Consider the following 144,179-nt stretch of genomic DNA (forward strand, 5'->3'; position numbering starts at 1 on the left):
TGACATCCCTGTCGTGGCGAGTAGTGGAATTAGTCAAAAGGGAGGATACGAGCATTGGATTTGCCTAGAATTACCTCGGAGTAGTGGTAAGTAGTGTTTGGTGGGCCCTGAGCCTTTTTGCGGCCCCTCTTTTTCAGGAGAGACGAGACACCTCATAGCTTAATCTGTCATTTATTTAATTCATACAAGGTGGTTCTCTCTTTGAAAAAGAGGGGCTTCAGAAGTGCTTTTTGCAAATTTGCCTAGACGACCCTTTTCAAGATTCATGCAATCCCCGTGCATTTGTAGAACTATTCGTTTCTCCAAAAAGTTCCTCTTGGTTTAACTCCCAAAAAAGAACAATTTCTTTGAAACAAAGCTGGTATTTCTACATTTACAATTAGACATTACCACTTGTAAATTTCTATTTTACTGTAAAAGCAGAGTAATCATGTAACGACCCGATTTCCAGAACCAGGCCGCTACACCTATTTGACAAAATCACCTGAAATTTTTTTTTTGAAAGGAACAACTTAAATGAGCGGAAGCATTCACAATAATAAAATCCATCCAAAATTTTAAAACTTACTCTGTTCCAAATTAAAGACCTAGCATTCCAAATAAAATTTATTACAGCTCGAAATTAAATAACTTAAACTGAGTTTAATAAAACGACAGGTGACCCATTTGTCACCTCACCCTCTCTATTTATTTCCCCATTCCCGCTTTATTTATGTCTTCGCTTGCGAAGGCTCCCTCTTCTACTAATCCTATGGAGGGAAAAGTAGCAACGTAAGAGCAAGGAAAAAGGGCTAACGATATAAAAGCAACACGGTACAATAACCATAAAAATTCTCAATGATCAATATTAGAATCCATTTTAAACTATACAGTTTTTCTCAAATCCTACATAAATGAAACATAACTACATTGGCATTTTATTTATTCAAATTTCAAGAAGAAATATAGGTGGAAATAAATCAAGCAATATGTACTCTCATCCCCAATAGTCATACGGCAATTCCCAATAAGATCATGTTCGGTGGCCTTCCAGCCTGGCCGTCAACTATTGACCATCAAAGAGTCCTCCGTCCCCTAATGAGACGTGCTCCTTTCTAGGGTTCTCTTTGGGTCACCATATGGTTCCACCCGGAATGCATTGTCAGCCAGGTGTCGTACACTCTCAGCCTGGGTAACTTTGGGCTTTTGCCCAAGGACGAATCTAAGGGTCTGCCTTAGTCCTCCCTCCCTCATTTCCAAATCCTAGAATGGCATACAGAATCTACAATTTTTCTTTATGAACATGCTGGGTCTATTTTAATTTACAACTTTATCTAACATAAATCATAGCAAATTTGCTTTCTGAAATGAAAGCCTAAAGAAATATGGTATTGAAACATATGCGATGCCTTTACCTTCTAACACAGTCACATATCAAATAATCATAGGAATTACACTGAGTTACCGTTATGAAGCGAGTCCATATTCACTTGCCTTGTTTTCTTTGGTGCTGGTAAGAAAGGTCTCTATAAGTTGCAAAGGCTGCAGTCTATACAAATAAAATTTATCATCATCCGATAAGTGTTCTAACCACCGTTCTAACCATCCTATTTATCTTGTTAGGTTTAATTGGGTTAATTTTGTTTTAACAACGGTGTTGGAATTTTCGATTTTATCTTGGTTCCCCGTCTTCTAGTGATCAAAAGATTCATCATATATATATATATATATATATATACACACACAATTTGTTTCAATTCCTGTTCTAACTAAGGTTTGAGTTTTGCAGGTTTTGAAGGTGTGTGAGAGCAACAAGTGTACTGATGCTAGCATGCGTGTATTGAACATGGGTTTGTGGCCGCAAATTCACGGACGAAGTTTTGGAGTTTCAAGGGGTCCTAAATACTGTATAAAATTCTTGGAATGGGTTCTTGCGTGTTTGTATCATTATGGATGTCATTATCAAATAGAGATGTCAAAGCTATTATTAACTTTGTCAGGTTCAAGTGGTAGCTTAACAAAAGAGATGAAATTCCAAGAAGTCCTAATGCGTAATGCATTCTTTTTGAAAGTAGGGGTCCCAATATAATTGTCACTGTAGATGGGCCCTCTATTATAAATAGAGGCTTCTCCTTATTAATGTAACAACCCTTACTAATTGGAATAGAAAACTCTCCTAGTGAGCAACAGTGCAACTGTGACTTATTGAAATAAAATACTAGATTAAATTATTCTATGGTGACAGATCTTGTTCAATAGGCCATGTTGACTGAACGTGACAGATCTTGTTCAATAGGCCATGTTGACTAAACGTGACAGATTTCATACGTGAATGCCCAATGGTCTAGTGTAAGATTTTTATATAGCGAGAAAGGTCGCATGATTCGCCCGCATGATGATCAACCATCAAATTGATGGACAAAGTTTTGGAACACTATCATAACAGCCAAAAGATGGTGGCCCCCCCCCCTTGGAGCTAGAGGTCTATTTCATACATGTTATATAGAATCCACGTACTGTGGCCTATTTATTTTAAAAATATAGTACGGGTTACAAGATCAGGTAATCATGTTCTACTCACCCCCCTTTCCTACCAGTACCACCCCATTGTAGTGTTCGTAAGTAGAAAATGATACTAAGAAGGGTGGCCTAAGGTAGAAAAAAAAGTCAATGTTTTATTCTTTAAATCCCATCACCATTTCTTTTCTTCTTTTTTTTTTCCTATCTACCCCATCTCTTCTTCTCCTCTATTTGCAGGTCCTATCCAAGAGGGTTCGGACCTATGGAGGCATAAATTTCATTGATAAAAATAAGGGCGCAGGGGAGTGCACTGATTGTGAATCAAATAGGGCCGTGGATTAGATGGATGAGGGTCGTGGGTGAAGGTGTCTTGGCTGCTCAACAGTTTTGGGTGTGAAATCATAACGCTTCGATGGTGATATTAAATTGGGGTTTCATGGTTGCCAAGAAAAAAGGATTTTAATGAGTTATTATGAATTCGGTTTAATCAATTGAAATCAAACAAGGAAGAAGAGAATTACAGTTGGTGGTACCTACTTGAAATTTGGAGGTGGGTCTCAATCCCTTTACTTCTTCTTATTTGGCTTGCTCCCAATCCCTCTCTCTCTCTCTCTCTCTCTCTCTCTCTGTTTTGAGCGGCAACAAAATGGGTAGAGACCCATACGATGGGTCTTTAAAACCCATCACACCCTCTTTCTAAAATCCAAAAAAAAGGATCTTATTTCCTTTTCCCATGTTTTCTTCTTTAATTGGTGTGACTCAAACAAGAAGTGTTTAAGTTAAAATAATTATATTTAGAAGTAAATCCTTCAAATTCGTTAGATTCTCTCATTAATCCTAGCTTACCTAAATTAAGTTTCTTTTTGAGCAAGTAATGCCTTAAAGCTATACTTTAATGGCTAAAATTATGCATTTACTGGGATCTACCCAATTAATATAATTAGGCTACTAATCTGATCTTGGAGATTTTAAATCGGAGTGTACATATCAATGGCATACGTATTTAAATGGAGGGTTGTAAATATCAAACAAGTGCACCCTGAAATAATAATAAAAAAAATAAGTGAGCGTGTTTACATAGGGGTGTTCATATCAATTAGTACACAATTTTGATAAGGGTTGCCTATCTATTTATTTATTTTAGACCTGGTCGTTACAAATCACGCATAAGATGAATTGGAAATCTGTTTAGAAGGCCTTCAATTTAGGCAATACATAATTACATACCAGAGCTCTAACATCAACGCCTTGACTCGGATTCTTTGAAGATGTTCTGCTTGTAGAATTTGAGTTCTGCTATGCTTTCTTTGATATCATCCATAGCTCTGTGTTTGTTTTCCTTAGAAGGAGCTCTTTTATTTTCTGCACCACAGGCAACACCATTGGAAATATGAACTGAGCTTCCTCTCCATATTAGACCTCAAAGAGATGGTGTTGTTACATTATATAAAGGCCATATATTATTACACACTACCATGTTTTGATAATGGGCCGAACTCAGCTTGTTTTTTATGAGATTTTAAATGAAGTGTGCATGTTAAGTCCGGTATTTTTCAAAAAAGTATTATCGGGTTCACTTTGTAGGATGATCCAAACCATTCAAAACATGAACCACAACACAAATTGGCTGTACCCCATAAATAATCTCCATCGGATGATCCTAGCCCTTCGATCTGTAGAGGTTTCTATAATATGCAGTCCCTCTATAGATCAGACGGTTAATATCATCCCATGTAGATGATCCACAGGGTACAGCCTACGTTATGGCCCAACAAATGAATGGTTTGGATCATCCTACAAAGTGGGACCACAGAACATTTTGAAAAATACTCGACTTCACACGAACATCCCATATAAAATATCGTCTTTAACTATTTATCGAGCTGTCAAAAGCTATTACAATTCCCAAAAGGCTCACGGTAGCCAGTTAAAAAAGAAACAACAAGGTGAGTTGGGCTCCATTATCAATAGCTCTTAATATAACTTTGCAAAATTTTATGTGATATTCAGTATCAAAATTGCAGGTCAAGGGAACTAAACAATTAAACATGAAAATTTAGTCTATTTGAAAGTAACTTATATGGTTGATTGCCTCCACATGTAAGGAACTTTTGTTTCCTTCTCTTGGTTGTCTCACGCAAGGCGTACTGTTTGGACACAAGCTATTGTTGCATTTCACATTTAAATTAATTTCAATAAAAATCAATACCATTTCTTCAATAATTAAAACATAATAACCAAATAAGAGAAGTGGAAATATTACCTCTGGGATACCAGCGTATACATAGAGCTTTCACACTACTAACATCAACAAGTATATGAGGGAAGAGACCTGCCAAATCTGGCATATATTTCTGAAGAGAAAAAAATAAAATCAGTAACAAGTTAACCAATATGCTTGCCAATAATAAAGGACTGATTTAATAAAAGAGAGACAGCGATTATCGAAGCTCGTTCTAGTCACTAGAGTAAAGATGCGCAGCTTCTAAAATGATAGATGATGATGATGATGCTAACCTACAAGATATCAAACATATGCAACCAAAATTAGAAATTTTCTACCTGAGAATCATGATACCCAAATGCCAGATCAGAAACACGGTTTTAAATTTCGAACAACACTCCGAAATTTAGGCCAAAATTTTGGATGTCGGTCCGGACCAGGACCGACACCAAAAGTACCAATATCGGAATTTCGGCCGAAATTTCGGGAAAATGTAGTTTTTTTTTTTAAAAAATAAAATAAAATAATTCAAAATCTACTGTTATTCCAAAATTTCGGCCGAAATTTCAGTTTCTGCTGAGGCCGAAACGGACGTCGAAACCGAAATTTTAAACCTCGATCAGAAAACAGGGAATGCCATCAACTCAACCTCACTACTTCAGGGGAAGGTGGGTATATGTTCCTAATGTGTGATGCACGGTGTAAAAGGAGTTGTTTTATTGCTAAGGAGCAACTTACAATGATGCTAGTGGCACCTTTGGATACAGACTTGCCAATTTTTCAAAAGGATTTGGTTTTCCAGGAAAATGTGCATTTGAAAATGATGGATATCAGCACCATCTCCAATTGTAGACTTATAGATTAGAAACTCCCCGAAGTGACCTAGGGTACACATTCATCAACAAAATTGACACAAAAGTCAAGTCTGAGAAAAAGGACCAACCCAGTCCAAAACTTGGTATGACTTGGACATAATTGCTCTGTCTCGAGTCTTTGACCTGATCCAATCAGACTGGTTCAACTTATTCCAACTCAGAGCTCACATCTTTCCTTTTTTAATCATTTTGTGTCTTCCATGATATATTGTACACATAGATTCCTTTGTATTTCGTTCGACTGGACGAAATGTTTTGTTCCGTTTCATCCAGAACAAAGCACAGAATGAAACATTATGCCCAAATATCCGAACAGTTCCATTTTGTTCCGATCCAATCGGGCCTATTCCAAACAGGCAACTCTTTGATCAACATGATATATTGCATCAAACTTCTGGTATGGACACTCCTCAGTAGAGTAGTGGAACAGAAAAAAAGTAGAATTTTCTTAAAGTATCACAATCATTATCTTTCCAAAAAAATTGCTATTTGATCAACCAATGTTATCTATTCTTCATGGTAAATCTCCATATTCCATTTTGTTTTGTAATGTTTCTCTCGCCTTTGTCTCACTCGCATGCTTGGATGTGTATGCTTTGTTCAACGTCTTTGTTCGGATGAAGGTATATTTGATCATCACGCTGTTAAATGTATTTTCTTGGTTTACTCTCATACTTAAAAGGGTGGTTTACTCTCGTACTTAAAAGGGTTATCTTTGTTATATTCATATTTCTAGGAAACAATATATGTGCATCCAGATGTTACATCCTTTGAGCGTACACCTTTTTTTCTCAACTCCTACTCGAGTTGATAAATGTGTTTGTTAACTTACCAACTTCTCCAAAAGCTTAAGCTGTTGGACAAAGGCGTTATTTATCTTTTATACTTTAACACTCCCTCGCACGTGTGCCCACTTGGCAAACATGTGCAACATGTGATCCCACTTTGGGCCAACCATCGCATGTGGAATTTTTTGCTATCCGGGAGGTTTTAACTCGAGAACTTTGGCTCTGATACCATGTTAACTTACCAACTTCTCCAAAAGCTTAAGCTGTTAGAGAAAGGCGTTATTTATCCTTTATACTTTAACAGTGTTGATCCTATTTCCACTATTTTCTTGTTATGCAAGTGTCTTCTCTTGAGATTGGTGGTATTAACAATGTAATGCAAAACTCTTGTCGAGTCGTCGGGTACCTCCACTCACTGGACATCAGATGATTCAATGTTGTCCCACAGGCACCAGATCACTATCTCAACACCAGTTGACTTTAGACTCTATTGATCCATCTTCGGTTATTGAATATTCCTTAGATCTTCCTATTGCACTTCAAAAAGGTATGCATTCTTGTACAACCCATCCTATTTCCCGATTTGTTTTCTTTCATTATATATCTCCTACTTCTCATAAGTTTTCTATGTCTTATGTCATTGTTCATTCGTCTCATAGTCAAGACCTTAACCATCCCAGATAGCATAAGGCAATGGAAGAAGAGATGATTGCACTACATGCAAATGATTTATTAAAATTAACAAACTCACCTACATGAAAACAGGATGTTAGTTGTACGTGGGTGTACAGAGTCAAGTATTTCTCAAATGGATCAGTTGATCGGCTTAAGGGTTGCCTTGATGCTACTTGGTAAAGGTTACTCCCAGACCTACAGTATTGATTATATAAGGACATTCTCTTATATGTCGAAGCTCAATTATATTCAAATCATTATTTCACTTGTTATTTCTTATTAGTCTCCCTTTAAATTAGATATTAAAACGCCTTTATCCATGGTGATTTGCAATAGGTATTTATAGAGCAACCACTTGGGTATGTTGCTCAACAGGAGTAGATAGGGCATGTAGATTGAAGAGGTGAATCTATGGTTTGCGACAACCTCCACGTGCTTGGTATAAAAAATACAATGAAGTGATGATTGCTTACGGGATGAATAAAATGAGGCATGCCAATCTATCTTACATTGTAAAAGTCAGGGATTATTGTGTTAGTGGTATATGTTGATGATATTGAACGAAACTATCAAAATAATTTAGAGTAAAGTTATCATTTTCCCAACATTGTACAAAAGAAAAGTAGGAGATGGTTATTTTTACTTACCTTCAAAAATAAAAAGTCAACATATATAGAATTTCCTGCTAGTTGAGGTGTATGCGTCCCGATATGCTTTTTCACAAACTCTATTACCTGCAACAAATTGAAATAGGATAGTAAAAACAACTGCAGTAGCAAAATGATAAATACAAAATAAGTGCTTCCATTCTAAAAATTCAAGTATAAGATGACAAAAAAGGGACATGGCTAAAAATTCCAAGTATAAGATGTCATCAACGCTTTACACAGACCATGAGTGAACAAAGTCTTAAACAATAAAAAACAACATGTTCTTGTATCCCAATAAGTGCTTCCATTTTACCCACTAAAATGTCAAGAACACAACCTGTGATGAGAAGTATAATACAAACACAATTGCCAATTTAGGATGTCAATATCAAGAGTATATAGAGGACGGAAGATATAATCGGTGTATTAAGAGGCGAGCCATACGTCTCACGAATTTTCTGATTTTTTTAAAAATAAAAATAAAAATTAAGAAAAAAATAAATACAAAGTAATACTATAAATTCTAGAAAAAAGATGTACTTCATTTCCAAGCAAAATTCATCATACAGTCATCATTAAACTAAGAAAATGAAATATGAACCTCATATAAAAGATTATTACAGACATGTGGAAAAGTCAGACAACCAGTTAATGGCTATGAGCCCATGAGTTTGCAAATATTTACCAATCAAATAATATAGAGTAGCGAGCATAACAAGTTCACATTACATATCCACATCACAAAGGCACAAACAGAAAAAAAACTAAAATGTGTATAAATAAGGACTTAGACTCACCAACAACCTATGCAATCATCCTCAATCACATCGACCTAATCCTCTTCATCCATGTAATGGATGTTTACATCATCTCCAGCCACCTCATCACCCTCATCATCAAACTCGTATTCTTCATCTATGTTAACATTATGGGCACACATAATAGCCTTTAGTTATACAGGCATTAATGCGCACAATAGTTACTTGTTATAAATTAAATGTAGAACTTAAAAGCTAAAACCTAAGCTAGAGTATAGACACTATAAAACGAGAAAGTATACTCACTCTGAGGAATACTCTTTCTAATCTTAGGCTAAGAAGCAGATCCAAAACTAAAATCAACAGATATGATGGTGGTCAAAGTGGTACATCAACTGAACCGATGGGAATGGATTAAATAGCAGTTACATCAAACCAAAGTTTCAAATTCCAGTTCCGGAATGCGTTTCTGTCCTCTCCGAAACCGAAGTTTCAGCCGAAATCCGACGAAATCTATTGAACGGCTATTTTTTACTCCTAATTTATTTCGACCGAAATTTCCAAAATTGTGGGATATTATTAAATAATTATCAAAAATCCAGATTTTTGGGTGAAATCCCTTAAATTTCAGACGAAATTTTGGGATAAACGAAATTTCAGCCAAAATAAAATACAGTTTCGGGTATAACCGATTTCGGTTTCGTTATCGACCGAAACCCAAAATTTCGGACCGAAATTTAAAACCTTGCATCAAACACCATCTCACTGTTATCCATCCACCAGTCATCAAATCAATATAATCCACCAAGATCAAAACAATGTTCTATTTCCTCTTCATTCTCCTTTCTCGGAGCTTCGTGTTGTAAACATTATGAACAAGAACATTTAAATATTCTTGTTCTAATTGATTTCTCCTTTCAAACGGACCCATTTTAAACTAAAAATTCTTACTAACAAATAAAGAGTTCATAAGAGTGAATTTAAAATTGCCGCGAATCATGTTTTCCATGAGAGCACAATGCATATTGAGTTGTATTGTGACTATTGTCACTACCTATGCCAGTGCTACTGGGTTGGATATCAATTTCATAGGTTTAATCCTCACTAGATATCATCACAAAGGACATCACATGAGTGAGACAATGACTTCTTGACTCGAAACTTGTTGCTATCAGCCCCAATGCATCAATTTGAGGGGACATTGTGAAAGATAGCCCTACATATACCATGGAATGGTGTATATATGTCACAGTTAAAAGCATCATGTAACTTCTATACACGCAAGTATGTGCATATATGTCAATTAGGATAAATTACCTGTTATGCCTTTTAGCTAATGTATAGAACCAGGACAAGTGATGTAATCTAGTTTTTATTTTGTTAGACAAAGAAGAGGTGATGCAACAATGGAGGAAACTGAAGCTGATCAATTCATGGATCTATGGGAGATCTAGAAAGCATTTCGCATAAAGTTTTTGACTTTTTGGGATGTTTGAACAGTGTCTGAAAGGTGTTCGAGAACTTGGTCAACTTTATTACGTGGCCCCACATTGGGAGTTAGCTAGTTTTTTTTTTCACTTACGTAAGTTATGTTTTAAAGTGCTTTAAGTTATGTTTTGTAGCCAGCTAATCACGTTTTGAAGGGAGTAGTATTTATGTCATTTTGAAAAGGCTTAGTAATATACTTTTGATTTTTTGAAAATTGTGACTTGCTTTGGGAGCATGACTTGCAATTTCTTTCTATTTCGGGTTCTACTTCTAGGGTTTTGCAAACCCTAAGAAAAACTATCCCATTGTTTTTCTACCCTTTAAGATTGTATTAATCTCACTTTCTTTACCATTAAAAAAAAAAAGGGTTGTGCTAGTCTCATTTTAATTATTGTCGGGCATTCAGATTGAGGGTGTGATAGATCTGATCAATTATATTCCAAATCTGATCGATCCTCCTTTCATCTTTTTCTCCCCTTTCCTATTTTATATCTGTGCTTGCTTGCCTTGTTCCTTCCCTAATCATCTCCCTTCTTAGATCCTTTTCACCCCCTTCGATTGGGTTCATAAACAGCTCCACTCGTCATAAATCGCTCCCCCTCGTTGGGCTGATAAACCACTTCCCTTTCTACCTACACCTGGCAAAAAGTGACCCGGACCCGCGGGTCCACCCGTAATTTATGGGTCTGTGACACAGATTACTGACCCGTTGATTTTTCAACCCGGCCCGTACGGGTCATGGGAAAACTGGACCAGGCCGGGTGGACCCGCGGGTGCCCATAAAAACTAAAAACCAATTTTTTTTTCGAATTTTATGTTTTGTAAAGTCGCATAAATGTTTTTTCAGTCGACAAGTCTTCAACAGTCAGCAGAACAGAACTTACACCCAAAACCCTAAAGGCCTCAGCCTTTGTCTTCTCTCCCGTGACTCTGGCCATCTCTGACCGTCCGTCGCCGTTGTCCGACGGCCTTCCGCCTTGCTCCAAGTATCTCTCTCTCTCTCTCTCTCTATATATATATATATATATATATATATATATATATATATCTTGAGTTTAATAGGGTTAGGGAGATGATCCTAACCCTAGGTTCTGTAGATTTTTTGAGCAGGGTTAGGGTATCTCTAATCTCTTATTCTCTTCTCTTGATTTTTTAATAGGGTTACAGTTTGGGTTTTTAATAGGGTTTTTAGTAGGGTTCAAGCAGTAGTTTGATTTATGCAAGTATGCAACTGATTCCTGTGATTACAACTTTGAGGAGCTCCAACTTTGACAATGTTTCTTCTAGTCTCTCCTTCTTTTAGAATCTATTGTATACCATTTTTGCAGTTAGCACAACAGCTACTTACATGGAGTCAGCCTGTTGTTTATTTACTCAAGATTTCAACATTGTGCGACTTTTTTCATCAATTCATATTTCGTACAGCATATTAGGAACAAAGTTACCAATATGAGGTTTCAGGTTCCAATTGTAGGCACAAATTAGGTTTTAGTGATCCTACATTACATTGTAGTGAGAGGGCAAAAACAGAAAGAAAGAAAAAAACAACAACAACAACAACAAAAATTCTAATAAAAAAAATGGGTGACCCGTGGGTCCACCCGGCCCGTACGGGTGGGGTCCAGGTCCACCAATTAGTGACCCGTAAAATTTCGGGTCATTTTTTTACCCTGCCCGTATGACCCGGACCCGTACAAGTCGGGTGAAACCCGACCCGGCCCACCCGTTTGCCAGGTCTATTTCTACCCTTATCTCCTTTCTTTCTAAATCTTGATCTCCTTCTCGATCGTGATCTCTTTCGTGATCTTGATCTTGATTTTTCTTGATCTTTTTCTTTTTTGAAAATCAGAAGAGATAATTTTTTCTTGATCTTGATAATCTATTCTCTCTCTCTCTCTTTCACTTGTTCATCATGAATTCACATCAATTTTCCCTTTTTCCCCTTCTTCACCCTTCCCGGTTGGGTTCATAAACCACCCCTACTCCCTAGTTCGGTTCATAAACCGCCCCTACTCCCTAGTTCGGTTCATAAACCACTCTGTTTTTTCTCTCACGATCCATCTTTCTTTATCTTGATATTTCCTATCTTTTCTCTTTTCTTGATTTTGATTATCTTTTCCTTCTCTCTCTTTCTCATGGCTGTCATAGATTCACCTCAACATCTAAACCTAATTGTATGCTTGCTTTCCACCATTTCTAGTAGTTGGTCCGATGACTAGAACTTTAATTAGATTTTAGTTTCTGTTTTCAGTAATCCCTTCATCGTGCAAGGTATTACAAAAATTTACAAATAGTATTGTTTCTAGAAGATAATTATTGGGCATGAAATCTATGTATGTCCGATCCTCTAGATGGCTAATTGTATTCAAATTTAATCTTTCTAATCTCCATGTTGCCTATCAAGAATAACGTAATAGAAGTGGTAATATTGTACTAAGGTTAAGCCGATTACTTGTGTTGCAGATGCAAATATAAAAGAAATCAATTTAAGGTATCCAACAACAAAATAAAACAATGTTAAGGTGGTTATTACTTTTGTGGATATTGCAAAGGGAGATAAGAATTTGTAGTCAATGCAATGGCAATGATCAAATGAAACTCCCTGGAAGCACAATTCTGCAGGTATCAACCATTTGATCTTACTTGGTCCCACATTATTTACTCTTTCAATACCAATATCTCAAGAATAAAAAATTAATCTATACAACAAACACCATCAGAACAAGAGCACCTGTCAGAAGATGGATCCAATTAATATAAAAGAGTCATGTCAGAATATGCAGCCAATAAAGAAAAATGATTCAGTAAATGCAATGAAGACAAAAGTTTGATCATTTTTTCAGTAACTATTAGCACATGCAATATTATAAAATTTCATTATCTTTTTGAATGGTAAAATTTCATCATCTTCTTATTTGCCACCGAATATCTTGCTCCTGAAAATTTTCTTTCATGAGAGAAAAGCATTGGGATACAAGAAGAAAAGTAAGTTTAGCTTGGGGAAAAAAAAATCCAGAATACCTGTTTCTCAGCATCTTTTTCATTGGTTGTACTTTGGAGTACTCTCTTTGTCAGCCCTACATGGATTCAAAAAGTTAAAAACAGAATTGAAGAAATGAAATATTGTTAAAAAATGTGGGTGCTAAAAAATAGTGTGCTTCCTTTCATAATAGGCGGGAATCAGGATATTGTAGCATTGGACCAAAACATCTATAATCGAAGAAAAGCATACCACTAGCTGCATGATGATTTCGACACCACTCTCCCATATTATCTAGGCACTCTTTAGTTTGATGAATTACCAGATGCGGGCCCTAAGCAGGAAAAACTTAATTTAGTATTTGAAGGAAGACCGGGTGATTTTGCAATCATAAATCTATTTAATATTGGCAAGCATGCAAACAATAAGAATAAAAATCCTTCCGATAAAAGTTACAATTAAAGAAGGGAATGCACGAAAGTTATTGTAAAAAATCTTCTCTTAAAAAAAGGGATTTGCTAGTGTCCATCACAGAAGGCATTTCGCGGATGGGCTGTTGCATGTGAGAGCAGACACACCGGCTCACTTTTCAGCAGATATTGTCTTCTTTTTTTATGTGGCTGCTCTCACATGCAACAGCCCATCCGTGAAATGCCTTCTGCGATGGACGCTAGCAAATCCATTAAAAAATCACCTGAAAAGAACAGAAAAAGGTGATTACTCATTTTTTTGAATGGTAATAAAGAATTAGAAAAAAAGGTGTTTACTCATCAACTCTGCCAATCAGACGAAAAGAATTAATGTTTACTCATAAATTCTTCTAATCACACAAAAATGATGAATAAGTACTACAAAAAACTCTCCATCTGCTTAACGAAAAACAGGGAGGAATGCCATACTAAAATAAAAAAAAGGGCAGCCCAGTGCACAAGGCTCCTGCCATTGCGGGGTCTCGGGAGGGCTAGATGTACGCAGCCTCACCCCTGCTTTGCAGAGAGGCTGCTTCTGTGACTCGAACCCGTGACCACCAGGTCACAATGGAGCAACCTTACCGTTGCACCAAGGCTCGCCCTCTAATGCCATACTCAAATCAAAAATAAAAAAGTCAAAGGGAGTACAGGAATTGAGGGCAGCATCTAGACCCCTTCAATTCGTACACAAAAATCATTGACATGAATAAAATACACTTCATCAACAAACACTCTATCAATTATATTAACCTGTTCCTTCTGTGTTTATCATCCTCCAGATTACCAGCAGCATCTGCATGGCTTGATCCTAAAACATATCTTTTATTTGCAGAATGCTAGATTCACAAGCGCCCTTGCAAAAAAGGGGGCAGAGGGCGCCCCTATTGGTCAAGTTATATTTAAGATGGCACAGAAAATTAAGACCATAACTGTCTATAATGTAACTTGACCAATAGGGGCGCCCTTTGTCCCCTTTTTTGCAAGGGCACCTGTGAATCTAGCATTCCTCCTTTTATTTTATTTATCACATATCGTTGGCGTCAAGATTGTATCATTTCATTGTTCTTCTTCGCTTTATATGTTGCATTTTGTTCTAGTCAAAATGATCAGTGTGGCTTTGATTTTCTATCTGATGCAGATTATAAAATGATATGTACTTTGAATCGATGCAATCAGTAGGAGCAATAGGGTACCACCCAGCCAAAAAGAATAAGGGGCCGTTTGGATACACGGATTTTAGAATCCAGGTTTTAGTTTGAAAACAGTGTAAAGGAGGGTCATGATCAAGCTGCTGGTATGCTGTCCTGGCAGCGTTTCTTGGATTTTAAGTAAGAAAACCAGGTTTTAGAAATCTCTCCCATATCCTGCGATTTCTAAAACCTGGAAACATGGGACGATGTCCAACTCTCTTGCTGTCGGAAAGAAGGCCTAGATATCAGCAAACGACGGCTGCTCTCTTTCTTCTCTTGTCTCCCAACTACAATTTTGTGGTGTATCCAAACGGCCCCTAAAGTATCATAAAATACTAGAAATGAGGAGAAAATCTGCTGGCAAAAAACTACACCTTTATAAGGAAAATCCATTCTTTATTAATGTAACCAACATAAATATCTTTTTCCTCCAATCGCATTTTGTGTTAGAACCAAGAACGTGGAGATTGATTAACATTTCATATAGGATTCATTTCTTTCGACGTAATGGACACATTAAAAGTTATGGAGATAAAACATACAGAGGTAAGATTTTCCCAAGTAAACTCTTACCATAACATTATTTTTGGCTTTCTTTGCGCACAATAAAATCGGGCATCAAATGAGCCAACATTTTTACAGCATTTCTTTCACCACAAATTTTACTCTCGTCATTGTTAAAGTTTCTCAGCCATCCATTTTATACCAAATATAGCAGAGGGTTAGGATCAAGTAAAAAAATATATCCCTATTGCATTTTCCATGACATGGGAGTGTTTTCTCATTTTCTATGAGATAGGATATTTTGGCCATTTTCGATGATATATGGCTATTATATCATTTTCCATGAGATGTGGGCATTTTGGACATTTTTTATGAGATAGGGGTACATTGGTCATTTTCCAAGAAATGTGGATATTTTTGCCATTTTTTATGAGATAGGGGTATTTTTTTTCATTTTCCAAGAAATACAGATATTTTTTCAAAGATATGGGTATTTTTTTCTTTTTCCATGAGATATGAGTATTTTGAAAATTTCCCATTAGATAGAGGTATTTATGTCATTTTCCATGAGATATGCTATTTAATTCATTTTCTATGAGACGGGGGCACTTTGGTCAATTTATGAGATATGGGCGTTTTGTCATTTTCTATGAGATACGGGTATCTTTGTCATTTTCTTGTGGAGGTACTTTGGTCAATTCCCATGATATAGTGGCATTTTGGTCATTTTATGAGAGGGATACTTTAGTCATTTTCCATAAGATACTGGTATTTTCGTCATTCTCCATGAGAAAGGGGTACTTTGGTTTCTGGAGGAGGGAATTAGTCGAGCGAGCAGACCACACTTTATTTACGCTGGAAAATCTTATGTCAAAATCGGACGTAAAATAAGTGGCCTTCGTCTATAAAATCCGACGACTTTTCAAATGATAATTTTAAAGGGAGGGGTGGATGTAAAATTCCTTTTTACATCGAAAGAAACACTCCATAAATTTGGATTGGACATACAATTTGGTTTGAGCCCATTTTACGTTGAAAGAAACAGAGCCATGTGAGAAAAAGTGTTTCCCCACAATTAACATGTATCTACCTTATATAAAGTGACACACTTTGTTGCTAAAGCACCAACAGACTTAACCACATGTATCTACCTAATATCACCAAATATCAAATGACGTTGTTGCAAAGCTGACTTAACCACATTTCGACCCAATATCACCCACGCAATTATATGGTCATATGAGTTTAGACTTTTAGTGCAGTTCAACTGTTGTGCATCTCGGGAATTTCTCGGCAATGGAAAATCTCGGGATATATTAGATTTGTTTTATTTTTTCAGAATTATACGGTACCCTGACCGACTAATGTGGGTATTTTGGTAATTTTCTTGATCTAGTGGAATTGATATATAAGCCACGTATCAGGGTTACAGGTTGTGAGGTTTTCTTTGAATTTTCTTGGCCAAGAAGAATGAGAGTTTTGGAAATCTCGCGTCTTTTTTCTTGACATTTGTTGCACATATTGTTTGATCCTAAGTCACAAATTGATTCCCGGGAATTCCTCGGCAATGGAAAATCTCAGGATATATTAGATTTGTTTTATTTTTTCGGGTTTATATAGGGAAATAAATAATAAAAAAACATTTAGAAATATATAAATTAAGAAAAAATATAAAATTAAAAATATCAAAAAAATACTGTAAAATATCGCGATATTATCACGATATTATCGCCGTAAATGAAAATACCGCTATATTTTTTTAATTCTCGGAATTATTTCGGGATTTTGTCATTTTATCAAAATGCTGCGATAAAATCGCTATATTTTGAAAATATCGGAGATATTTGTGACATAGTTTGATCCTATTTGAGAAGATAATTTTAGGTTTTCTACATCAACATCTCAGCATGATAGAAGGTATTAGGAATTAGATTCCTTATCCATCCATTTATCTAATTATCTTTAGCTATTGATGAAGGCACAGAATAATTTATGCGCTCTTTAATTCTTGTGTACATAAAGGACATTTGGTACTTATATGTAATGAAATTACAACAGTGACATTCATTTATTAAGTTTTGAAACTTGTAGTCCTTCACCTCCTTGAGAACAGTTGAGTTTGGGGAGTCCAGGATTGACGCAGTCAATTTTCCATTCACTCAGGTAAGTAAAAGGAGTTTTGACTTTTGAATTGATTGGCTCGGTATGGCAAAAGTCACTTGCATCTATATGTTTCCACTATTCAGAGAGTTATGACCTTGAGATTGAGAGCTTTTATGGAAGTGTAGTCTCATGTCACTCTTCAGTTGGGGGCTTTTCAAGTGGACTCTTCATGATGGGTAGATGAAGCACCAACAAACCCTTTCATTTCTTCATCAAGTGATGACCAAGTATCACTTTCAACTGCTTGTGTTGGCCATTTCTTCTACTTCATGTGTCTTGAAGAGCAATGAAAATTGTTTTTTTTTTTTTTTTTGAATGACAAGAGCACGGCAAATTGTCAAGCATCCATAAGAGCTTAAGTCGTTGGTTTGGGCCATGCTCGGTACACATCTAGCAATTTCATACATCGTCACTGGAACGTGGAAGCCTGATAGAAATGGCAACTATGCTATAAGTAGCTAAACATGCCCCCTTGAATAAGTCAGCAATTTGTGGACGGTTTTGAAATATGCCAACTAAGGTCAAGATTCAGTTAGATTTCTTTAAAAATATCAATCTCAATTATTTGGCACAGAAATGTAGGACTGATATATTTTGCGATCCAAATAATTTTTAAGTTTGAACATTCGAAAATCAACTATTCTCTGCCATAGATTGTGTGTAAGAAAATAGACTTGCCAAAAAAAGACATAAAGAGCAATGCAAAATGAAAACACAGAAGAAGTGGTGGCTACCACATAACAATGTGAATAAAACAAAAGACCAAAAGCTAGGTGCAAAGGCATTAAAAGTTACTAGTCACCTCTACCAATTTGGTCAAATTACCATCAGTAATTATGCAAGCAATCTCCAATATTCGATCTTCTTCAATTTCCAAACCTACATATGCCACAATAGAAAATAAAATGGTGTAGAAACAACAATGCTAGCAATATATGATGTATGTAAACTAATGGAAATCCACCAAAGTAGGAAAGTTGCTAGAGAGAACTGAACAATCACACAAATAATTCTTTGAATTTCACAAACATTGCTAGAGACAAATGAAATGACGATAGATTCGATATGAACACTATCAAAGAAGGGTAAGGCCCAAAATGTAAAAGGGAAACTTCATAACTATCCATTAACCTCATGAACAGTACATCAAAACTCCATATATATATATATATATATATATATATATATATATATATATATATATATATATATATATATATATATAGAGAGAGAGAGAGAGAGAGCATTTCCTACACACTTGTGTAGGTAAGTTACCTACACACTACCTTAAAATACAGTGGGGGCCCACATTGTTTGGGTGATCCAAACAATTCATTTGAATGGTCCTCACATAGATAGGGTGTCCACAAAAAATCAGATCCATAGGATCATCCCAACCCTACGATTTGTGGAGGTAAAATGGACGTGTATAAACCTTCACAAATTAGTCCATTTTTTGCCTCCATAGTTTGAATGGTTAGGATGATCCTATGGATCTGATTTTTTGTGGACACCCTATCTATGTGAGGACCATTCAAATGAATTGTTTGGATCACCCAAACAATGTGGGCCCCCACTGTATTTTAAGGTAGTGTGTAGGTAACTTACCTACACAAGTGTGTAGGAAATGTTCTCTCATATATATATATAGATGATTTTTGGGCACACCCAATCTATGTCAGGGACCATCAAATGAATGCTTTGGATCACCCAAACAAAGTAGGCCCCACTCTCTTTCTGGTCGACGGACCAGATAAGTTATGTCGATCAGATAAATACAGCCCATATATACATAAAAGTGTAACTGGTTGTTCGCAACAAATTTCACATGCATGAAAAAGAGAATCACACACATAAAATAAATTGGGATCAAATTTCCCTCTTGCGAGAAGAGGTTTTATTAATTTTGGTTGGGATCGTACACTTCCGGCTCTATTGGCCGTTAAGTACATTTCTTGAAAAAAGAAAATACCTCTGATTATCCATCAAGAGGTTCCCTATCTAAATACAACTTTGGTTAATTTTCCTCCACAAAGAGGGATTCTTGAAGATCTGATTTTTGTGAACAGATCATTTTTAATTAACTTTTTGGAATATGATGTCTTTGTCATCTTCCTCCTGAAGGAGAAAGGTCTTTTCCCTTTAGGGAATCTCTGGAAAGAGATCCTAAAGGGACTATTAGAGAAGATTCTCTAAAGAGATTTTCCTCTGTCTTTCTTTTTAGGAGCCTTCATCTTTAGCATCCTTCTCCTCCAGGAGAAAGGTCTTCTCCCTTTAGGGATCTCTGGAAAGAGATCCTAAAGGGACCTTTAGAGAAAGATTCTCTAAAAGAATTTTCCTCTGTCTTTCTTTTTGGGAGCCTTCATCTTTATCATCCTTCTCCTGGAGGAGAAAGGTCTTCTCCCTTTAGGGAGTCTCTAGAAAGAGATCCTAAAGGGACCTTTAGAGAAAGATTCTCTAAAGGGATTTCCTCCGTCTTTCTTTTTGGGAGCCTTCATCTTTATCATCCTTCTCCTCCAGGAGAAGGGTCTTCTTCCTTTAGGGAGTCTCTGGAAAGAGATCCTAAAGGAACCTTTAGAGAAAGATTCTCTAAAGGGATTTTCCTCCATCTTTCTTTTTGGGAGCCTTCATCTTTATCATCCTTCTCCTCGATCTTCTCCCTTTAGGGAGTCTCTGGAAAGATATCCTAAATGGACCTTTAGAGAAAGATTCTCTAAAGGGATTTTCCTCCGTCTTTCTTTTTGGGAGCCTGCATCTTTATCATCCTTCTCCTTCAGGAGAAGGGTCTTCTCCCTTTCGGGAATCTCTGGAAAGAGATCCTAAAGGGGCCTTCAGAGAAAGATTCTCTAAAGGGATTTTCCTCTTTTTCTCCCGAAGGAGAAAGATCTTCTTCCTGGTCTCTTTTCTGGAACCTTTTGGGAGTAGCCTGGAAAGAAAGAAAAAAAATGGCACTGTTAGCCAATAATCTTTTCTCACCTTTCTTTCTCCTCTTTCTTCTCTTCTTCATGTAGCTTTTCTTTCACAAAGATGCCATCCCTTTCTAAAGGATTTTGAGTCTATTTATAGAATTCTAGTTAGCAACTGCCACCTCACCCCCTTTTTTCTCAACTTCATGATCTCTACTTCCTCTTTTTTGAGCCGTTGTGGGTGCCACCTCATTCCTTATCCGGGATTCCACGATCACCTCTCTTTTTTGCAGGGAGTTACGTAACTCCTTTTTTTTTAAATTTGCGAGAGTCATTTTTATTTCCTAAAATTTAGGGATTTAACTTTTTATATTTATCCCGTTTTACTTTAGGGATAAGGTGATGCGTAACCACCCTTTTTCTCTCTCTTCTCATTTTAATAAGGGATTTACTATTTTGCCCTTGTTGTAAAATTTTGATTCCAACACTGATCAACCGACCAAATAACTTATCAGGTCCATCGACCAGAAATACAGTGGGGGGCCACACTGTTTGGGTGATACAAACCATTCATTTGATGGGCCCTGACATAGATAGGGTGTGCCCAAAAAATCATCTCCGTAGGGTCATCCTAACCCTTTGATTGTGGAGGTTTAAAATGGACGTGTTATCAATTTGCCAGCGTTAAAATCTCTCCAACCAGAACCAATTAATGCAGCGCAAACTCATGGATTTTGCAAATTTCGGAGAAGGAATGATAATTTTTGAAGAAAGAAATTTTTATGAATTTTGGCGATTTTATTTGAATTTTTGGAGTACTTTTGTTAGGTTTTAGAAATTCTATGTTTTGAAAAAGACAGGATTGGTAAAAGCGTCTAAAGTAGTTTTTTTTAAACAAAGAGATTTAAGTTGAAGTAGAAAGGTTGAAGTATGAATACTTTATAATTATAAACAATTTAGGATGGAAAGTAATTTTTAGAGGGGATTTGGGTTTATTTTCTAACATACGTTTCTATTTTTGTTCGTAAAGAATCCTATCTTGTTTCACGGTGTGTTCGAATTGTGCAGGAAAGTGTGTAGGAAAGGTCTAGGATGTTTGTGTCTAGAAAAGAAAGTGTTTTGGAGGTGAAAATAGTCTATTTATGTGATGTAAAATACTCACTTTGGAGAGTTTTGACTTTTGACTGATTACGAAATTGAATTTTACATATGGAGTTTTATTATTATTTTTTTGAATGGTAGAGTTTTATTATTTTCTTTGGTTTTTTTTTCTTTTGAGGCAGAACATATTCTTCTCTCATTCTTATCCTTTATTATGGTACGTGCTTGGTTTTGTTTGGGTTTTCAATTTGTTGGAACTGGTGGATGTTAATAAGAAACTAATTAGACGTGCGAAACATGCGTGCAGTTGACCAATTTCTTGCAAATGGAAACTCGTCTTGTTCATCCATCACCAAGCAATCAATATGAAAAAGCATATAAAGACGTAAAATCTCATCTTGAATAAATAAAAAAATAATTTAGATGTCAACTACGAAAAAATCAGAAGTGCTAGATGTTTATCATAGGTTAGTTTATTGCATGAATGAAACAAATACCTACCCGTCATTTCCAAGTCAATCCAAACAAGGGGATACTTGTACTCTTCTGAAGGCATTGGCAGGCTTTGCTGCTTAGAGTTGCCATTGTTGAGTAATTGCATTTTCCCAGAGCGTTTACCTTTTTTCTTGCCCTTGTCTGCATTACGGAAATAGTGTCATCAACACATATTAAACCTACCTCTTCCTAATAAGTTCATCCACTTGTGCCAAACAAAATTGTACTATTCAACTGCATTATTAGGTCAAATTAAAAATACAGTTAATATAAAATTCATAAGCCCAAGCATGCTTAAAATCTCATAAACATGAAGTATGTATAAGAAACCGAAATTTACTTCTCCATTGAACTTGAAGAAAATAATTGTATATAATATACCACTTCCCCAAAGTGCCAAAATGACGAAAACAAATCCGAGTTATATACTAATTTTCTTTCGGATATTGTTGACGGTTCTAGTTCTTATTGGGCTCTTGATCCCAAAAACCCATGTAGTGACTCCCACTTTTGGCCCAACCAACTCTGTCCTGGTAATTTGTTAAAGACGGTGAGGAAGACATGTAACTTCCAGTGAACCACTGCTCACTCATGGCATATGCTTAGGAAGATCAAAAGCTGTATAGCTGGACCACAAACCAATACTCCAAGTTTTACAAGACCATTTGATTCAAATATTGAAATGATCCTTCATAGATATCACGATCTATTTTAGGCAATGGAATATTGATTAATTTTTTGTGGTACTCCCATGTTTATATTACCGAAGGAGAAATGTCTTTAATAATTTATAACAGGATGTCACCTACATAAGTCGGTTCTTGGCAAGATGAATTTTGGGTTTTGCCACCATTTATACCAAGATTCTAATATTTATGTCCTGGTATCATATGATCAAATGATGCCGAGTGCAAAACTGAACTAGCACCAATAAAAGATCATTATAGCAGTACGGGATGCTAGTACAACCAATCATTGAAAGAGATTTTTATGCAGATTGATTCAAGAACATTTCCATGCACCAACTAGAGTACCTTTAACACAGAATACAACGCATTAAAATCAATTAAATTTTTAACAACTCAAAAGGACCATAAAGGCACTAGAACCAACAGTTACAGGAATAGTGACAAAACCTTCTTAGTAGGGTTAGTAGTGCAAATGTATATGGCTCATATTTATAGTCGTAAGTTATTTTTGGACATTTATTCATAAGACTTTCATCTTATAAAGTGTAAACATCTAACCTGATTCAGAAGCACCTTTTCCATCCTTTGCAGGAGCGGCAATCATATGTTCTTTATCATCTTCAACATCCAAATTGAGCACAGAAAAGGCATTTGAAAGATGGCTCATTGCATAGAGAATTTAATAAATGCACAAAAAGTTTATACTCTTTGCTTTCTCTTCTAGACCCCTTTCCCCAAGGATAGCCTGGCTTGAAACTCAAATTCCAATGCCGTCAAGTTAGCAAATTCTGTTGTCTCAAAATAAAGCACAGAACTGTCAATATATAAGAAAACAAGGAGCAGAGTAAAATTAATTTTGATAGTAATCGCATATATCAAACAACCGAGTAATGGAGCACCTACATACAGAAAGATATGGGTGACAAAATCCAAATGGATTGGCAACCGAAGTTATTAATATTCCCATCTCAACTTCAATCACAAATTATAGGATCTTGTTGCAAGAAAAAGAGAAATAAAAACGTGATTCTAATTGTTATAATCAAAATCAGAATAAAAAACAAAATCAAGAATCAATATCAAAATCAAGAAACAGAATCAGAATCGTTGCCAAACGCAAGGAAACCGAGAAAGAGACCTCATAGTCCTATGAGGCATAGAAACATAGAAATAGCTGGAAAAAAGACAGCATAAATTAACTAGATAAATAATTATATGTATGCGGTATTTATGTACACATATCTGTGTAGGTCTGCGCATAAAACATATTAAACATACATATATATATATATATATATATATATATATATATATGTATGTGTCTATAATGTTTAAACATTTCCTAAATATATGTTTTCATACATATCTTAGAGATTCCAAGTACTTTTATCTATGATTTGGCCGACACTTCAAATTTATTGCCAACTCACATGTCCTGCCATGTCCGACACGACACCCGTGTCCACACGTGTCGATACTCCTTTGGACACTTCTACTTGTATTGCAAGAAGTGTTAGACTTCATGTGGTTGTGTGGACATGTTTTTGTACCGTGTCAAGTGTGACATTCTATTTTTTTCACTAAATATTGTGTTTACCTCATTTAGACAACTCGTATCTATGTCGAAATTGGACACACGAATCCATATCCACAAATCATGATTACATATACTTTCTATTTTAGCCGTGTCCCCGTTTCTAAAGTTTGGGGGTTTGCCATGTCCGACACTCTGTGTCCGTGTCGACGCGCGACACTCATGTCCGTGCCCACAAATCAATGATATTTATCCTCTCAAGCAAAGAACACCATGAAAAATATTTGAAAAAATGCTCAACATAAGTAATACAAGGCATACATAATATCTTGAAGATTATATATATATATAATCTAGACACTGCGCTTCTACCCAAACTAAACATTATTGCACAAACAAACCTTCAAAATATGTATTCATTCATCCATTCAAAAAATGTACAAGGCTTTCTCCTTTAAGAAATGGGAGGCTTTGGTAGTTACATAAGTAACCGGGGCTCTCTCTTTAAAAGAGAAACTTACACATGGCAATGGACGGTTATGGTAGGACATAACTACTTGCGACACCCTCTATAAAGAGATAATGGCACGTGGCAATAGGTAGCTTTAGTAGGACATAAATACTTGGGTAACTACTTGGGACTCTCTTTAAAAGAGAGACTGAGCAATGGGTGGCTATGGTACGACATAACTACCTAGGGTTCTCTCTTTAAAATAGAGACTGGCACATGGCACCCCATAATTGTGTTAATACAATATTACAAAATTACAGCATAAATAAACATAACAAAATATAAAAAAGATATGGTTTTCATGACTGATGGTCCCCTACATTCTCCCTCGCTTGAAAAGAATTTGACCCCGTCGAGTGTAGAATCAAAATCATCTTCTTTGTAGGTCGATGATTCATCCTTTTTTTAACTTCAATCAATCCTCCTATCGAAATCTTATTGTCTTGCATCGCCATCCCAACTTAGCTTAAGTTAAATCACAACTAGAAGAGTATCTCACTGATCATCCCAACTTAGCTCAAGTTAAATCCCAACTAGAACAGTATCCCACCAATCTAGATATGTTCACGATGGATTCACACCAAAGGGGCAGCCCAGTGCACGAGGCCCCCACCATTGCGGGGTCTAGGGAGGGCTAGATGTATGCAGCCTTACCCCTGCTTTGCAGAGAGGCTGTTTTCGTGACTCGAACCCATGACCACCAGGTCATAATGGAGCAACCTTACTGTTGCGCCAAGGCTCGTCCTCATGGATTCACACCGCCAAGCTAGAAAATAATCATACTTCTCTAGAAACGAAAGCTCAAAGTTATCGCTAAAACATAAACAAAGTTTTATTCTGTTAACTAACCAACTTCTCCAAAAGCTTAAGCTGTTGGAGAAAGGCGTTATTTATCTTTTATACTTTAACACTCTCCCGCAAGTGTAAGCTGTTGGAGAAAGGCGTTATTTATCTTTTATACTTTAACACTCTCCCGCACGTGTCACCCACTTGGCAAACACGTGGTCCCACTTTGGGCCAACCATCGCATGTGGATTTTTGCTATCCGGGAGGTTTGAACTCAAGATCTTTGGCTTTGATACCATGTTAACTAACCAACTTCTCCAAAAGCTTAAGCTGTTGGAGAAAGGAGTTATTTATCTTTTATACTTTAACATATTCTTTTGAATAAATATCATCCTCCCTGTAGAAATCCTATTGCAACATGTCGAAGCCAGGTTTGCTCTAATTATCTCATTTATTCCAACATTCTTTGGAAAATGTGCAAATTTTTCTCTTTAAAAAAAAGATGTTTTGGTAGTTACATAACTGAGGCTCTCTCTTTAAAATAGAGACTTACACATGGCAATGGGTGGTTTTGTTAGGATATAACTACTTGGGACACACTCTCTTTGAAAGAGAAATTTACACATGGTAATGGGTGGCTTTTGTACAACATAACTATTTGCGAAACTACTTGGGACTCTCTCTTTAAGAGAGAGACTGAAACATGGCAATGAGTGGTTATGGTAGGACATAACTACGCGGGTCTCTCTCTCTTTAAAAATGAAACTGACACGTGGAACCTCATAATTATCTCAATACAATATTACAAACTTATAATATAAATAAACAGTATAAAATTTAATAAAATGGTTTCCCAATCATTAGGGCAAGAAATGTCTTTTTTTTTGTCATAGGATTTTAATTGAGTCACTCAAGTCGTTAGGGATATTCTAGTCTATGCATGCCCTTTCATATTTTAAGTCACTTATCAAATCCCATGGCATGTTTTAAGACGGGGCTTTAAGCCGTGAAATTAGAGGGGAGGTCTTATTTTGGTGGGTTTTGAAGGGGGAACCTTCATGAGCTTAGGGTTTTGGTCAAAGTAGGCCACATGTCTTGTGTTTGAGTAGTAAGAAGAGACTAGAATCATGATCATAAGTGAGAGTATATACAATTATACATATTGTAAAGCCTTACCATACTCATGGATGAGTGGTTCCCTATTGATCTTAAGGTGATGCCTCGATTAACCCTAGAGGTGTGATGCCCTTTGTACTTATCCTTTTTCTCTCTTCATGAGTACTTTTTTTACTTCGATAGTACTAAATATTGTAATGATCAACCTTGATTTGATGAGAAGATGAAAGATTAGGGTTTATCATTCAAATGATAGGAAGAGATAATTAAAACAAAAAAAACTAAGAGTAAAATGAGAAGATCGAGTGAAAATAAATACCAGTGCCAATGATATTCGGAAACGGAGAACAATGAATGCTATGTTGGCGAGCTTTTCAAGGGCTTGACGAGAAGATCATGGATTAGGGTTTGATGAAAACCGATGAATAATGTTTTCTTTGTTAGGAAGAGGATAGGATTTAAAGTGATTGGAATGACCGACCTTTCATCAGGAGAAGTTGGATTCCTGGTTTTAAAGTGTAGACTTTTAACACTTTTTGACGTCAAATCACGTTAAAGACTTCAAGGGGGTGAATTATCCTACAGGGGGTGAAAAATGATCTACCTTTCAAAAAGTACTAGGATGATACAAACCGTCCAGTTGTTGGGCCGTACGGTAAATCTTATCTACGTTGTGGGCCAACAAATGGGATCATCCAATGTAGTGGGCCCTACTTTTTGGAAAATAAGGATTTGTACGGCCACATCATGCAATTCTCGTGAAAACAATGCGACTAGGCATTATTTCATAGATGTCATCACCACTTCTACTAACACCCGGTTTGGATTGAAGGGAAAATATTAGAGCTTGAACTTGAACTGTGGTGGTTCAAGTTACTCCTTTTCATATGTGATCAAATACATTTGGGGCTCTCGTAATTAATGCTACATGAATTTATAAGCTTTTATATCCTGAGTTTTTATATGGTGCCCGACCGTTAAGTACTGTCAAAACGGCACTGCCCTTGATTTTTTTATCCAACAGCAGCGCACATTTTCAAAATGCTGCTGCCACATTGACGGGACTTCAATGTGGTCGGCCATCATATAATTTCTCATAATATCTTATTGCTAGATCAAGAACCGACATTGTTCCTATGATAATTCACAATCTTTTATTTCTAATAGTTAATAAAGAGAAATAGAAAAATCTAAGTGATATAAGATATAAGAAAGTACCTTTCTAGAAAGGGGAATGATACCCCCCCTCCTGGCGGATATAAATATATAATGGGACCCTTTAACATTATTCATTGAGTTTTAAAGGCAAAGAAAAACGTTACAAGGGTGAATTTATCCTCAAGCAGTGAACCATTCTCACATAAACCATTAAAGTGGGGATTTTATCTAGTGTGTGTGTGGGGGGGGGGGATATCATTTCCCTTCTAGAAAATGTTGTTTGGGGTATATATTTACTATATGTTGGCACAAAACAGGAGAAGGAAGAGAAAAGACGGTAGTGAAAGAGCCTTAACAATACACCCATCCTCCTGTGGCTCTCGTCTAAGAGCATTAGATGTTGTGGGCAGTCACCGGTCATCTCTCTTTGAAATGAAAAGTGTAAGCCTTACGTCCTTCTTTTTAAGACACAAGTGTAATGCCCATCTCTCTCTTCCTACTCTCTTTATCTATCGGTATTAAAAGCATTAAATGCTAAGAATGAAATAAAATGTAAAACGTGGTGATAAAGGACGGTGAAACTTTGAGAAAATCTGGGCGATAGTTTTTTTTTTCTGATACTTTATAGATTCTAATATTTTATATAAAAATAAAGCCACTGATAATATTAATTATAAGAGCCCTAACTGTAATGAAAATGCATGAAATACTGGATAAAAAAAATCCTAACCAAACTTTTCCTTAAAATTCTTGTAGTCCATCCAAATACCTTCAACAAAGTATTTGCATAGAACGTTATTAGTCATTATTTACAAACCGATGGCCCAAATACAAATCGATGCACGACCTTGGAGAATGATGCACGAATAACTCTCCGAGGCCACGATGACATAGATACTCCAGTACAACACATCTCGAACATGAGGTGATTCGAAATATGACTGCTGTTGGAATCTCATAGCTCAGATTGAGCCTTTGCTAAAATACAATGAATTTAAACCAACCCAAACCCGACCCAATTGTGTGACAAAAGGGCAACCAGGATTTTATTGGAGGGAGAGAACTCAGTCCTCCCATCCGTCCACACCAAACTTACGAAATCAATTTTAATTAGGCCCCTAAAAAGTAGGAGTGGTTTCACTAATCAACAACATACAAAGATGATTTAAAACTCTTTTGTTTTAAACTTCAAAAACATTCTCAATTGCCAGAGCCATTAAAACACAATCAGAAAACTGTTAAAGACGTTAGTATCATTATCAAAACAAGTACCAGTACCATCTCCCTCACAAGATCAGACTGAATGGAGTTCTTGCATGCAACACTTCCTCACCACTTTTGTGCATCAACAACAACAAAAGTGCAGAAGTGAAGAGTGAAATCCTGCAATATTTCCTCAACGCTTTTGTGCGTAAAAAACAACCCAAGTGAGGAAGCGGAGAGTGTAATCCTACAGTACACCCACACCCATCAGAACTCCGAAGTTAAGCATGCTTAGACAAAAATAGTAATAGAATTGGTGACCTCCTGGCAAGTCAATAAGCCCTCGTGTTGAGCCCCTCTCTTTGGGATTGAACCTGTAGCTCAATGGTAAGGCTTTGTTATGCAACTTAGAGGTCGGAGGTCCAATCCCAGCTTACCTACAAAAAAGATTTAGTGTAATACGTGCCTAACGAGAGTTCAAAAGGATGGGAACATGTGCTTCGTTTGTTCACTCGTGATGAAAATTCCATTTTCTTTCGACATAAAATGGGCGTGAACAAATTTTAAGCCCATTTTCCACTAACAATGTATGTAAAATTTGTTTTACGCCCATTTCCCACTAAAAGAACGTCATAATTTTTTTTACACTCAGTTCCCACTAAAAATGGATGTAAATTTTACGCCCATTTCCCACTCAAAATTTGGGCACACAATTTGTTTTACACAGATCTTTACCCATTTTAAATTTAAAGAAACAGAGCCTTCCAAATTCTACAAACCTAAACAAATGCTGAAATTCAATGGTGGTGCAGTGAGAGATTCAGTGATTGCACTCGGATCTGATTCAACAAGAGTTCTTGCGCTTAAAGATCAAACAAGAGCTGTAGAGTTGAACGGCGAAGAGCGCATAGCTTTCATGCTTCTAACCAGTTAAATTTGTATGTAATGTCACAGAGACAGAAGACAAGGAGCTGAAGAGTTCTAAGACGCCGGTACATTGAAAATTAAACCAATAAGCCACATGACTATGGACACTACAATCCAGCATATGAAGAGAAAGACTACAATCCCAGCCAAAATGGTCAGGAGTGGGGGACCTTGGCCACCACTGTTGGTCTTCTCTCCGAGGGTATCCTGGTCGGGAGGATTGCCGTCTGAGACGAATACAATAGGCAGTGTCCGCCTCTGTTGTGAGCCTTTGACAGTCCAAAACCTGAAACAGAACCCCATGAAATGTACTGCAACATAGATACATGTTTACATGCAGTAATTTTTAGTTTAAAAGATGCCACTGTTATAAGGAACACTGATTGATCCACAACTGTGTCAGACAAATGCATAACACTGTTCAATCTTTTGGGTTTTAAGTAGTTTCTGCATCAACAGATCAGAATATGTTGGAGTCGGCTCATTAAGGCATGAAAGTTTCAATGAAATGAGGGGGAGACAGTAATTCACAGGGCAATGAAAGGAGTGTTTCTTTCGACGGAAATAATTAATAAGCCGAGCACAGATGGATAGTTGGAAACTAGAAATTCCTACGCTATAAGCAATTAAGGACCTATAATAAACAAGCAGAGAAGAAGAAAAAACAAGCTACAAAGGGGGCAGAGATCTCCCCCCCCCCCCCCCCCCCCCCCTCAAAACACACACACACACTAAGAATCCCCGGTCATTCCTCCCTTGGAGAGCAAGTGGAGGATATGAAAAACAAATGAAAGGAAAAATCAGTTACAGATTTCAGAAATCTAATCAAGGATATACAGCTAAACTCAACGGGCCAGGGAGAGCTTCTTTGCCTGCAAAATAACATTAGATGAATAAACCTCCAAGACAAGATTGCCACCAAGATCTCCAATACAAAGTTTTAACCCGGTTAGTAAAGAACAAGCCTCTGCTTCATTCGAATACTTCCTGCCTTTTGGCTCCGAAAAGGAAAGCACGCCACCCTCCTTGTGATCTCTTATTCGCAAACATCCTCCCATTCATTTCAATTGATGGGGAGGTGGTGGTTGGGGGGTGGGTGGGGGGGGGGGGGGGGGGGGGGGGGGGGCGTGGTTTGTAATGGAACAGTTATAATGGGCAAGGAGATTGGAAAAGGCAGAGGCAGAAAAAGGTTATGGATTTATGATATAAGCTACCAAAGGTAACGATGTAATCGGAATTTTCGAGTTGAATAAAAAAAACATTGGACAAGATCATGGGCAGGTGCGAGGCATGAATTATGACTTGTGAAATAATCACTGTATGCAACTTCACATTGATGTTGGGGAGATTATACAGAAACAATAACATCTTATAATGCAGTATATTGATTTCCATAAGCTTCACCCAAGAAGAGATCGGCAAAACTGAGATGGAAAATGGCATGTTGGACAAGGAAAAGAAATGGAAAATGATTAAATTGAGTCCTAGAGTTGATAAGAGTACCGGGTAATGGATATTGCCTCAGTAACTCTCAATGTTGTGCTTCTGTGATCCAAAAGAAAAGAGAAAGGAAAACATGTGGTGCTTTGGTCGACAATGGAAAACCAGTTTTGGACTGCATTAGTATTATCTCAATATTTAGCACGGCACTTCAATGTTGCAATGTAAATAATGACAGCAAGCTTTAGACATATACGAGTTCATCGATTTGACTGGGGAAGGAGCTATCCTATATGAATAATCAACATGGCTGAAATAAATATAGCCTTACGGTAGACAGATCCTTCCAATCCGTCAGGTATCCATGTTGGACATGAAACAATATGGGTATGGATCTGTGTATCATACAGCTTATCTGTATCTGAAAGTTTTATATTGTAGAAGTAATTGGAAATTATCATTAAAAAAAAGTAATTAGAAATTAATAATAATAATAAAACTATGTTTTAACGCCTGGTATTATTTTAATATCAAGTGGCAGGAACTTAGCTTTAATTGGTGTAGTTAAATCTGAAGTTAACCATGAAATTGAACTAATTCCGCAGTGCCTGCATGTAGAAGTGGGAAGTGGGAAGTGGGAAGTGGAACCTGATCTAATTTTGATCTAATTTTGAGTGGACAGTATAAATAAAATAATGATCTCGGGAAACCAATCTCAGAAAACATCACTCGGTAACATAGAAGATATAGAAAAGAGAGAGCCAATTCTTTGGAAATGGACACTGCACTAGAGAACATATGAATACTTGGATTTGAGAAGGATGACAAAGAAGGATGAGGAAACTGTGGATCATAAGGCCACGAATCAGGAAACCAGGGTTTATCTAAGATACATAAACTTGCAGATGCAATGGTAGGTTTCAGTTTGAAATTCTAGTGATACACACAGAAGATTTCAACAAAAAAAAAAAATTTGACCAGGAAATGGGAGCTTTTTGGATTTAAATTAAATTAAGGAGACAATGGAAAAAACCATTGAACAAAAGCATAAATCAGTATGGCTACAAACACAAATTTTCAGACTGTCGGCAGGCTTCTACACCCTAAGACTCGAGTAACTTTGGAATTTGAATCGAATCGAGTAACAAAAAAAAAAGAGTCTGCTCATACCAGGTTTTTCCACTGCCCCAAAGCATTGCCAGAAAACTGAGGAAGAATCATTCTCTCCAAACTTTTCCTTCTTGTTTTTCTGGACAATCTTTACATAATTATCTACAAAGCTGGCCTTTGCACTTCCACTTTCAACAAATTTCGAACTTACACAACTTATCTGAGAAAATTTGTGTTTTGAAAGGTCAAAATCCTAAATATTTTCTCACGAATCTTCGATGTTTGCTAAATCAAGTAAATAGTAACACCAAAATTTTATGGCGTTGCATACACTGAAACAAGAGCACCACATAGTGAATTACATCAACATGAAGTCTCGTATTTGTTGGGATAGGGGCATTATGCAATTATTTATAACTAAGGGATGTTCTTGCTCATAATCTAGTCCAGTGTGAGAAGACCAAATACATCGAGGTTGATAGACACGTTATCTTAGAGAGAGAGAGAGAGAGAGAGAGAGAGAGAGAGAGAGAGAGAGAGAGAGAGAGAGAGAGAGAGAGAGAGAGAGAGAGAGAGATGCCTCTGGTCAAGTGTATTTGCCGCATGTATAATCGAATGATCAACTTGTTAATGTTTTTAGCAATACCCGTGTTTTTGTTCTTCTCTCTCTCTCTCTCTCTCTCCCTTTTTTTTTTTTTTTTGAATAGTAGCAATTCATTCAAATAGAAAGGAGAAGACCGAGATGGTCGACTCCAAAGTACAGACGAAAGGAGAAGGAGAAAGAACAATAAAAGGAAAAGCAATCTCTTTATCTCTTATACGTCTCTCATTGCTCCTTATTTTCTCCTACTTTTGAACCTATTTCTTGTCTATATTGGCCTACTGTACAGTAATCGACTAATGAAATGGTCAAATAAAAAGTCAAGACATCTCAGAAATTGCATATGCATTTCAGCTCTGATCTTTTAAATGTGGAAGAACTTCTCATGATTTTCATATCATTTCCCACCCAATCCTCCCACCTAATTTTTTGCCCATCATTTATCTTGCTAAGAATTTCCATAGAAAAGAACATAAAAAAGACATGCTTCATCATGTCATAATCTTGTATGCAACTGACTATATAAACTATGAAGTGCTCGAATACCAGGATTTCCAACCAAATCTCCCATAGGGCTATTAGACACATATTGAGTTTTTCATAAAACCAATCAGTTAAACAGCGACTCTACTCTACAGACTGCAGGTTGAACAGTCGAGTTTTATAAACATCTTTTCTAATTTTGAATTTGGTGTTCTTTTGTCCATATTTATCCCCAAACTGGATTTTTTTTAATCTAATGCCCTGTTGGATTGCAGGAATTTTTTGAAAAAGTTAAGGAAAAATATTTCTAAAATTTCCTACTTTTTTTACACGCAAAATAATTACTTCAAAACAACCCAATTCAATTTCCACTTAGATGACCTTCAATTTATGATAATATCTGTCTTAATTAGTCATAATCATTTCATTTCCGTCTAAATCATGCAAAGAAAAAAAATTCCCATGAAAAAAAAATTCTTTTAGACATGATTTTCCTGCAATCCAATCAGAACCTAAGGGTAAAAAAAAAGTATCGACGAACACAAGGGCTGAAATCAGAACTAGTGCAAAATCCCAAAATCAGACAACAAACCCAAATGCCAAAAAAAAAAAAAAAAAGTTTTGAGTTACCTTAAGCTCGAATGAGTAGCGATGATCTTTCCTGGGGGTCTGTGCATGGAAATGGATGGAGTTTCAGTTCTGAAATTCGACCGTTGGAACCCTAGAACTAAAGCGGAAGAGAGGGTCGTCATGGTTGCAAAAGCAGTCCCAACAAGAAATGTGAGAATGAGAGAAAAATAGGGCTTCAGAGTTTTAGTTAAAGAAGATAAACAGAGAGAGCATGTGCAGCCATTTGGTAACTTTAACGACCGTTGATCTAGTGGCACGAGTCACTTCTTCGCTGAGCATTGAAGGACTATGTTGGATATGCCCAAACCATCTTAAGCGGTGCTCTCTTATCTTCTCCCAATTGGTGCCACCCCCATTATTATGGATGTCTTCATTTTTTATTCTATTTAGCCTTGCCTGGCCGCACATCCATCTAAGCATTCGCATCTTCTCTACACTCCAACCATCTTATGCACACGCTGCTTCTTGTAGCCCTACCATCTCATGCTCAGGCTGCTTCTTGGTGCCCAATATTTTGAGCCGTACAACATGGCTGGCCACACAGCTCTCTTATAAAACGTTCTCTTCAACTTGGTAGGTATTTTAAGGTCGCACATAACTCATGAATTATTTTTAGGATACAACCTATTTACATTGCGGCTCATCAAATAGATGGTTCGGATAATCTTCTGGTGTGGGCCGTACATTACTTTTGTCTAAAATACTCAAACCATTCACACTTACACCGTATAAAAACTCTTAAACTGGTGGATGGCCATGGATGCAGTCCAAATATATAGTGGGGGCCACTTGTTTAGGTGATACAAACCATTCCTTTGTGGGACCATCCTATGGAGATGATTTTCTGCCAACAACCTAACCACGTCAGGCCCAACAAAAGAATGGTTTGGATCACCCAAATAATGTGGGCCCACTGATTTTTTTGGTTGCATGCACGGTAGTCCACTCTATAATCTCACATAAAAAAACTGGGGAGGTGATAAATTCGCACCCCTGTAGGATAATTCGCACCGCTTGAATTGAACGTGAGGTATGTGGCAGACTTTAACGCTTTCTCACGTACAGGGTGCGAATTATCTTAAAGTGGGTGCGAATTTGATGAAAGTGAACTTTCATCGTATCCGTTCTCTACACGATATTGGGCGCTGAAATCGCCGCCTACTTGTTTTGGTTCTTTCCACCTACCTTTCATTTTCTATTCCTCCCTTTAAATACTTCACGGAGCATTTCTAAGAGAGATAGAGAGAGATTCAGAGAGAGAGAGATGGGGTATATGAGAGCTCGGATTATGAGAGGAGGGTTGTTTATGAGTGGAGAGCCATTAGTGGCAAAACTCGCGACCTTGGCAGAATATATAGTATTACCAGGAGCCATGATTGCTTCCTTGATGTACTGCCCCGAGGACCACCCCAACAAGAAGAAGAAGCCCACCACCAACTAGTGTTCCTCTCCCCCTTTCAGGTCCGATCCTCAGCCCTACTTTCTTAAATTAGGGTTAGGGTTATTTTCTCCTTTTGATTTTTTCATTGCAGTTTGTCTTCGTTCTACAGTTTGTTTGATATGATTTTGCAGTATTATCTGGATCTAGGGTTTCAATTTTCAATTGAATGCGATCTTTTATTCTTTCTTTTTTTGGTGGGATTTTTAAAGAAAGGCGGTTGATATTCTTTCTCTGCGAATATGGGTTAAGGGGGAATTCTTAGAAGAACTTTGGGAATTTATGGAACGAATGGTAAATTGTTGAAGACTAAAGGGTTTCAATTTTTCATTTGAATGAGCTGTGAAATTTAGGGAACGAATGTTAAATTGTTGAATACTGAACTAGGGTTTCGATTTTCAATTGAATGAGCTGTTTATGTATTTATTTATTTTTTGGGAAGGGGAGTGGTCTTAAAGAAACGCGGTGATCTAATGGTAGATTACTCTATGCGAATATGGGAAAAAGGGGAATCCTTACAAAAACTTTGGAAATGTAGGGAATAAACGTTAAGTTGTCGAAGATTGAGATAGGTGGCCATAGATTTTGATTTCTATATTGCAATTACTGATACAAAGAGTCTGCATGGGTTTATAAGTTTAATCGATCACATTGGAAATGATAATATGCTCCATGATTTGAAGATGTAGTAGCATGAGTAAGTAAAGAGTGCTGCTGGAACAAGCATGAATCAAATATTAATTTTCATTCCCATCTGTTTAAGAAAGATTGTTGCTGTAGTCTGTTTTTCCAAGGTCTTTCATGTACTCAAGGTTGAGGATCTTTTTGAGAGTTTTATTGAATTTTTTTGTTTAATCATCAACCCATAATTTAATAAGAGTGTTTTGGTTCAGTTGTATGATTTTTGGATCTTCTGAGAGATTGATTGAATCTTATGTTCTATGATATCAACCTGTAATTTGGCTAGCGTGTTTTGGTCTAGCAGTATGATTCTTGTTACGGGCACAACAGGTCTTGAGTTTGATTCTTGCAACGTCCCCGTTTTAAACGATCTGTCTTTCCACTAAATAAATGAAATATTTGATCATCTGTGTTTTGAATTTGTCTGAATTGTACATTCTATATTGCTCATCGCTCGATATATGTCGCTTATTGAAGTCATCTCATTTACAAAGCATTGAAAAGTGGGATCGTTGATCAAGTAACTCTATTTTCTTCAACCTTTACATCCAACGCAATTTATTGGACAATGAACATTCTTGCTTCTTTAGTAACTTTTTTGCCTAAGAATCTGGCTGATTGTTTCCTATGTGATGAAGTGAGAATCGACATTCAAATTTTGGTGGAGTATCCCTCATTTTCCTAGGATAGATCCTAAACTGCCAAGGAGTGAGGGATTCCCCCTTGAGTGAACATATGATGTTAATGAAGTCACATTCAATCCGTACCTTATGAAGGTCAAACTTAGATATAAGTTTCCATTAAAAAAAAGTAAGAAAAAAACTTAGATACAAGTTTAACACTATTTCACATTTCCATAACTTTTGTTGCAGAAGATAGAAATACCCCCTCCCCCCCCCCAAAGAAAAAAAACCAAAAAAAAAAAAAGTTGCCAGGGTAGAAGTGTTAATCGAATGCGCAACACTATTTCTCTCGTCAAAATTGAATTTGATCTGCACCATTGTTTTGAAAATCTTATGATTGAATCTTAATTTGTATGATTAATCTCACGATTTTCGATTGAATCTTACGATTTGATCATAAATCGTACGGTTCATGCGATTTATCCAAATTAAGTTTTGTATAAAAGAAAATAGGACTTTCTTTCGAAAGACCTCATTTCCTTTCTATATATAAGAAACCTTTGAAATCCCTCACATTGGAAGGGAGAAGAAAGAGGAGTAGGAGTTCGAACGAATCGAACTAGTCAAGCACAATGCATGTGCTTGAGAGGATTACTTACATCGAGGTGGGAGACCGACTACAATGAGGACAACACCAGAGATTTCGGTCTTTTATGATTGATATTTGTCATTTGTTTAAGATTATCATCCAATATGCATGGGTTTGGATGATAAATAGATGATTTGTATGTGTCAAGTTTTTTAGCAAACAATTCTTATTACGATATCGAATGGTTTTCTATTACTTATTAGGTTGCTCTATTCTAACCTGGTGATCACGGGTTCGAGTCACAGAAACAGGGGTAAGGCTGCGTACATCTAGCCCTCCCCAGACCCTGCAATGGCAGAAGCCTCGTGCATTACCGCCCCTTTTTTTCCATTGGACTATTTAGACAGTTTGAACCACTATTTGGACCCTAATTTATTAATATTATATGAGTTCTTATTTTTTATTAGACTTATTCGACGGTTTGAACACCTATTTAGACCCTCTGAACCACTATTAGACCTATTTAGACAGTTTTAACGACTATTTAGACCCTCTGAAGCATTATTAGACCTATGTTGACAGTTTAAACCACTATTTAGACCCTCTGAACCACTAAATTCGTCTAAGTGTCAGAGGGTTTAAATAGGTCTAATTAGTAGTTCATATTGGTCTAAATAGTGTTTCAAATGTAGTGGTTCAAAGAGGTCAGTCTTGGTTCAAATAGTTCTAAATAGTGGTTCAAAAGAAGTCTAGATAGTGGTTCAAAAAGGTCACGTTCACACTAGAACTTTCCCTCCCTCTACGCACTGGTTTTCCTCTGCACTAGAGAGGAGAGAGAGAGAGGGAGTGAGAGTGGAGAGTGTACCTAATGGCGGATGGGGCTGTTGTCGAGCTTTTTTGAAGGTGATGGCAATGGCGGATGAAAGGTGACAGAGGGAAGTAAAAGGTGAAAGGCACCCCAAGGTGAAAAGGTAACATGTAAAAGTAACTTAGGGCAGGGGGGAAAAGATGATGGTGAAAAAAGTCCGTACCTGACACTCTCTTTTGGTCATTTAGAACTTTCCCCTGCGCTACCGATATTTGGGCAAAAAGGTCTCTTTTTTGGTCACTTCCCCTAATTAAGTTAAAAAAATAAAATATGACAATTTATCTGCAGAAATGGACAACCGTGTCTAAGTCCGTGTCGACACATGTCCATACCCGTGTTCGTGTCGACACGGAAAAAATCCTTCCAGGTAAGTGTGTCTTTGTTTTTTAATTTCCATCGAAATATATAATATAGTTTGGTGGAAATTTCCATGGAAATGTTTAAATTCCCGTTGAAATCTTTAAGATTTTGGTAAATTTTTTGTAAATAAGCGTGAAAAACGAAATTTCCCCAAAACTTTGGCGAAATCCTGTATTTTTTCTTTTTTCGATTCAATGACTGAAACCGAAATATTTCAGCCGAAATTTCGGATTTCGGACGAAATTTAAAACTATGGGTTTAACGCCATTCGCTTTTTCAACGAACGTGCTGGTTATGAAAGAATTTCTTGAGTGCCTTTTCAGAAATTTTTTGAAGGAACAATCTAGTTGACCTTCCCTTGTTGGGGTCTTGCTTCATGTGGGCCCAGAATCAGAGCAGTAGTAGTTCTCATTTGCTCGTATGGATGGATTGTTATCCTCACCTTTTCCAATTTGTATTGCTCAAAGCCTCAAAACGGTCCGGATCACTGCCTCATTGCTCTGGACCCAAGAATAGATCCTTGGGGTCCGTCTCCATTTTGGTTCGAGCTTGTTCGGTCGTAGGAGCCGAGGATGATCAAGAGACTCTTTGGGTGGTGGAGAGAGTGAGGGCGTTTGGTCCAATGGATGTAAGAAGTGGACAAAAGTTGGGATTTGTGAAAGACAAACTCCAAAGATGGAGTCGTGAGAAGAGTAAAGATGAGCTACTAAGGACCCTCAAGTAGTTGGAGATAAGTTGAAGTGAGGGCATTGTCAGAAAATGCGAGCTCTCTGAGATTTAAGGCTAAGGAAGAATATAATAGGCTGATTCTGTATGGAAAATTCAAGTGGAAACAGAGATCTAGGGTGAACTGGCCTAAGGAGGGTGATAAGAACACTGCATGGAAATCTTGGGAATCCGGGTCCAGCTGGGGTCGGAGGGCTTTGTAGGGACTCCCGAGGGGTAGTGTCGTGGGCTTTCGCAGGACCAATTGGAATATCTGATTCATCTGAAGCGGAAGTAAGGGCAGCATATCAAGGGATTAAGCGTCTCAGTTTGGATTCTTATGATCGGACAATTGTGGAAGGAGACTCTTCAAATGTCATCGGATGGTTATCGGGGCAAGTGGCTCCTCCGTGGCGATTTTAAAACTACTTTGAGGAAATTAATGATCTTATTGAGCAATCTTCCATCGTCTGTAAGCATATTCGTCGCGTAGCAAATGGGGAAGCGGACTCCCTCGCTCGATCTGGAGTTTTTAAGGAAGGGTTGGAGTGGTTCGATTTCCTTCCTCCGTGAGAAGTGGGCGATTTGTTTGATGTATTTTTGCTGTTCTGTTTTATTATTTCTTGTATCTCTGTTTATCTCGTGTGGTCCATCTCGGCCCCTTTTAATATATTATCTTTTCAAAAAAAAAGAAAAAAGAACACTGCATGGAAGTTCCCTTACCCTTTCCAATTTGTGTTGCTCAAACCGGTCTCGGTTCACCGCCTCATTGCTCTGGACCCAAGAATAGATTCTTGGGGTTCGTACCAATTTGGTTCAAGCTTGTTTGGTCAGAGGAGCCTAGTATGATCGAGAGACTCTTGGGGAGGTGGAGAGAAGTAGGGGCGTTTGGCCCGATGGATGTTAGAATTGGACAAAATCTAAGATTTGTGAAAGACAAACTTCGGAGATGGAGTCGTGAGAAGGGAGAGTAAAGGATTCCTAGAAGAAAGGTTCGTCTCCATTTTGGTTCAAGCTTGTTTGGTCAGAGGAGCCTAGTATGATCGAGTGACTCTTGGGGTGGTGGACAGAAGTGAAGGCGTTTGGCCCGACATATGTCAGAATTGGCCACAAGCTGAGATTTGTGAAAGAGAAACATCAAAGATGGAGTCGTGAGAAGAGAGAGTAAAGGATCCCCAGAAGAAAGGTGAGCTACTAGGACCCTCAAGGAGTTGGAGGAGATAAGAGGAAGTGTGGACCATGTCAGCATGTCAGAAAATGCGAGCTCTCAGAGGTTGAAGGCTAAGGAAGAATATAGTAGGAAGATTTTGTAGGAAGAACTCATGTGGAAACAGAGATCTAGGGTGAAACTGGCTACACTACATACTTCTGTGGCATTGTTATCGCCAAAAGGACGCAATAGAATTGAATCCTTGATGATCAACGGGGAAAGATGCGATGACGAGTATAAGGTAAGTTTAGAAATTTTGGGCTTCTATCAAATGGTGTATGCATTGGAGAGCAGAAGATTTCCCTCCCTGGAAGAGATTACCTTCGATTGGCTTGGGATTACCTTCAAAAGGACATTGATGGTTTGGAAGCAGCTTTTCAGAAGGAATCAGAAATTGCCCATCTTCACTTGAGCAAGACTGCGCTTCTGGTTCCGACAGCTTCTGTTTAGCTTTCTTCCAGGTATGTTGGAATACTGTGAAAGAAGATTTGTTGAACCTGGTCGAGGAATTAACGTCTTATCCTCAATAAAGGAACATGCACTACTTTCATTGTGATCATCCCAAGAAAGATGGGGCGGATTGATTGACGGATTTTCAGCCTGTCAGTCTAGTAGAATGTGCGTATAAGCTGTTATCCAAAGTATTGGATGGCATGTTAAAGAAAGTTTTTGGGGAAAAAATATATCCTTTAATCAATGAAGGCAAATTCTGGATGGGGTTATGATCGCTAATTAGGCCATAGAATTATACTCACATAGATCAAAGGTGTGTGGTGTGCAAGATTTATATAGAGAAAGCCTGTGGCAGAGTAATGTGGGCGTGTCTTGATCTTCTGATGAACAAGATGAGATTTGGAGTTGGGCGGAGGAAGTGGATTTATAGATGCCTTTCATCTGTGTGGTGATTGATTATGATTAATGGCTCACCCCATGGGTTCTTCAAATCCTCCCGACTGTCTCAAGATGATCCGCTCTCATTTTCTGTTCCTGATCGTAGCAGAGACTTTAAGCAGAATGATTAATAAAGTCAAAAGCAGTGGCCTTATCGAGGGCTTCAGAGTGGGACGCACAGGGGTGATGGTGAGAATTTCAATACGTAGACGACACATTGATCTTCAATAGTGCAAACGAATTCAAGATTAAGAATTTGAAAGGGGTGCTCTGGTGTTATTAGGCAATGACGGGTCAGAGAAAGAACTTTAATAAGTCCACTGTAATGACCATTCATCTAAGAGAAGATGAGCAGGAGAGACTCGTCAATATCCTCAGCCGCGGACCTAGAAAGTTGCCAAACATTTACTTGTGACCCCATACGTGGAGGAAGACCTTTGCGGTCTCTTTACAATCCAATATAGAGAAGGCCTAGAAATGCTTGTCGGCTTGGAAGAAAACTCACTTTCTTTGGGGGGTAGGATCACCGTGATCAAATCTGTCTTTGAGTAATTTACTGATTCACTACACATCAATCTTTAAGTGCCCTATAGAGTTACTAAGATGCTGGAGCAGCTTTAAATAAATTTTCTTTCAAGTGGATGTAGGTTTGCAAACAGAAAAGAGCCGGGTATCTAGGATTCAAGCAAATCAAAGTGTTGGATAGAGTAATGATTTTAGAGATTCGATGAGGACAGATCGCTTACATGGAGGATGGTGATCGAAAAGAAATATGATGCTAGCTTTGGCAGATGGAACCCAACAGGTTGGTACTATTTCACGGGATATTATGAAGCGCCTTTCGACTTTCTTTAAGGAATTCGCTTTAGAGTTCACGAAGGGAACAGGATCAGGGTTTTCAAACTTATACCCTGTTTGCCTTTCGGGGTGTATCGGAGACCTCTATGGATTCCCCCCCGGCGCGCGCACCACGCACCACACACCACACCCACCACCACCACCACCACCACACACACACACACACACACACACACACACACACACACACACACCACCCCACACGGGTTTTTTCAGCCATTTTAGCATTTTCTTGCCCCTTGGATACAGGAGACTCGGATGAAGTGAAAGTCAAGGCTTTATTGATCGAGATCCGCCTAGCAAAGGAAGGTGACTTAGATTCATTGATTGTGGAAGGAGATTTTATTAATGGCATACGATGGATGAAGCAGGGAGCTAGCTTCCCTTGGAGGTTCACCAACGAGATTGAGGAGATGTGTTCGAGTAAATGGCCATTCAGTTACGTTTCAATGCGATGCGGACTAGTTGGCTAGCATTATCTAGAACGGATTGGAGATTTTTTATTCCCTTCTCTCAGAACTTAGTTCTGATGATTCTCATACAGAAATGGAATTGATATATTATCGTCCTAGGCATAATGGTATGCCTACACATGGATTGAGCTTTAGATCTCGAGAGCTTCAAGGCCTAATTTTTGGCTTTCGGCTGTAACTGTAGTTTTTTTTTTTTTTTTTTTTTTTAAAGTCTTTAACAAAACTTTAATAAACTTAAAAACAGAAAAGTAAATTAAGGGAGTGAGATGGCCTCGAAAGCTAGGCAAAATTGAAAAGCAAAAACAGTACACTTCTGGAAAAAAAGAAAAGAAAAACAGTTTCAACAAGAACAGCAATATTCTCCACCACCAACACAGTTCTTCCAGCTCCCTTCATAAAACCATGGCAGAGGCAGCACATTTCCACTGCCAAAACCATCCTTCCGACATCTTCCAGAGAAATATATGTGTCCCATTCAAGCATGCTTTTTTTTTTTTTTGAACTCGAGACTTTTATTTCTGAATTATTCAAACCGTGAGCTTATTTTATATCATCTAACGTGAGCTTTTTGCTTTTCATGATGCAGAAAGCTTTGTTCGCGTATAAACAACGTGTGGCCGGAGTACATGGATTTTCAGGCAGCTTCTTAGGTTTGCAATAATCTTAGTTCTTATATACAGGCCTTCCATTTAGTGTTATCCTGTATGTAGGTTCATATGGAGTCTTGGGTTTATGGTGTTTCACTTCATTCTAGTTGAATAATAGGTAGGTTCATCTGGAGTCTTGGGTTTCTGGTGTCACTTCATATGTCTAGTTGAATAATAGGAAATCTTCAGTTTCTCACTTGCCTGTTTCTGTACTAGAAAGTTGAATCCAACTGCATTTATTTTTCTGAAAACAGATGTAGATTGAATCTTGGGTCTTTCTAAACTATGATTACAAACTCAGATCAGGGAGTAATTCTTGGTTGAAGTGCTTTTTCTAAGCGCCTCCAAAAAAACCTGTTTGGGCAGGTGGGACCCTGCTAGTGGTTGGATCTTCAGTGGACTGTTGATAATCCAATGGAGGGCTGCATGATTTTAGAAGTACTTTTTTTTCAAAAATCCAGTGTGGCCCATATGGTACAATGATCCAAACCATTCATTTGTTGAGCCTGACCGAAAATCTCCAGATGATGATTCTAACCTTCCGATATACTGTGCATAGAGGGTTGAGACTATAGAAACCATATCGATCATTCTATAGAGACAATTTTTTGGGAACAGCCTATTTAAGCAGGGTCGTAAGAATTGAATGGTTTGATCGTCAAACCATGTGGGACCCCTATTTCGAACTTAAAAATCAGACCCTGACTGTCCAATTGGTATCTACAACTTAGTCTGTTCTACAAATTCCCTCTGCTTCACATTCATGGACGGACAGACCTCATTGATGGGATTAGTTAAAGGGGAAATTTTCTATTCTCCCCCTTTTCTTCCCCGGACCACCCCCTTCAGTGTATTTATGAGTATACTCTTTTTGCACTCAGAACAAGGGGCGGGGGAAGAGAAAGTGATGAATAGAGAACACTTCCATTAGTTGAATCATCTTATTGATACTGATTTTTTTCACTTGTGGCTCTTTATAGTGGGGATTCCATGGAGCGTAGGGTACCTCTACAGAGGGTTTCCCTTATTTTAAACACCCTGTTTATCTATGGGAGCTAAAATGTCATTTGAATCACCCTTAAGAAGAAGAGGAGCCAATATCAAATTTTCTTTTAAGAGGAAGGATAATATCGTAAAATTGCTGTCATTAAAAACTTGCCCATCTTTACTAAAACCTTCATCCCCGAGAGGTGGTATTCTGATTCCACCCCAATTGTAATGAACGTTTTTTTTCAAAAATAATATCAATTAAGGGGGCGTGGTTCGTGAGCTAGAGCTCAGCCTGCGCTAGAGCTGAAAATACCCTTTCTCTCATAGTTGTTTGCTCATCCAACCCATCCATTCTATAGGACCTCACATGGATAGGATGTTTCTAAGAAATAATCTTCATACCATATTCCTAACTATTCGATCTATAGGACCATAATCTGTAGTCATCCATTTTAAACCTCGGTAAATCATAACCATAACCTATAAACTGACTGCACTAGATAAGTCAAAGAACTATGGGACATATGGTTTGTTAGCTGTAGCTCAGGCTGAGCTCTAGCTCACGAACCATATATCCATCAATTAAATTCTTTATTTTAGCTTTTTGATTCCGTTTATAAGAATATCGGAATATGATGTTGATTTCAATTACTATTTTGGATTTTCAGAATCAGGAATTCAAATTCTCCTATTCTGATTTTCTCGTAAAACAGAATGAAAAAAAAATCAAAATAACAAACTTAATTCATAAAAAATTCATTACGACTAGAGAATTAGAATACCACCTCTTGGGGCAGTAAACAGATTCTGTCATTTTTCACCCTTTCATTCCACCCCTTTGATTACGTTCTTTCTTGAATTCTTGGGACCAAACGCTGGAATCATGTGAAACCGGAATAAGATACCAATTCCAATACCAAATTCTGGCAATCCAACCCATAGTTAGCAAAACGTGATTCGCCAAAAAAAAACGGGACGGCAAAAATTCGAGTTTAATACGGTACTGGTTCAAAAATACGTAGTAACAAAAAAGGAAACACAAGAAATGAGTTAAGAATTTTGTCATTAACAAAATATGGTGGGGGTAAAATTGGAAAGTTGGCCCAAAACAACGTGTTTAAAACGCATTTTAAATGTGTTTTAAATGTTTGCCTCAAAAAAAAAAAAAAACGGACTTTTATTCGTTGTGAAAGTTTTAAACAGAGTTTTAAACGACACACCGATAAAAAGCGTTTTTTTTTTAAAAAAAAAACAGAGTTTTGCTAACTATTGGGACCACATGTGTCACGTGTTTGCCAAGTGGGCCACACGTGCGGGGGAGTGTTAAAAGTATAAAAGATAAATAACGCCTTCTCCAATAGCTTAAGCTTTTGGAGAAGTTGGTAAGTTAACATGGTATCAGAGCCAAAGGTCTCGAGTTCAAACCTCCCGGATAGCAAAAATCCACATGCAATGGTTGGCCCAAAGTGGGACCACATGTGCCATGTGTTTGCCAAGTAGGCCACACATGCGGGGGAGTGTTAAAAGTATAAAAGATAAATAATGCCTTTCTCCAACAGCTTAAGCTTTTGGAGAAGTTGATAAGTTAACAATTTTTTCCTTATGTAATGCTTGAGGACCATCTCGGTTCCCCATTAATTCAATATATCATTATTTAAAAAAAAAAGAGTAGCTCCTAATCAGATAATTGTTGGATTATGAGAAAGAAAGAAAAAACAGGGCACAATGACCTCAATTGTAAATTTTTAAAGAAGTAAATAGAGTGATTCACATCAGTTGAACTCAAGAGAGGATTCCTCTTTACCACCCTAACTAGTTTAATTTACTAATGAATATTTTGCTATTTTTATGACCAAATTACCTTTGTGAGGGTGGAAAACAGGTATCCCCTAATGAGAAATGAGAACCACTGTATATATTTTTCTTGAGTTGGGAAGAGTTTTATGAACACTCCAAGATGACTAAGATGTCATAAAGTGACTAGATTTTCTTCAGTCATAACAAAAGCTGTGTTTTAAACTTACAAAAGGCATCATAATATCTGAAAACTAAGTTCTTGGTGTCTACAAACTTACAAAGGATGCACCCATGGTGAACTCTCTCTCTCATTTTATCCACTGCTCAGGAAATGGGCAACTTATGGTTTTTTGGCTGCTGTGGGGCCATGATGGCCCACCAAAATCAACATTAATGTGCCAAAATAGATCAGGAGATGATGCCACGTCAATAATCTTATAAGAACCTCAGATCATTCGTGATGGGGCCCATCAACAGTCCTGATCACCAAGCAGATATTCCACCTGTACATCGACTCCAATTCATCTTGTAGAACTTTTGCATATCCTATGAAACACAAAGGGAAATGTTATCAGCACTACTGTATTTTGAGGAGGGCACTCCTCACTTTACTAAAAGTACGGTATGGCCCACACCATAAGATGATCCAAACCGTCCATTAGATGGACCACAGCCTAAATAGGTTGTGCCCCAAAAATCATTTCCATAGGTTGATCCTAACCCTCCGATCTACACAGGGTTGGGATCAACCCTCTAACATTCAGATCGGAGGGTTAAGATTAACCTATGGAAATGATTTTTGAGGCACAACTTATTCAGGCTGTGGCCAATCTAATGGACGGCTTGGATCATCCTATGGTGCGGGCCATACCGTACTTTTAATAAAGTGAGGAGTGCCCTCATTAAAATATAGCAGTGCTGATAACATTTCCCAATACAAATTGGGAACTATAATTACAAAATTCTCCAAATAATTAAGATAGCCCTACATAAATTCCAATTTATTTTCACCAAAATTCCCATATTTCTCTAATCAAAGGTAACTTTTTTCCTCAAAATAAATGCAAATTCAACAAAAATTTCAATTATTTCTCATATATTATTAGTTAAACAGTTGAGAATTCAAAAATTACCGAAAAAGATATTGTGGTGAAAACTGAACTCACATCCTTCCATGCCTTAATTAATCCAAAAATTTTCTAATTTTTTCCAAAGTATTCCCAAACAATTCTCAAAATTTTCAAAGTAATGCTAGCAAAATTACACGCAGAATTTATCTTTCAAAAACAGGAAAAGAAAATTACTCCCAGAATCCGAAAATATCCTCATTGCTTCGTGGCGATAAACTCAGTTTTCAGTTAAACGAGAAAGCAGTTTACACACAAAACTTGAAAAATTCAAAAACTACATTCAATTGGACTCGTAATTTTTTTAAAGAATATTTTCAATTATTTGGCCACTACAAACATGGCATACTAAATAATCTGCTTGAAAATGAAGCCGCCTCATCACTGGCTAATGATATCCAAATTGGGAGCCCAGGGAAAAAACAGGTATCCAAATAAAGCATCGCCACCCTCCGTTCTTGCCTTGCTGTAAAACCTATTATCATCAATGGTAAAGAATCATATAAGAACTTTAAAATATAAGATTATTTTTTTTAAGAAATTATTATTGACTAGAAAACAGTACACTGCGAATAATACTTGCTATTATGATTAAAGTTTTATGAGGTAGAGATAGAGATTGAGCTTAAACATGTATAACTATAAAGAAATTGGCTTAACAGACTCCACAGAGGCACAGGTTCCGGCCATCCACCTCGGCATGAACATATTTAGGGAGCAGATGGAAGGTAAGTTGGAAGTGGAAGATGATTCCTCTAATGTTATTTTTTAAGCTCAAGATAAGAGTGTAGAGACCCGTTTTGGATGAAATTTCGGTAACATATGATGAAAGATTTCTTTCTGTTGTCCATATTGAAATATTGCTAAGAGCGTCAACTTGGCCAAATCAGCGGGCCTTGAGAGATTCCTTGTATGTTAGGCAATCTTTGTCCGCTGACTTGCAACTGTAATCTTTTCTCTCTTTTAATATAGTTATCTTTTGCTTAAAAAAATAACTACAAAGAAATTTACATTTACGAGGTATTAAATGGTAGAAGGAAACTAAACATTTATAAGGTTATAACCTCAGGGGCCACAAAATTTTTCCCATTATGTATAGTATAGATTTGTTCCATTTTATGTAATAATTAAAAAGAAAGAAAATAATGGGTTCTTTTTATTGTAATAGTATTATGAACCTACTTTGAGAACATCAGCCTTTTTCTAGTTTATATGGAAATTGAATATGCTATTTTAGTAGTATTTATTGTTATAGTATTATGACTCATTGGTTTATTCTTTTTTATCTAAAAAACTATATATAGATCTGCTGGACTTGGCTTGATGGATCAAGGTGCTAACAAGGTGGGGTCAATGGTTTATCAGGCGGATAAACAGATCAGAGTCCATGATGTGGCTGTTAGAAGAGAACCAACCGCCACCCCTCATCTTAGTATTATGCTTCCTATTTTGAGTGTTTAAAAACCCTCTAGTCAATTATCGACTCGCCTAGTTGACTAAGTTTTCGCCCATCGGGTCGATCAAAAGCTCCTTTGACTCACTTGAGTCAATAAAAACCACTGCATAAGGGCGAATTCTTGGCTAGAGTACAAGTTTTAGAACACTGAAGCTAAGGGTGCAACTTGGGTTGGGTTGGGTAGAGCTTTTTGCTAAAAAAAAATTGGAAACAGCCCGAACAAGACCCAATTTTATGGTAAAATCTCAACCCAAATTCCCAAAAAATCAACCCGATTTGCACCTTTAGCATATCTCTTGATGTGTGCTAAGAAGGGTATTTAAGTGTTACTTGGATCTTGCAAAGCCTACACATTTTCTTCACATGCATATCTCCATCCCTAATATAAAAGTGATGCAAAAGAAGAAAAGATAAATGTTTGAAAAATAGAACCTGTACACATCGCGAGTGATCAAAATTCAATTGGCCCCGGCGCATCTCGCATGCTCATATTCAAACTGTTTCGCATGGTTCGTCTCCCGATTCCTGCATTGCCCTTTTGCATCATAGCAACAAACTCCCCGTAGTCGATCCGACCATCCTAAAACATAAAGAGATTAAGGGTTAAAAGGAATATGTGGCGTATAAGGAAACAAAGAAAGTATAAAGTCTGTGAGAAGCACCCCTTATGCTCTGTATGGTTGCCGGGTTTTTTTTGTTCCTGGAAGTTATGTGGGAGAAAAAAATACCCTGGGAGATAGGTGGGAAAAAAAAAGTCCTAGAAGTATCCTGGTAAAATAAAAATCCCATGTTTGGTTATGTGGGAGAAAAAAATACCCTGGGAGATACGGTGGGAGAAAAAAAAAACCTTTGTTTGGTTGCTTAAACTGTTGGGTAGAAAAAAATTCTTCTCAAGCTTATTTTTGGTTCCTGAGTTTATTTTTGTTCCTGGGGTTATCTTGGGATGGGATGAAAAGGCAATCATTACAAAAGTGGGATTAAAAAATTCACCCCACAAGTAATCATTACAAGAGTGGGATTAAAATAAACCTAGTGTTAAAAGGCAACCAAACATGGGATGAGACCAAAATTTAACTTACTCTCCCACAAAACTCCCAGGAACAAAAAAAACCTGGCAACCAAACAGAGCATAATGGTTTATCTTAGAGATAATGATAGATGAAAAAGAAGGCATGACAATTGACATATTCTTTAAATATAATAAGGAAAGTGATGTATCCGCTCCTTTTTCTTCCCAGGCTACCCCCTATAGTGTATTTATATCTCCTTCAACACTACAAGGGGTGGTCTGAGGAAGAATGGGGGTGAATATATCATTTCCTTAATACTAATACTAATAAATCTCTAGATGTCTGATATATGGTGAAAAAGGGTTTACTGATAATCATATGAAATGAGGAATGTTGAAATTAGAAACTTTGAAAGAATTGTAACTTACATTATCTTGATCAACTTCTCTGATAATATCCTCAAGAAGAACATCAGTCATGTTATGATCTTTACAAGCTTGCTGAAGCTCATCGACTGTAATATAACCACTTCCGTCCTTGTCAAAATATGAAAAGGCTGCAACTAGATGTTCTTCACGTTCCAGCTTGTTGAGATGAACTGTCGCAGCAATAAATTCCCCATAGTCGATGGTGCCACTGTTGTCCACATCAGCCTAAGAGGGATTCACACAATCAATAAACAGAGCAAGTACAGATCTCATCCCAATTACTATAAAAACTAATCCAATAAATCAAGGGTATTCCTGGATCCTAACATTGAAACCAATTTACATAACCCCATCGAAAACCAGCCATATAGAAAGCCTACCAGATAAGACATTTAATATTTTCGAGTATTCAGAGAATATTTTCCCTTTAGAACAGCTCCGGACATATGTATTTTACGTTCACCAACCAAAAAATAACAAATGGGATAAATTAACAACAAAAGAAGGAAGATGTCAATTAGAGTTTGTCCTCCTGTAATTTCTGAAAACTGACAGTTCAAGATGAGGGAAACATAGTGTTGCACCGAACAATAGATCACTATTACTGGAATAGTGAAACGAAGGCATCAAAAAGAGAATGTCATACTGAGGACAAGAAAGCAGGAATTAGACAAAAAAGAATACCATATACTTACCATTTGAAAAAAAGAAAAGAAAAAGACGAAAGAAAACCATATACTTACCATTTGAAAAAAAAAAAACCATATACTTCAACCAGCTTCCAGACAGTAAACAAAGATACTGGAGGAAAAATGATCAATCGGACTACTTTGTAATTCAAAAACACATGACACTATGATGGATAAAAGTTGCTACATGGATATTTATGTGCTTGAAACACTGGCCTCAAATATGCTACTTAATTATTTTTTCATTTTCTTTCGGAAGATGTAAGGTTTTCTTACCAACTCCATCTTTTCCACTCATCTATGTGGTGTTTAATATTTCCAATCGTTTACAATGGTCAGATAAATGCCAACTCTTAAGAATATGTGAAAAATGAAGAGCTCAGGCTCCCTTTCATCCTATCAAGTTCAAAGTGTGTTGTTATCTCACATGACAAAATAACATCAAAAGGGATATGAAATATGACACAAAATAACATCAAAAGAGACGCCATAACTTATACATAAGAACCAATGTAATCAACAATGCTCCAAACCTCCAAGATTCAAAAGCAGCACTCCATATTCATAGGAAAAGATGCAGCATCATGTTTCTACAACTGCCCCGTTATTGAATAAGAGGAAAGGTGATTCACTTTCATTAATTATTCATCATAAGAGAACAAGGACATTTTGTAGTTAATATGTAATCTTACTGCATCCATAAGAGCACGGATCTCTGATTCCTTTAGATTAGAGCCGTATCTTTTCAGACCAGCTTTCAGCTCATCAAATGTGATGGCACCACTGCTGTCAGTATCCATTGCAGTAAACATCTCCCTTAAACCAGCGATCTCCTCCTCGGAAAGGCTTTCAGCGATTACCTGGTGGCATACAACACAAATCTCAGATAATCCAATCACAAAAAGAAATGCAGAATCATTTCTAGAGAACAAAACCTGATAACAAAGAACTTCAAATACTAACAAAACTTTCAAAACAAAATATTGATGAAGAAATAGTGTCCAATAGGGCTTCTGGATGGTTGTCAGACTCATGATAACCATACAATGGTTGGAAAACAATAGGGAAAAATAAGCTGATACTAGAAATATGGCACTTTTTTCAATTTATTTTTAGGATCTATAGAGCAATCCATGTTCCTTTTTGTCCCATTGACCATACAAAAAATACTGAGGTTTGTTTCTACATTCAAATCGTTCTTTTATGGAAGCAAAGAACGAATAAACAAAGAATCCTTCCCACCATCAGGTCGGTCATGCATGCAAGGAAAGAAAAATACAGAATTGCCATGAGCAACACCCTGCATTTATGCAAGGATGAGCACACACCAGGCAACCATTCCAAAAAATTAATCGACATGCAGGAACCCGCCTTTTAGAGAAAGAAAAATAATTTTCACCACTCCTGTTATAGGCAGTGTTGTGCAAAAAATGTAAGTAATCAAACTTATCATATATACCTGTCCATGAGGCGTGACCTTTGTTTTTTTTTTTTCGCATTCTCTAGTGAACTCTGTTTTCTTTCACATTCTCTCCATCCCCTTCCCTCTCTCTTCGAAACATGGGTACAGAACTACCACCACCTTCTCCCCGTCCACCAACCCCATGCTGTTTACGCCTTGTGTGCATTTCTATCATCATCATTTCAGGTTTGGGTCTTTCGATTTTGTTCATTAGCTTTCAACCACGCATCGAGATGATATACAAAATGAATTTCTTCGGCATTCCTCATACTACTCTCGAACCGCAAAACAACCCTGATATTCTCGAACCCCAGAACGACCCTACCTCTTCTTCAAATGGAGAAGGTGCCCCTTCGGATTCTCCACCAGAAGAAGGTATCCCCTCCCGAGGCCATGATGCATATGAAGAGTATTTTTCCTTGTCGAGTGCAGAGTCCCAGGCTGGCTCTCCATCGTCTCCACCAGAAGATTCGTCGGCAATATGACATTTCTTGGCTCTTTTTGGGTGTGTTTCGGTTTGTTTCATTCTCTTCGATTTGTTTACATTCTTGGGCTTTATTTCTTCTTTTTGGGATTTGTTTCTTGGATTTTCCATTAGCAACACATGAATTCCTCATCTTTATTTCTTTCTTCTCACTAGGTTTTTTTGCATTTTTCTCTCTCTCTCTTTGGGGTTTCTTTCCGTCCACGTCACATTGGGTTTTCTTGAGGTTTCTTTCCGTCCCTGTTTCATTTGGTTTTTTTTGGGTTTCTTTGTCAACAGGGTTTCTGTGTTGGATTTCAATCTTTAACACAAGAATTCTTCGTATATGAATAAGAGTTTTTCCATCCAAAAAAATACATGTATATGAGTTGCATCCATTAAGTGTTCAAAAAGGGTCAGGCATTCATTATATTTGTTTAACCACTATGAGAACAAACTTCTCTCAATATACAAAATCCCGAGTTTTATTATAGACCAAGCAAAGATTACCAGTCGGGTAATCCTTTGGGCATGTTTTCTTAATCTATGTTGAATTTATTTTGATCACAAATGAAATCTAGTAACTAGGAATCCCATAATTTCAATAGAGGGATAACATTTTATCATATGTTGCTTCCAGGGCATTCCACTGTGTCTTGATCCCTTAATCGAGCCAGTGTTAACTAACAGACACACTGAATTGGCAAATATATTTAATAACATTTTGGTTTTCTCCAACATCTCAATTTTGACATCCTCTATAGAAAGTGAATGTAAGTTTCTTTTTTCCATACTTCAAGATAGGAAAAGTAGGATGGGAGGAATAAATTTATCCTTACAAACCATGTTAAAGCAATGCATGTGCATGTTTGTTGTGATTTCAAGGGAAAGATGCCTGCATCAATCATTCCAAAGTCCAAACACATGATGGGATGGCTAGTTTAATCGGAATAACAACACTATTTCATGTGGTATACCTACTGATCATACTATTTTAACACTTATCATTGTTATTGTGACCTTGTTTTTTTCTTGTTTTGCTATGTGTTGAGAAAATCTTATAACGTCACCTTATTGGCTATTTCAAGTTTTATGCTTCTTTTTACCGGGTAAGAAAAGAATATTAAGAAAAATGAAACAGTAGAATATAATACAAAAGAGTAAAGAAGGGCATCTAGACCCAAAAGGACTTCATAAGAAAGAAATATTACCGGATTCCTTTTTTTTTTCGGAAACGGTCATGGCCGCGAGTCTCTCTGGTGAGTATAGGGTAGATTGTCTCTTGAGCGCTGCTCCTCCGAGTTAGCCGTAGGTGGAGGGGGGTTTTGCGGCTGGAGAGGCCCTCTTGGGGTGGTGGTGCTTGTCCTTCTATATCGTGGTGTTTCTTCCAGTTCAGCCATTATTTCTTCCCATTCAGAATCGGTTCCAGAAGTCTTTGTGGTAGAACATTCTACTTCATAAACCTCAGGTTCATCGAGCTCCTCATCAGATTCTTCAATACTCTCTTCAGATTCGATCTCGGTCTCTGAATCCTCACTGGTTTCGGTGCCGGAATCTGGTGGGTTTTCCCAAAGGAGTGGCCTGCACATTCTCTAGGTTTGGGTGTGGGAGGATAGTATTATTATAATAAGAAGGATGATCGAGGGCGGGGTGATCGATTTTGTGTCCGGCGCTGGTGTAGCGACAGGCTCTAATCGGATTCCCTTAGGAGAGGATTGTTCCGAAACTTCTTGGGTTGATGTGAAGAATAAGTGGTCCAATAGACTGGATAGGATATCCCGTCTCCGGTCGGTGGGTGGTTTGGGAGATTGGAGGTGCTGTAGATGTGGGTTTAGGAATTTAAAAAAAGGAAGTCTTGTTGGGAGTGCAATAAAATTTGGTCCAACCTGGATTACAATTTTCCTTCTTTTCGGAGTCGGGTTGCTATGGCAGATGGTCGGAAGCTGGGGAGATCTAAGGAGGCGACAACTGAGATCCCTTTAGAACCCAGAAAGCAAACATTTGAACCCCAGATTTCTGAGGGTGTGAGCTTCTCTCTGGAAGTAGTTCCATTACAGTCTATAAGCAATGCTGCATTGGGAATATGGGGTAGGGTTTCTCCAAGATGGTTAGGGGACTTAAAAGGTATGGAAAGGTGGTTGAGAAGTAGGAAGGGAATCAATTCTGAAGTTATTGTTTACAGACTTGCAGAACTGGAGATACTGATCAGTGTTCAGATGGGGATGGATAGAACTAAACTAATGAATGTCTGGTCTAATGCAATAAATTCACCATTTATGGAGCTTTCATTATGGGATCAGAAGTTCTGTCCCGAGGGTCATCCCATCTGGTGGAGCATAGAAGGAGTCCCGCCTCAGGCGTGGTGTGAGGAAAATTTCCGACGGATTGGTGAGAAAATCGGCAAGGTGGTGGAAATGGATCAATCTTGTCAATCTGGGCAGGGTTATTCCACTGCTCGGTTACAAATTTCTGTTGAAGGAAGTATTGGTAAGGAGTTGTCCATCCCAGTTTCACTGGATGGAGCCGTCCGCTGGGTTCGAGTTTGGAAGGAGGAGGCAACTGAGAGGTTGGATCTTACTAAGATTAGATTTCAGGTCGAAGGTGAAGGTGAGGAGGAGGATTCCGTGCGGGATTTTTCAGCGGATGCATCATTGGGGGCGGCGGCGGAGGAGGAGCCTGTGATCGGAGAAGGGGTTTTCGGTTCTGAACCAGTCCCGGTGGACGAGGAGGCACAGGATAGTGAACTGGGCTATCATGCGGTGCACGGTAGTGCAGAGACACTTGGCGGAATTTTTGAAAATCAAAAAAATCTATCCCCTGTAGGCTACAGGTGGCCCAGCATTTGTGGAGGGTCTACTGTTAGTTCAGACGGGGTGGGCCCTCCCTGTCACGTGAACAGCTTCTCTGATATAATTGCAGCTCTCTCTCCCAGGCATTCGAAAAAGACGGATTCGACTTCTCAGCGAGATCCGGCTCTTGATGTCTATGTCAGGAAGGACTGGGATGAAGATTGGTTGCCACCTGTAGCAGAACATGGTCAATGGTCGGAGGCCCTTACTTGCGATGAAAGGATTGGTGGGTCCATTCGTAATGGGCCTGGAGTTTTAAGCAACGAATGGTCGGATTCCTTCTATCCTATCTGTTACTTACGTATGGAGAAAGTTCGTTCAGACGATATCAATTGTTGTAGGGATCGAAGGGAGACTGAAGGAGGGAATGATTCATGTCTTTCGCTCTCTATGGAAGACAGACCTCTGCGAGTGGAGTTTCTATCGGACGTTAGAAGATCGGAAGTTGCTGCTCCTAGAATTCCTCTAGCTGAAGATGTTTCGCATATTAACTTCGATTCAGATCTCGAGGAAGATAGCATATTGGAGGTAGCATCGTGGCCTTTCGAGAGAAGCTCCCAGGGGGATAGAGGAGCGTATGGGGCCATATTTCAAAAAGTAGGTGAGAAATTTTCACAGGAGGGAGCGAGCATGTGTGCAGGTTGCCGGTCCTTGAGCTTAGAGATTGAGGGATGTGTGGGTTTTTGGGATCTCCAGAATAAAGGGAGACCCGATGTGGTCATCCGATTGGATAGTCTTGGCAATTTGGTGCTGGAGAAATTCCAGAAGTTTTCCTTTACTTCCGTGGCCTATGATTCGATCTGCCGATTGCCTTGTATTAAGGGTGGGTCAAAGTTGCAGAGTGTCGGTAAAGGAATTAAGAAAAAATCTAAATTCTTTATTAGTCCGTTGCAGTTAGGGGAGGGGTCAAGACTGAATAGACCCCCTCTGGAGCTAGCTATCGATCCTCCAAGTGCTCCGGTAGGAGGCACCGATCTTGAGGCCATTGATGTGTTTGTTGGTCATGTGGTGGGGGTCAGCAAGGAGCTGGGTGTGGTTTATGCCGAGTCTGCGGAAGATTATATTTCTGAAATTCAATCTGCCGAGCCGAGAGATTCTGTGAATAAGGAATCTTTGCGTAAGGGTACCGGAGAACTTTCAAGTAGGAAAGATAGAGAATTACAGAAGTTAAGGATCGACTTAAATTTTGCGAGAGAAGCGGCTTTGATGGGAGACTCGGTGGTCAAGTCGAGAAGAACTCCTAGTGGTAGGAGGGGGAAGCGCGCAGAACTATTCAGTGGGTGATGAAAATCCTTTCATGGAATGTTAATGGCCTGAATCATCAGGAGAAGCGACTTCACGTGAAGGCGTTGGTTCGAAAGATAAAACCAGATCTAATTTGCATACAAGAAACTAAAATGGAGGTTGTAAATAGAAGTGTCGTGCTGGGATTAGGAGTACCAGAGGGCTGGGATTTTTCTTTTGTGGGCTCTTCTGGCGCCTTGGGTGGGATTCTAGTAACGTGGAATGAAAATGTCTGGCGACTCCAGGATGTATGGAGGGGCAGGTTCTCTCTGTCGGTGGTTTTAAAGAAGGAGGACAATTCACTGTGGTTGTTTTCAGGGGTTTATGGTCCGGTGCGTAGAGATGAAAAAAGTCAATTTTGGGGGGAATTGGAAAAGGTCAGGGAGTTTTGGTCCATTCCTTGGTGTATTGGGGGGGACTTCAATGAGGTGAAAGAAGTGGGTGAAAGATTGGGTTGTAAGAGGTCTACCATCAATATAGAAGCTTTTGTTGAGTTCATTGCAAAATTTGAGCTTATTGACATATCTATGTTGGGAGCCTCTTTTACGTGGTCCAGGGGTCCCCGAAAAAGTAGGCTGGATCGATTCCTTGTCAGTGCTGAGTGGCTGGCTTTGGTCCCTGAGAGTTTCTCTCGAGCATTGGTGCATTCGGTCTCGGATCATTGTCCTCTTCTTCTCGACCCTCGTCTAGAGTCTTGGGGTTATCCTCCCTTCAGGTTTGAAATGGCTTGGCTCAAATTCCCAAACATGGAGGATCTGTTGGGGAATTGGTGGTCCTCGTGTCATGTGGAGGGTCCTGCAGATGTGGTGATTGGAAAAAAAACTTAGATTTGTTAAGCAAAATCTGAAAGCTTGGTCTAAGAATCAAAATCATCTGAACCAAGCTAGGAAGTTTTGGTTGGAAAACCGTCTCAAAGAACTGTCAGCGCTGGAGGAATGTGGACTCAGTTCCGAGGTCGAATGGGAAGAGTTGGGAAAAGTCAAGGAGGAACACAAAGGGCTGCTGCTGCGGGAAGAAATTTCTTGGAGACAAAAATCTAGGGTGAAATGGCTGAAGGAAGGCGACAAAAATTCGGCTTACTTCCATGAGATGGCCAGCGCTAGAAGAAGATCGAATATTGAGTCTATATCAGTCAATGGCATTATGTTGAATTCTCAGGAAGAGGTTTCCTCGGCTATTGTTGAGTTTTATACCGATTTATATGCTTCAGAAGGGAGGTTACGTCCTATTCCCGAGGGAGTGGATTTCAGCAGCTTAAACCTGGTCGAAAGTGCAAGTTTAGAACAGCCGTTTGCGGAGGAGGAGGTGGCAAAAGGGTTGTTTGCGCTTCCCAAGGACAAAGCTCCAGGTCCGGATGGTTTTTGCTTAGCTTTTTTCCAATCTTGTTGGCCGGTTGTTAAAGGTGATATCCTTCGGTTCTTCAAGGAATTCTTTGAAGGAATGAGTCTTGATAAAAGTACAGGGGCTACCTTTATCACATTGATCCCCAAAGTAAAAGGGGCATCCAGGGTGTCTGAATTTTGGCCAATCAGTCTGGTTGGATGCTTGTACAAGGTGTTGGCCAAGGTGTTAGCAGATAGGCTTAAAGTAGTACTCCCATTACTAATTTCTGATAGTCAGAGTGCTTTTGTGAGTAGGAGACAAATATTGGACTGTTCTTTGATTGCGAATGAAGTCATTGAATCATATTCCAGAAGTGGCTCAGGGGGAGTATTATGCAAACTCGATATGGAGAAGGCCTATGACAGAGTGGACTGGGAGTGTTTGGACTATCTTCTCGGGAGGATGGGTTTCGGCAACCGCTGGAGAGGGTGGATGAAGCAGTGCATTTCATCGGCATGGTTTTCGATTCTGGTAAATGGATCGCCAAAAGGTTTCTTTCAGTCCTCCAGAGGGTTAAGGCAAGGTGATCCACTTTCTCCCTTTCTGTTTGTAATCATAGCAGAGACCCTTAACCGGTTGATAGTAAGAGGAAGCAGTAGGGGGCTGTTGCAGGGCTTTAGCATCGGTCGAAACAAAGTTGAAGTGTCGCTTTTGCAATTTGCTGACGATACCCTCTTGTTCTGTACCTCTGATAGGGTCAAGATTTTAAATCTGAAGGCTGTGCTAAGATGTTATGAGTTGATCACAGGTCAACGATCAAATTTCCAGAAATCCAGTTTGTTTGCTATAAACACTCCCTTAGCAGAAGCTATCGATTTTGCAGATGTGATGGGATGCAGGCTGGAGTCTTTACCGTCATCGTATCTTGGGCTTCCTTTGGGAGTTGGAAATCCAAAAAAAGAGCTATGGAATCCTATTGTAGAGAGAATCGAAAGAAGGTTGGAAACATGGAAGAGAAAACTTCTGTCGAAAGGTGGAAGGTTGGTGTTAGTCAAGGCAGTTTTGGCTAACATTCCGGTATATTACCTATCCCTATTTACCTGCCCGGTGAGTGTCATTTTGAAAATTGAAAGGATTCAAAGAAGATTCCTGTGGGGTGGGTCAAATTCGAAAGGCGGAATTCCCTTAGTAAAATAGGAAAAGGTTTGTGTTCCTCTAACAAATGGAGGGCTGGGGATAAGGAGGTTGAAAACTTTCAACCGTGCTCTGTTGGGAAAATGGTTATGGCGTTTTGGTGTGGAACAATCCTCGCTATGGGTCAAAGTTATAGGGAGCAAGTATGGGTTCTTACAAGGTAAGTGGTGTTCGGATGATAAGTATGGTAAAAAAGGAGGATCAATTTGGCGTAATATTTTGAGACTTAAGCAAAATTTTGAGGCTGGCATTCGGTTTAGAGTTTACATAGGAGATCGTATCAAATTTTGGTTGGACCCTTGGTGCGCCGCTTAAACTTTGGCGGAGCTTTTTCCGGGGCTGTTTTCAGTGGCCTTGGTCAAAGAAGTGTCGGTTTCTGATTGCTTCCAGAGAATTCACAATCAGGTGGTTTGGACTCTTTGCTTCCGACGGAACTTTTTTGACCGAGAACTACCGGAAATCTCTCAACTGCTAACTCTTATTGAGGGGTGTTATATAAAAAGGAGTGGGGTGGACAAACGGATCTGGAGTTGGACTGCTTCTGGAATGTTTTCAGTGAAATCTTTTTATCATCATCTTCTCTCTGCGTCTGGGTCCCCTAGCTGTGCTGGTATTTGGAAGTTTCTGGGGCCCCCATCGGTCTCATTTTTCAGTTGGGCAGTGTGCAATGGGAGGATTCAGACCATTGATTTTCTTAGAAAACGGGGCATGTGCCTGGTGGATCATTGTTCGCTCTGTATGGAGGATGGGGAATCGATTGATCACCTTTTTATTCACTGTAAGTTTTCAAGGGCGATTTGGGCCCTCATTCTGGTCAGATTTGGTATCTGTTGGGTTTTTCCCAAGTCGATTGCAGATTTACTATTGAGTTGGGATTTTGCGCCATGGAGGAAAAAAGGTAAGGTGCTCTGGAGGTTATGTTTGATAGCATTGTGGTGGGTTATTTGGAAGGAACGAAACTCGAGAGTATTCGAAGGGGTGGCAAAGTCAGCTTATTGGTTATATACTAAAATTATAGCTTTAGTCGTTTTTTGGGTCCAAAGTATCCCTTTGTTTAAGTTTGTCTCAGCCTTCGAGCTTTGGGAGGGGTGGCACATTGTGTGCTGTGAAAGTCTGCACAGAGAGAAGATAAGCCTAAAGTGGGAAGCCCCTCCTGATGGTTATATTAAATTGAATTTTGGGTCCTATCTTGGGAATCCGGGTCCAGCTGGGGTTGGAGGGCTTTGTAGGGACTCCCGAGGGGTAGTGTCGTGGGCTTTCGCATGACCAATTGGAATATCTGATTCATCTGAAGCGGAAGTAAGGGCAGCATATCAAGGGATTAAGCGTCTCAGTTTGGATTCTTATGATCGGACAATTGTGGAAGGAGACTCTTCAAATGTCATCGGATGGTTATCGGGGCAAGTGGCTCCTCCGTGGCGATTTTTAAACTACTTTGAGGAAATTAATGATCTTATTGAGCACTCTTCCATCGTCTGTAAGCATATTCGTCGCGTAGCAAATGGGGAAGCGGACTCCCTCGCTCGATCTGGAGTTTTTAAGGAAGGGTTGGAGTGGTTCGATTTCCTTCCTCCGTGAGAAGTGGGCGATTTGTTTGATGTATTTTTGTTGTTCTGTTTTATTATTTCTTGTATCTCTGTTTATCTCGTGTGGTCCATCTCGGCCCCTTTTAATATATTATCTTTCAAAAAAAAGAAAAAGAAATATTACCAAAATCCACTTCATTTTAGTTTCTCAACCAAATCATGGAATTATAAATTTTTGTGATAGTGCCAAACCAAAGTAATTTAGACATGCACGGCTAGTGATTTAGTCTATAAACATAGTCAAACACAATTAGTGTAGAAAACCAGACAGGCCAAAACCAATCAAAACACAAGCAAAGGATGAATAAACAAGGAATCCCTCCCTCCATCAGGTCAGTCATGCATGCTAGGAAAGACAAATACAGAATTGCCACAAGCAACACCCTACATCTATGCAAGGATGAGCAAACACCAGGCAAGCATTTTTTTCACCTAGTTGTCCAAAAAGTTAATCGACATGGGAGGAACCAGCCTTTTGTAGAAAGAAAAATTATTCTTATCACTCCCGATATAGGCAGTGTTGTACAAAAATGTAAGTAATCAAACTTATCATCTATACCTATCTATGAGTTGCATCCTTTAAGTGTTAAAAAACAGTCAGACGTTCATTATAGTTGTTTAAGCACTATAAGTACAAAGCAGTATTTTGCATGCTTGGGATTTCTGACTTTCTGTTCATGAGTACTTTAGCCTTCTGTTCGTAGGTCCAGTTCCTGATATGTTTATTCACATCATATGGATGGATCAGATATCAAAGATCTCATTAATATCGACAAAGTATATAGGTAGAGAAAGTGAAGTTATATCTGATACAAGAGACATTAATGCTGTCAATGAGTCAGCAGGCCAATGTGACTAGAGGCCTAGTCCACTCTCAGTTGGGCTTGAACCTGACATGAGGGCCCATGGGCCAAGATAGGTAGTTAAGCATGGAGTCATGACATGAGTATAATAATTTAAACAGTGAGGATGTAAATATTAGTTCTTACTTACACGTAGATAATAACACTATAGTGCTTTACCACAATTAGCAGGTTAGTTTGCTGATATTTATCACGTAACTTTTTTTCAGTGGAATGGAACCTGCTTCAAATTTTCTGTCCATTGGCATGTATGAGTTCCTTTATGAACAACAGGTTCATCTTTCTCTCCTTTTCCTCAATTCAACCAATAAAGGTAAAGATGCTGCAATATACTATTGGACATAAACCAATAGTATAAGAAAAGAGGGCCACTTAAACAGGAAAATATACTATTGGACATAAAACATCTAGCCGTAAGACAGAGATACAGTAGTATATTATTCTATAAAAAGCTTAAACTTGGAGGATAGGATGTGTCAAATACAGAAGAATAACTGAATGTAGTAATTGTATTAGACTGGAGGTAATAAAGAAGAAATTATTTAATTGTAAATGAGTTTTGACTGAGACTAATATGTAAGCTACAAGAAATATGCAAACTTTTAATCATTCATCGATGATCATACTATAAAAGAGAATTCCATCATGAATATTGACATAACAGTAAGAAGTTTCCATAAATGGTAGTAGTAACTGTATTCAATGTCAAAAGGCAATATAACCATCAAAACAATAGCTGCTGGGGTCAGGGAGGAGTGGAGGATGAATGGTATCAATAGGATGCCAGTTTCAACATAATTAATTAGGACCTGTAATGCTAGTTAAACCATCCAAACAGACAATTTTCTTTTCTGTTTTGAAAGATTCTAGCACATAAACAATTTGATCTATGTCAAGGAGTATCCATGTTTTGGTGTTAGCATATTTACTCACCCGTAAAGCCATCTTCTTCAACTTGTTCATTGCAGAGAATTGTTTAAGGCGAGATAATACTGCTGGATCCAATGCTCTGTCAGGAGCAACTCCATTTTCACATATCCAAGGATGACCTAAGTACAAAAGTAAAAGTTATATCAATGTTGTGATGATCCACACCTTGAGGAGAGAATTTCCCCATGCAGGCAGGGCGACAGTCGATTACTTCTACTTGGATTTTATGAGAAATACGAAAATACATTTACAAATGGATGATATGGATCGCTTGTGCAAACTTTATGAAGCCAGTAACTTTAAGCTCAAGGAGGGGCAAAAAGGATCCATACACTCCTAACAGCTTGTTTACCAATTCGTCTTGTATGGATCCTTTTCTTAAGAAAGATTACTATATAAATCGGGCTGAACGCAGCCTACAAGTAGTATATTAATAGAATAAGTTATTAAGATAACTACTTGTTTTGATATTCTCATATTCTTAATATTTTGCATAATGCATATAGTTATGCTTTGGCACAAATTTTTTTTTTTTTTGAGCCATTTGCATTGGCACATTCGTTTTAAGCAATTAGCAGAGAACTAGCATAATTTCGTTATTTCTGAACATGACTGAAACCAGCCTGGATTTTGAGAAAAGAAACACATTGCAAACCGTCCTCAATTTACCTTTTAAAAAAGTGCACCAAGGGTACTGAACTGAGGGTATTATGGTCATATGAAATGGTTTTGTAGTCCATTCAGAGACATGATTGTTATCATCAATTTGTTCACAAATGACACTCTTTATTATGTCTTATTTTTAATGATAAGACAATTTATTAATTTGCCCAAGCGTATCTTATAAACTATTGTGTGAAAGATTATAGGAGGGGCTATGGTTCAAAAAAAAAAAAAAGATTATAAAAGGGGCTAACATACATAGTACTTCATGGGCAGTCAGGCGATCGGAAGGGCGAGAAGTGAGCATTTTCTGGATAAGATCCTTGGCACTGTCAGAAATCAGAGGCCATGGATCTGAGTCAAAATCAATAACTCCCTTCAACACTGCGTCAAATATCCCCTGCTGTGTTTCTGAACTCAAAACAGAAAAAAAAATAAAAATCAGCATACTAGTTTAATCGAATCATTAGCTTGTAATGACACAAGTATCTAAATGTCATACCTGCCCAAAACGGTGGCACACCGCTCAGCAATATGTAGAGTATAACTCCTGCCGTCCACACATCTGCTTCTGGCCCATAATGCTTACATAGCACCTCGGGAGCAACATAATAGGGGCTCCCAACCACATCCGTGAAAATCTGACCTGAAGAAATAGGGTAAAATGAACCATATAACTCCAAACAGTACTGATTAAAGTAGCAGACTTTGAAGTTATTCTAGAACTGAAATGTTTAGACCCAGTGATAAAAACAATGTAATCCTATTTTTTTGGAATTACAATTGATTTTATAAAGAGAGATCGAATGGCGAAAATAGTACTACAATAAGAAACGGAAGGCAGGGATAAGGAATTTCAAACAGGGTGAAATCAAGTATGAAAGTGTGGACAATAATGCAGGGCCCTGATTGTAGAATTATGAAACTACTTCGCAAGGGAAGATAATTGGCACTATAAAAGTAATAGCAAATTACAATAAAAAATGATACCATAGAGGCAGACAATGCAGAGAACATTTCAGGGGCAACAAAATCAGACTTATAACATCATTCTGCAATTGAAAATATTTCCATTTTTTTTGAATTCATTGTGATGTAAATTGTAATGCAACTCTATCTATGGTGCCAAGACTTGATGTTGTTACCTGGTTTGAAGAAAACCGAGAGCCCAAAATCGATGGCTTTGAGGGAGGAATCGTCATCTTTGTTAACCAGCAAGAAATTCTCTGGCTTCAAATCCCTATGCATAACTCCTAGAGAATGACAAGCCTCAACAACACCCACAATAATCCTCGTCAATTCAGCCGCTTTCTTCTCAGTATAATGTCCTCTCTGAATAATCCGATCGAACAATTCACCCCCAGCGCATAATTCCATCACAATATGAACATATAATGAATCTTCATAAGCTCCTTTTATCATCACCACATTCTTATGACCAGATAAATGGTGCATTATCTGAATCTCCCTCCTAACATCTTCAACATCTTCCTTAGAAATCAATTTCCTTTTCGAGATCGATTTACACGCATAATCAATCCCAGTTGAAATCTCAGTACATAAATAAGTCGTCCCGAATTGTCCTTGCCCTAATTTACGACCTAACGCGTATAGATCACGAATGTTTGCGGTCTTATGACCTAATACAAAATACGCCTGGTTATCTCCCCCTCGTCTCATGCTTTTCTCCTTGATAACTAAATTGAAATTTGATGGATCGTTGTTATCCTCACAAACAGGTAGGGATTTAGGGGAATGATCAGATGGGTTTCGTCTAGATATAGATTGATCTACGGGCTCCGCGTAGCCCTGAAAATACTTCCCGCTGAAAGATCCACGGCATGTATTGCCCATGAAACAAACAGGAATCCACAAACCCTATAACCTTTACCCTTGTTCAAGAAAAATCCATCAACAAAACCCTAATTTCCACAACACAACTTGCTTTTCACTCAAAACCTTTTCAACTTCTACACATACAGACAGAATTCCACAAGAAAACCTCTTTTCCACTCAAAATCTTTTCAATTTCTACACATACAACAACATTCAAAATCAAAATATAAATAAAAACAGAAATAATAAAAACCTAGATTCAGATCACAGCTGGAGAAAAACTGTTTAGCAAATCAATCAACAAACTTTTCTAAGAATTTCAAAGATTATACATGAGATAAATGGATCTGGAAGCTCTTTCTTGTGGAAAAGTCAGAATTTTGGATCATAAAAAAGCTATAGAAGAGAGGGAAAGGAAAAGGTTTGGGAAGTGATATTTCCCCCCCTCTGTCGGATAAAATCCCCCCCTCTTAACGTTATCCGTTAAGTTTTAAAGGAAAAGAAAAACGTTACCGGGGATGAATTTATCTTCAATCAGTGAACCATTCTCACAGAAAGGGACGGGGGATTTTATCCATTTAGGGGGGGGGGGGGGGGGGAAGTTTTTACCGGCCAAAAAGAGTGACTGGATTTGAAGCTCGCATTTAAAGGCGGAGATTGTTGGACGCGATTTTCAAGGACCCCATTTTTCCTTTTCCACCCCTACTTGTATTTCCGTTTTTTATTTAATTTTTTGCTGACTAGGGCTTTTGATTTCCGATGTGTCTGCGGTTTCAGAATTTATTATTTTAAAATGGTTTTTGGATTTAATTTGGGACTATTTTTGCCACGCACTTATTTGGTCAGTTCCACCTAACTCCTCTTTTTAAGGGTAAAACTAAAAGACCACATGATAATAGGAGAAGACTTAATAGGTGAAACATGTGGCATTTGATTTGATCTAAACCCTTCATTATTACCCTAGTAGTCATCTGGTGGTGCCTGCTCTAATCAATGTTGAGGATTGTTTGCAGGGTGGGACCAATCCTAGCCTTTGATGGAACTATTTGTATCAAGAACTTCTTATAGTATTACTATTTAGAAAATGGGATTTTACATGGTGTGTGCGCATCAGTATTTTTCAAAAGCGCATCAGTATTTTTCAAAAAAAAAAAAAAAAAAAAAAAGTAACTCCACAAGATGATCCAAACCGTGCGTTTGTTATCCCACAAAGTAAATAGACCGTACCCCGTGAATTATCTCCGGAGGATGATCCTAACCCTTCAACCTATGGAGTACATCCTATTTACGTTGTGGCACAGCAAATGAACGGTTTGGATCGTCCTATGAAGTGGGACCCACTGTACTTTTTGAAAAATACTTGAACTTCATGGGCACACACCATATAAATTCTCTTCTTGTTCTTGGGTTTTATTTATTTATTTATTTATTTTTATTTTTAACAGGACCATATAAATTCTCTTTTAGAAAATACTAAAAGAGAAAGGAGTTTTATGCTCTTCCTAAAAGCCCCTTATCAGGCGCAACTTCGGCCTCGGGTGTTATCAGATCCATTGATGCGAACAACAACCATAAGTCTGGCCAAATAATGTTGGGAACACCTTGATTTGATAATCTAAGGCGTTGATCTATTAATCCTCGCTTAGGATTATGTCAAAAGAAGCTAAGGTTGTGTGTGCTCTTCAACACTTCTCGTTCTCTAAACTTCGGAGAAGGCAAAATGGGCTGAACAGGATTGGTTGGAATGATTGCTCCCCTTTGAGAATTCAATGCAAAATTCAAATATTTTGCCACTCGAGAGCTAGCAAAATTCATTTAGATCCCCTCATAATTTCTACATGATCAACGGTCTTGATTTCAAATACACACCTGAATTTTTACATAGCAGTGATCATTTAGTGATTTCTTCGAGATCAACAGTCTTGGTTTCACATACAAATTTATGCATAGTCGTTCGTTCTCCTAACATTTGTATTTGCTTTAGCTTAGTTAAAAGAGAAAATGGTTCCTACACATATGTGTAGGGAGTTCTCTACACACTAGCCTAAAATACAGTGGGGGCCCACATTGTTTGGGTGATCCAAGCCATCCATTTTAAAGGCCCTCACATGGATAGGGTGTCTACAAAAAATCAGATCCATAGGATCATCCCAACCCTATGATTTGTGGAGGTAAAATGGATGTCTTTAAACCTTCACAAATTAGTCCATTTTTATCCTCCACAGTTCGAATGGTTAGGATGATCCTATGGATCTGATTTTTTGTGGACACCCTATCTATGTGAGGGCCTTAAAAATGAATGGTTTGGATCACCCAAATAATGTGGCCCCCACTGTATTTTAAGCTAGTGTGTAGATAACTTATCTACACGCGTGTAGGAACCGTTTTCTCTAGTTAAAACTTAAAAGTACGAACTAAAAATATGGGTGGAATGACCAAATGAATTGGTTGGTAATATTATCTCACCTTTTTACCATGTTTTTGAGATAAATTTTGAACACGGATTTCCATGTCAGAAGGTGAAGGGTAAAAAAGAGTACGGGTATTTTGAAAAGTCTGCGTTTTGACCAGGTTTTCGCGCCTTTTGAAAGAGAAAAAAAGAGAGAAAATGACCAAATAGAAGGGGTTTCTACTGACTATGACATTTGAAGAGGGGTGTTTTGTAAATCACCAATCAAGAGTGCATATGACTAAAATGCCCTTGATTCTCTCTCTCTCTCTCTCTCTCTCTCCCTATTAAATCACCTTTTTGAAATGATTACATTTAGAATACAAATCCCAAAACCCACCTTTTTCTCTCTTCTTCTTCTTCCTCCCACCTACGTACGTATGAAAAACCCAAAAATCTCCATTTTTAAAACCCAAAAACCTCCATTGTTAGATGCCAAAAGCTCCATTCTATTGCTGAAAACCTCATTTTTAGATGTCAAAGCCTCCCAAACCCTTCATTGCATTGGAAAACGCCTCAATTTACAACAACTATTGCAAAAAAATGTTATTAGATTTCGAAATCGCAAAAATCTTCACTAGAAACCATCATTCCATTGCACAAAGCCTTCATTCAATGGAAATGTGTGTATTTCTAGCCCTCTCCCTTCTCTTTCAATTATAAGATATGTTTATAAACTTGAATGAAAGTTTTCCATGTTAAACTACTATTTTCCACTTTATAATCATTGTTATTTTACTGTAAACCACTAATTTCTTAAGTTAAACTACTATTTCACTACGATAAATCGCTACTGAAGTGGGTGTTTATAAGTGGTTTATATAGCTTCTTTGGTTAAGAATCCTCAGTAGTGGTTTATAATCCTAAGTAGTGGTTTATTAAGGCTTACCAGTGGTTTAGAGTGTTTATAATTGGTTTATAAGGATTAACAATGGTTTAAAGTGTTTATAAGTGATTTATACAGGGTGAGCAGTAGTTTATAGTGTTTATAAGTGGTTTATACAGGCTTATCAGTGGTTTAGAGTGTTTACAACTGATTTATATAGGGTAAACAGTGATTTATATAAGCCTATCAGTGATTTAGAGTGTTTATAAGTGGTTTATATAGGCTTATCAGTGGTTTAGAGTGTTTATACATGGTTTATACAGGGTAAGAAGTAGTTTATAGTGTTTATAAGTGGTTTATATAGGCTTATCAGTGGTTTAGAGTGTTTACAACTCGTTTATATAGGGTAAACAGTGGTTTATATTGGCTTATTAGTGGTTTAGAGTGTTTATACATGGTTTATACAGGGTAAGAAGTAGTTTATAGTGTTTATAAGTGGTTTATATAGGCTTATCAGTGGTTTAGAGTGTTTACAACTGGTTTATATAGGGTAAACAGTGGTTTATATAAGCGTATCAGTGATTTAGAGTGTTTATAAGTGTGGACCCCGATCCGAGAGAGGCGGGGGGACGTGCCCCCACGCGAGTCTCGGGATCATCCACGTGAAGGAGAGCTCCGCCAAGGAACTCTCGAAAGAGTGCCCCTCACAGCATGAGCGGCGATGTAAAATGAGATACCTCTCGACTCGGGGAATAGCCCGGATTCGAGACGCACCTTAAACGAAGAAAGAGTCGCCATCCAAGGAAGTAGGCCCTGGATCCTATGCTGTGCTCTGTCGCAACAGATAACCAGAGATATAAAAGGTCCGTGCCTGATAACGAATGGGGAAGGGGTTAGGCGCTCCCGATTTGCCCAAGTACAAGCACCTGGTCTCTTATGCCATTTATTATTAACTTTGAAGAGTTTTGGGCGAAAATCATGCGAAATGGGAACGAATATCCCCGAGATAACGTTTAGCTAATCATGCATGTCTCGGAGATGAATAAAAAGCACACACAAAATAAATGAAAGACATGCCACCTAAGAATAGCTAGGTTATGCGTGCCATGCCTAATTGGTGTCTATGTTCTGATGGGCAAACGCATGCATGCTACAGCTAAAGGTATAGGATATGTACAGGAAAGTAAGAAAACACAGCATACAATATGACAAATCCTAGACTCTAATGCGATAATTGACTCGGACTAAGATGGCCATCCATCTTAGTTGCACTACGTATCCCGGCCTCGGGAAGAATAAGAGCCAACGTAGTTCGGCGACCTATGCTAAACTACAATGCCTAACCTTCTAGGACCGCTATCCTAGACTCGATCAACTAGACCTGACTAGTTTTTAAAGCTTCTTGCGCCATTACTTAAGTTCAAGTGAATGGTAATTTTTAGGACTCCCTATATGCCCTAACTAATGAAAGCGGACCCTACACCCTATGTGTGACTAGGCTGCGTGTCCTAAGGAAAACCATGGGCTATCTAAGCACATTCTAGTCTAGTCATCGGCTCGACTAAGTGTCTAACCGACCACGACTTGAGGCCTCCTAACTCTAGGGACACTCACACGACCAGACATGACAAAGCAACACAATCAGGACAGACTCCTAACTCTAAGACACCCCACACGCCTAAGACAGACTCCTAACTCTATGGGAAGATCTTTTGAAAATTGGTGGTAAGGTTATTTTGAAGAATTTTTGAAGTTTTGAGAGGTTTGAAAGATTTTGAAGCTTATAGAAGTTTTTGAAGTTGTGAAAGTTATGAAGTTATGAGAAATATTTGCAAAATGGCGATTTAAAAAAAATGATGATGAAAAAAAGGGCGTGTAAAAATGGTGTAAAAAGGGGGGTGTAAAAAAAGATGGGGTAAAAAGATGGTGAAAGGGTGACTGGACTCAGGATGCCAGCTGCACGCCTGAGCTGCCTACGTACCCCTCAGCTAGAGATCAAGCCATCCGTAGTTCGGACCAGATTTTCCTAACTACACTCTAATGACTCGAGATTTTTGAGATTTTTGATTTTTCAGATATTTTTTATGTTTTGACTCAAGAGGACAGAATCCTATCATCATAAGGGTAGGATAGACTCCTGATATCCCGCAAAGGTTGGACAACATCCTATGCTTTGCGGGGGGGAATTAACAGAATCACGACTCTGCAAGAGTTGGACAGCATCCTATACCTTGCAGGAGCGGATAAAATCACATGACTTGATGAGGGGATGGACAGAATCCTAACCCCTATGATGATAGGACAGACTCCTGAAAGACTGAAGGACTGACTCCTATGCTGAAGACTGACTCTGAAAGATGGAAGGACAGACTCCTAAACTCTCTATGACAAACTCTAAAAAGGAAGAAATCCCTTAACCTGCGAAGACTCTAAGGCAGGAAAGGAGGGGGTTGGCTCAAGATACGTTCGGTCATCGCCCTAGCCCGAGAAGGAGTTTCTGAAAAGGCGATGGAAATCCTGAAGAACCGAAGAAGACCCCGAACACAGATACTAACTTCCAATACTACTAGACATAGAACCGGAGGGCATGTGTATGATGGCAAAAGTTAGCGAATTAGGGTAGGCATGAGAACACACATCCCAAAAGAGACAGGTACATGGTAGTATAGATGGTTTTCTCATCTTAAAGATTTAAAGGCAAAATATTATGACTTCAAAGAATAGAGCCTCAAATCACAATCGGCACATCTAAGATGGCCCAAGAAAACTCAAATAAATGTTCGACACTTAGAGGCTTTTAATCAAACAGATTGTGGACATACATAAAGCACACACCAATCATTTGTTGTTTTCCAAGACCAAAACAAAATAACGTGGAATTAAGACCATCAGAAATGAAAGAAACAGAGAAATAGAGAGTACCAAGAATGAAATAAAGGAAGAGATTGGGAGAATTACTTGAAATTGGAGCCTTGTAGGTTCAGGCTTTTGCTTCTCCTTTCTTCTTCTTCTTCTTCTGAATTGGGTAGAGACGGCGGATCGGGGCAAAATTGCCAGAGATGATGACGGATCGAATTTGGGGCGTAGATCAACGGAGAGCGGGATCGTGGCTGCAACTGGAAGAAAACCCAAGTGGGTTTGATGGGTAAAAGAAAATGGTGGTAGGGTCGGTGGGCGGAGCAAATGGCTGGCAAGAATGAGGCCGAAGAAGACAACCCCCAATCTCTCTCTCTCTCTGTGTATATATATATATATATATCTCTCTCTCTCTCTTTGCCTTCCCTTTTCTTTTCTTTTTTAAATGGGGGGTAGCGGTGGTGGAGGGGAAGATCGGCCGGCCAGATTTCGAGTGGAGGCGACGGGGAGGCTGGGGAAGATGATCGGCGTTCCCCTCTCTCTCTCTCTCTGGTTTTTTTCTCTCTGGATTTTCTCTCTCTCTCTCTCTCTCTTTTTAGATGAAAAGGAGAAGGGGTTTAAGGGTTATGGATTTGGGTTTTCGAAGTGGGTTTGGTGTGGAAATGGGTTGCGGTTTTGGAGGTGGGGGTTGGAGAAGATGAGGGTGAAAGGGGGTTTTCGAAATGGGTTTGGGGTGGTCGGTGGCGGCTGGTGGTGGCTAGAGGTTGGAGATGATCGGAAGATGGGGATTTGGGTGGAAATGGTTTGGAAAATCTGCAAAGGGGTTGAGAACGGTGGTGAATAGGGGCGGCGGCGGCGGTTTGATGGAGTTGCAGAGGTGGTGGTGGCTGTTTTGATGGATTCGGGTTTTTGTGAAGTGGGTTTAGGGTTGGTTTTTGGGGTTTAAGGAGATGATGGCCGTGGGTTGTGGAGGAGGATGGGGCGAAGGTAGAGGTGGCGATGGAGGTGGTTACGGTGGTGGGTTTGGAGGTTTAAAAAAAATAAAAAAAAGTGGTGGTGCCGATGGTGGTGGAGGAGTTGCAGAGGTGGCGGTGATGTTGGGTGGAGAAGATGGGCGGCTGTGTTGGGAGAGGTGGAGAAAAATGATTTTTGAAAGTGGGTTTTGGTGGATGAAACGGCAGAGGGTGATTGTAGAGGTTTGGGGTGGAGATGGTGGCCGTGGATGGTGGCTGGTGGAGGCAAAGGGGGAGGTTTGCCCGAGAAGATGGAGGTGGAGGTGGCGGCTGTGGGTGGCTGATGGTGGTGTGGGTGGAGAAGATGGGCGGCTGGTGGCGGTGGAATGGGATGAAGGAGAGGGTAGAGAAGATGGTGGCTCGCCGGAGGAGTGGTGGTCGGCGGCGGCTCTTTCTCCCTCTCTCTGCTTCTTGGTTTTTTTCTCCAAAAAAATGAGACCCCCCTCATTGAGCTAAATAGCTAGATTTTAGGGTTTTCTCTTCCTTGCTTTGATCTCCACCCTCCATTCATCTTATCTTACCTTTCTTTTCTTCTTCTTTTTTTTTGTATCAAACATATGAGCACAGCCAGTTTTGATAATGGCACAAACTCGGCTTGTCTTTTTGCCCATTTTTCGCTTATTTCTTGCGTAATTTTTCGAGAGGATTTTGGAGAACACTGGCAATATTTTGGGTAACACTCTGTGCTCAAGCAGACAAGATGTGTTAGTGAAAATATCAAGATAAGGTTGTACAATTAAGCCTCAGGACTCGGGAACTCAACCAGGGGGGATTTATTTGAATTTGGGGAAAATTAGAGGTCAGGTCAAAATGGGGTGTCTACAATAAGTGGTTTATATAGGTTTATCAGTGGTTTAGAGTGTTTATACATGGTTTATATAGGGTAATAAGTAGTTTATAGTATTTATAAGTGGTTTATATAGGCTTATCAGTGGTTTAGAATGTTTACAAGTGGTTTATATAGGGTAAACAGCGGTTTATCTAAGCCTATAAGTGGTTTAGAGTGTTTATAAGTGATTTATATAGGCTTATCAGTGGTTTATAGTGTTTATACATGGTTTATACAGGGTAAACAGTAGTTTAGAGTGTTCATAAGTATTTTATATAAGCCTGGCAGTGGTTTAGAGGATTTATAAGTGTATAATATATGGTAAACAATGGTTTAGAGTGTTTATAAGTTGTTTATATAAGCCTAACAGCGGTTTAAATTGTTTATAACTGGTTTATATAGGCTTAACAGTGGTTTAGAGTGTTTATAAGTTATTTATACAGTATAAGCAGTGGTTTATACAGGGGTAAGCAGTAGTTTAGAGTATTTACAAGTTGTTTATATAGGGTAAACAATTGTTTAGAGTGTTTATAAGTTGTTTATACAGTGTAAGCACTGGGTTAGAGTGTTTATAAGTGGTTCATGTAAGCCTAGCAGCGGTTTAGAGTGTTTATAAGTTGTTTATATAAGCCTAACAGTGGTTTATAATATTTATAAGTGGTTTATATAGGCTTAACAGTGGTTTAGAGTGTTTATAAGTTGTTTATACAATGTAAGCAATGGTTTATAGTGTTTGTAAGTGGTTTATATAGGGGTAAGCAGTGGTTTAGAGTTTTTATAAGTGATTCATATAGGGTAAACAGTGGTTTAGAGTGTTTATAAGTTGTTTATACAGTGTAAGCATTGGTTTATATAGGGGTAAGCAGTGGTTTAAAGTATTTACAAGTGGTTTATATAGGGTAAACAGTTGTTTAGAGTGTTTATAAGTTGTTTATACAGTGTAAGCAGTTGTTTATAGTGTTTATAAGTGGTTCATGTAAGCCTAACAGCAGTTTAGAGTGTTTATAAGTGGTTTATATAGGGTAAGCAGTGGTTTGGAGTATTTACAAGTGGTTTATATAGAGTAAACAGTGGTTTAGAGTGTTTATAAGTGTTTTATACAAGCCTAGGAGTGGTTTAGTGTGTGTACAAGTGTTTAATGTAGGGTAATCAGTGACTTAAAGTGTTTATAAGTGGTTTATATAAGCCTATCAGTGGTTTAGAGTGTTTATAAGTGGTTTATATAAACTTAGCAGTGGTTTTAGAGTGTTTATAAGTTGTTTATTTAGGATTACCAATGGTTTAAACAACTGAGAGGGAGAGACTACCAACCTGTGAGAGGAGGTTCACTCATAATCGGAGGATACCAGAGAGAGGTGCACGAACCTGCGGGGCATTGTGACCCTCTAATGGACGGTTGGGATCATCCCATGGGAGAAAGAGGGCATTGTGATCATCCCATGAGAGAAAGAGGGCATTGTGGCCCTCTAATGGACGGTTGGGATCATCCCATGAGAGAGAGAGGGGCATAACGTAAATAGGTTGTGCCTCAAAAAATCATTTCCATAGGCTGATCCTAGCCCTTCAATCTATAGAGCAGTTCCTCTATAGATCGGAGGGTTGGGATTATTCTATGGAAATGATTTTTGGGGGCACACCCACAGCATGGACGGTTTGGAACATCCTATAGTGTGGTCCGTACAGGACTTTTCGAAAAAAAAAAACGAGACTACAAGGGCTTACACCATAAAAAAAAACTCCTGATTTTTTAAAGTCTCTTGTTTTTCCGCCAGTTTTCTCTCGTCCATATAAAATTGCGGCACGTTCTAACCTATCACTTCTAACCCTTTAGCTTCTGGTCTTCATCTGAAACGTGATCTCTTTGTCTCTCCTTTGACAGGTAGATTTGCAGATAAAAAGAAGAAGTAAGGAAAATAAGAAAAAACTACTTTAATATTCCTTGAATTTTCAGTCATTTTGATTTCTAATCATCTCAGCCGTTCAACCTTAAAAAAATCGGGGATTTTTTAGGGTTAGCGTAGCCTTTTGACGGTTGAAATTCATTTAAAAAATCGTAGTTATTTTTCGCTTCTGAGATTTTACCGTTATTTAAGTTGAGGATGGGTAGATTGGCGAATATTCTTGAGATTGTTGAGTTTTGGAGCTTACGTGTCTTTACGATTTTTAGTAGAAAACAAGAGGTTTTGATTCTAAATACTTTTGCATGTTGGAGGCCAGTGGTTTTTTTCAGATCGTTGATAGTTTCTAGTAGAAAAGCAGAGATTTTGGAGGTTTCTTTGTTAGATTCGAGTGGTGAAATACTGAAAATCAGTAGATTTTGAGTTTTCTAATAGTTTTCGGCGGGAAATTAGGGTTTTAGCTGGTTCGAGGGGTGGGATTTGGAAATTCGAGAGATTTTCTTCATTTATAGTGGAGGAAATAGGAGATGAAGAAATCTTTGGTAGTTTGAAGCTTAGAATTGCTGTTTTTGGATTCGAAATCTGAGTTATTTTGAAATCAATGATTTTTTTCTACTAGAAAGGGATGAGTTTTGAGTTAGAAAACCCTAAATCCGAGTTCTGAATTCTTTTTGATTAGAGAATCGGATTACTATTTCTTTCGAAGTTTTGTCTAGTAGGATAATCCCCTCAAATAGCCAGTTTGCGGTATATCTGTCTCTGTTCTTTAGTATCACCGTGACCGTTTCTTGTTAGGATATTTGAATTATCCTTCTCAGAAGGTTGCAAGGCGGTGTTTCGATCTTGAAAAGGTATGGGATCTCGTTCTCGATACGATTTTGAGTAACATTTGGGTAAATGAATGAATGAATGTGTTTGTTTGATGGTTTGACTATATGTTTAAATGGAGACACCTCTACTGTTTGATTCTTGTTTAGAGGATTGCGTGTTATCTGCTTGGGGCTGATGATTTTCTTGTGTCTTATTTTTTTGTCTTTTGATGAATTTCTTTGGTTTCTTTCTTTGTGGATAAGCTGGTGTGAAATCTCTAAGCCAGTAACTTTTGTTTGTAACTGCGTGGTTAGGAGGCTTTGGATGTTGATGGTTAAGGACCATACTGTTTGATTTGTAATATTGAATTTTCTTTTGCAGGTAGTTGGTCGGTGAATAGGAGTATTGGTTGTTGGAGGAAGATGAAAGGAGCTGTGTTTGTAGCAATTGCTGCTTCGATTGGAAATTTGTTGCAAGGATGGGATAATGCTACGATTGCAGGTGATTTGTTCTCTTAGTTGTGTAAGAATGTCTGACACTACTTGTTTTTTTTAAACTGATGTCTGACTACTTGTTCGAACTAAAATTAGATTTTAAAGATAGCCGTGCTTTGAAGATCAAACAACTCCCAATTTTTTTAACCTTTAAATCTAAAGAAGGCCATTTGGCTCCAAATATTCAAGGTTGCTCACTTGCATCAAGAGTCTAATTGTGCAAGTGTCTTTGGCAACCATGAAGATAGTTGCAGTTATATACATGTAAGGAGTTCTTTGATCTTGTAGAAAATCCGAGAAATACTTCTCAACATGGATCGAACATATGTGCAACAAAATACCAAAAGAACGTTGCAGAGAAACACAATCACGCAAGAAACACAAGATTTTACGTGGTTCGGCATTGCCTACGTCCACGGGGAAGATTTTCACTATTTCGGTCTAGGGTTACAGAGTCTCTTCTTCTTGGCCAAGAAAACACAAAAGAATAACAACCTAATCCCGCAACCCTAACATGTGGCTTATATATATCAACGCCACTACATGGAGAAATTTACCGAAATACCCTTAAGAGAAAACCCAAAACTTAGTCCGTCAGGGTCCTGTAGAATACAAGACATCTGCACAACAGCACAGATCTATTATCTGGATTTGCACTGTGGGGTTTTTTTCTTTTCTCTGGATGGTGAATCTGCGTTGTGGGTGGGTCCATGGGCATTCTTCTTTCCTATGCAATTCCAGTTTTTTATGATAAAATATTATGATATATCTTTTAAAAGCAAAATAGATAACCCATTAATGCTAGGTATCAGTTCTCAGTTTTGAAATACTTCAAATTTTCTGCAGGAGCTGTTCTTTACATAAAGGAGGAGTTCGACTTGGAAAGTAAGCCATTTGTTGAAGGACTAATAGTTGCGATGTCACTTATTGGAGCTACAATTATTACAACATGCTCTGGGCCCATATCAGATTGGCTTGGTCGGCGTCCAATGCTGATAATCTCGTCAGTTCTCTACTTTCTTGGTGCTTTGGTAATGCTGTGGTCCCCGAATGTTTATGTCCTTCTCTTTGCTAGGCTAATAGATGGATTTGGAATCGGTTTGGCTGTAACACTTACTCCTATTTACATATCCGAGACGGCTCCATCAGACATCAGGGGATTATTGAATACCCTTCCACAGTTCAGTGGTTCTGGCGGAATGTTTTTATCATATTGTATGGTTTTTGGGATGTCCTTGATGGACAATCCGAACTGGAGATTGATGCTTGGAGTTCTCTTCATTCCATCCCTTTTGTATTTTTTCTTGACAATATTCTATTTGCCCGAGTCTCCACGGTGGCTTGTAAGTAAAGGGCGGATGCTGGAGGCCAAACAAGTTTTGCAGAGGCTGCGGGGCAGGGAAGATGTCTCAGGTTTGTAATTCTATAGCATGTCTTCAAGCAATGCTTTTTCTGGATAAATGATAAGTTATAATTATTCTCTGGTATGGACTTTGGGGCTTAGTTTCTCTGAATGCTAACATGGGAGCTTTGCGGTTAGCTGTTAAATATCATCCATAATTTATCTGACATAAATATGGTTCTGGAGATTCCCACTTGTATCATATTGTCTGAACATAGGATCCATTAAGAGACGTAGAGAGCTTGCCTACGTTGACATTCATGCATGATATGATTATGTTTTTTTTTGCTTTTGCGGTGAATATTTTAGGTACATTAGGCAATCAAATATTTTGTTCAATGTATTCATCTTCAAACTGCTTCATGATAAGCTCTTTGAAAAGCTTTCTCAGATCAAGCTTCTTGGCCTTTGCAGTCCCAACATGTAAATTCTTTCTATTTTTTCCTTCCCAGAATTAATATCGTGCAGGAACTATATTATCTCAACACACTACATAATTTCAAAATTTTGCATTGAACATCTTTACTTCTGCTTTCCATGTCAATCATAGCTTCGGTGATCAAATTGATTACAATGCGGGCATACTAAACAGCTTGGAAGTTAATGTTCAACACATACATGGGAACTTAACCAGGAATTAGAAAATCAAAATCTCTGAGCTCAAAACAATCAAGTCTAATTTATAACAAGCAGGATTACTATTACTATGTAATTATGTGGTTATATAATGTTTTTTTTTGTTGGGCTTTTTTTATTCTTTAAATTGGTTACGGAATGATTAATTTATTCCAGGGACCATTAATAATAGGTAGCTTGTTTTCTTCCCAAAATTAAAAAGAAATAGTAATATCATTTTTCTTTTCGTCATATTGGTATTAAAACTTAGACCACTTGAATACGTGGCAAAAGATAATGATTATGCCTTGATCTACAGGAGAAATGGCTTTGCTGGTCGAAGGCCTGGGAGTCGGAGGTGAAACATCTATAGAAGAATACATAATAGGCCCGGCCAATTATCTCACCGATGACCACGAACCAATGGCCGATAAGGACAAGATCATGTTATATGGAGCTGAAGAGGGACTCTCGTGGGTTGCCAGGCCCATCACTGGACAAAGTACTCTTGGTCTCATGTCTCGCCAAGGGAGCACGGCAAGCCAGAGTGTGCCCCTTATGGATCCTATGGTTACTCTCTTTGGAAGTGTTCATGAGAAGCTCCCTGAGATGGGAAGCATGCGGAGCACGCTTTTCCCCAACTTTGGCAGCATGTTTAGTACAGCAGACCAGCGCCATAAAAATGATTGGGATGAGGAGAGCCTCCAGAGAGAGGCAGAGGACTACCCATCTGATGGAGGGGGTGATTCCGATGACAATTTGCAGAGCCCACTGCTCTCACGTCAGACAACCAGCTTGGAAGGGAAGGACATCGTCCCACCGCAGACTTCCCGGAGGAGCAGTTTAAGCATGAGACGCCCCAGCAGTCTCATGGAGGGGAACACAGGGGAGGCAGTCAGTAGCATGGGTATTGGTGGTGGGTGGCAGCTAGCGTGGAAATGGTCTGAGCGAGAAGGGGAGGATGGAGAGAAGGAAGGAGGGTTTAAGAGGATTTATTTGCACCAGGATGGTGCCCCTGTGTCACAGCGCGGCTCCCTTGTTTCGCTTCGTGGGGTTGATCCTCCTGAAGGAAGTGAGTTCATCCAGGCTGCTGCTTTGGTGAGCCAGCCCGCACTTTATTCCAAGAAGCTCTTGGAGCAGCATCCTGTTGGACCAGCTATGGTTCACCCATCTGTAACTGTGACAAAAGGGCCAAGGTGGCGGGTTATTTTTGAACCAGGGGTTAAGCATGCCTTGATGGTCGGGATTGGGATTCAAATTCTTGAGCAGGTAAGAACCAGTATTAAATACTTCCAATTATAGCATTCAAAAAAAATTCCAATTACATTTTAAATTAAAATAGATATGCTGTTGAAGTATTTCTTGTTTCCAGCATATTGGGTGATTTAGTTGATGCTTAGCAATCTTGTTACATAATGTGTGTACTTCCTTTCCGAAAATATGATCTACATTTGCCTTTTTTAAAATAAGTTAAATTCCATTGAATGTTGCAAACTATTTATTCATTTTCTGTTTTCTTCTTTCTGGTTTCATTTCATTTCTTTTTCTTACTACTAATCTGCTTTGCGCAGATTGCTCTTGCCATCGTCAAAGTTGCTGTTCTCTTGACTGATTTTGATTTTCTTCTTCCTCCAATGCTATTTCTTCTCTTTGTGTCTGCATTTAATCAATATCATCTGTAAAAGTTTGAGATTTTCTTTTATTTATAAAAGCGGAAGTTGGGGATTTTATCTTTTGTTATGATCCTATCTGTTCTGAATGCCACCAAATCCACCAAACACACACACAACCCATCATATATAATGGGTGTTTTGCATTTATGTATAAATGTAGGCATATCCTCTGTTGTTAAAATCTTACGATTTACGATCTTACGATTCAAATCGATTCGTGGCTTGAACGATTCAAATCGGACGAAGAATCTTTTTTCGTAAAAATCTTACAATTCAAATCGATTTGACTTTGAATCGTGCGATTTTTATGATTGTTTTTATTGTTTTTACGATTCTGTCTCTTTTGGATTTTGAGAATTGATTGTGATTTCAAAATGAAAATCATTTCAAAATGCTTTGTTTATTGCTGACATTTCTTTGTATGATGATTATTATAGATTTGAGGATGTGCTTTGTTTACTGTTGTGATAAATTATATAATGATTTATTATGAGAAAAGTGTAGCTACTCGGTCGAGTAGCTAACTTAGCTACTCCGTCGGCTTAAAATACAATGGGGGCCCACATTGTTTGGGTGATGCAAACCATTCATTTGATGGGCCCTCACATAGATAGGGTGTGCCCAAAAAATCAGCTCCATAGGATCATCCCAACCCTACGATTTGTGGAGGCAAAAATGGACGTGTATAAACCTTCACAAATCTGTCCATTTTTGCCTCCACAGTTTGAAGGGTTGGGATGATCCAATGGAGCTGATTTTTTGGGCACACCCTATCTATGTGAGGGCCCATCAAATGAATGGTTTGGATCACCCAAACAATGTCGGCCAACTATATTTTAAGCCGACGGCTACACTTTCCTCATTTATTATATGATGAATATAGTTTGTGCTTTGTTTAGTAATTTATCGTGCGATGAATATCGTTTGTGCTTCGGATTACTAATCATGGAATTTTATATTTAATTTAATAGTTTCAAATGGAAAATAGATAATTACTCATTTTATTCTCATTTTTTACCTTTTTATATTTTTTAATATTTTTCTCATTTTTAAAATATAAATCTGAAAAAGTCTTTCGATTTATGATCCGATTTACGATTCGAACCCTGTTACGATTTACGATTTGATTCCGATTTTCAGAAACTTGGGTGTACCATTATGATTGTTAGGGCAGTTCAATGCAGATTGGCCCTTTTCGTCGAGTTTGGGCTCATCATTCGACGTGCTTTAAAATCATGCTTCTTTTTGTCTTTAAGAATTGAATTGCCTTTTCCATTTGGAGACATGCTTTAAATGTTTGATAGATACTTTTTGTTTATATGATATGGATATTGCTTTAACTCAGTCATTTACAAAAGCAATATTTTGTTTATTCCACATTCTTACGTCTATTTTCTTTGCTTTTTTGCAGTTTGCTGGCATAAATGGGGTTCTTTACTACACCCCCCAGATTCTTGAGCAAGCAGGAGTTGAAGTTCTTCTTGCAAACTTGGGCATCGGTTCAGATTCGGCGTCTATCCTTATCAGTGCTGTCACAACCTTGTTGATGCTTCCTTGTATAGGTATTGCCATGAGGCTCATGGATGTCTCCGGCAGAAGGTAATTTCAATTTCTCTTTTTTAGTTTTCCCTAGTTAGCACTTCATATATTTATTAAAATGAAAAAAAGTCCTTCATGCCAGCCTCTTCTCCTCCCTGGGAGTTAGCAGGGTAGCCCAGGGGACTCCTCATTGCCTATAGGTCTGGACCTCTATCTTATGTTTTATCCAAATCCCTCATGTAGGAGAAATGACATCAACATTTATAATTAAATTCTCATTTTAAAAGGGAAATGATGTCCACACTCCTTTTTTTATTTTTTTTAACGACACTCACTTTTTTAAACGCCTCTCTAGTTGGATGTTAATAGTTTTTTGGGAATTGTTACGGCCTTTTGACAGATAAGTACAGAAGTATAAATAAATATAGGATTGCCATTTTTAAAACAAGGGCATGATTGATATCATTCCCTTCTCAAATTCCAAAGTTCAGGGTGGGCAGGGGTGATGCTATTAGATTTTAGGGGAGTATCTTTTGTTTGGAGAATTGTGTTTGTGCCATGCTTTTTTGAGTCTATATCGTCCGGTTGGCCATCTATGGGTTAGTATCAAAGATAGCTATGAGCACGGCGTGGGAATCAGGGCTGGGGTGGAGGGGTTATTGTTTGGTCTAAAAGTTTATAGGAGAAACCACATCCATCTTGTTGGCCATATATGGGTGAGTACCAAAGATATGTTTTGGTGTAAAAGTTTATAGGAGAAACCTTAAACAATTAGACCACATATATTTACTCTCTCTCCTTAGTTTGCCTGAAGGGGTCAACATTTCTCCTTTCAGAGATGAAGGATTTGTGCATTGGAGTCTCTAGGATCCTTTTCGGTCAAGTCTTATTTTGCTTCTCTTATGGCTGTTAATGGATTTTTGTTACCTTTGCATGGGTTTGGAGTGCTCTGGGCCCGCATGAGTCAGGGTATTTTGTTGGTTAGTGATGTCGGGTAAAAATCATTGGGTGTGATACCCTTCCTAAAAAAAAGGTTCAGATTGTCTAGTAGGTTGCATCTTTGTAAAAATGAGGAGTCTGCTGATCATTTATTCATCCATAGTAAAGTGGTGCATAGAATGTGGGGGCAATTTTATTTTCCCTTGGATCTGCTTCTCAAAATCAGCGAGCGACATCTAAATTGGGGTCATGATCTCACGGGGTACCGAACGAAAAGTTTTTGAAGAAAAGCGTATATCTATTGAGTTTTATCATAATAGAGCTATTATAATATGGGAAGGAGATTTTCTGTGGTTTTTTTCGGTTGAGTTTATGGGTAGGACATGGATAGTGAGAATTTATGGTCTGAACAAAGCAGATGTTATGTTTAAAGACAATGTGGAACTTGTCATTAAGGCCTTTTCTGTTCCCATTGGGATATTGGATTCTTAACGGTTTTCATATATTGAAGGAAAATTTGTCTGGAAATTTGATTGTCGAGGGGAATTCAGAATGTGCCATGCGTTAGTCTAAGTTATTTATCCACTTCAAAGGAGATCAGCTCGGTTTGTTTTGGAAGTGTAGGACCTTTCTTAGTCATTTCCTATTTCCTTTTGGCATATCCCTCAAATTGGAAAATGGGATAAGGGAATTAACAAGGAAAGCGTGGATTGACCTGGGCTGATCATTTCATTTCTGTTTTGAGATGATCTGTCTTGTATGCTTTCAAAAAAAAATAAAAAATGAAGATCCATTTTTTTGATTGTGGAAATCATCCTCGATGACCCCGTAGATGATATCAGATCCCTTAATTTCTTTTGCTTCCTTTTTACTGTCATTACTATGTTATTGTTTGTTCATGCAGGCGGCTATTGCTCACCACAATCCCCGTTTTGGTACTATCCCTGATTGTTTTGGTTGTGTCTAACTTATTAACCATGAACTCCGTTGTCCAAGCTGCGATCTCCACCACCAGCGTAGTGGTCTATTTCTGCACCTTTGTCACGGGCTTTGGTCCGATCCCCAATATCCTCTGCTCTGAGATCTTCCCCACCAGTGTCCGCGGACTCTGCATTGCCATCTGCTCTCTGGCAATGTGGATCGGAGACATCATCGTTACCTACACACTTCCTGTTTTGCTGAGTTCTATTGGCCTCTCCGGTGTCTTTGGAATCTATGCCGTTGTTTGTGTAATCTCGTGGGTGTTTGTGTTTTTGAAGGTTCCAGAAACCAAGGGAATGCCTCTTGAAGTCATCTCCGAGTTCTTCGCCGTCGGAGCAGGGCAGGGTTCCAAAAACTGATCCCAACTCACTGAGAGATTGGTAACCATGAGTTTGTTTTTCCTTGGAATATTAGTTTATCAAGTAGTGAGAGGGCCAGGGAGGGTAGGAGATGAAGAGACCTGGGATGCCATGACTGAAGACTGTGTAAGAAGTGGCTACAAAGCAGGGGAAAAAGGCTAGTGACAGTGGCACTACCATGTTTTAGTAATTGCACAAATTCAGCTTGTCTTTTCCTTTTTAACTGACCTTTTTTGGGAACTGTAATTACATTTGATAGCTGTTTAAATAATAAAAGACAAGATGAGTTAGTGCTATTGTCAAAACGTGGTAGTGCCAACATCATTAGCCAAAATAAATTGTATTTTGATTAGATTTTTTATTTTCCTTCTTTTCCAGCCTTTCCTCACCTTCCCAGCCCTTCCTCACCCTCTCCTCACTCATGCATTCTCTAGTCTCTCCTCCCACTCTCCCTAGCCCTCTCTCACCACTTGATAAACTAAAATTCCATGGAAATTTTTTTTCATGGCAGCCAAACACATCCTAAGTGCAGATTTCTGGCAATGTGCGCAATCTCGTCTATCTTCCGGAAAATGATATTGGCTGTGTTTGGAGTGTGAAGGGTAAAACGAGTTGCCAGTGTGAAAAGAAAGATAGATTCAGGAAAAGTAGTGGGAATGATGATTGCTGCTTCTGAGTTTTTGCTTTTCTTCATTGAGGTGTTTGAAAGTATGGGAACTTTCAGTTCTTCCACCGGCGTTATATTTCGTTTTGTTGTTCTTTCTTATATATTTTCCTCTATGTTTCCATATATTTCATTATGTTGTTATTTCTTATATCTGTTCTTCTATGTTTCCTTATATTTGGTTTGGGATTTGCTAAGGTTCATCACAAAAGGCTTTTCGCAGCTGGTCTGTTGCATGTCAGACCAGCCACCTCGTGAATGGAGACAAAAGCTGTTGTCTCCATTAATGAGGTGGCTGGTCTGACGTGCGACAGACTAGCCGCGGAAACCCTTTTGAGATGGACGCTAGCAATTCCCATCTGGTTTTGTTGTTCTTTCTTATATCTGTCTACGTTTCCTTTGAATGAGTTTTTATATGATGCCCGACCGTCAAGTACCTTGCTAGCAGTACCACACTTGATATTTGATCCAACAGCAGACCACTTTTTCAGAGTCTGCTGTTGGATCAAATATCGAGGGCAGTACTTTTGAAATACTGCTTACAAGGGACTTCAAGGTCAGGCACCATATAAAAACTCATTCAAATAGGAATCATTTGAATTTATGGCATGTGGCTCTTTAAATAGGAATCATTTCCTTAAGTTTAGTCTGCGTTCTTTAGGGCTTCTCATTCCTTTTTCAGTAAAGCGGGCAAAGAGGCAGAATGGAATCACATGAAATGCCTTTGTTTTGTTTGAAAAAAAAGTGCTACAAGGGGCGAAAAATTTGGTAAAATGGGCGAACAGGTCAGGGTTGCGGAATGCCATTCTACATTCGTTTTAGATTTTGACGACAGATTGAGTCCGAAACTGATTAATGGACTCAAAATTATGTTTAATATTGAGTCCATTAATCAGTTCTGGACTTGCAATTGATTCTCAAAATCCAAAACAAAGGAGGACCTTTTATTCTCTACACAAGGGAAATGGTTTTTTTCTTCCTCATTTTCTAGTATTTCCATCCCCTTTTGTTTGTTTTTTCCTTAGAATGAACAAAGCACTAGAACTTAACATATTACAGCCTATGACACCTGAAAATTAAACTGTTGCCAAGAATACGAGGGGGCATTCTATCCTAGGATAGAGCTGCTTTCCTCTTTTGATGTCGGCCTTTGTTCTTGAATAAACAGTTACCATGGGAATGTTCGTGAACAACATAAAAGATGATTTCAAGACAAACTTATTCTTAAGTGGTGTAAATGGGATTAGTTAGTATGCAGTTGTGGGCAAGGTTTTAAATTTCGACTGAAATTTCGGATTTTGGTCAGCAACGAACCCGAAACGTTTTGAAACTGAAATTCCAAAAACGTATCAAATTTCGGTCGAAATTTCGGCGAGATTTAAGATTAAATATTATTTTTTTATTCATTTACAGAATTTAAGCTGAAATTACCGAAATTTCGGCCCCAAAAACGACATTTTGAGCGCCTGTTACCAAATTTCTGGCATTTTTTGGATTTTGGCTAAGATTTCGGTTTCCGATAGGACTGAAATTACCTCCGAAACCGAAATTTAAAACCTTAGTTGTGGGTATGTGTTTTAGGGGGTTGGGGTTAGTTATAGCTTATGTAGTGTAGGGTTGTGGGTGTAGTTATTGCCTAAGTGTTGTGTGAGTGGGCAAATGGGTTGGTGAATGGTGATATGGTACACCTTGATGCTTGTATCTAAGCAGTGGTAATTGAATGAAATGAAGGAAGAGAAATTTTACAGCAAACAAAGGTGACTTTGCCTTGAATCAACCATTCCCTCATTTTTTCTCTCTGTTTTTCTTTGTTTAACACTTATCCAAGAAAGACCTCTAATCGCAAGAACAGCTTATCCAAAGATTTGTTTTATCTTAGCTGTTCACTAACGAGTGCAAAAATCCAAACACCTCCTGACTATTTAAATACCGGAACGCGGTTTCTCACTTGATAGTATCATAGTCTTTTTCCACACGGACCACACTCTTGACGAATGAAGGGTATCATAGTCTTTTCCAAACTCTCGACTATGAAACTCAGAAACACCATTTGGTTACCTTAAATACCCCTCCGTGTTGCTGCCATTGAAGTTCCTAAAAAAATCAAAGAAATACACGGGGAACTAGCAGCATAGTAAGGGTATTATTCGTCATTTACTTACGATGCGCACACTAGAATTTCAGCCTATATTTATACTAAAATGCGCCATAGGCTTTCCTTGCATAACACAAGCAAAAAGAGAAAATCTCTCTCTCTGGGTTTAGGAAATTGTAACATGGGAAGGGAAATAACTCCTCAGCTGGATCGGATTCCTGTCGAGAACAGGCCCGGGATCTTCTTTATCGGATCGTCGAACGTAGGCAAGCGAACTCTCCTCTCAAGTAAGCTTATGGGTCCGGTAAATATGCATAATTTAGGGATTTTAGGCATCTATTAGAGTTATTGATTTATCATGGCTGACACAGTGCAATTGAATTTGTGGGTTTTCTGTCCGTTTCATTTTTTCTTAGCTTGTGAATTCTTATACTTTTACACTTTATACATAGAAGGTAAGAATTATGCATCGGAAACTTGGTCTATTAATTGAAACTTTTTGATATTAGAATTAAATAATACCATGGTTGGAGTTAGATTTGTATACTTTTCTTTGGGTCAAGGGACTTGTGGAAAATTCTGAGGGATTTCTAGGAGCTGGGTGTAAAATCCCTTGTTATGTCCAACCTTGTGAGAGTTTGGTTCCTTAGAATATAGGGGCTTGCTCTGCTAAATCATGTAGAGAATTGTACATGGATGCAAATGTTATGTGGTGCCCATTTTTGATTCGTCCAAAGTCTAAACCATGGTTGGTTGAATTTTCTGATTCCACTTTGGTTGGTCCCAGCCTGAGTGGATATTTGAGGCATGACCTCCAGTCCTGGATATTTGAGGCAGACCCTTGGATTTTATCCATCATCATCTGGTGGATTCAAATAAGGGCAGAGTGGGGGGAGCAGAAGGAAGCAAAGGGCGAGGCAGCCAATGTGAACGCCTTTGTTGGCTTGGTCATCGTTTCGCACCTCTCCGGCGCCTCCATCGTCCACAACATCTTAAAGCCTAATCTGACATTGCCACCAGTGGAGTCCCTCAGTGGGAGTAAGAGAAGCTCCGAAGAAGAATGAATTGCTTAGATATTTCTTAGTAGTTTTTCGAGTGTTTCGTTCAGTCTTAGAGGAAAAACTGTGGAAGGTTGTTTTTGGTGAAACCTTGAGCCAGTCGAGGATAAGTTATGTGATGCATTTTACAATAGAAAGATCTGTACCCTGAATGCTTTCACAACAATGTTGCCATCCCATCAGTGAATGGATTTTCTTCAACTATAAATATATTCGGAGACAAATTAGGTAAAAAAAAAATCAATGAGTTCATCGACATGAATAAATCCATTGACTTTTTGTTAAGTGCGGGTCCCTTTACATGGTCAAGCAATCGACCTGATCCGGTTTTAGCTTGCTTGGACATATTCTTAGTCCATGGACAAGGATCATTTCTTGGAGTATTCCAACTAGCTTTACGTAGAATCATATCGGATTGTGCGCTTATCATTTTTGAGTTGGAAGTAAACTATGGGGGCCCAAATCGTTCTACTTTGAGAATATGTGGCAGGAGACACCATGGTTTAAAGAGAAAATTGGCGAATGATGGAAGACAGCTGAATTCATGCATCCCCTTTAGAATCTTTGCTTTCCGTGGACCCATGCTTGAAAAGAGTAACGCGCTGAATGTTTTGTGGAAAAGGGCTTCAAGTTAGCAAACATAAGTTTCTTGTGCAGGCAGCACGAAGAATCGGTTAGACACATTTCTTGCACGGCCCGCTGGCTTCACATTTTCTTGGTTGCCTTTCTCTCTTAATACAAATTTCTTATTAGCTAATTATGATCGGTTTTGTAGTTTGTGCAGTTTTAACTCATGCAATTGTTTCTTCTTGTCCTTTATCATGACATAATTGCTTTTGTTGCTTTTTCTTGACATCTATTATATTTCTCTCTTTTATTTGTTGCTTCACTTTTGTAGGGTTGCTTTCAGTGGATTTATCAGATGCTTCAGATTTACCAACTGAAATTCTTTGTCACGGGTAAGTGATTTGAATATTGTTTCTACAGCAACTGACAACAATAGCATTTCTAATACATACAATAAATGGGCTGATTTTGTCTTCCATTTTAGTGTCTCAATATATAAAAGTGACGGGCAATTTTTTCTTCAATAATACTTTTGCTGTTTCACTGGACAGGTGGACCATTGATACAAAGTATTATACAGCTGATATCTCTATATGGATGGCTCATCTTGATGAGGGTTTTTCGTTTGGGTCATTGCCCATCTCAAACCAATTGGCTGCCCTGGTGATGGTTTTCGACTTGAATGATGTCAGTATCATAGCTCTCTGTTTTACCTTGCATTCTATCTAATTTTCAGTTGCCACTGTCTTACAAGTTCCAAAAGTTGCCAGGTGATGTTACATATTAATGGGCTGATGTAGGTAATCTTATGTTTGTTGCCATTGTCTTCAGCTATCGTCTTTTGCTGCTATCCAAGATTGGGTTTCTGGTATTGATATTCAGAAGTTCGAAATCTTATTGTGCATTGGGAACAAAGCAGATCTTTTGCCTGGTCACTTTGCTCATTCAGAATATAGAAGACGTCTGCAAAAGCGTGGAGAATCCTCTAGCGATCCTCATCCAGAATACTTTGATTATGGAATTATTGAGTCTGAGGGCAGTAGTTTGTTGGGGGACGAAGAACCTTCTTGGGAGATCAGGAGATCGTGTTTGGAATGGTGCAGCCAGTACAGCATTGAATACATAGAAGCTTGTGCATCCAATGCTGACTTTGACAGATGTAAGGTTCTCTTGTCCCTCTCAAGCCTTGTATGGTAATTGGTTCTTTTTAGTTACTTTAAAGTGTTAGGAAGTCTCCCAGTAAGTTTTTTTTTTTGGGCCAAGGCATGGATTTTCAAACAATCCAAGGAGAATTATGAAGTTTCCTAGCCAAAGATTTAATTGTTCACATAATTTTTATAATTTCTCGATTTTTATTTTTATTATGTTTTAAATTTCCAAATAGTTGATATACTTATAGAGACTCATACTTACATGGCTTCTTTTGAAACTTGCTATCATATCATATTGTTGAAATCAGGGCTGCATCTTTTGTTTTACTGGTTGTTAAGGACGGGATCCTTGCCACTAATTTCTAGGACATGCTTTTTGATCTATTGAAATTGTTCTTCACCCATTCTGATGGGAATTTAACTTGTTTAAAGGTCAAGTCTCTATGCCAATTGTATACATTGCTAGAAATTGAATGTAAATTTATTTCTTTCTGATTGAAACCTGTTTTCAAAACTTCAAAGTTAGTATCAAAGTCAATCCGCATGGCTTTTGAAGGAATCTCAAAGAGGCGGAGGGTGTTAAATCAGAGAAATATTCTATAGTTTGGAAGAGTTAATCGTCTTAGCTAGGGTGCAGACAGGAGATCAGGTGATGCAGGGTGATCGAATGTTGAACTGATATTCCTCTCCGATACCAAATCTGATGAGGGTGGGTCTATAGAGGGGACGGTAGGGGTAAAAAGGATGGGGGTAAAAATTAGATTTTGGTTCCTAAATATGTTATGAGATTGGAAAAATATTTCTACTACGTTTAGAGTGGCGCAGACATATGCCGGGAGGTTTTCGAAGTATGTCGAGAAGCTTTGAGGATGCTGGGAAGGTGTAAAATGAGTTTTGGGACAAAATGCGAGAGACACGGGATAGGGATGGATTCGAGTGATGTTTCTACGGTTGAGAAATTTTTTTAATGAATATTTTAGGGGTTTTGTGTAGAAGATGAGCGAAAAATAATACAAGAGAGGTTTTCGGGTTCCCGAGAAGGTGATTTATGGGGAAAAAAAATTAGAAAAAAGAAACGTGAAAGATAAATAGAAAGGTCGGAATCTCACCAAGCAAAACCCAAGGTATCACACCAAGGGGTTCCTAGGCATCGCACCTTAGGGAAGATCATGGCATTGCACCTCTGCAAGAGTAGACATCACATCCAGAAAAGAGGAAAAAACTTCAAATCTTTTCATTCATTCATAACATAACATAGCATTCTTTTTTCAAAAAGTGCACTAAGGCTTACAATATATAAGAAAAAAGAAGAGAACTAGAAAGTTCTAAAACCCTAAAGAAAAAACCAACACTTTTAGACCAAAATACCCTCTTGCTTGCTTCCTACTCAAAAATCCCGTAATGCACATTTGGGGCCTCTTTAAAACATACATAACTCAATAAACTTAAGCTATTTTGATGTAAAAAGACTCTAAAACCCCTATTATAACTCTTTGACTTAAAAGACACCTAAAACGTACTTAAAAATTAAAATATGGCCCTACGATGGTCCCTATCATCTGGGTTAGGGATCGATCATTAGGGTGACTTCTCTATTTAAGTCCCTTTAATTACTCTTGCATGTAGGGGCCTTGGGGGGGGGGGGGGGCAGCCTTGGGGGGGGGGGGGGGGGGGCAGGGACCTTCACCTTTGTCTTAGTTGTGGGATGCTCTTACACCACCCGGGAAGGTTTTTGTTTTGAGGATGGCATGCATCTGTTAAAATCTTGATACATGGTCATCTTCGTAACAGAAAGATTCAGATTTGCAAGTATGTGCATCATGTGCAACAAACTGAAGAGAATGTGCATCACCTATTCATTCATTGTGCAATAAGGCTATGGTTGTGGCACTTCATCCTGAAGGTCTTTGAAGTGTTGGATGTTTCGTCAAAGAGTTTAAATGATTTATTCGGAGGTTGGAAGACCAGATTTTGGTATTAGAGGTTCTATACTGTGGGAAATTCTTCCCTAGCTTGTTTATGAAAGACAAAAAAGTAGCGGACTACAAGAAGTTCAGATGATGAAGCCATTTGGGTTAAAGATTAATTTGAAGAATATTTGTGCACAGACCACGCTATGAACTTGTACTCGTGCTATCTGATGTGCCATCAACGTTGTTACAATCCAATGTTTTGAAGGAACCAACATATGGTGGTGGTTGATTGTCACTTTGTAAGGGAGCAACCAATAAATATATTTTTTTGTGAATGATGCAGTCATATTCATTAAAACTCGTGAAATTTTTTTTCTATTGGGAAAAATGAGGCATATCATCTGTTCATTTGTCATAAAAAGCAAAAAAGGCAACTTGGGAATGAGCGGGTCTGCATTCTCTTGCTTTAGGCTAGTGTTTGGTGTGTTCTACTTTGTCTCGTCAATTTTTTTAAACTCTTCTAGGGTATTTATGGCAATTTATCTGTATAAGACAATATACTGACTGTGTGTGTGTGTGTGTGTTAGAGGGAGGGGGGGAGGGGGGGGGGGGGGGGGGGTACGAGCGAGGGAAAGATTAATGATTAACGTAGTACGTTAAAGAGCCGACCCCAACTAGTTTGGGACAAAGGCTTAGTTGAGTTGAGTTGAGTTGAGTTAGTTAGAGATTAATGATTAACTCAGTAAGTTCTGATTATGGGGTCATGGGTCGGTGTCAATGAGGGAACTGGTTTGTCTTCCATGATCGATTAATGATTTAGTAAGTTCTGATTATGTAGTCATGGATTGCCGTTGATGAGAGAGGTGGTTTGTCTTCGGCGTTCATTCTCTCGGGTCATGGAGGCTTCAGTGTCTGTGTTCCCCCCCCGCCCCCCAACCCCGATTGACGATTGGAAGTTCTTTTAGTGTATCACACTGCAACACCCTAGACCTGACCTTCCACAGCTGTTTGTGCCCACTGCTCGGCATTATGGTGCATTGGAAAGGCAATCTTTTTTCTGGATAGTGAAATGGTGTTATTCGACGCCATTTGATTTGCAGAATGTTAGTTTGCAGATCAATGCCTTTTTTACATCTTAGTTGTATTCAGTGCATGCTTCTTGATGTTTGATTTTTTGTCCTGCAGTTTTTCTTTGATTTGGAGTAGAACTAACTCGGAAGGTTTTGTGTCAGGTTTGTCCGTTGATGGTGATTCCCAAGGAGTAGAGCGACTTTATGGAGCTCTTTCTGCTCATATGTGGCCTGGAATGATCCTTAAAACCGGAAACAATATCTCCGATTCAACCCCTGTCGATAAAGAAGGTGCTCCTTCCATTTTAAATCATCAAAACCTTACGAACTTCTGTTATCAAATCTTCTCATTAATCAAATTTGTTACTGAATTTGTCACGAGTACATGATTTTTCACTCATCGTACTTTCTTCTTCCCTGCCAGATTTCTCAGATGAAGAATCCGATTACGAAATTGAGTATGAAGTCTTATCCAGAGGTTCAGCTGAACCATGGGACGGCGTGGATGAATCATGGGTTGCTTTTAATGATCTCCCTCCAACTGATACAAGAGACGGATCATCTAATCTCGCTGAATCTACGGCTGTGGGAGATGGAACGGATAATGGAAACATTCCGATCCAAGATCAAGATCGAAAGGTCATAACAGGTGATGATGCAGATGAAGCTCAAACGTCATCCTCAGTAGTACAGGAAGAATCTGAAACTAAAGTAGCCGAATTGATGGATTCAGAGAATGAGATGCATTTGGGTTTTGAGAATGTTGAACAGTTGATGTGTGAGATTAGCCATATGCGCGGGAACTTGAGGTTGATGCCCGATTTCCAGAGGAAGGAAATGGCTGCGAAACTGGCCATGAAAATGGCCTCTATGTTTGCAGAAAGTAGCGAGGAAGAAGGTTTTGAGTGATGGTTGTACTGCAAGTGTTGATCAGAAGTTTTCATCCAGTGTCCTCATTCTGACCGTCCATTTGCACCCATCATCTACTATAGAGGCCATAGATGAAAGGTCTTGACTATGATTGGTGATCCCCACCCCATGTTTATAATCAACCATTGGATGATTAGATGATCTTTCACCATAGATGAAAGGTCTTGACCATGAATGGTTGCCCCCACCTCTTCTTTATAATCTTGGATGATTAGATTAATATTGAACTTAGTACGGCTTTGTTGAGATTCTTTATAGTTAAGAATTTTGAAGGCCCTGTTTGTTTTGGATTTTAGGAATCGATTTCCAGTCCAAAACTTATAATTGGAATAAAAATTTTCTTATCTCTTACCTGCACTCCCTTGTTTCGATATAGGCACTCCTCCACTCACTTTAAGATTCCCACTTCGGCTTTCGGTAGCTACGAACTAGTTGTGCATTGTAACCTCCGATGGGAAATTTGTAAGGTTTCTTTATTTTTAAATCCCTTGTTGCAGTCAATGAGGAACGTTTAAGATAAGAAGAGGAGTGCCAATATCAGAGCAGAGAGTATCCGATATCATCTTGTTTTTTTATTTTGCACAAATAACACTTTGAGAACTATATAGTAATTGAGGCCATTGATCTAATGGGCCCCATTATACTAATACTAGACTAACTGGACCCACTAAGATTGAATGATCTTAACCTCTTAGAGCTGGCCCCGCAAATATTCCATGGAATATTTTTTCATGGTGGCCAAACATGGTTCAGATCCTTAATTTTTCCTAGTTCAATGGGATCTCCATTAGCACTGTATTTTTAAAATATCACAATATATTCAAACTTAAATATCATAATATAGTGCCTAATATAATTCAATATTTTAAGAAATATATTGAAACAATGACCGGTATTTTCTGATATTTAAAACCTTGATTAGTATATGACTAGAGCCCAATATACAAGAATAGTGGTGGACCCACAAAATCAATGACTCTGATTCACGTGTACGGTGGGCCAGGGCAATCTTAGAATAAAATAATCCACGGATAGTGTTAAAACAGTTTAAGCAAACATCCACATTACAAAACAATATTATCTTTACATTCATTGCTTAGAGAATTTGAGTGGTGGATATTCTCTTACTCTTTTAAGGGAAAATGATAATGATCGTGCTGTTCTCTTGACAACAAAGGGGTTTTGGCAGAAAGTCTAAATGGAATGGAGTAACTGAGACCGTTCTTAGTGCAAGGATAATATATTGAAATTTCATAATGTTACTAATGTAACATGTTGCATATTCCTTCATTATTATATTGCCTACCGAGGGAAATTAACTAGAAAATGTTGTCAACTTTGAATCTCGGGTCAGGCTGGTCGGGTTTTCCATAACCCTACCCTAACTGAGAAATCACCTTGGGTCAGATCAGGTCGAGCCGTTTGGTTGCTGGAAATTTTTTGGTTCTTGAGATTTTAGTGGAACAAAAAACTTCCTGGGAGATTGGTGGGAAAAAAAACTCCCTGGAAGTATCCCGGTAAAATAAAAATCCCATGTTTGGTTGCTTGAACTGTTGGGAAGAGAAAAAAATCTTCTGCAAGCTTATTTTTGGCTCCTGGGATTATTTTGGTTCCTGGGAGTATTTTTTTTCCTTCCTGGCGTTTCGTGCGGGGTTATTTTGGTTCCTGGGATTATTTTGGGCCCACCAACCAAACGTGAGTTTCCTGCGGAAATTCCACAAGAGTCCCAAGAATCAAAAAAATTCCGGCAACCAAACGTAGCAGGGAAAACCAAAGATTTGTCTACTTGGCCTATCTGAGATAGTTTCTTGGGTCAGGTCAGGTCGGGTTTTAATGTTTACCTTCCTGTAGTGATTAATTTAAAAGATTGTAGCTAGAAAATAACAAGTCTTCACACAAAAAATCTCTAAACTTAAGTTATCAAGTGCATATATATTTAAGAAGGCAACTATTTCTTTCATATCACAAACCTGATCACCTCAGTGGAAATAATTATATAAATATACTTGAAAATAATTTGGCATGTTATTGAAGAGATATTTTAGAAAATCATGGTACACCTATAAGAGTCGGGCCGGGTTTTTTTTCCTTTAAACCTGAACTGACCCTAGATTGGGTTGGGCTTTTAACATGAAACCCTACGCAACCCAACCCATGCTATTTAGGTTGGGTTTATGTGGGCCAGTAAAACCCGACCCAAGTTGCAACCTTAACCACATACATGTTGATTCCTATAGATGTTAGTTTAACAAGCTTGCCAACTAGTATCTATGCCGATTATATGTCTTTAGCTCCTAATTTTGAAGATATATAATGCGTATTTATGGGCACAGAATATGCATGGCTTAGTTTATAATTATCTTCATTTTGATGTGTTACCTTCTAAAAATAATGAATATTAATAATTTACGATTTGATGGATGTGAATGGAATTATTGGATCCGTGGATAGTCGGATCAGTCATTTAGAATCGTCCATCTGGTTGGCCCCACCATGCATCGCCAACGTCCCAAAAATTCCATCAAACAATCATAATCGTTCAATTTAGGTTTGGAATTTTTTTTTTCTGCCATTCGTTCTTACTATCCATTGTCCAGCCTGGTTTGACCTGTGGATGATGGCTCCACCCATAGTCTGAAAACTCCCCTACATCCGCATCGACTCGGGAGAGTCGACTCCCTTTTAACTTGGCGGCATTCCGCGTTGTAACGCATCCGTGTTCCACGGTTTGGCTTACGAAGTTTATAAAAACTCCTTTGACTCTCCTGAATTATGACCGCGTCAACCACGTTCTTAGCCGCGTCCATGCCGAGTCGACTGGGATTTGATTTGGTCACGTTCCACGTTGCATCCGCGTTTTTAAACACTGCTCCCACCACAATGGAAAATCTGGACTATTGATTCCTCACAATGGGTAGTTCTCCACAGGAATAGAAATCTCAGATAAGCCGTTCCTAGGATTGGCTATCCCACTTGAATAGTTTTATCTTGTCCTCCGTTCAATGATTTTATTCTGGCCATATTTTATACAAGAACCAAAGTCCAGCTTGCCATTTCGGGAATAGCACTCCCCCCCCCTTTTTTTTTTTTTTTTTTTTTCTAGTTAGCAGTTAAAGGCCGTTACAATTGAATGGGATTACAAAGAGTATGGCATAAATACAATAGAGGGTGGACCGGGGAAGACAAGGGGGCTAATATATCACTTTTGGCGTAGTGGCAAAATTAGTTCCTGCTGCCGCTGTCCTGTAAAGTACAACAAATTCAATCAAAAACTGAAGAGATGATATTTCTAACCCCCTTGTTTTGGTTCTTCCAGCCCCTCATGCAATTTGATTTCTTCACTCGCTCAGCTCAATGAGATTGGAGCCACTCGTCATTACCAATGTAAAATTTCTTAAAAACAAAGAAACCACTACGAGAAATCCGGATAATTTCAACTCTCTTTTTGATAGCTACGCCGTCTCTCTCTCTCTCAATTTTATCATTGATATAGTGTACGTGACATAACCTTGGATAGGAGAGAATGGAAGAAAATGATAAATGTAGATGAACCCAATTAGTGTCAGGATTAGACTTAGTAAATTTGAGCAGGTAGATCCTTTCACCTCTTCATGAAAATTTTCTAAAGGATTCATTAGCCGACCCCGACTAGTTTGGGACTAAGGCTCAGTTGAGTTGAGCTGAGCTGAGTTGAGTTGATAGTGGACGTGACAATCAGGTCCATTGAATCCTTCCCACGTGAAGTGCCGATATACCACTTCCAGGAAAAAAGTTGAAAAACGAAGGTTATTGATTTTGGCACTACCATGTTTTAATAAGTTCACAAACTCAGCTTGCCTTTTCTTCATTAATTGGCTTTTGAGAACTATTTAACCGTTCACAGTTGAATAAAAAGAGAAAAGACAAGCTAAGTTTGTGCAATTATTAAAACATGGTAGTGCCAACATTAGTACCTAAACAAGCATATTTTCTACCCAAAAAAAAAAAAAAAAACACTTATCATTTTATACGTACATTACATACAACAGACTTGAAACAAAGAAACGGAAAAGAAAAGAAAAGAAAGCAAGAGCTACAAATTTTACAAAAACAAAAGAAAACGAGCGGGATTTACTATTTAGGGTAAAAACCGATCGTCATCATCTTCCCTCGCTTTGTTAGCTCCCTCCGTCTCAGCCCCGGCACCGGAGCTCTCCGGCAACCCGCCGCATTTCTGACAGAGAGCGATAACAAGGATCTGACGACAAGAAGGGCAGGAAGAGTGGGCCCCGAGCCACGTGTCAATACAGCTGACGTGGAACACGTGGCCGCATTGAGGGAGGACTCGGATCTCGTCACCGTCCGAGAATTCCGTGAGGCAGATTGCACAGTCGGCGAGCTTTCCGTTGGAGGCTCTGTTGTAGATCAGTTTGGGGAGTGATCGGAGGATTTTCTTCTTAAGGCCTTTGTTCGCTGGAATATGAGAATTGGGGTTGCCGGTGGAGCCAGAGGAGGAGGAACCTCGGATGCAGGCCCATATGGCGAGTCCGATAAGGCAGATTACAGTGCATAAAAGGGCGAAAGCGAGCGCTGTTGTGTTGCCGGAATCCGACTCCGGTGCAGGAGTTGCGGTGGTATGGAGTTTTTCCGGAGAAGGCATGAGAGAGAGAGAGAGAGAGACAGAGAGAGTTGGTGGTTTTGTAGGGTTTGGACTTTGGACCTCTCGTGAGTTGGGTGTTTTTATAGAAAAATTAAGGGGAAATGATATCGGCACTGCTAGTTTTAATAATTGGACAAAATCAGCTTACCTTTTTCTTATTTAAACAGCTGTCAAAAGGTTACAAGTAGGGGTGTCAACGGATCCATTTCTGATCCACCTATGTCTTAATCACGATTCACGATCCATTCAAATTTCTTATCGGTCGGATAGTTCGGAGTGTTCTTCAGATCCTACTTCCTATGTATTGGTAACTATTCATTTCAAATCGGACCTACCACGGAGTGTCCTTGTAGGCCCTACTTACATTTTACTATTAAAATTCTAAAAAAGAGGACGAATGCAAATGTGACATGTAGCTATGAGGGTGAGTCACAGCAGCGACAGCGCAGTAGGCTAGGGACTTAGGGTCACTGGTTAGAGAAGAAAGAGAAGAGGGTGACAGAGAAACTTGAAAGATGAAAAAATGCATATGGCTTGTATTTAGTAAAATAACCCCAAAATAACACATACAATTGTGAAAAAAAGAATAATGATTTGGTAACCGAGAGTAGAACCAAGGTTAGTGTGTAACCGAACACATAGCCTTATCACACCTTAGTAATCTTTTCCTGATTTTTTGGCTTTTCTTTTCCTAAAAAGACAAAACTACTCCTCCAATGCTTATGTGGTGTGAATAGATTTGTTGGATTCCGCTCTCGGTTGCTTCGGTTTCCATAGCAGCACTCTAATATTAGAGGGTATTTTTGTAAAATAGTATAGTAAAATTCGGATTTAGGATTGTCTCCCGGGCTTCTGTTGGTTGTCTGGATCCGATCAGTAACATTTTCGGATCCTACGGTAGGGTCCTAAAATGTGTCCATGGATCATGGTCCTGTCCTTTAAGTTCAGATTCGGAATGTCCATTGACACCCCTAGTCATAAGCCAGTCAAAAAGAAAAAGACATCCTGAGTTTGTGAAATCATTAAAACATGGTAGTGCCAATATCAGTATCCTAATAATTTTGTAACAAACCGAGTAGATTAGTTTATTTATCTCAACATAAAATTCCAAATCCGTCCTCTTTTACAGTTCTTATTTCCGAGAGAGAGAGAGAGAGAGAGAGAGAGAGAGAGAGAGAGAGAGAGAGAGAGAGAGGAATTGGCGGTTTTGTAGGCTTTGAACCTCTCGTGAGATGGGTGTTTTTATAGAAAAATTAAGAGCAAATTATAAAAAGGTACAAATTTCTAGAATCAATGATTGGACGACTTGGTCCCATATCGATCAAGATATATGTAATAATACAAGGCAAGTTAGTGTAATTATTAAAACATGATTGTGCTTTCCCAAATTAAGGCCTCCTTTGTCCTTGTTTGTTTTAGATTAAGGCAATGGATTGTGAACCCCAAACCTATGATTGGACTCAAATTTGGGGCTCACAATTGGTTGTCACAATTTAGGTCCTGTTCGTTTAAGATTATGACAACCTATTGTGAGTGACAAACCTATTATTGGACTCCAATTTAAACATAATTTTGAGTCCAATAATCGGCTTGGCACTCAAAATCGGTTGTCATGATCTTAAACAAACATGTCCTTAAAATGTGGATTTTGAGTCGAAAACTGGCTATTGTACTCAACTCTACGTTTGATCTAACCGTTTACTTGTAGAGGTTTCAACGGTATCATTTTAAAAAAAAACTTTATGAGCCCTTTAATTTTAAATTGAATACCATGGAGAGAGTTAGTGAGTCACCACCTTTTCCCAGGGGAGCTGATATTCCCTCCGCCCTCCTTAAACGGATAAAATCCCCCCTTTAACGGTTTCTGTGAGAATGGTTCACTGCTCGAGGATAAATTCACCCCATCTAACACTTTATTTTTCCTTTAAAACTTAACGAATAACATTAGGGGGCCGCGCGGGGGGGGGGGGGGGGGGGGTATCATCCCGTTTCCCAGATTTCCATTCTTTGGATGTCTTTCGGTCTTTCCTCGACTAACAAAAAGAAGGGGAATGAGGCAGTTTGTTTAATTTAGAAAGAAGACAAACAATAGGAGCTGAAACTTACAGAATGAAAAAGCTTGTCCTCTTTCTCTCTATCTAGTCATCTCCGGGGGTGTCTAGGGAATGTCGCAAAAAAACCGTTTCGCTGCTCACTGTTTAGTCTGTTTTTAAGGGGATAAGGTTTTGTCTTATTCAAATAATTCACGGACGCGTTTGTTCTATGCTGCAAAAGTGAGCCATAAAACGGCTTTTTACTAAGTTGCCTATATAATACCAATATAAAAGGGAAATGATATAAGGGCAACCATGTTTTAATAATTGCGCTAAACTATCTTGTCTTTTATTATTTAAAGAGCTGTCAAAGATGAGAAATTATATGATGAAGGGCCATATAAAACGCACCCATCATCCCATCCTTGATATTTGATCCAACAGCAGCTTCTCCTTTTCCAGGAGGAGCAAAAAGACAAGCTAAGTTAGTGTAATTATTAAAACATGGTTATGTTGATATTATTTCCCTAAAAAATAAGGAAACTGCTAAAAAAGCCACTTTTAAGCTTCTTCACTTTAGAGCACTCATCTAAGCAGACAAAACTAGCCCATGATCTACTTCTTTGGATCCATTGGTCAGGTGATCACAAGCCCGGGATGTTTGGCCATCGTGAATTTATTTTTCATTATATTAGCTTACTTAGTGGTGAGGAGGGTTTGAGAGTGATAGACATGGGAGGGACTGAGAGAGGAGAGGGTGAGAAAAGGCTGAAAAACAAGGAAACAAAAAACTATGCCTAAAATATGATTGATTTTTCCTTATTTTTAAGCCACTGCTCACCCTCTCCTTCTCCCACACGCCTACAATCTCACCACTTGATAAACTAATTTATCATGGAAAAAAATTCATGGCTGCCAAACATTGCCTAAGTCTTTGATCCATCGACCATCCTCTAGGCCCTGTTTGGATTGGTTTTTTTTTTTGAGAAGTTTGGAAAGAAAAATATTTTAAAATATCAAACTTTTTTTTTTGCTGACATAGGGTATGCCGCCCCCCCCCCCCAAATATTTTTTTTTAGGGTGGGACTATTCCTAAGGATGCGCGCAATCAGATAAAAATGAAGGTAGTGCCTAAGATAATATGAAGTGATTTGAAATAAATGAAAAATAAAGATCGGTATATTCTCCTCTTTCAATATAAAGAAAAGAAAAATAACACTACTCAACTTCTGATGGATTTCACCGTGAGGATACAACAATTGGAAGTGACCCATGACCCTATCCAAGCTAGATCTCATCAACGAACTCTGAAAATTTCCAAGGGTGGGGGTTTCAACCTTCCAACCATCTGATGAGTTAGGGAATTTCCTTCTACTATTAGATTGTCCATTTTTGTCTCCGACATCAGCCTTATACCCTATCGGGCAGGAAGATGCCCTCTTTATAGAGCTATTCTCATCCCTTAGAAGGCCTCCTATACCGACGGCCTTGGGCTTCTCAAGTTTGAGCCATCAAAGTTTAACTTCAACCACCCCAGATTAGGCATCACATAATTTGAATTTATATTAGCTAGAATCACCCAGTGAGTAAAAAAAAGATGCTCGGGGAGGGAGGAGAAGATTTTTATACACTCATCAGATAAACCCAAGGTTTCCCAGTTTTATATAAACGAAAAAGATAACTTGAACCAACCCTATTCATTTTTTATCTGGAAGGGCCTTCAATTTATGATGATGTCCCATTTAATTAACCATAATAATATCATTTCCCTCTAAATCGTAGATAGAATTTTTTTTCCAAGGATCCATCAGAAATGTTTTTCTTGCAATGCAAACATGGGTTTTGCCAACAAATGCTAAACTTTAATCTTTGCAATAATTTATCATACATGTTAAGGATAAAGATAAGAAACTGAATTGAAATTAGTGACTTGTATACATAGGATAAAGATAAAAATATGCATGAGCATGGAAGTCCAAGACGTTTCTAGTGGTCTTCTATTATATAAGCAAGTACATTGCATGTTAAGGATAAAGATAAGAAACTGAATTGAAATTAGTGACTTGTATACATAGGATAAAGATAAAAATATGCATGAGCATGGAAGTCCAAGACGTTTCTAGTGGTCTTCTATTATATAAGCAAGTACATTGCTGACATTCTATCCCACACAAAGATGGATGGCGCAAAGCCTTGCAACACCCCAATGGCCTCCTCTTTAATGCTTTGCAGATTCTCTGGCACTCCACTTACGGATCCTTCTGAGTATCGCAGTACTGTTGATGTGCTACAATATTTATCACTTACTTGTCTAGACATTTCGTTTGCTGTGAACAAAGTGTGCCATCTCTGACGCCGATTGGGCCTGCTGCCCCAATGATCGTAAATCTACTGGTGGATATTGTGTCTTCCTTGGTCCAAATTTGATTTCATGGAGTTCACGCATTGGCAAATGCCGCAGCTGAAGTAACATCGCTTCATTCACTTCTTCAGGAACTAGGATTTCCATCTCGAATTACTCCGAATCTATTGTGTGACAATATTGGAGCCATTTACCTTTCCGCAAATCCAGTTTTTCATGCCCACACTAAACATGTAGAAGTTGATTCTCACTTTGTTCGTGACAAAGTCGGGCGCAAAGAACTTGATGTACGCTTTATTCCAAGCATGGATCAGATTGCGGATTTTCTTACCAAGCCGCTAAGTTCATCTCGGTTTCAATTATTGCGATCCAAGCTCACGGTCTGCTCGCGGCCGTTTCACTTGCGGGGAAGTGTTTAGGATAAAGATGAGAAACTGAATTGAAATATATACCTATCCATTGGCTAATATGTTGGCCATTAAGAGGGCTAACCGAGCCTTCAGTTACTTCAGTCTTTCTAGATAAGAATTGTACAGGATCTATCATGATCTCATCCCATGTAATCTTTATCTTTTATAAATACAGTCACCTCGTATGCACACCGTTGCAGAGAGGATATTCAACTCAAACTCAGTTTCTACAATACACATGTCTCCCACGTTCGTTCACTTTTATAATACCCTTTTGTTCCGACAATGAGGGTGATCGATAAACATTTGGCCCCACATGAGACGTGTAATAGGGACCATTGATCTGGTTTGCCATCAAGAGCTGGCCCACAAAGTAAAGGTCTAGGATCATCCAATTAAGATGGTATAGGCAACAATGTGCCCAAGGTTGATGGAATGTATGCTGGAAAATTTTGTAAGGCATACGAGAAAATGTTGTGATTCTTTCCACCGAGAAATTATATGATGCCTAGCCGTCAAAATGTAAATGGCGGAAGGAGACAAAACCTGCTGCCTTGGTTTTTGAACCAAGGAAAAGTAAAAAATGGAGCTCTCCCTTGGATTAAAAATCTAGGGAGAGAAGTTTTGTCTCTCTCTCCACCCTTTATTTTCACGGTCGGGCATCATATAATTTCTCCTTTCTACCATTTCTATTTCAAAATTAATAAATTTTAGGGAGTGGTGTTGATATCTAACATCCCCCCCCCCCCTCCCCCAGCGCCTCTCTTAATTTTCTATTTCCAACCTGAAACTGATATTTTCACACCCTCATTCTTTATAGTTACACCCACTATTTTCCCCTTCAAATTACTTAGCCAGCCACCGTATTATTAGGAAGGAAGTTAGCACACAACTAAGAAGTGATCTGAAATCCCGGCAACAAATTTAGTCATGCAAAAAGTGATTCTTGATTTGTTACATAAGCATGTTTTATTTTTTAACACCTTGTGCATAGTATGGGTGGGGTCTATCATTTTACAACACAAGTTTTGATAAGGTAAGGCCCATCATTTTACTCCAATGAATTGAATGGATGGGGCGCGCACCATTTTACACTTTCTGATTTTGATATGATAGGAACCACCATCTCTACCCAAACCCATGCATATGATGGGCCACCATTTTACACGGCCCACTATCTCCACCCAAATCCATCTATAAGGTAGGATGAGTCCCACAAACTCCAATCAAACCCACGGATCAAGTGGTGCCCCAAATTTTAACTCATGTTTTGATTGGAAGGATATCATTTCCCAAATTAAATCAAGGTTTTTACTTAGGTAAATTTTCACCTACAAGGATATTTTGGTCATTTTATTAGTAAAAAATATACTATTTTAGTATAGATTGATGGAAAGACTGGATTTGCAAAATTCACTCAGATGTGATGACTTTATTTGTAAATTGTCAAACTAGAAGATTGCTTTTGTAAATAAGAAGTAGGAGACTTCTTTTGTAGAAACCCCAAAACTCACAAGATTATATATTATGAGTGCCACATGAAGTCCGGTATTTTTCAAAAGGTACAGTAGGGCCCACTTCATAGGATGATATACAAACCGTTCATTTGTTAGGATTTGGATGGGGTCGATGTGGGTCCATTCACAACCCCTACATTTAGATCGCTAAGGCACTGTTGGTTTTAGATTCTGAAAACCGATTGTGAGTGCTAAATCGATTATTCGACTCAGATTTAAACGTAATTTTGCATTTAATAATAGGTTTGGCACTCACAATCGATTGACACAGTCTTAAAGTCATGTTCGTTTATGTCCGTTTAAGATTCTGACCACTGATTGTGAGTCCTAAACTGATTATTGGACTCAAATTTGAACGTAATTTTGAGTCCAATAATAGGTTTGACTCTCAGAATTGGTTGTAATAATCTTAAATAAACAGGGCCTAAATGAACAAGGTCTAAAACAATGCGTGGTGATGGCATTTTTAATTTCAAAACCAAAGGGGTGTAAATATCAAAATCTCACGAGACCAATTTTTAATTTCAAAACCAAACGGGTGAAAAAGAATCCACCTCTTTTACCATTTTACGTACACACGCAATTCTGATGATAAACCTACAAAACCACCTCTCTCTCGTTTACAAACCTTCCGTGACTGTAGGTGGCTCTCTTTTCATGATTTTCATAACTCTGGGTTTCAAATTTTCTATAAAATCAGCCAACTCACCAGAGCTCCTAAACCTACAAAACCATCTCTCTCTCTCTCTCTCTCTCTCCGGCAAGGCTTCACGAGAATGGCGGTACCGGCGTCAGAATCCGCAATGTTCAACTTCACTTGGTCATGCTGGTTGCGATCTTTTCATGCGCCTTAATCTACGTCATGGGACTCACTTGTGAGCCTGCATCCACCGTTCATCCTCCGGCAATGGACATCCTCAAACTCGGGCGAACAAAGGACTTAAGAAGAAGATCCTCCTTTCACTCCCCAAACTCATCTATAATGAAACCTCAGTGCGGCGACATTTTGCTAGCAACCCTAACAAAAGCCAGTCCTAAATCAGATTTTATTATACTATTTTACGAAAATGCTTTTTAATTTTTTTTTACTTTAAGTATTATTTGAGGGTTATTTTAGTAAAAAAAAAGTCACTCATTTTATCAACTATTTCTATTTTTAGTAGTTTTTTTGGTTAATCTCTCTGAAGTCATGAGTCACCCTCTCGCAGCTACTGCTCATGCTCGAGCTGGCCCTCTTCCGAGAATTTTAATCTTGTAAAATGTAAGTAGGACCTACTAGGGTGCTCCAATGGATGGTCTGATTTGAAATAGATTGTGACCAAGACACAGGAAGTAGGATCCGAAGAACACTAAGGCGCAATTCTTTTCAGATTATGACAACCGATTGTTATCCCTAAACCTATTATTGGACTCAAATTTAAATGATTTGAGTCCAATAATAGGTTTAGGGCTCACAATCGGCCGGCATAATCTTAACTGAACATTGCCGGAGGATGAACGGCGGATGCAGGCGCACAGGGTGAGTCCCACGACGTAGATTAAGGTGCATGAAAAGATCGCAACGAGCACGACCAAGTGAAAGTTGAACAATGCCGATTTTGACGCCGGTGCCGCCATTCCAGGTTAAATCTTGCAGAGAGAGAGAGAGAGAGAGAGAGAGAGAGAGAGAGAGAGAGAGAGAGAGAGAGAGAGATTATATTATACTATTTTAGGAAAATACTCTCTAATTTTTTGTTACTATTATTTGAGGGTTATTTTAGTAAAAACAATTCCTGTATTTTATTGAACTATTTCTATTTTTAGTAGTTTTTTGGTATTCTCTTTAAGTCATGAGTCACCATCTTTTCTTCCAATGGCCCTAAGTCCCTAGCCCATTGTGTCAGTCACCATTGTGGCTCATCCTTGCAGCTACTGCTCGCGCTCGCCCTCTTGTGAGAATTTTAATCTTGCAAAATGTAAGTAGGACCTAGTAGGCTGCTCCAATGGATGGTCCGATTTGAAATAGATCGTGACCAAGACACAGGATTAGGATCCGAAGAACAGTAAGGCCCTGTTCATTTCAGATTATGACAACCGATTGTCAATCCTAAACCTATTATTGGACATTATTGGACTCAAATTTAATTGTAAATTTGAGTCCAATAATTGGTTTTGGGCTCACAATCGGATGGCATAATCTCAACCGAAGAGGGCCTAAGAATTCGATCAGACTGATTATAGATATGAATGGATCATGACTAAGACATAGGTGGATCAGAGGAATGGATCCACTGACACCCCTATCTAAAAGTTCAAAATAGTGTCAACAAAAGTACTAATAAGGTCCACATATTTAGATGATCTAAACCGTCCATTTGTTTGTCCCCATGGTAGGCCTAGTAAAAAATCATCTTCATTTTTCGGGTGATTCTAACCGTTATTTTGTTGAGGTTTCTATACTTTCATTTCTCTTAATTTTATGAACCCACCATTTTACATTGAATGCATCAGATGGCTACCGCGAAGAGAGAAGAAAAACAAAGAAATATAAGAGAGGAGAAATGATCTTTCCCCTACTGTTCCCAGATTTCCACTCTTTTTATTCGTCTTCCTAGGAATGACTTCGTTTTCCAAAAAAAAAAAAAAAGTTAAGGGAAATGCCGCCATTTTTAGGAAAAATACGAGCAATGGGAGGTGGAAATTCTTGGAGAGAGAGCAAAATAATATCTACACATTTTAGTGTTGACATCTGAAGGGAAATGATATCAGCACAACCATATTTTGATATTATCGCTAACCCATCTTGTCTTTTAGTATTTTAAATGCTGTCAAATTGTTATTACATTTCCCAAAAAGCTCTAACGTGCAAATTAAAGAAGAAAAGACAGTTGGATTTGGCAAATATCAAAATATGGTTGTTGTGCTGATAACATCTCCCCATCTAAAACCTAACTTCTCTAGTTGCAAACCATCTTTTGATTCTTACAGTCTAAAATACGCAGTTTAAAAGACTGAATTTCTTCACCCATATTTTTTGCTTCAAATTAATGTGATTAAGTAAAAGTCACTGATATTTACACCCCCTTATTGTGTATAGTTACATCTAGGGCTGCAACAGGGTCGGGTTGGGTTGGGTTTTTCAAAACCCTAGCCCAACCCTGGATCCCATTATCTCGGCCCTAACCCGTCCTGACCCTGAGTCAGGGCCGGAAAACCTCAACCCATTACCCGCCCTACAGGGTATTGTGCTGGTCCTGATTGGGCAGGGCTGGGCCGGGCCGGCCCTAATTGACCCTAGTGGAAATACTTGTTAAGAGTGCCAAAAGTAAAGCAACCACTTATCATATGGAACAAAATGATCAATAAACAGAGAAAGGGAACAAAATAAGACAATATGAATTCAACAACATGCGGGCAACAGAGACAATTATTAATAATAATCTAAAGAAACATCAATCCAAGATGATAGAAAACATTAGCAAAAGAAACATGCACAGATGGTTCAATTCTATAATAGAAAACTCAGGGTCGGGCCGGGTCAAGGTACCCGAGGCATTAACTCAAAACCCGCCCGACCTTAGTTAGGGTAAAAAAAAAATGAACCCTGACCCGCCCTCAGGGTCAGAAAATCCAGCCCTGACCCTATTCGGGCTCAGGGCGGGTCTGGGCTAACAGGGCCAAACTTGCACCCCTAGTTACATCCCCTGTTTTCTTTATAGTAGGCCACCTTATTATTAGGAAGGAAGTTAGTACATAACTAAGAACTGGTCTAAAATCCCGGCGACAAATTTGGTCATGCAAAACATGAACTGAATCTAGATTTCTGACATAACCTTGTTTTGTTTTTCATTAATCTGTCTTTCATATAAAGCTCACATTCTTTTTAACCCTTCTCAGTAGCACTTTTACACTTTTTTTAATTGCAAATAAAAAAATCGGCAGAAAGGGCAGAGTAAGAATTCCCTAAATCAAATTTGTGTGGCTTCAAAAAATAAGGCAAAAGCTCATTCTTCCGCACCATTTTTTGCCAGGATTTGGAGAAAAAGGTCTGCTTGCTGTTCCGGTCCTGAGAGGGAGCCGCCTAGGTATGGGACTGGGGGACACAGCCTGGTGTGTGACAAGTTTAAAGGGCCTAGCCTAACACTTAGAGCTTTTGGCGTATTGGTTAGGTACCTAACATTTGGTATCAAAGAGGCCACCACATCCACATCCTGTGTTCGAGTCACGGAAGGGACGACCATTTTCGAAGTTGGTGGAAATCCATTGTGGTTGAACATGTCAAAATTTTCTTTTACTCTTGTGTTTTAGGGATGCGTTTGCCAAGGCGGGTGTCTTGGAGACTTGTTGCTTGTTGGACAATCTATGCCTCGTTTGTAATTCGTTTTTCCATTTTGTTTCTGCTTGCTGAGTTAGATGGTTAACTCTCTCAAAAAAGTGCTTGATTACATCGTATAGTGTGATTAGTGGTCATTTGTTTGGTTTCACTTTGAATTGGGGTCAGTATTGGTATTGACACCAAGATGAGATACTCATACTACTAGCTCTTTTTATTCTTTTTGTTGCTTCACTTTTGTATGAATTATTTCTTGTATCAAGATTACTGGAATTGTTACTTGCATATGCGTACAATGAGTTATAAATTATAGAATCATGTTCACTATCTCAGTACTCAAATTAGAAGATTGCTTTTGCAATTAAGGCAAATAAGAGACTTCCTTTGTAGAAACCCCAAAAATCAAATAAGGAATATTTTATAATTACAAGATTTGAAATGGTGAGTGCAACATGAAGTCCAGTCTTTTTAAAAAAGTACAGGAGGGCCCATTCGTAGGATGATACAAACCGTTCATGTCTTTACGCCTTAGATCACTTCGAGAGGATGATCCTAATCCTCCGATCTATAGAGGGACTGCACACTATAAAAACCTCTATAGATTGGAGGGTTAGGATTGCCCTATGGAGATGATCTATGGGGTACTTCCTATTTACATTGTGGCCCATAAATCAAAGTTTTGGATCATCCTACGTAGTGGGGTCCATTTGAACAAGTGGGACCCATTTGACTTTTGAAAAAAAATACTAGAGTTCACACTGACAGAGTATAAAAACTCTTATAATTACAAACAATTAATAGACAATTTTTTTTTTTTTCTAATGAATGAGATTTTATGTGTTGCAAGGTGTAGTACAATTATTTTCCAAAAGTGTTGCATGGCCCACACCATACGATGATCCAAACAGCCCTTTGATGGGCCGCAACATAAATAGGTTGTGCCCCACAAATCATTTCCATAGGATGATTCCAACCCTTCGTGCATATTATGGCAACTCTATAGATTAGAGGGTTGAGATGATGAAATGATTTTTGGGGCACAACTTATTTACGTTGTGGCCCATCAAATGGCCAGTATGGATTATCCTTTAATTTATAGTGCTTGGTTGGGATGCCACTAGACCTGGCAAACGGGAGGGCCGGGCCCGGGTCAAACGGGTCGGGTCAAAATGACTCGGAAAATTTTACGGGCCACTAAGCTTGGACCAGCACCCGGCCAATACGGGCCGGGTCGACCCGCGGGTCACTCGGATTTTTGACATATTTTTTAAGATTTTTTTTGTTTGTACAGAGATTTGCTAGCCACCTTCGCCGACCATTTATGTTCACTGTTTGAGAGATTTGTCTTATTGTCGACGTGGTGCAAACTGCAAAGATCGGCAGAAGTACGATTTGTGAAAAGTTGGCTAGCAATAAATAATAATCATGGGGTACTAAGTTTTAAATGAGAAATTACGGAAAAATGGTAGCAAAGTAGAAACATTAAGAAAAAAAACCCAAAGAATGTACTAAGATATGGCAATTACTGAAAAAACTACAAAGAAAAAGCAAAAATTATGACAATTACAGAAAAAAAAAGTCAAAAGGTGCCAAAATAAAACCTATTGCACTTCTCTCCGGGCACCCGCAGGTCCACCCTGCCCGGCCCAGTTTTGACGAGCCGGGTGGACCCGCGGGTCCGGGTCACTTTACGCCAGGTCTAGATGCCACATTCCTGGCATCTTCAGGCAATTCCCAAAGCAAAAAAATAAAAATAAAAAAATGCACTTTTCTTTGACTTTTTCGTGCTTGGTTGCTAATGTAGAATCGAAATCCGTGGAGATTAGCAAACAAGTTTCAGAAGTAATAATTGCATGTCGGGTGAAGGTTATGCTTTTTCTCTTTCTCTCTCTTCTCTTTCTATATCGGTAATGACACCCCCTCCCACTGCTCTGAGGTTTGCAACCAAAACACTACTTATCACTACTCTACGATGTAATAAATCTAGGTCAATGAAATGTTTGTCTCCTCCCTATTGACTTCTAATACCTCTAATCTACTCGGGCTTATACTATATAAAAACTCAATGAATAAAGTTGTAAAAACCGATTGGAGTCATCATCCTCAGCTTTGGTAGCTCCTTCCGTCTCAGCTCCGGCGAGGGATGTCTCCGGATCACCACCTAAAAATCCAGCTGGATGGAAGATAAGAGAAGAATGAGACCGTATGTCGTTTTCAGATTTCACGCATGGGAGAAATTTCTAAAACTTGGGTTTCTTACTAAAAATCCAAAAAATGCTGTCAGGGACAACATACATCAGCTTGATGATGAACCTTCTTTTACGCTGTTTTCAAACTAAAACTTGGATTCTAAAAGCCAGTATCCAAACGGCCCCTAAGATAGATCTACTCAGTAAGATAAAATCTGTTGAAATGTGATCCTATGTGGCTGCTTTCACATGCAACAGTCAGCCATAAAATGCCTTTTCGGGATGGTCCCTAGCAAATCCCTCCCCTATACCATCAAATTAGCAATTACCCATAAATGAAGTGGACTCTTTTTTCCATCATGTGGGATTTTGATATTTACACCCTTTTGGTTTTGAAATTTCGACGGGTGTGGACAGGGTCTAGAGTCTAGGCATAATACCGGGATCCCTGATCCGTGGACACATTCCAAGACCTTATTATAGGCCGGATCTGAAATTCTTACCGATCGGATCTAGACAATTAACAAAAGCCAGTGGGACAGTCCTAAATCCGATTTTATTATACTATTTTACAAATGTACTCTCTTTACCTTAACCCACTCTTTTAACTTTTTCTTCACATATCTTAACTTCTTACCAATCACCACATCAGCCGGGCCTTCCGTGTGACAAGAAGCCCACCAACCTCCCAAATTTTCCTCCATACAAGGATCTCTAAGCCAAGCAATTTCAAATCTAAACGGCGGAGGACCCCACGTCTGTGGTCAAGAACAAGTGGACAATGATCAGAGACCGAATGAGCTAGAACTTTCTGATAAACTTCCGGAACCGCCTCAACCCAATCTTGGCTGAGAAGAAAACGATCAAGTCAACTTCGACTCTGACCTCTAGAGCAAGTAAAGGATGCACCTGATAATGGTAAATCTACTAATTCGAACATAGCTATGAAATCAGCGAAATCTCTCGTATACCCCTAATCTACCTGGGTTTATACCATATAAAAACTCAATGAATAAAGTTGTAAAAACCGATTGGAGTCATCATCCTCAGCTTTGGTAGCTCCTTCCATCTTAGCTCCGGCGAGGGATGTCTCCGGATCACCACCACAATTCTGACTGGGGGCGACGTCGACAAATATCTGAGGGCACGAAGCGCAGGAGTGGGACCCGATCCACGTGTCGATACAAGTGACGTGGAGCCTGTGGCCGCACTGTGGGAGGACTCGGATCTCGTCATTGTTGGAGAATTCTGTGAGGCAGATGGCGCAATCGGCGAGCTTCCCGTCAGAGGCTTTGTTATAGTTCAGTTTGGGGACTGAAGGGAGGATGTTCTTCTTAAGGCTTTTGTTCACCGGAGTCTGAGAATGAGGGTTGATGGTGCCGGAGGATGAATGGCGGATGCAGGCCCACAGGGTGAGTCCGACGACGTAGATTAGGATACAGGAAAAGATCGCAACAAGCGCGACTGGCACCGGTGCCACCATTCCGGTTGAGAGAGAGAGAGAGAGAGAGAGAGAGAGTTTTGCCGGCTTCGGACCTCTTGTTTTTTTATAGAAAAATATCTCACATGCAAGTGCAACAGCCTGGCACAACATGCCTAGTGATGGTCCCTGGCATATCCGCATTTGATACGCCGATTTTAGAATCTTAGATATCCTCAAAATCCAGCTGGATGGAAGATGAGAGAAGAATGAGACCGTATGTCATTTTCAGATTTCACGCCCTTCTTTCCTTCGAGCTAGAGAGCAGGAGATCGTCCCATATTTCCAGGTTTAAGAAATCTTAGGGTAGGGGAGAAATTTCTAAAACTTGGATTTCTTACTAAAAATCCAACAAACGCAGTCAGGGACAACATACAGCAGCTTGATCATGAACCTTCTTTTATGCTGTTTTCAAACTAAAACTTGGATTCTAAAAGCCAGTATCCAAACGGCCCCTAAGATAGATCTACTCAATAAGACAAAATCTGTTGAAATGTGATCCTATGTGGCTGCTTTCACATGCAACAGTCAGCCATAAAATGCCTTTTCGGGATGGTCCCTAGCAAATCCCTCCCCTATACGATCAAATTAGCAATTACCCGTAAATGAAGCGGACTCTTTTTTCCGTCATGTGGGATTTTGATATTTACACCCTTTTGGTTTTGAAATTTCGACGGGTGTGGACAGGGTCTAGAGTCTAGGCATAATACCGGGATCCACGATCCGTGGACACATTTCAAGACCTTATTATAGGCCGGATCTGAAATTATTACCGATCGGATCTAGACAATTAACAAAAGCCAGTGAGACAGTCCTAAATCCGATTTTATTATACTATTTTACAAATGTACTCTCTAGTATTTGAGAGTTATTTTAGTAAAAATAAGTGATATGTCTTTTATCGAAGATTCCTATTAGGATAGTGCTTGCCCCTCTCCCATGTCCATTTCCAGGAATTTTAACTGTGTCAAATGTAAAAAAGGACCTATAGGACGCTCCAATGGACGGTCCGATTTGAAATAGATGTTACTGAAACACGGCGGAACTAGGATCCAAAGAACACTCGCTTTTCGATCCGACTGATTATAGATTTGAATGGATCAGCATAAGTGGATCCATTGACACCCCTATCTAAAAGTTAAAAATAGTGCAGCAAAAGTAGTTATAGGGCGGCCCACATACTTAGATGATCTAAACTAGGTATTTGTCTGTCCCCATGCTAGGCATTTTTAAAAAAAGCAGCTTCATTATTAGGATGATCCTAGGTGTTAATTTGTGTAGGTTTTCTATACGCATATTCCTTTTAATTTTATAACCACTCTATTTTACATTGAATTCATCGGATGGCTAGTGTGAACAAAGAAGAAAAACAAAGAAAGATGAGAGAAGGGTTGCTACCCTAACTATTCTTGGAAAGGGTTGGTACCCTAACTTTTCTTGTTGCAACCCTTCTTTTGATCCTTACAGAGTTACAGTCTGCAATACAAACTTGATCCTTACAGCCCCCTTATTCTTGATGCCAGCCATCTTATTACTAGGAAGTTAGTATATAACTAAGAAGTGATCTAAAATCCGAGAAATTATATGGTGTAAGGCCTTACAACAGTAAGGCCTTTGTACGGTGGAAGTACCACCCTTGACATTTGATCCAACAGCAGCTCCTCAAGAAGTGAGCTGCTGTTGGATCAAATGTCAAGGGTGGTACCCCTACCGTATTGTTGTAAGGGTTGTAAGGCCTCACAACATATAAAATCTCCTAAAATCCATCGTCACACAAAACATGAACTGATTCTAGATTACTGACATAAGCCAGTTTCTATAGTTTCCGATTCTCAAGCAGCATTTGGCAGTGAATTGAGCGAATTTTTAAAGCAAAGCCAAGTCACTCCAAGCAATTTTCTTCTGCTAGTATGTTAGACTAAGGGTGTGTTTCGCAACCATTCTCATTCTCCATTTTTTTCATCCTGAATCAAATTTGTGTGGCTTCAAAAACTCAGGCGAAAGCTTGCCAAAAGTGATCTTTCCATTTTCTTCATCCTTTCCCATTCTCCTTTAAGGCTCTGTTTCTTTCGGCGTAAAAATGGAAGTAAAATTTGTTTTATGTTATGAGATAAGAAAAAAAATGAGAGAAGCAATGTGGGTAATGACAGCTGAACACACCCTAAATGGATTATCCTTTCTCATTCTCCCCATGGCAAAAATTAGAGCAGCACTGTGAAGAATGCCAGCTGAACACGCCCAAAATTACTGATTCTACTGCAAAACAGGAGCCCAGGCGAGACTATAGCTTGCAAAACTTCATTTTAAATGGCATTTTTATTGGTGTGCTCTTTAATACTCCGTTTAAAACTTTTACCATGAAAAAAAAACTCTATTTTTTTGTGGAAAACATTTAAAATGCATTTTAGACATATTAAATGCGACTTTTACCCCTACTATGCTCTGTAAATGACAAAATTTTAACAGCATTTTTTTGTGTCTTGGTTTTGTTATGTTTTTTTTTTAACCAGTACCGTATTAAACTCGATTTTTCCCTGTATTTTTGCGGACTCACGTTTTACGAACTATGGGCTGAGACAGAGCTTAGTCCATCTCCATAAATGATAATAATGGTATTTGCGTGCTTAAATGCAATCACTAATTTCCAGCTTCCTTATCAAAATCAAGTGTCTCAAAGTAATCAGGAACGTTAATCTGGTGGACCCCATGCTAAAATAATTGTGGAGAAAGAACATCCTAACCATACAATAAGAGAAAATTTAACAGTTGATCAACTGCGCAATAACCATTCCGCCATATTTCAAGTAAATATGGCTTTGTAATGTAATAGAGAAATAGTAGCTACAGCTAACCCTTTTTGTTTCCTCTCTTCACAAAGGGATGAAAGGTGAGCACTTCTCAACATCTTGAGAGTGGTTTTGGGTAGAAAGCTGAAATAGAGGGTTTGGAGTGTATTGGGAAGACAAGGGTTTGGGTTTTGCTTTCCAAGGGGGAAACAAGTGGTTTAATAGATTAGGATGTTGGGCAAAACACCCTTCTCCTTCTTGCCAAAAGACTCTAATCTGATACAAGTGGCAGCTATGGATGAGATCATGAATGTTCATTTGGTGGGCCCTTTTGTTGATGGGTCATAGATCAAAACTCACACTGACGATCTGATGCTAACCTTTTGAATTGAGAACTTTTGACTACAAATAGATGGTTGAGATAAAAAAGAGGATCAATGACTCGAATTCAGAGCGAAAAAGTCTTAGCAAATGATTTAAGATGCTGATGAGATCTGAAAAGAACGAATCTCCCACACGTGTCGGACCCATAGTCGTCAGTGTAAGGAGGTGCCACAATTTCGAAATGTTTAAAAAACAACTCCTATTTCATTTGGGTCAATATCCTAAAACTATAAGTTAAAGGGGGAAACAATCAGAATAAAATTGGAGAAGCTACTCACATGCATATGATAACAAATCCAAAAATTAAAAGTCCTACTGTAATCAATCTCATTTCTAACAAGACAAGCACAGTGAAGCAGAGTACATTCACAGGAAAGGAAGTTACAGAATGATTCATTCTGCAGGATCATAAATCAAATTTGATGTTCCATCTACCGTTAATGTCGCCGTTGAGGGTCCAATTGTTTTCCCTGACCTGAAAATACGGTACCTGCAATGCGATAAGATCATGCAGTTGGTGAAAGTGAAACTAATAGGAACGGAAGGGCAAATATTGGCTAGCACAGAAAAAAAATTGAAGATAGCTGATCAAATGGGATAGCCCTTGCATGTTTCAGCCACTGAACATATACAGAGATTCTTTATGGATCAAGGTGTATTTTCCTCTCTTTTTTATTCCTCTCATCAGGTGGGCATTTAATAGAGTGAAAGTTTTTTTTTTCTTGTTGTTTTGAATAAGGCACAACAACCAAGATGCTGCAAATTGATTATTCTGATCATTGATTTCAAATTATTAGCTTTTTTTCTAAATGGATCAATTCTATAAAAGTTACTACTATCACTATGAATTATTAATCGAAGAAAATGCCTAAAAATAAAGACAGAAAAGATAATGCAAAAAGTAGTCTAAAATAGCATGTATATTACAGAAAAGAGCAGAATTCAAACATGAAAAATCGAAGACTAATAATTAAAATCAGAAAAAAAAAGGAATGGATATTCCATTTCTTTCTTTCTTTTGAATGATATATCAAAAAGAAAGAATGGATATAATAAATAACATGATAACCTTGTACCCGTAATCACTAAATGAATCCCGGAAAATATGACCAAAAAAAAAAAAAAAAACAGAAAATTCATGCTACAGCTTAAAACTCGATCAGTTGACTGAAGACTCAGTTGGCTAAAGTCTCGGCCGACCCAACTTGAATGAACTAAAAATCAAGTTGACTCGTGTAAATTGTGGCTTAGTGAGTCCTTTATATGTGAAATCCACACATTAGTTTTGAGTCTCCAATGACGTGCTTGACTCGACTCAACTCAGTTCAATTCCAAGTCAAGAGGAAGTATTTAAGTTGTTAAACCACGATTTAAACATCAGCTCGAAGTGCAAAATGCAGGAAAGATACTAATGCTGATATTCAACAAACGATTAAAAGCACCATAAAAAACAAACAATTAAAAGCCTTGCTGATGAGATCATAGGCAGGGATTAACAAGTTTGTCAAGAAGAGAAGAGTAGTCTAAAGCTAAACTTATGCATAAAGATGTTTGAACTGTGAACATATAAATAGAGAGATGATGTACCTTGTCAAAGACTTCATAGCCCACTTTTAACCTTACATCTTGATCTTTTTGGAAATTGATTATACCCCAAGTCAATTCGGCAGCTCCCCTTGCATTACTCTGAAATATTAGAAAATGGATGGCGTAAGAACAAACTATCACCATCTACAACACTGTAGTTTTATTATCATGGCATTGCGAGAAGTAAATTTTGGAACGTCGGTGTGCATTGAAATGAATACACTGCAGATGCTCTATTCCCAATCTGATTCCCATTTTTTGTGCACAACCAATACTACGCTAGAACAGAAAGAACTTGCAAGCCTCAATTATGAACATTTACGTAATGACTGAAGGTGAAAGCCAAGTTTTTGATAATTAAAAAAATTCAGAATTTTTAAGCCAATCCCGATATGAACTAAATTTGACAAGGATTTCACAAGCTTGTAATCTCAATAAATAATCCGGGGAAAGTAAGGATAGGTGATCATGAAGGCAAAGATTTGCATTTCTTTACTGGCCACATAGGCGCTAAAAGTTCAAATGGAGTGGAGGTTTGTGCTTTGTCGGATCGGTGAATGAACATGTTTATCGAGCATAATTTTTCAGATTTCTTAAGAGTCCTAATTTGATACAAAGGATGATCTATAAGGAAGATTAGGAAGAGTGGAATTCGTATAAATCGGTTTATTTTATGGAAGTCCGTCGCCGAAGAATTCAAATTAACCCGCAAACAACGCCATCATCACCAACAGTAATCCCTTTTTTCTCCCTTTTCTTTTTTGAGTTCATTGTTCGGTTATTCTAGATTTTTTCGGTCAATTTCAGGTGCAATGCCCTAGGATTTTAGGTGAAATTATTCTACACAATTTAGATCTCACAAAAATTTCTATTTGCATCTATTTTTTTAATGGCGAAGAATATTATAAATAAAAGAGGGGAGCCCGCGACCAGGAAGGTCAATACGAAGTAACCAATACTACAAACAAGCTATAATCTGCCATGAAAGCGGTTGATAGCTTCCATTGTGCATCAAACCAATGGGCGAACCTCCAAGGAGCCGAGGGACTTCCATTAATCTCTCTCTCTCTCTCTCTCTCTTAGAAAGAAAAATTCAATGGAAAAAATTTTCAAGGTTACCAAACCTTCAACCAAAAAAATAAATTCAAGGAAAGTTATAAGATGTGAATCAAACCTAAAAACAATTCAAGGAAAAAATTCCATAAAAAAGTTCAGGGTTGCCAAACATGCCCTTAGAAAACCTAATACCATTACAAACTGCAATATGAAATTAATCCTAAAAAAACTTATTTCTACCTATCTTCAAGCCTAAAAAGTAAGTAGAACTTTCAAAGAGATAAATACAAAATAGCAGACACTTATTAGGAAACATAAAAATGAATGGAGAGGATAAGAGACACAGACATTACATTTACACATTTCATTTTCCAAATATTCTTCAGAGGTAGATTCTTCAAGATTGATATATATTTTTAATGGTTTCTTCAAGATTGATAAGTTCTTTTATGAAAAGACTTTGTTCTGAATTACTACAAACTTCACAAGTAAAAGTGGAACATTCAAAGAGACTAACACAAAATCACAATGGTGCTTAGTAGGGAACATACAATGGAATGAATGGAGAGGGATAGCCAAAGACATCAGATTTCAAAGTGTCTTATTTTCAAAGATCCAGCTACATTCAGAAGTAGATTCTTCTAAAGTGATAGGAACACAAACCTTTTTAAATTCTTCGTCGAAATCACAGCTTCCCTTGGCATTGAAGCTTAGTAAGCCATTTGAGGTGATTGGAAATGCCTTCTTTACACGCATATTATATCTAAGCTTGTCGTCTTTATCATAACGGAACCCTAAACCAGTGCTGGCTGATATCTATAGAACGGTTAACAGTCATACAGTATGCCACAGTCTTTATCCAAAATCATATAATACTAAATATGATGCCCTACCTCTGGAAAAAAGTTTCGAATTATCAAAGCAAAACAATTAGGAGTTCCAACCCCTGTATCTAGCTCCCCATGAACCTGCCATAACACAATCACTATGATAAAATATCCACCCTGCACTTCAAAACAAGGATTAAAAAGTCCCACAATCATGATAAATATTCGACAACCCCCAAAAAAAATAAGAGCACCGCTTTGTCGTCCGGGGATTATGGGTGCAATTTGTGTCGGATTGGGTTGAGCTTTTGCTAAAAAATGAATTGGAATAAACCCGGACCCAACCAAATTTTATGGTAAAAGCTCAACAAATTTCCAAAAATCAACCCAAGTTGCTCCAGGGACTTGTTCCTATTAATAGGATATATGGAAACACAATGCAAGGGACTCCTATAATGTCATGTTACTCTCACAGTCTCACCACATTTTTCCACAAGAACCATATATGTTATATACATCTAGTGATAAAATGAGGATATTTTTTTATATATTAAAAACAGTATATGATTAGATAAATTAGAAAGAGAAAATGCAATTATTAATAAATGCTATATTTCCATGATATGGGCAATAGCTAATTGTTTTCAGCATCACCCGCCAATTATTGATTGACTATGTATCAGATCAGATTTTAATTCAAGCTAAAAATCGATTGCATTACCACTTGACAAATTTATTTTTACGACATGATAAATACTAAAATTAATTCCAATATGTAAGTTAAGAAGACTGATTAGTAAAACCAACAAGCCAACATTTGGGAAAAAAAAAAAAACATGTTAAGAAGACTGATTGTTTTATTTTTATTTTTTTGAACTGAGCATCTTACAAAGACTGATACATGCAACAAAACAGAAATTAATCTAAAAAAACCCAAATGAAAAACATGGCTATAAGATAAGAAGCACGGTTATCTCGAAAACTAGACAGCAAATAATGAATTTTCAATGGAGAGAAAGATGAAGTCGTCATTTCCCAAGATCCACAATGAGATGTGAGTAAAAAAAATAGGGAAAGGAAAAACTCTATTCAAAATAGAGTTTTATTTTTCCTTATTTTTGAACCAGTTGGCATCATCTCCTCACTTAATTTTCTCCCTAATGCGGGTGCTTAAGAGGGAAGAAGAAGAAAAATAGAAATCAAGATCACAACAACAAGAGAAGAAGAAGAAAATGGGAGCAATGCTCAACCCAATTGATATTCCATCATAAGTTTATCCACATCAAAAATCTCCTCGCAAGATAGTTTCTAACTCTTTAAATAAAAGAAAACCAAAGCAAATTCGTTCAAGCTCCTCAACTAGCTAACTTAGGGACTAACATAACATTAATTGCATTGGAACTCACTAACTTTGACTAACTTTGATTGTTTTGGGAATCCACAGACACAGTCCACAAAAAATGCCATAACTTTCTGTCCTCTCATCCAATTTTCAAGCACAAATACTTGTTGGAAAGATCTCAAAGAGACCTACAACTTTGTAGTTTACCACTTTCCATAATTCTTCCATTTAGAAGCTAAAAAATCAGGTTCAAAATGGGCCAACAACATTAATGAGGGACTGCACCTTGGAACTCCACCAAAACCACCTAGGCATGACATGGCTGCCATGTTGGCACTGTATCACTCCCTCTCCAACTTGATAGCCTAATATTCCATGAAAAAAAATTCTATTCATGGTTTAACAAACATGGTCAAAATGGAAAATAACTTGATAGCAGTGATTGTACTGTAAGTCCATCAAGCAGACCTTTCTATTTCTAGTTTCTTAAGAAAAGGTAAAATCAGAAACCCTAACCTAAACCCTAAACCCTAAACCCTAAACCCTAAACCTTAAAACAACAAAATCTGAGAGAGAGAGAGAGAGAGAGAGAGAGAGAGAGAGAGAGAGAGAGAGAGAGACCTGCAAGTGGAATTTAGAGTCGATGGGGAACTTCTCCTTGGCGTGGATTCGGAGAGCTTTGGAATCGCCTCCATATCTCAGGGATGTCTGCATTTCCCTCCAAGAAAACCCTAGAAAAAAAGAAGAGGATTCCTGAAACCCTAAAACCCCAAACTCCAAATCATGGCGCAATGGGTTTGCTTTCTGTCGCTGATTTTTATCTTTCAAGTGAGGGGAAACGTACGCAGGATGCGCGTTGCGCACGGTAGTGTATAGTACGCTAACCCTGATCTAACGTACTATTCATTTTGTTATTCACAAATGGGCCCCACATATTTGGAAGATCTAAACCATCCATTTGTTGGCCCATACCTTCGACGGATCATGCCTGAAGCGTGCTGTTGAACATGTAAATAGGAGATTCCACATGGAATGGAGGGTTAGGATCATCTTATGGTCATGATTTTTTTGGGCACAACCTATTCACGACGTCCCCTATCAAATAGACGGTTTGGATCATCCTACGGTGTACTCCCACCCAGTGTAAACGCAAGCAATAATGAAATCACATTGACCAAGGGCATCGATGACAGAGCAGTAGTACCTTGTAGTCTCAAACTTCTACAGAGCAATGCCAATGGTGATACCACGTTCACACTCAGCCTTTAGTTTGTCAACCACCAATGCATACTTGAATGCCAATGGCCTCTTCTTCACATGAATTTTCTCCTTACCCATAAACTTACAAAAATAAAAGATAAAATAATATCAGATTGAAATTCCAAGCCACTCATAAAAACTACAAGAGGTAAACATAAGCAACAAATGCCAGAGCATCCTGATCATTAAGAATAATGTATATATGTAGAATGCAAAATTTCACATATGCAAACCACTCTATCCATCTGGGCAGACTAACTTCCAAACATTTAATTACGAGAAAATGGTAGTCCATTACAAAAAAGAGGTAGCATTAAAGAGAGTGGTAACAAAAGAAAGAAAATTAGCTATTTCATAAACCATGGCATCCATGGATCATGAGGCTCGAAGTTATCTCTCTAACATTCCCAGTAGCTATGAGCAGGTTCAAAGAAGAATCTGTATCCCATTTCTAGAATCTAGATATTGGAGAAAGCAGAGAGAACAACCAAGCTGCCTATTTCAATCGTTAAAGAATCACAGACATGGAAACTTTTTTGTTACAGAACAGACAGTTTACTACTCAAGATTTAAGTTCAGCTTAAAATCTAAGAATGAAAAAACATTAACCCTTGTAAAAAAAAAAGGAACAATTCTCAAACATCTATTATATATATTGAGAAAAAAAATAGATGCTGAATCTTGTATTCACTATTGGTGAAATAAATTTGGAACGTTGGGAACCAAAAAAGTATGGAAATGCATAATCATTGTTGGAGAGGAGAGAATTGGAGAAAAGTGAGTTAGGGCTACACTCTCCCTCACTGAAGTATTTATATAATAAAAAAGTCTACAATGGCCTCAAGCTGGAATGTATAAATTATACATTCCTAGCTTGTTACAAATATCGCTCAACTTTGCTTTATTCAATGGCTTTGTGAACATATCAACCAACTGATCTGTAGAACGAGTAAATACAGTACATATCTCCCCTCTCTGAATCATCTGACGAATGAAATGACAATCGACTTCAATGTGCTTTGTACGCTCATAGAAGACTGGATTAGTTGCAATATAGATAGCAGCCTTGTTATCACAGTACAACTGTGAAGGTGAAGATGATACAATTCCAATCACAGAGAGAAGTGATCTCAACCAGATAATTTATGTACTCATGTGTGCCATCACTCTGTATTTTGCCTCAGCACTTGACTTTGCAATGGCGTCCTGCTTCTTGATTTTCCATGATACCAGGTTACCTCCTACAAAAGAGCAATAACCGGTAGTCGATCTTCTGTCTGCAGGAGATCCAGCCCGATTAGCATCAGAGAATCCCTCAACTCGCATATGACCATGTTTCTTGAATAATAGGCCCTTCCTTGGTACACCCTTCAGGTGTTTAAGAATCAGAATCCAGTGTGAGGTACGTGGAGAGCTCATGTACTAAATGACTACTCCAACATCATAGGATATATCAGGACGAGTAATAGTAAGGTATATGAACTTGCCCACAAGTCTTCTATACTTGCCAGGGTCCTCCAACAAGTCTCCTCCTTCTGAGACTAGTTTTACATTGGGATTCATAGGTGCAGACACATGTTTTACGCCAAGATTCCCTGTCTCCTCCAACAAACCCAAGACATACTTCCTCTGTGATAGAGACAAACCACTAGAGAAGTATGCTACTTCTATTCCAAGAAAGTATCTAAGGCGTCCCAACTCTCAAGTCTTTTGTAGCGAACTCTTTTTGTAGGAAGGTTTTCAGTTTCTGGATTCTATACGGCACTGGAGAAGGGGTGGGGGTTATCCGTAAGGGGTTTGGGGGAGGGGAGGTGTCGTACGGCACTAGAGAAGGGGTGGGAGTTATCCGCAAGGGATTTGGGGGAGGGGAGATGTTGTACGGCGCTGGAGATGCCGTAAGGAGGTGTTTTGTACGGTTGGGGTTTCGTAAGGTGTTGGAGATTGGTTTTGGTTAGGGATGGGTTGCCTACGGGTTGAGGCATTTGGTCTAGTGGTATGATTCTTGCTTCGGGTGGAGATGGATTTGGCTTTGGGTGGAGGTTGGTGAGGAGGGCAAAGATGATGTCCCTAGGGATCAAAACCCTAGGGCTTTGATACCATGTTGGAGAGGAGAGAATTGGAGAAAAGTGAGTTAGGGCTACGCTCCCCCACTGAAGTATTTATATAATAAAAAAAGTCTACAATGACAAGAATGCCCCTAATAGGCTTATTCTAAGAATCATAATCCAACCAACAGTTTATTTTGAATCATCAGAAAATGCTGATAAATCGATTACATCCCAAACTATTGCAAAACAGGAAAACCCAAAGAAAAGAAATGGAACTACCCCGACTCTTGATTGAAAGACCATAACCAGCAATAAAAAAAGAAAAAGAAAAAGAAAAGATGATTCGTTAAAGGCAGCCAAAAGAAAAGAAATGGAATTATCCTGACTCTCGATAGAGAGTGCTGTTGGGTCCCACTAAGCGTATGAGAGAGAGAGAGTTACAGGACGGTATGTGGCATATTGTAACTATGAACTGATTAAAGTGGGGTATGTGGGGGACTTGAACGCTTTTGGCGTCTTTTCTCCTAGGGAGAGAATTATCATCGCCCTTTTTAACCGTATGTCAAATGCTATAAACTATTCCCAAGAAGCTCTCAACAGCAGAGAAGTGTAAAACAAGGTGAGTCGTCCCATCATCAAAATATGGCCGTGCATATATGAATCCCTTTACTTAATGTGGCATCCATAGGTGGAGGCAGTTGACATTGTCACCAAACACTACCAGAAAAGTTAGATTCACCGACGTTTTTGTAGCGTCATTCCATTAAACCGTCGTTAATAACATATATGCACCGACATTCATGGAAGAAACGTCAGTGGATGGATGTTGCCGCACGAAAACCTTAACCCGCCTTAAAAATCACTCATTTATTATTAGCGACGTTATTGAAACGTCATTAAAGGTTAATATATTCCAACGCTTATTATTTAAAACGTCGGTAGTAAAATTAATTTATTTTACTTAATTATTTAGAATTTACCTACGCTTTTAAAACGTCGTTGAATCAGATTACATCGACATTCATTTATAAACGTCGGTGATTAGTGTTTTAAGTAGGAAATTTTACGGAATTCTTCTCTCCCGCGCGCGACTCTAGGCTCCCTTTGTTCGTTCTTCTCTCTTTTTTTTTAGGGTCATTTCATAACCTCTTCCTTAATTGGATTCCGTCCGTCCACAACCCTAAATCCTGGGTGTTTTAGCTACCAAATCTCTGTAATCTCTCAAATATCTCTTACAATGGTATGTTATTAGGGTTATTTTCAGTTTTTTGGTTACAAACCATTTGGGGTTTTCCAGTTTTTTTTTTTTTTTCTGTTCAAACTAATTTGGGTTAATCTCCCTATTCTAACACATGCATCTGTCTATTTAGGGTTTTCCTCAGATTCTGTAATTGTAATAGGGTTTCGTTGGGGTTAAGGTTGTGATTCCGGTGGGGATTTGGGTATAAATTGGGCTTTCAATTGGGATCTGACCTAGGGTTTCTCTTTTTCTTTCCTTCTTTTTCCTTTTGACTGTATCCCTCTTTGTTAATTTCTTCGTCTGCTCTTATTTTAGGAGAGAGATTGTGATATTTGTGGTGTCGGAGTTGTTGCTGTGAATCAGCATCCTTTGAGGAAGAGCATGGCATTTCTGCTAGGCAACGAGGTAAAAGACATGTCCCTATTTGATGAAATGCCTCTATTATGAAACTTTGATGTCGTTCTTGAAGGTTAGGGTTTTTGAAATATATATTAAAAGAAACAGAAAGAAAGAAGGAAAAAAGCTTGATAAGTGCATTTAGTGATGTATATAGGGTTTGCTAGTATGTAGTTCTTATGTGGTTGTGGATACGTGTTTTAGATTTTGATTCTGATGGGGTATATAAGGGTGTGTTTGGCAATGATTTTGCTCCTGCTTCCTGGTATTGATTTTGATTTTTGATTCTGCTTTTGATCCTAACTCTGATTTTAATTGTTTGGCTTATTAAATTAATTGTCGACTACATCTTACTACTGAAATAAGTTAAACAGGACCATGTGAACAGAAACCCTTGTTTAGTATGGGTCTTGTAGATAAGCTTGACTGCATTAAATTAGTAAAGCATTTGACAGCAAGCACAAGTAATTCATAAATTGTATGGTAGGTGTCCTTGGCCTCAGGGGTGATGAAATAAAAGGAGAGAGTTTCCCTTTGTTGCAGGACACCATTTTAGAGGGAGAAAGTAGAGAGTTTCTGGGTGGTGTCCACAGGCAAGGTATCACCAAAATGATTTTATAATAGTACTGGAACGCGTTAGGCCGCCTCAAACCTACTCTTGACGTAGAAGTATTGGTCCAGCGACACCATTTCCCCATGGATTAAAACACTAAAAAATCGATTGCATTCCCACTTCACAAATTTGTTTTTACATGACAAATACAAAAATGAATTGCAATATGTAAGTGAGATTAGTGAAAAAAACAAAGCCAACATTTGAAAAAAAAACAAATGTTAAGAAGACTGATACGTGCAACAAAACACAAAGTAATCCACAAAACCCAACTAGAAAACATGATAGACTGCAAATAAAGAACATTAAATGAAGTCCATTTCAAAAAAAAAATATTAAATGAAGAGAAAGATATACTCGTCTTTTCCCGAGATCCACAATGAGAAATAGTAAATACATAAAGATACATACATAGTTGTCAACCCGTGATTCGACTCGTGACTTGTAAGATATTTTGACAAGAATATAAATTTAGTTGAAAAAATTATAATTATATTATATATCAAAAGATGAAGATATGAAGCACATAAAAAAGAGATGTTTAGGCTAGAGGGGGCTGTCCCAAGTAAAAAAGATGGAGGCGAATGCATCAATTCCCTACAAATTGGAATGAAAATTGAAATCCAGATCAAGGGTCCCACCATAGATGAAACATCTCTGCAAAAAAAATGAGATGTTTCAAGGATATGGAATCCTGATCATGGGTCCCACCATAAAATTGGAATGAAAAAGAGGGTTTCTTCTTTAGGCTACTGATACTGACACTACTATGTTTTGATAATTACACCCACTCATCTTTTCACTACTATGTTTTGATAATTGCACCCACTCATCTTTTCTTTATTGTTTGAACATCTGTGAAAGTCTGTGAGAGGATATTACAGTCCCCAAAAAGCTATCATCAGCCAATTAAAATTGAAAAGACAAGCTGAGTTTGTGAGATTATTGGTTCATTTAGAGGCCCCTTAGATCAACGGCTCCGATCAACATACAATGATATTTCCACGCCATTTCTCAGCATCTCACCCACTTTTATTTGTTTTTTCCCAGGAATGAACGCATTTTCACTCCCTGCGTTTGACTTTTCCTGGAAAATAAAGCCATTTATTCGTGAAATAACAAAAAAGATGGGGCAGTGATGAATCGACCCCCAAATATCTTAATCGACCCCTATGTATCTTTCTCTCTCCTCTGGTTTAGAGAGAGAAAGAGAAATAGGGGGTCGATTTAAGATATATTGGGGTCAATTTATCACTCCCCAAAAGATGGGGATGAAAATGCTAGAAAAGGGGGTGGAGATATCGTTTCCCTTGGAATGAAAAGGAGGAGGAGAATAGATGAATAGAAAATAAGAAGAAAAACTCTTTTTGTTCCCCCTTTTATGTAAGGGGGTTGTTTCCTTGCTTCATGTATATCTTTGATTTCCATTAATATATCTGGTCGGGGTCCTGCCTAACCCCAGCTTACCCATAAAAACCGAAGAAGAAGAAAAAACTCACCAAAATGAGAGTTTCTTCTTGTTCCCTTTTCATATGGCTAGAAGGAAAGGGGAGAGTGAAATCGAGGGTTCGAGAAACGTCCCCTAAAACCGGGGTTTTATTTACGGGAATTAATATATCCACCCCCTTTTGTTAATTGGGACAGTCCCGTCTAGTGTGTAATATTTACGGAAATGATATTTACCTATCCTCCATAACCCGTACGAGTCATTTGTTTTTGAGTCGACTCGCTGTGACTCGTCCGAGTCAACACACGACTCGTACGAGTTTACAACAGCAGCGAGTCAACTATGCGAGTCGACTTGAAAACAACGTGACTCGACTCGTATATGGTGTTTTCAACGGGTTGGCATCATCTCCTCAATTCTTTCCCTCTCCAACTTGATAAGCTAATATTCCATGAAAAAAAAATTCATGGTTTGCCAAACATGGTCAAAATGGGAAGGTATTTGATAGCACTACAGCAGTGATTGTACAAAGAATTTCATTAAGTCCATAAAGCAGCTCTTTCAGTTTCGAGTTTCTTAAGAACAGGTAAATCATAAACCTTAGAAACCAAAATAAGAGAGAGAGAGAGATAGAGAGACCAACAAGTGGAATTTAGAGTCGACAGGAAACTTCTCTATTACGAATCCGATTCGGTTCGTAATGTGATTTGATCTTCTTAGAGGGAAAATCGGCCTCTTGATCCACTTCGAGGGAGGGATCAATCCTCCTTTGTGCAAATAACACAATTTCTAAGATATTTTCTTCATTGATTTCTGTAATGATAACATGTGCTTATATAAAGCACTAAAAGATAAACATATAAAGATCTAGAAAGATCTTATTATAAGAATAGAAATAACTAATTAAAGACTATCATAATCTAAATTAGTATCCTAATCTAGCCTAACTACTAAATATATCAGATTTGGCAAAATTTGATCTTATTCTCTAAAATATCTAATTAATTTATTGCACTCTAAGTGGGACCCATCTAGGCACATAACATTCCACCCGCCTTGAAATCAATCTTGTCCTCAAGGTTGAAGATTAAGCAGTAGTAGTGAAAAATGAGAGAATACGTCATTTTCTTCCTCTCTTCATCTTGTAATTAGTCATCATTATGCATGTTGTCATCAAGAGTTTAAGCGGCTCCATTTTCAAATCGATCTCATCGCGTTAGGCAAGGCCCAGAGCGTTAGGTACCTTATCGATACGCCAAAAGCTCCAGAGCTGATGGAACGCGTTAGGCAATGCCCTTTAAACCTGTCCCATTCAGGTGGGTCCCACCCAGTCCCATACCTAGGCGGGCCCCAATTCAGGACCGTAACATAACACCATGCTTCCGAATCCGTCGTCCTAAGCGGCCCACTCTGTGACGGCTTCCACTCTGGCCTTTTTTTCCAGATAGCCCTTTCCACAGGTCGCCCCTTCCACGGCGGCCGACTCTGTGGCAACTTCATTCTGGCGGCTTTCACTCTGGCTTTTTACCAGGTAGCCCTCTCCAGGTAATCCTCTCCACAGGTCACTCCTTCCGTGACTCGAACATGGGATGTGGTGGCTGCTCTGATACCAAATGTTAGGTACCTTACCGATACGCCAAAAGCTCCAGAGCTGATGGAACGCATCAGGCAAGGCCCTTTAAACCTGTCCCATACCAGGTGGGTCTCACCCAGTCCCATACCTAGCCCCCCCCCCCCATTCAGAACCGTAACATTCTCCTTGGCAAGGATTCAGAGGGATTTGGAATCGCCATCCTATCTCAGAGATGTCTGCATTTCTGTCTAAGAAAACCCTACAAAAAATAAAAAGGATTACTGTAACCCTAAAGCCCAAAACCCTAGAACACGGCGCAAGGGTTTGCTTTCTTTTGCTGGACTCTAAATTTTACTTGAGAAAAAATACGGAATGCGGCAATGGTTGCCTACAATGGGTGCAACTCGGGTCGGGTCGGGTAGGGTCAGGTCGAGGACAACCCAAACCCTACCCGAGGAACCATTTACTCAATCCGACCTCGACCCGACCCGATTTCTAACCCGGTGAGGTTCAACCCGACTTGACCTGATTTTTAAGCTTACTAAAATAAAAAAATGATAGAAAAATCTCGGGTTTCACTCGGGTCGGGTTGCCCAAGCCCTCAAGCCGAACCTGTCCTGAACTCAACTCGAGTTGGGAAAACTCAACCCGAACCCGACCCGACCTGACCCTACCCGACTTTTTTTGGGTTGAATCTGATGGGGATGAGTTGAACCCAACCCGAGTTGCACCCCTAACCGTGGTTTTAAATTTCAATTGAAATATGAAATTTCAGGTTTCGGTTACAGAATTTCAGTCAAAATTCGATTGAAACTGGATTTTATTCGTTTTAATATTTTCTTGAAATATTATTCACCAAAAAAAAGGGAAATGATTTTTGCGCTCAAGTGTTTTGATAAACACACACTCCACTTGTTTGTCATGTAGTATTTAAAGGGTTTTAAGAGCTTTTTGAGAACCGTAATATTCTCTGACATCACTTTAAATACTACATGACAAACAAGTGGAGCGCGTGTTTTGTGAGCGCAGAAATCATTTTCCCCAAAAAAAAAATTGGATTTTATTCATTTTTTAATATTTTCCTGAAATTTCAGTAATTTTGACTGAAATTTTGTACAAGATAAAATATTAGTTTATTTGATTTCGTTGGATTGGCCGAAATTTCAGTTTCGGTGAGGACCGAAACGCATTCCGAAACCAAAATTTGAAACCATGTCCCTTACTACAGAACAATATTTGGCTGCGCAACGTTGCACAGGAACTTCCTGCACAACGCCCTAAAATAAAGAGGAAACAGGGGGTGTGGAAATATCAAACATGGGGTGTGAAAATATCAAACCATGGAATTGATATTGCCACACCCCTTGCTTTTAGTGTATTTTAATGAGTTGCGCAGGAACCTCCTGTGCAACGCTGCGTAGCCAAGTTTTTTTTCCTTACTACATTATGCTGCTAGTTTTGGACTTTAGTTTAAAACACACACAAATCTTGGAAAAGTCAAGGAACAAAGACCTTTTTGCTCTTCGTGACACCATCAGAGCCCAACCCCAATCATTCTCTTTGCAGTTTCATTTTGAATATTTTATTATTTCTTATTTTCTCTTTCGATTGGTATTTTAATACATATCGATTCTCTTCAGGTTTTGGCCCTCCAATGGAAACCTTACAATTAAGAACGGCCATGTTATTAGTTATACCAGCGACATTCCCCAACTCGTCGTTGCCAACCAACAGAAATCCTAAAATTAAGAACGGCAACATTATTAAGTATACTGGCATCGTCTCTTCCACTTGATCTGAGCTAATTAAGATAGATAGTCAATTGGTAGATAAGAAAATGCAACATTGTTAAATATACTACCATCATTTTTCCCACTCCAACCGTTATATCCACTGATCGAACTATAATTGATTAATTGATCGCTCCATCAGAAACAACAACGTTATTAAATATATCGCCGTCGTTTTTCTCACTCGAACTGTTATATCCACAGATTGAACCATCATTCATTAAGGTGGTTGATCGCCCTAATAAAAAAGACATGGTTATTAAATATACCGCCATTGTTTTTCCCACTCGAACCGTTATATCCACTAATCGACCATCATTGATTAAGGTGGTCCATGGCCCCAATAAAAATGACAATGCTATTAAATATACTACCAATGTTTTTCCCGCTCGAACCGTCATAACCACTAATCGAACCATCGTTAATTAAGGTAGTCGAACCAACATTTTTCCCACTCTATGAACGATAATGCCTATCTCTTATAGACGCTAGCTATACGTTGAGGTGTACTCCTGTGCAACAAATCCGAGGAGGTTATCTGGGCTTTGATGGTGTCAGGAGGGGAAAAAGGGTCTTTGTTCCTCCACTTTTCCAAGATTCGTGAGTTTTGAACTAAAGTCCAAAACTACCCACATATCGTAGTTGTTTGCAATCATTGCTCACCGTCTTTACTTTTATCTTTTATCTTTCAGGTGGGGGAAGCACACACGGCTCTTTTCAATTGCAGGGACTACCTGTGCAATTGGTGCCGTGAATTTTGAGGATCTAAAGCATTCTATTGTTGGTCGCTAGTCCCAAGTGGGGCCCACATATTTGGATGATCTAAACCATTCATTTGTTGGTTCTTACCTTAGATAGATTAGACTTGAAAAGTGTTGTTGAAAACATGAAAGAGAAAGTAGATTTTATGCTCTACCTAAAAAATCCACTTATTGAGGAAATGGTTCTTGCACTAGAGTGCAGATAGCTTATCTACGCTCGAGTGTAGAACACAAGGGCGGGCCCACATCTTGGGGGTGATCCTAAGCATTCATTTGGAAAGGCCCTATCATGGATGGGGTGTGTACCAAAAATCAGCTCCATTAGATCATGTGTCCATTTGTGGAGGGAAAAATGGACAGATACTGTTTGTCCACAAATCTGCCCATATTTTCCCTCAACAAATGGAAGGGTTAGGATGATGGAGCTGATTTTTGGTACACACCCCATCCATGGGGCCTTCCAAATGAATGCTTTGGATTACTCCCAAAATGTGGGCCCACACTATTTTCTACACTCGAGCGCAGATAAGCTTATCTGCCCTCGAGTGCAGGAACCCTTTATACAAAAATTATTAAACAATATCCTACTCAAATAAATTTATCAAGAAGGGAAGGGAAATGATATCAGCACAAGCATGGTTTAATAGTTGCATGGTCCCAGCTTGTCTTTTCTTTTTTTAATTGGCTTGTGAGAGCTTTTTGGGAACTATAATAACCTTTTGACAGCTCTTTAAATACTAAAACACAAGATGCTTTAGTGGAAATAATATGGTAGTGCTGATATCGTTTCCCCAAGGAAAATGTAAAAAGAAAGTCGATTTTATGCTCTTCCTAAGACACTTATAAGGCGCCACTTTGGCCTGTGATCATATCCATTGATCCAAAGGACAAGAATAAGTCCATCCAAATACTGTTTAGAACACCTTGATCAGATGATCCAAGCCTTTGATCCACTAAGCCTTGATCAAGATTCCACCAAGAAAAGTTGAATTGTTGATTTTTTTTAGTCACCAACTCATGATGCATGGAATGTTCATTTGATATGTGATTTAGATCACGAGGGACATCTTATGCTTATCTACCAGATCAATGGTCTTGATTTCACATCGATGCCCTCCTATACCCACGTGGAGAAAGCAAAAATTGCCTTTTATCATTGATGGTAAAAGTGACTTACTGTGTGCTTGTTCCCCATCGAGAAAAATGTTAGGTTCTTTCCTAAGAACCACTTTTTGAACACATATGCCACATGGACATGATCAGAACCATTGATGGTCCTGTCTGTTTGGTTGAGCTGCATAGACTCAGATAGTAGTAGAATAGGCAGGCAGTCAAATGGAAGGAGACAAGCATTGGATTTGCCTGGAGCTTACCTCGGAGAATAATTGTAAGTAGTGCTGGTTGTAAACCTTAGAGTAGTGGTAGAGGGCGTCTTTACCAATATTGAGAAGAGGGACAGAAAGAAAAAAGCATTGTCCCCAAGAAATCCAACCAAAATTCCACCTTTTTTGTGGGTTTTGGCTTGGATATTATGGGGACAAGGGTGACACATCACAAGACATGCAATTATTAACTAGGAGAATGTTGATGCTACATTAGCAACCAAACAAAGAGATTTTGCTGATGCGGCACCCAAATGTCAAGCAAACCCGCTAAGCCATCTCCGCTTTCATACAACCAAAGACATCCATTTGGAACCCAAAAATTGATCGCTAGTGTTGATCTTGACTGTGATTGTTTGCCTAGTTGTTTATCAGATATCAAATATCTCATAAAAATAAAATTTACAAAGGCTACAACAACTTAGGGAAGAATCAGGATAGAATAAATTAAAAAATCTCCAATCCAGGCCTATTGACTCTAGATCAGGTTAGAAGCTGCCTCACTATTAGCCGACCTCCATACAGGCTGAAAACCAACCTTACCAACATCACTATCATCATGAGTTTCTTCCAATGGACAGTGGAGGTTAAGGCTTCACAAACTAGAAGCCATATTCATGGCGGTGTTCTTCCACATGGTGTTCTTGTTCTCTTGAACCAGATTCTAGACCATTGTGATCCTCGCCGGGGATCAAGATAGTCTCATGTGATGTGGGTGAAGTGTTGTCACCTTCCAAGTAAGACATCTCCTGGTCTAAGTGATCACCCCGCCTAGAAATAGCCCTCGCATTGGCCATATGTCCTGCACTCTTGAAACAGTGAACCGATGAAGTCGGGCTCGCATCCGGGCTCTCACCTAGAGTCTTAGTAGCGGGACGAGCCGGCTTATCTTGCTTCTTCTTTGCAGCTTGATGCCATTTCTTAAGAGCCTTGGACGTCTGTTCGTCGAAGACGGTCTTCTTCATGTGTGATCCCATCTGAAAATTCCACCATAGTAATCACATAACTAACAGAAGATTAAAAAAGATCCAAACCCAACATATTGAATCACAATTAGAATTCATGTGCAAAAATGAGGGAACTAATGCCTTGGCAGAATCCAAGTGATATCAAAGGACTTTTGGCGGGGTAATTCGAGTTGTCTCTACCAAAATGCTTTTTTTGGGATGTTTTCTGAAATTCAGGTGTGTTCCAATGGAATTTGTGAAAATTAGTTTTCAATTTTGATTCAATCTCCATTGCTAGAATAAGAAACCATTAAAGGACAGTATATAATAGAAAATACCTGAGATACAAGTGCATAGAGCGGAAGCGTAACATAGCTGCACAGAAGTTGGACAATCACCCTGGATAAACCCAACAAGAATACAGCCATTAATTTATAAGAGAAGTTTAAAATCATTGAAGAAACACTGAATCCATTGTTTGTCTTCTTCTTTTTTTTAAAAAATGGCTGAATCCATTGCTGTCTTGTAGTCTGAAGACAATCATTGTAGATCCTTGGCATGCAGCTTGTGTCGTGGCAAAATTCTTGAGAGGAATACAAAGATATATTTCCAAGAGGGGAGCGCTTCACTAGGAGGCCAAGTTCTACATGTCCAAGGCATAACCAATGATGAAATGTGAAATGCATGGGACCTTTGGCAATGAAAGGCGGTGTGCGTAACATCACTCCCACCAAATGGATTGAAGAATCTCGGGGGTATCCCTCTTAACCAATACATCCTGTTGAGAAAAACCCCTCAATAGCAATCTGCGATTTCAATGGCAAAGCAAAACGAAAGAACAAACACAAGCAATCGCTCAAAGACACAAAGATTTACATGGTTCGGCAAAGCCCATCCACGTCAGACGCAACAAGAAAATCCACTATAGGAACAAGAGATTACAAGAGAAGATCGGTATCTCTCACCAAACCCACAAGAAACCCTAGCACACCCTTTCCCCCGCTTTTGAGCTCTCAACCCTCTTCAAAGACAAGAGTACAGAAATAAGCCCTAAAACCCCTTTATATATAAAGCAGGGCAAAACTTGCTCTTATCAGGCTGAACTCTCTTAAAACAGGCCGGGCCGGGTTTAATTCAGGACACCCAACTCAACAGATCCAAAGCAGTAAATGGGTGCAACACCATGTTTGAAATGTCCAGGTAGCATAGTTTAAGAGCAATATAATGTGGGGATGGATGCATTTCCTAATGTATATCACAGCTAAATGTTGCGCTTAGAAACTTAGATATGGTGGCAAATCCGTCCAGATGCACTACAATATTTTGAAAATAAGTTATAATGTACATAAAAGGAGATAAAGATAAACAGAAAAATACATCTAGATTTGTTTAAAAAATTATGCAAGAGTACTAAACAGGAATGAAGGTAATCTCAAAACATAAATTCTCTTTGTTATGAATGTCAGAAGGTTGCGAATGCTGTATAAGGATTAAGTATATTTGTTCTGGAACCGAAGAAAATGCATTCCTTTCAGTCTTCCTTGTAAAATAACTAAAAAACAAAGGTTAACAGCTCCGGCACCCCACCACACCCCCCCCCCCCTGGGCGAAAAAAATATATGCTTAGGACTTGCAGCAAATATGAAGCTGCATAAGTAACACTATGTTTAAATAGAACCCCGTCAAGTTTTTTCCTATGTTATTGCTCAGTTTTGATTAGCCAATAATAAAAGAGCATAATTAGTCCAGACAATTACAATTGAGAACTATCTTGACTCTTGGGTGGTGGCCACACATGTGCATACAGTGGTCCCCACGTATTTGGATGATATAAACCTTTCATTTACCAGTACCGGACACAGATAGACAATGCCCCAAAAATCATAACCATAGGATGATCCTAACTATCAATATTTGGTGTCAAATGTAGGGCTCAAAAAGTTAAAAATGACGATCTAGAAACCTGCACATATTAAATGGGTAAGGATCATCCTATGGAGAAGGTTTTGGAGGCACAGTTAGTCAATGAATGTGAGGGCCTCACTGTACTTTTTCTGCATTGGTAATTTCCAAGGAAATTTACGAGAGGACACCATATAAGAACTCCTGTAAGACTGCCTGTTTTTATGTAATTGTCAACTGAGTAAATAAAGATAAAAATGGCTATTATCATACAATACATTTTTTGAAATACATCAATTTTTGTTTAAATGCCATTGGTCATAGTTTTTCTATCAAAATAATAGAAGAATATAATTAGTCCAGGCAACTGTATTTGAGAACTATCTTTTTTTTTGGTAGGTAAAATAAACATAAACATAAAAATGGCCACTGGCATGTTATTAAGTTTTTGGATTACTATTTGATTAGTGTGAAGGATCTTAGGGCCGTTTGGATACGCGAATTTTAGAATCCGGGATTTCTTCAAAATTGTAGCTAAGAGACAAGAGAAGAAGCTGACCAGCTGTCGTTTTTGACTCGTTTTTGACTTCTCGCCCTTCTTTCCGTCAGCAAGAGAGTAGCAGATCCTCCCATATTTCCAGGTTTTAGAAATCTCAGGATGCTGGAGAGATTTTTAAAACCTGAATTTCTCACTTAAAATCCAAGAAACGCTGTCAGGACAGCATACAACAGCTTGATCATGAACCCTCTTTTACACTGTTTTCAAGCTAAAAACATGGATTCTAAAATCCGCATATCCAAACGGCCCCTAATGTTTATGATATGACGAGACATTTGGATGACTGTCATTTATCTATCAGGCTTTGAGTGTCCCATCAGCCAAGTTCTGGAATTGAATGGAGATGAACTAGATAAGAAATCCATTTAAAAAGATAATACAATAGACAGTTAGCAATGTGAAAAACTCGTTCAAAAGTGACCTGCATTCTAAAACTTTCAGAGAAAAGACTCAGCATAATATTCGACATAGGATACATATAAAGATTGTGATTGTCAAATGTGAGATTGCTTTTGAAATATAAATAAGTTCAAGCCTTGGAAACCTCTATGGAATATCCTAAAAAGAACTCATGGCTTGGGTGGAGATGAAACTTTCCAAATCATGCTCCTTCAAAATTTTAGATTGCCCAGTTGTTTTCTACATAAAGGAATGATCACTGCTTCTGTTGTGTTCAATAAAAATGAATTTTGCACCGGTGCAACAAAGAGGCATGTCAAATTCCACTCAGATGGATGATTTTCTTTCCACTATCAGAGCATAATAATTATAAGATTCTGAAAACAATCCACTGCTTCATGCATATCTGGCCCTCAATGGGCCAGGATCAGTGGAGGAAATGGCCAGGATAACTTTTGTACTCTAATGGAAAAGAGACAGAAATATAACGAAAGCTTACCCAAGAACAATTCTTGTAACAGTAAGAAAGAAATTCTCATGGAAGCAAGATCTCAGCCCAAACTCGTACTGCCAAGAAAAAGAAACAGGAAACTTACTAAGCTTGATTAAAGATAACAGGAATTATATTGTGCCTAGCCTTATTTTAAGGGCGGGTTAAACTACAGGCAGGGAATCATTTTTCAATGATCCAAACCATTCATTTATTAGTCCCCACTGTGGATAGGTCATGCACAAAAAATCTTCTCCTCTGGATGATCCAAACCATTCACTATTGGATATAAAATGAAAGGTTCAGAAAGTAGCCAAAAAAAAAAAAAACGTGAGAAATCTTCACAAATCAAAAGGTTAGGATTGTCCGAAGCAGGAGATTTTGTCTAAGGCCCATCCATTGCAGGGCCTAAAAGATGAACAGTTAGGGTCACCAGTGTTGGACTCCACTTTTACTTTTGAAGACAACATTTTTCATTGGAGAAGATATGCACAGACACTATAAAATTACTACAAAATCATGGCACTGAGCAAATACAAATATTAACGAGCAAGAAAAGGAAAACATGTCATTACCCATATCCAGAAGAAATATATTATTTGGAATGCATTCTGCATACACATTTAAGAAGATAAGCTGTCAGGAGGTTGTAAATATACTCTACTTAAATGAAAATGCTTTAAACTCAAGCCTTGTGGTTGCTAGAGAAAGAATGTATATATCTTAGTTGTAAATTTCGTTTCGTTCGCCGTTTCATTTAGGTGACCGGAACGGAATCTTTTGGTCAGATTTGTTTCGAAACCTTTTGTTCCGCTACGACGAGGGAATTTTTTTTTAATAGCTAAAAGTATGAAAAATCAGAAATTGTTAGAAAAATATAAGAAACAATTAAATGAACCAAATATGTAAATGATCCAACATTTACTTGAAGGAAAATGACTATCAGCTCAAATGCCTGTGTTGACTAGAGCGTTGACTAGTGCGTGTGTTGACAATACATGACAAGATGAAAAAATTTAGAGAGCAAATTATGAGACTTTTTTTACCTAACTTTTGGGATTAATAATATTTGAACATGATAGAATTTATGAATTTTTAAAATTGAAAAAAATACCCCATCGTTTGGAAGTTAAGATTTTGACCCGACCCTTTTTTCGAATTTTGTACTAGAACTGGAAAGTTGACTTTTTATCCTTTTAGATTTGGGTCTTGAAATTATTTTTAATCGATTCAAATGGGGGTATTCCCCTTTTTACATGTAAATCTTAAGTATACTTAAATGACTTTACATGTAAATCCTAAGAAGAGGAAAGAAGAAGAGAAGAGAACCACGAAGAGACAAGGACAATAGAAACAAAAACAACTAACTGGACATACTTTGGATGAAATTGGGAATTTCGGTCATTTCGGCTGAAATTTCGGATTTTGGAAAATTTCGGCCGAAATGACCGAAATCCACTGAAATTTCGACCGAAACGAAATGTACCCCCATTTCGTTCTGGTTTTCGGCCGGAACCGAGAAGTTTCACCCATTTCGTGCGAAACAAAATGAAATTTACAACTATGTATATGATATAATATAAATGGGAATATTGAAGTAAAAAGAATTAGGGTTTTCATTTTTTGGCCTGTTTGAGCATGTTGGTATTCCTCAGTTGGATCTAGTGTCTATAAAAAAGAAAATGCTTATAATACCTGAAACAACGTGAAATGGATGAGAAATAGAACTAATGTAGGGCGACCTAACCAAAAATGTTTGTCACCGAGTTGCACAAGAGGAATTCCTTGAACCACTGCATGTCTCTCTTCAATTTCAAGAGCCATCTTCGTGATGATAGCTTGCAGCTTCGTTCCAATGGCCAAGGTCATCTGCAAATAATCAAAAGGTTGAAGTGAGTGATTGAACTATAGGATGAGTGATACTTAAATGTTTTCGTGCCAAAAATTGCTTACAATTAGGGGAATTGTGGATAACCAAAACAATGCTTGCGTTCCTGAAAGAAGTAAAATGTCCAATAGTCAAGACTGAAATATATTTAGAGGAGAGAACTGGATAATATTTACATAGAATATAATGTTCACAGGGAGGCTACTCACCGTAAATATCAACAAGCAAAAAGATCACAGCTGAAGCCCATAATGCAGGACTGCTCAGACATCAAGAAGAAACTAAGGTTATTAAAACACATGAGTTGACTGATTATATATCTGCGACACTCACATGCATTACTAAAATGACTGAAGTAGCTCAAAAAGGTGAGCGAACTAGTATATTTATAGCAATGCCTTGAGATATCCAGTCACACTATAGACTGAACACACAAGCAAGAGAATATATATATATATATATATATATATATATATATATATATATATATATATATATATATATATATATATATATAGATATATATATATATAGAGGTATGTGTTGGTGCGCTTTAGCGCTGTAATGAAATGGTGCGCTTGAGTGCACCAATCACATGGGTCCCACAATTTCTATGAGGATCCAAACCATTCATTTGCAAGGCCCTATCATAGATAGGGTGTGTACCAAAAATCAGCTCCATTGAATTATCCTAACCCCTCCAAAAGTGGAGGGCAAAAATGGGCAGATTTGTGGTCTGTCCATTTTGACCTCCACAAATGGATGGGTTAGGATGATCCTATGGAGCTGATTTTTTGTACACACCCTATCTATGTAAGGGCCTTTCAAATGAATGCTTTGGATCATCCTAACAATGTGGGCCACATGGGTTTGAGAGCTCAAGCGCACCATAAGGATCCAGCACTCAAGCTCACAATCCTTTTCCTCATATATATATACATCAAATGTTGATAGCTTGATAGTTTGCTGCACAATGTCATAATGCTGAAGGGTGTGAATGAATTGTGTGCTAATAGTGCTTTTGAGGTAGAGCATTGCTAGACCCCAACCTGCAGTCCATTTCTGTGCCAAGCTTGGGTGAAAGTTGATGCCCACTAGGGACATATATGAATGATATTGTTTTTCTTTTTGTCCACCTTGTAAGTTTTCAAACTACCAGTTACTCCAAAAGCTTAAGCTGTTGGAGAAGGAGTTATTTATTCTTTTATACTTTAACACTCCCCCTCACGTGTGGCCCCTCTTTTTAGGGTTGGCCTACATGTGGCACATGTGGCCCCTCTTTTGGGTTTGGCCACTGCATGTGGATTTTTAATATCAAGGAGGTTTAACCCAAGCATATGCTCTGATACTATGCGAAACAACCGATTACTCCAAAAGCTTAAGCTGTTGGAGAAGGCGTTATATATTCTTTTATACTTTAACATAAATAATAAATAGTTTCGTGGTCTGTTGTGAGCCCCTTTTTGAAGATGTTGGAAACTTGATCATGACTAGCAACATAGCGTGGATGAACTGCACCATCCTCAACCTTCTCACAAATAAAGTGATAGTCTATCTCAATATGCTTTGGCCTAGCATGAAAGAGACAACTTAATGGCACTATAGTTATAATAGTAAAGTGTGTGCGTGTATGTCTCTGTCTGTCATGTAGCTCTACTATGATAGAAGCTATGTATCTCTATTTTGCCTCTGCTTCTAGCTACTCCATGATAACTATCATTTAGTAGAATGTAATAACCCAATCTTGACGATCACCTGTCGAATAAGTAACAGAATAGCTACACTCTATCTTATCCTATTGTGTTCTGTAAACTAATCCATAATCCAATGTACCTCAGATATATTCCATGATATGTTTGGCTACCTGAAAGTTCTCCTCTTTTGGATCATGAAGATAGTACCAAACATGATTCACGTAGGTTATGTCAGGTCTAGTGAATGTGAAGTATTGGAGGGCACTTACCATACTTCGAATAGCATGAGGATCACTGATCTTTTCTCTTGTACCACTAGCCTTTTTGTTATACAATGCAAAGGTGCTAACATGTTTGAGTTAATCATACAAAACATGTTAAGTAAATCCATAACACAGTTTCTTCTTTTACATCCTCAATCATGGGAATAGGGATAGGACTGTTCTTAAAAAGCAATATGAACTTCTAGTTGAAGAAGAGACAAAAATCAGTGATTGGCCAGAGCCAATACCGTTTGACCCGGTTAGTACACCTACACGTCATCGTGGTAGCAGGATTGTTAGAGCCCCTGAGAGATTAGTCTACTTAGGTGAAATATACTCTGATTTTATATGAATCTAAAAATGATCCTATCAGCTACAAGGAAGTTATTCAGACATTGATATGAATAAGTGGCCTGATGCCATGAAATCTAAGATGGACTCCATGTATTCCTACAGAGTTTGGACTCTAGTAGATCCACTTGACGGGATCAAACCCACTGGATGCAAGTGGATGTATAAGAGGAAAAGAGGACCTGATGAAAAGGTAGACACCTACAAGGCTAGGCTAGTCGTGAAGGGCTACAATAAAAATGACGGTGTTGATTATGAGGAAACCTTCTTATCAGTAGTCAGGCTAAAGTCCATAAGGATTATGATTATGGACACACACACACACACACACACACACACACACACATATCAAGCCATGCTAATCCAAAAGTGTCCAAGCTATTGAGATCGATATAAATTGTTGAGCTATTGCTCATTAGGAATGTAGGGGTGTTATCGACTTTCAAGATCTGGTTTTCTAGCAATTTTAATATGAAAGACCTACGAGATGAATCCTAAATTCTGAGTCTCGGGCTGTAAAAAGGATGAATAAAATGTTGAGACTCTCATAGGTGAACTATATGACTAAGATATTGACTAGGTTCAACATCTAGGATTCCAAGAAGAGGTTAATCCTCTTTAGGCATGGAATCAACCTCTTCAAGACGATATCTCCCAAGACACTAGATGAAAAGGAGAAGTGAACCAATGCCCCTGTGCTTCAAAAGCAGCAAGCTTGATGTATGCTATGCTCTGTACTAGACAGTGTGAGCCTAGTGAGCAGATAACAATCTAATCATAGTCTTGAGCATCGGACTGTTGTCAAGCATATCAATAAGTTTTTTAGGACTGGGCATTATTGCCTAGTATAAGGTGGTGACTTTCTGTCTGATGTTGACAATAGGAAATTATCATGTTACATCTTTACCATTGGGAAAGGTGTGAAAAGTTGGACTTCTAAGATAGACACCATTACATATTCTATTGTTGAGACAAAGTACATTGTTGCACATGAAGATGCCAAGGAGGCAGTTTGGCTACGCCTCTCATTATGTTGTTCTGTGACAACAATGGAGCAATCACTCAAGCGAATGAGCTGAGGTCTCATCAAGACGAAGAAAATTGAATGACGATTTCACGTTATTTGTGATATTGTAGGTAGAGGGGTTTTGCCATTGCCAAAGTTGAGTCAGCGAATAATGTGGCGAACCCTCTGGCAGAAGCCTTCACCTGGAAGGTATTCAAGAAACATCTAGACAAGATGAGAATTAGGCGTATGCATGACTGGCTTTGAGTGACTTGAGAGATTGTTAGTGTAGTATGCCCTCAGAAGTTAATTTCAGTTTTATCTTAAACATTCTTATATGAAATTCATTTCACATGATGGTTATGATTATGTTAAATTTAATGTCACATTAGATGTTGACATAAGGTTCCTTGGAGGAACACTATGATTAGGGTTTTTGAATCTAAGGCAAGAGTTATGATGTTTCAATTCATTGTAGACCAGAAATAGTTCTCAACTGACAATGTAGATTGGACATCACATTTTGGTACAAATAACAAATTTTGTGTTGCTACGAGAGAGGGTGAGTTATCTTAGTCACTGGGTAGAGAGATTACGCGGACATATGGGTGTATAAAGTAAGTTTATATAGAACGAGAACATTGATTGTAGAACACCCATAGGATATTATCACTGCCTGATGATTAGCTTATTCTATCTATAGTTAATCCCTAGATTTAATAGGTTCATATCATTCCGTGTGATATTTTTGTTGAAGAAGAAGAAGAGAAAAGTGTAGTGAGTTGGGAGCTCCCCCTCACTAATGTATTCATACATAAAGGAGAAACCATACAAAAAGACAACTATGCCCTTAAGGCTACTACACTAACTTCTAACACTCCCCCTCAAGCTAGAATGAATATATTATACATTCCAAGCTTGTTACAATTGCCATTTAATTTAGCATTACTTAAGGGCTCAGTGAAAACATTTGCAAGTTGGTCCAGAGATCGAGTGAAGGAAACATGAATCTTGCCTCTATGTATTCTCTGGTGAACGAAGTGACAGTCAACCTCTATGTGCTTGGTTCTCTCATGAAAGACAGGATTGGTGGCTATATAAATCGCAGCTTTATTATCACAATAAAGCCAGGCTGGAGAGGATGAAGGAAAACCAATCTCTGATAGAAGAAAACGCAATCAAAGAAGCTCTCCACTAGTGTGGGACATGGCTCTGTACTCTGATTCGGCACTGGACTTGAAAACTATGTCTTGTTTCTTGCTCCTCCATGACACTAAAATGCATCCCACAAAGGTACAATATCCAGTAGTGGTGGATCACCTGTCTGCAGGAGATCCTGCCCAATCTGCATCACAGAAGCCTTCCACTCTGATATGTCCTTGCTTCTTGAATAGGAGGCCTTTACCTGGCGCTCCTTTCAAGTAGTGAAGAATCTGAATCACTGCTGCCCAGTGTGAAGTACGAGGATAGCTCATATGTTGGCTGACAACACCAACAACAAAGGATATATCTGGATGAGTGACTGTAAGGTATATGAGCTCACTAACTAGCCTCCTGTATCTGCCAGGGTCTTCTAATAAATCTCCTTCTTCTGGAAGAAGTTTCCCATTTGGGTCCATGGGAACAGAAGCGGGTTTCACTCTGAGATGGCATGTCTCCTCAAGAAGGTCCAGAACATATTTCCTCTGGGAGAGGGAGATGCCTCTAGTAGAATCGGCAACCTCAATACCAAGAAAATACCTAAGACGACCCAGGTCTTTGGTTGAAAATTCCTTCTGCAAGGTCTTCAGCTTTTGTATCCCTACTGAATCACTGCCTGTAAGAATAATGTCATCAACATATACTATCAATAGCACACAACCTGCAGT

At 38.5% G+C, this 144,179-nt stretch overlaps 6 protein-coding genes, 2 long non-coding RNA genes and 1 pseudogene across 18 annotated transcripts in view; 3 read left to right on the plus strand and 6 right to left on the minus strand.

Moving 5' to 3' along the window:
- Positions 1-297: 297 nt before the first annotated feature.
- LOC143854123 (oligoribonuclease-like) lies at positions 298-26,913 on the minus strand. Of its 8 annotated transcripts, none has more exons than XR_013237379.1 (10): positions 26,722-26,913; positions 23,014-23,243; positions 21,773-21,907; positions 18,067-18,143; positions 13,190-13,271; positions 12,979-13,034; positions 7,709-7,795; positions 4,763-4,853; positions 3,658-3,861; positions 298-426 (listed from the first exon to the last, which is right to left on the minus strand). XR_013237379.1 is itself a non-coding variant. In XM_077363919.1 (10 exons), exons 2-9 carry the CDS (start codon positions 23,120-23,122, stop codon positions 3,740-3,742), a joined length of 759 nt encoding a protein of 252 aa, XP_077220034.1. In that variant the 5' UTR covers positions 23,123-23,243; positions 26,722-26,913; the 3' UTR covers positions 537-749; positions 3,727-3,739. The 8 variants fall into 8 exon arrangements, 7 of the variants coding, with proteins under 7 accessions (XP_077220034.1, XP_077220035.1, XP_077220038.1 ...); XM_077363919.1 differs by lacking the exon at positions 298-426 and adding an exon at positions 537-749 and having other exon boundaries at positions 3,727-3,861; XM_077363920.1 differs by lacking the exon at positions 298-426 and adding an exon at positions 26,463-26,608 and having other exon boundaries at positions 3,624-3,861.
- A 2,739-nt stretch (positions 26,914-29,652) lies between these two features.
- Positions 29,653-34,280, minus strand: LOC143855152 (uncharacterized). Its single transcript, XR_013237712.1, has 2 exons — positions 33,955-34,280; positions 29,653-29,976 (listed from the first exon to the last, which is right to left on the minus strand). It is a non-coding gene; the product is annotated as an uncharacterized LOC143855152 (long non-coding RNA).
- A 697-nt stretch (positions 34,281-34,977) lies between these two features.
- On the plus strand, positions 34,978-43,597 carry LOC143854339 (uncharacterized). Its single transcript, XR_013237485.1, has 2 exons — positions 34,978-35,415; positions 43,237-43,597. It is a non-coding gene; the product is annotated as an uncharacterized LOC143854339 (long non-coding RNA).
- A 3,787-nt stretch (positions 43,598-47,384) lies between these two features.
- LOC143855141 (calcium-dependent protein kinase 26-like) lies at positions 47,385-65,720 on the minus strand. The gene is made up of 8 exons (XM_077365352.1): positions 64,557-65,720; positions 63,914-64,057; positions 63,670-63,822; positions 62,752-62,867; positions 51,487-51,654; positions 50,106-50,330; positions 49,100-49,247; positions 47,385-47,686 (listed from the first exon to the last, which is right to left on the minus strand). The coding sequence occupies exons 1-7, from the start codon at positions 65,263-65,265 to the stop codon at positions 49,119-49,121; spliced, it is 1,644 nt and encodes a 547-aa protein (XP_077221467.1). The 5' UTR covers positions 65,266-65,720; the 3' UTR covers positions 47,385-47,686; positions 49,100-49,118.
- Positions 65,721-75,057: 9,337 nt separating this feature from the next.
- On the plus strand, positions 75,058-84,745 carry LOC143854014 (monosaccharide-sensing protein 2-like). Of its 2 annotated transcripts, none has more exons than XM_077363720.1 (6): positions 75,058-75,969; positions 76,310-76,429; positions 77,269-77,835; positions 78,759-79,708; positions 81,524-81,711; positions 84,442-84,745. In XM_077363720.1, the coding sequence occupies exons 2-6, from the start codon at positions 76,351-76,353 to the stop codon at positions 84,527-84,529; spliced, it is 1,872 nt and encodes a 623-aa protein (XP_077219835.1). In that variant the 5' UTR covers positions 75,058-75,969; positions 76,310-76,350; the 3' UTR covers positions 84,530-84,745. The 2 variants fall into 2 exon arrangements, with proteins under 2 accessions (XP_077219835.1, XP_077219834.1); XM_077363719.1 differs by having other exon boundaries at positions 75,059-75,969; positions 83,495-84,745.
- A 2,074-nt stretch (positions 84,746-86,819) lies between these two features.
- On the plus strand, positions 86,820-93,735 carry LOC143854776 (uncharacterized). Its single transcript, XM_077364885.1, has 6 exons — positions 86,820-86,976; positions 88,646-88,706; positions 88,866-89,001; positions 89,146-89,473; positions 92,611-92,739; positions 92,873-93,735. The coding sequence occupies exons 1-6, from the start codon at positions 86,871-86,873 to the stop codon at positions 93,355-93,357; spliced, it is 1,245 nt and encodes a 414-aa protein (XP_077221000.1). The 5' UTR covers positions 86,820-86,870; the 3' UTR covers positions 93,358-93,735.
- A 3,760-nt stretch (positions 93,736-97,495) lies between these two features.
- On the minus strand, positions 97,496-98,017 carry LOC143853780 (RING-H2 finger protein ATL80 pseudogene; annotated as a pseudogene).
- Positions 98,018-115,773: 17,756 nt separating this feature from the next.
- LOC143855117 (outer envelope pore protein 21B, chloroplastic-like) lies at positions 115,774-121,161 on the minus strand. The gene is made up of 5 exons (XM_077365309.1): positions 120,924-121,161; positions 119,027-119,101; positions 118,797-118,949; positions 117,078-117,176; positions 115,774-115,980 (listed from the first exon to the last, which is right to left on the minus strand). Exons 1-5 carry the CDS (start codon positions 121,014-121,016, stop codon positions 115,897-115,899), a joined length of 504 nt encoding a protein of 167 aa, XP_077221424.1. The 5' UTR covers positions 121,017-121,161; the 3' UTR covers positions 115,774-115,896.
- An 11,906-nt stretch (positions 121,162-133,067) lies between these two features.
- Positions 133,068-144,179, minus strand: part of LOC143854299 (MLO-like protein 9) — a 24,865-nt gene continuing 13,753 nt past the window's right edge. For 2 of the 3 annotated variants that reach the window (XM_077364181.1, XM_077364180.1), the window contains exons 10-16: positions 139,207-139,256; positions 139,063-139,103; positions 138,805-138,978; positions 137,685-137,720; positions 137,119-137,186; positions 134,098-134,158; positions 133,068-133,789 (exon numbers count right to left, since the gene is read on the minus strand). In XM_077364181.1, the coding sequence (XP_077220296.1) occupies positions 133,415-133,789; positions 134,098-134,158; positions 137,119-137,186; positions 137,685-137,720; positions 138,805-138,978; positions 139,063-139,103; positions 139,207-139,256 (805 nt within the window). In that variant the 3' untranslated portion in view covers positions 133,068-133,414. The other variant, XM_077364182.1, reaches the window with a different exon arrangement.

This window comes from Tasmannia lanceolata, unplaced genomic scaffold (assembly GCF_043159265.1).
Source record: "Tasmannia lanceolata isolate RefF3 unplaced genomic scaffold, GAP_Taslan_0.1 ptg000020l, whole genome shotgun sequence".
NCBI lineage: Eukaryota > Viridiplantae > Streptophyta > Magnoliopsida > Canellales > Winteraceae > Tasmannia > Tasmannia lanceolata.

What these genes read in the sequence shown, in the direction of transcription:
- LOC143855141 (XM_077365352.1), bottom strand. Translation starts at nt 65,265, where the DNA reads ATGGGCAATACATGCCGTGGATCTTTCAGCGGGAAGTATTTTCAGGGC. An exon ending in TGAAGAAGATGGCTTTACGG is followed by an intron (nt 51,655 to 62,751) that starts GTGAGTAAATAT and finishes GTATGCCACCAG; the next exon opens with GTAATCGCTGAAAGCCTTTC. An exon ending in TCCGTGCTCTTATGGATGCA is followed by an intron (nt 50,331 to 51,486) that starts GTAAGATTACAT and finishes AATCCCTCTTAG; the next exon opens with GCTGATGTGGACAACAGTGG.
- LOC143854776 (XM_077364885.1), top strand. Translation starts at nt 86,871, where the DNA reads ATGGGAAGGGAAATAACTCCTCAGCTGGATCGGATTCCTGTCGAGAAC. An exon ending in TGGTTTTCGACTTGAATGAT is followed by an intron (nt 89,002 to 89,145) that starts GTCAGTATCATA and finishes CATTGTCTTCAG; the next exon opens with CTATCGTCTTTTGCTGCTAT. An exon ending in CAATGCTGACTTTGACAGAT is followed by an intron (nt 89,474 to 92,610) that starts GTAAGGTTCTCT and finishes GTTTTGTGTCAG; the next exon opens with GTTTGTCCGTTGATGGTGAT.
- LOC143855117 (XM_077365309.1), bottom strand. Translation starts at nt 121,016, where the DNA reads ATGCAGACATCCCTGAGATATGGAGGCGATTCCAAAGCTCTCCGAATC. An exon ending in TTCGAAACTTTTTTCCAGAG is followed by an intron (nt 118,950 to 119,026) that starts GTAGGGCATCAT and finishes ACCGTTCTATAG; the next exon opens with ATATCAGCCAGCACTGGTTT. An exon ending in TCGACGAAGAATTTAAAAAG is followed by an intron (nt 117,177 to 118,796) that starts GTTTGTGTTCCT and finishes CTAATATTTCAG; the next exon opens with AGTAATGCAAGGGGAGCTGC.
- LOC143854014 (XM_077363719.1), top strand. Translation starts at nt 76,351, where the DNA reads ATGAAAGGAGCTGTGTTTGTAGCAATTGCTGCTTCGATTGGAAATTTG. An exon ending in GGATAATGCTACGATTGCAG is followed by an intron (nt 76,430 to 77,268) that starts GTGATTTGTTCT and finishes AATTTTCTGCAG; the next exon opens with GAGCTGTTCTTTACATAAAG. An exon ending in GGGCAGGGAAGATGTCTCAG is followed by an intron (nt 77,836 to 78,758) that starts GTTTGTAATTCT and finishes CTTGATCTACAG; the next exon opens with GAGAAATGGCTTTGCTGGTC.
- LOC143854123 (XM_077363919.1), bottom strand. Translation starts at nt 23,122, where the DNA reads ATGAGCCATCTTTCAAATGCCTTTTCTGTGCTCAATTTGGATGTTGAA. An exon ending in AAAAAGATGCTGAGAAACAG is followed by an intron (nt 7,796 to 12,978) that starts GTATTCTGGATT and finishes AATTTGTTGCAG; the next exon opens with GTAATAGAGTTTGTGAAAAA. An exon ending in TATACGCTGGTATCCCAGAG is followed by an intron (nt 3,862 to 4,762) that starts GTAATATTTCCA and finishes CCTGTGGTGCAG; the next exon opens with AAAATAAAAGAGCTCCTTCT.